Source organism: Oncorhynchus tshawytscha, unplaced genomic scaffold (genome assembly GCF_018296145.1).
Source record: "Oncorhynchus tshawytscha isolate Ot180627B unplaced genomic scaffold, Otsh_v2.0 Un_contig_2225_pilon_pilon, whole genome shotgun sequence".
Taxonomy (NCBI): domain Eukaryota; kingdom Metazoa; phylum Chordata; class Actinopteri; order Salmoniformes; family Salmonidae; genus Oncorhynchus; species Oncorhynchus tshawytscha.
Window position 1 is genome coordinate 37,870 of NW_024609490.1, and position 142,792 is coordinate 180,661.

General features: G+C 43.7%; 8 protein-coding genes and 1 long non-coding RNA gene across 13 annotated transcripts in view; 3 read left to right on the forward strand and 6 right to left on the reverse strand.

Annotated features, from left to right (window-relative positions):
• Positions 1–7,837: 7,837 nt before the first annotated feature.
• On the forward strand, positions 7,838–9,857 carry LOC112234084 (neurotrophin-4). The gene has a single exon (XM_024402071.2). It carries the CDS (start codon positions 7,865–7,867, stop codon positions 8,642–8,644), a length of 780 nt encoding a protein of 259 aa, XP_024257839.1. The 5' UTR covers positions 7,838–7,864; the 3' UTR covers positions 8,645–9,857.
• Positions 9,858–12,026: 2,169 nt separating this feature from the next.
• On the reverse strand, positions 12,027–61,812 carry ppfia3 (PTPRF interacting protein alpha 3). Of its 4 annotated transcripts, XM_042315511.1 has the most exons (32): positions 61,530–61,812; positions 54,418–55,518; positions 36,350–36,451; positions 33,657–33,821; positions 33,280–33,354; positions 33,130–33,189; positions 32,836–32,970; positions 32,602–32,694; positions 31,770–31,822; positions 31,534–31,627; positions 31,193–31,327; positions 29,054–29,137; positions 28,503–28,634; positions 28,053–28,115; positions 27,882–27,964; positions 27,344–27,509; positions 26,969–27,165; positions 26,455–26,695; positions 25,652–25,785; positions 25,403–25,554; positions 25,166–25,262; positions 24,929–25,010; positions 24,613–24,813; positions 23,781–23,843; positions 21,637–21,663; positions 21,288–21,463; positions 20,705–20,802; positions 20,263–20,438; positions 14,519–14,587; positions 14,161–14,323; positions 12,984–13,047; positions 12,027–12,680 (listed from the first exon to the last, which is right to left on the reverse strand). In XM_042315511.1, exons 2-31 carry the CDS (start codon positions 54,745–54,747, stop codon positions 12,995–12,997), a joined length of 3,699 nt encoding a protein of 1,232 aa, XP_042171445.1. In that variant the 5' UTR covers positions 54,748–55,518; positions 61,530–61,812; the 3' UTR covers positions 12,027–12,680; positions 12,984–12,994. The 4 variants fall into 4 exon arrangements, with proteins under 4 accessions (XP_042171445.1, XP_042171446.1, XP_042171447.1 ...); XM_042315512.1 differs by lacking the exon at positions 61,530–61,812 and having other exon boundaries at positions 54,418–55,623; XM_042315513.1 differs by lacking the exon at positions 61,530–61,812 and having other exon boundaries at positions 20,263–20,468; positions 54,418–54,607.
• Positions 61,813–64,437: 2,625 nt separating this feature from the next.
• On the reverse strand, positions 64,438–75,147 carry nucb1 (nucleobindin 1). Its single transcript, XM_042315509.1, is given in 13 exon segments — positions 64,438–65,933; positions 66,054–66,168; positions 66,316–66,486; positions 66,566–66,655; positions 66,894–66,986; positions 67,064–67,122; positions 67,201–67,291; positions 67,410–67,595; positions 72,016–72,119; positions 72,203–72,335; positions 73,503–73,610; positions 74,072–74,204; positions 74,727–75,147. Coding segments are annotated over 12 exon segments (1,368 nt in total). The 5' UTR covers positions 74,201–74,204; positions 74,727–75,147; the 3' UTR covers positions 64,438–65,844.
• Positions 75,148–75,901: 754 nt separating this feature from the next.
• ccndx (cyclin Dx) lies at positions 75,902–77,567 on the reverse strand. Its single transcript, XM_024433987.2, is given in 6 exon segments — positions 75,902–76,130; positions 76,390–76,710; positions 76,994–77,209; positions 77,324–77,351; positions 77,353–77,501; positions 77,532–77,567. Coding segments are annotated over 6 exon segments (900 nt in total). The 3' UTR covers positions 75,902–75,980.
• Positions 77,568–80,742: 3,175 nt separating this feature from the next.
• On the reverse strand, positions 80,743–89,929 carry tbc1d17 (TBC1 domain family, member 17). Its single transcript, XM_024433681.2, has 17 exons — positions 89,693–89,929; positions 88,493–88,588; positions 86,650–86,727; positions 86,450–86,567; positions 86,141–86,324; positions 85,755–85,866; positions 85,502–85,672; positions 84,501–84,626; positions 84,286–84,389; positions 84,072–84,166; positions 83,858–83,974; positions 83,625–83,725; positions 83,418–83,517; positions 83,101–83,198; positions 82,855–82,971; positions 82,674–82,760; positions 80,743–82,556 (listed from the first exon to the last, which is right to left on the reverse strand). The coding sequence occupies exons 1-17, from the start codon at positions 89,720–89,722 to the stop codon at positions 82,497–82,499; spliced, it is 1,794 nt and encodes a 597-aa protein (XP_024289449.2). The 5' UTR covers positions 89,723–89,929; the 3' UTR covers positions 80,743–82,496.
• A 1,402-nt stretch (positions 89,930–91,331) lies between these two features.
• On the forward strand, positions 91,332–94,975 carry akt1s1 (AKT1 substrate 1 (proline-rich)). The gene is given in 7 exon segments (XM_024433683.2): positions 91,332–91,487; positions 92,237–93,070; positions 93,168–93,186; positions 93,189–93,431; positions 93,527–93,610; positions 93,683–93,855; positions 93,951–94,975. Coding segments are annotated over 6 exon segments (1,047 nt in total). The 5' UTR covers positions 91,332–91,487; positions 92,237–92,680; the 3' UTR covers positions 94,089–94,975.
• A 1,252-nt stretch (positions 94,976–96,227) lies between these two features.
• zgc:195001 (uncharacterized protein LOC567531 homolog) lies at positions 96,228–105,879 on the reverse strand. Its single transcript, XM_024434156.2, is given in 6 exon segments — positions 96,228–97,136; positions 97,289–97,416; positions 97,419–97,427; positions 97,720–97,782; positions 97,955–97,981; positions 105,749–105,879. Coding segments are annotated over 6 exon segments (729 nt in total). The 5' UTR covers positions 105,810–105,879; the 3' UTR covers positions 96,228–96,695.
• Positions 105,880–112,534: 6,655 nt separating this feature from the next.
• Positions 112,535–121,670, reverse strand: emc10 (ER membrane protein complex subunit 10). 2 transcript variants are annotated; one of them, XM_024433680.2, is made up of 8 exons: positions 121,519–121,670; positions 118,271–118,337; positions 118,035–118,147; positions 117,827–117,937; positions 117,539–117,723; positions 117,295–117,385; positions 113,456–113,556; positions 112,535–112,807 (listed from the first exon to the last, which is right to left on the reverse strand). In XM_024433680.2, exons 1-7 carry the CDS (start codon positions 121,612–121,614, stop codon positions 113,467–113,469), a joined length of 753 nt encoding a protein of 250 aa, XP_024289448.1. In that variant the 5' UTR covers positions 121,615–121,670; the 3' UTR covers positions 112,535–112,807; positions 113,456–113,466. The 2 variants fall into 2 exon arrangements, with proteins under 2 accessions (XP_024289448.1, XP_024289447.1); XM_024433679.2 differs by lacking the exon at positions 113,456–113,556.
• Positions 121,671–125,859: 4,189 nt separating this feature from the next.
• LOC112259253 overlaps positions 125,860–142,792 on the forward strand; it is an 18,838-nt gene continuing 1,905 nt past the window's right edge. The window contains exons 1-2 of the long non-coding RNA XR_006082249.1: positions 125,860–125,969; positions 142,426–142,446. This is a non-coding gene — a long non-coding RNA (uncharacterized LOC112259253). The remainder of the gene's footprint in view (positions 125,970–142,425; positions 142,447–142,792) is intronic.

Here is a 142,792-nt window from a genome sequence, read left to right on the forward strand (position 1 = left end):
TGGGACCATACGGAATGTTTCCTTCATGGAGCCTCCCTTCTGGTAGACAGCTTAATTCACACTGCACTGCTGCTCTCCTTTCTTCCTATGCTCAGATTGACTGTCATTTATCTTTTGGGTCAGTGCCTGATTAGATTTGACAGGTCCTTGCATATTATTTTTATGCTGTGTGTGTGGGGGGGTGTGTGTGTCCTAACAAAAAATGTATCAACCCCCACAAAAAAATGTCCATTATTTATAATCCACCTAATAATTCACATTTTGTGTTTCTACAGGATTATTTCCCTGCTATAGCAAACTGGCTCTAATTAAGATTCTCTCTGTGTGTGTGTGTGTGTGTGTGTGTGTGTGTGTGTGTGTGTGTGTGTGTGTGTGTGTGTGTGTGTGTGTGTGTGTGTGTGTGGTGTGTGTAAATGTGAACTGAAAAAAGCTGTACACAGAGCCAAGCCAGAGGGAGCCCAGGGTAGATTGTTTTCCTGCTATAGCAAACTGGCTCGAATTAAGATGATGTGTGTGTGTGTGTGTGTGTGAGTGTGTGTGTGTGTGTGTGTGTGTGTGTGTGTGTGTGTGTGGTGTGTGTGTGTGTGGAAATGTGAACTGAAAAAGCTGTACACAGAGCCAAGGCCAGAGAGAGCCCAGGGTAGATACCCAGTTAGACTAAAGCGTGGAATGACACAATCATAGAATCCTAATTAATGGGCTGTTTGCACAGAAGGACAGCTAACCACTGTTACGTGTTCAAAACTCATGAGCACAAGGCTTTTACTCCGTCTCAGGCCATCTAGAGACAGAGAAAAACAAAGACAAACAACCTGCTGTAGTGTTTCCTCTGCTCTAGGCACAGCAGGTGTCACAGGCGTGAAGTTGACCTCTGTCACAGTTAGGCTATGAAGAAGTCTACACATTGCACTGACTAATCTGGTCTATGGACGGATGATTTCAGTACACACACACATGTCCATAAGGTTACGTGTTGACTCCAAAGAGATATGATTATCCCGGCTGGTCTGGGCCTTGACATAATGAATAATCTCAGACGGACAAATGGACATCCGGCCCATTACCCACACATGAAGGGGATTAGTTGTCAACAGGATAATTGCACAGTAGCCACTGCCAGGTGTGGAGCCAGCTTAATGGAATTCTCTTCTCACTGTTTTCTAATGGAGCCTCCCAGACTAATTCTAGCTTCCCAGTCTTATTCCTCTCCATCCTCTCTCTCACTCTTCCTTCTCTGTCATTTCAGACCCACAATATATTTCTCAGGTAACCATCTAAAAGATAATTCAAACCAACAACCATAAGGCACCTATCCCTAATCACCAGGTTTATTTGTGAGATTTAGGCCTAGCTGTAAGTTGTACGTGTGACTTTGTTGTAGCAGTGTTACTTTGTGTCTGTTTATTTGAAGATAATTTAAAAATGAGTATGTTTTTGAACTGTTGGGCAGTTAGGTTTTCTGTAGGAACTTGGGGGAGTGTTTTGGTTTGGTGTTAGAAGGTTTGATTTGACAGGGTTTGGGGTTTGGATTGTTTGTTTGGATAATGTTTGGAGGTTTTGTAAATTAGTTGGGGAAATCTTGTGTTTTCTTATAGTTTTGAATCTGTGGTTTTGGGATGTTTTTTCTATAGACCGAGTGTGTTCGTTTCGGGGATTGGGTTGTCTATTCATTTGTGAGATTGTTTGAGATTTGCTGGTTGGGACAGTGTTTGGGTCTTATCCAGACAGCTGAGGAGTGAGGAGGTCCTTGTCTGGCCATGCAGGGAGTGTAAATGGCGCGTGTCATTGTAGCAAATGGAGCATGATGATGAAAAGCTCCTGTGCCACAGAGTACACTGATATGGTCTCCAGCGTGTGTGTCTGCCTGCCTGTCTGGTGTGTGTTCTCAGAAAACCTTACAACCAGCTCTTCCACTAAACACACACACAGCCTTAAAAGGTTGTTTTTATATACATGATCCCTATGTATAAAAATACATGGGGATCATAATGCCACTGATTGAATAATTGACTGTTGTTCACCTCTCTCTGTCTCTGTCTCTGTCTCTGTCTCTGTCTCTGTCTCTGTCTCTGTCTCTGTCTCTGTCTCTGTCTCTGTCTCTGTCTCTGTCTCTCTGTCTGTGTTGTCTGTTGCCACATGTCTGTTGTCTGTTGCCACATGGCACAGTGCATGGTCATCTATAATTGACAGTGCTCTTCTGCAGCTCACCATCTGTCTGGGCTGGAACTAACCAGAACCCAGAATGGCACTTCAGGACACTTTATCTGCATACAGCACACAGCACACCTGTGTTTACGCAATGTGCCAATAATAGCAAACAGGTAAAGAGTCCTTTGATGTGATTTGTGTATCACCAGGGAACGAGGCCCACAGCATGCAAGCATAAATGCATGACTGATGTGTCATCTAATGTCCCTGGTTCTTTTACTAATCACTACTGCATTGTGTCCCAGGTGTGGTCAGGTGTAGTGAATATCCTGTCATTTCTCTTTCTCTCACTGTATCCTTCTTTCTCCCACTCTGTCTAACTCTCTCACCTCCTATCTACCCCCCCTCCCTATCTATCCCCTCCCCCCTTCTCAGTCTCCCCCTTCCCCTTTCTCAGTCTGCTGTCTGGTCTGGGGACACCTGAAGATAGCAGTAAACCCACATCACAGACATTCTGAGCATTCTACCTTTTTAAACTCTTTCTAAATGTCCTCATCCCATTTTTCACACAACAACAGATAAATAGAAGTGACACATGACTCAGTCTTGGAAGTGGGTTCATCTTTTTCTGGGTGGAGGCCATATGCTCTCCCAGAGGAATCCTCATAATCATGGTTGACTAGTCCTACATGATGTGTGACACCATCATGATATGCCACATATGTAGCAGGCCTCTTCAGACAAAACGCGAACCAGAGGAAGGCATGTGTTGTTGCTGTACTGATCTGTGTTTCCCTTATATTCCTTTAACAGTGGCGCATAGCCGCTGCTAAATTGTTGGCGCCAAGTTCAGAGTGACAAGTTCAGAGCGACAAGTTATAACAAGTTACATATCTTCCTCAGATTCTCATCAGATCTTCCTTGAAACCTCCCAGGTAACTAGCTAGCTAGTTTGTAATCCTGGAAGTGCAGCCAACCATAGAGATAGTGCCCAAATCTAGTGCCCAAAATCCAGTTTGAGCATGGGCAGTGCCATTGAGGACTTTTACCATTTTGAAGTAGTCAACTGGGTGGGACTTCCTATGGGTTAAGTAAGGATCACATAATTCCATCCATGTTATCAGGGGGGATCAGCCATAACTGCAGGTGACAGTAAATCACCAACCTTGGCTTTATACCTGTTCAAACAACACACTCCAGGTGTCAGTATGCACTTTTTCAGTTTGTTTACCAACTCAGAAGTAGTAGAAGAAGAAAATTAACTATTCCAAAATGGAGATGGCCTCAATGGTGCTGTCCATGCTCTTACAGGCGCCATAATGGGACAGATACAATGTTGAGTCCTCTAACTATCTCTATGAGCCATCCCTATTAATACAGATGTAGGATCTTAATTTGATCGCCCTGCAGGACATTTTAAAACATGTTGTGTATTTGAGGTTTAAAAGGGCTGCTGAAGTTTGTAATTTCCACTTTGAAATTTCAGACTGATTTTTCGTAAAGGGAAAATCATCAATCCCTACAAAAATGTCCATTAATTATAATCCACATAATAATTAAAATTTCCTGTTGCTGCAGGATAATTATAATCAACATAATAATTTACATTTCCTGTAGCTGCAGGATTATTTGCCTGCTGTAGCAAACTGGCTCAAATTAAGATCCTACATGTGTAGATGTATGTAATAATTATGATACAGTAACTTTACGCTAGCTAAATTATTTTTAGGGTTCATATAGAATTGGCTGGTGATGTCATTGAGGTCATGAGATAAAAGGAAACTGTCCTCGATTTTCAGAAGAGTTCTAAAGGAAGAGAACATAATTACATTTTGGAGTAGAATGTCCTTTCAAAAAATCCTTAATGTTACACTTTTACATGAAACTACATGAAAGTTGACATACTAATATACTAATAATAATATGAAGCTCAGTCAATAGATTATTATTGTAGTGCCATATTATCTTGAAAGCGTATCAAGTTGAATATGATGGTCTGCTTTGCCCTCTGGTGGCAGGTGTGAGTGAGAGGATAGAGGATAGGGGAATTGGTTACAAACACATTTTATTGGTCACATACACGTGTTTAGCAGATGTTATTGTGGGTGTAGGGAAATGCTTGTGTATCTAGCTCCAACAGTGCAATAATATCTAACAAGTAATATCTAACAATTTCACAACAATACAAACAAAACACACAAATCCAAAGTAAAGGAATGGAATTAAGAATATATAAATATTTGGACAAGAAATGTCAGAGTGGCATAGACTAAGATACAGCAGAGTAGAATAGAATACAGTATATACATATGAGATGAGTAATGTAATATGTAAACATTATTAAAGTGACCAGTGTTCCCTTATTAAAGTGGCCAGGGATTTCAAGTATATGTATATAGGGCAGCAGCCTCTAAGGTGCTACTGATGGCTACAGTATTTAACAGTCTGATGACCTTGAGATAGAAGCTGTTTTTCAGTCTCTCGGTCCCAGCTTTGATGCACCTGTACTGAGCTCGCCTTCTGGATAGCGGGGTGAACAGGCAGTGGCTCGGGTGGTTGTTGTCTTTGATGATCATTTTTGGCCTTCCTGTGACATCTGGTGCTGTAGGGCAGGTAGTTTGCCCCTGGTGATGCGTTGGGCAGACCGTACCACCCTCTGAAGAGCCCTGCAGTTGCGTGCGGTGCAGTTGCCGTACCAGGTGGTGATACAGTCAGACAGGATGCATCTGTAAAGGTTTGTGAGGGTTTTAGGTATCAAGACAAATTTGTTCAGCCTCCTGAGGTTGAAGAGGCGCTGTTGTGCCTTCTTCACCACACTGTCTGTGTGGGTGGACCATTTCAGGTTGTCAGTGACGTGTATGCCGAGGAACTTGAAGCTTTCCACCTTCTCCACTGCGGTCCCGTCAATGTGGATAGGGGGGTGCTCCCGCTGCTGTTTCCTAAAGTCCACAATCAGCTTTGTGTTGTTGACATTACGTGAGAGGTTATTTTCCTGGCACCACCCTCCCAGGGCGCTCACCTCCTCCCTTTAGGCTGTCTCATCATCCCTTTAGGCTGTCTAATCAGTCCTACTACTGTTGTGTCGTCTGCAAACTTGATGATTGAGTTGGAGGTGTGCGTGGCCACGCAGTCATGTGTGAACATGGAGTATAGGAGGGGGCTGAGCACACACTCTTGTGGGGCCCCTGTGTTGAGGATCAGTGAAGTGGAGGTGTTGTTTCCTACCTTCAAACCTGGGGGCCCCAAGCTTAATGATGAGCTTGGAGGGTACTATGATGTTGGATACTGAGCTATAGTCAATGAAAAGCATTCTTACGTAGGTATTCCTCTTGTCCAGATGTTATAGGGCAGTGCGATGGCGATTGCATCATCTGTGGAGGTAAGCAAATTTAAGTGGGTCTAGGGTGTCAGGTAAGGTAGAGGTGATATGATCCTTGACTAGTCTCTCAAAGCACTTCATGATGACAGAAGTGAGTGCTACGGGGCAATAGTCATTTAGTTTAGTTACCTTTGCTTTCTTGGGTACAGGAACAATGGTGGACATCTTGAAGGAAGTGGGGACAGCAGACTGGGATAGGGAGAGTTTGAATATGTCCGTAAACACTCCAGACAGCTGGTCTGCACATGCTCTTTTTTATTTTATTTTTATTTGACCTTTATTTAACTAGGCAAGTCAGTTAAGAACAGATTCTTATTTTCAATGACGGCCTAGGAACAGTGGGTTAACTGCCTGTTCAGGGGCAGAACAACAGATTTGTACCTTGTCAGCTCGGGGATATGAACTTGCAACCTTTCGGTTACTAGTCCAATGCTCTAACCACTAGGCTACCCTGCCGCTCTGAGGACGCGGCTTGGGATGCGGTCTGGGCCGGCAGCCTTGCAAGGGTTAACACGCTTAAAAGTCTGGAGAAGGAGAGCCCACAGTCCTTGGTAGCGGGCCACGTCGGTGGCACAGTGTTATCCTCAAAGCGTGCGAAGAAGGTGTTTAGCTTCTCTGGAAGTATTAGGGAAGTGTTTAAAGGTTTATCTGGTATCACTCATCATTCATCATGGTGTTCAAAGGAGGTTGTGATGTAAACTTTCAGAGAATTGGCCAAGGGCCAGGATTTTCTGGAGCCTTTGAGAAGAAAAACTGTTCTTCAAGTATTTCTGGTTTCACTTTTAAAATTTCTAAGTTCAGCATCTGTCACAACAACAATTAAGTGATTAGTTCAGTTATTACTGTGAAATTCCTTATTTTCTGCCACAAGGCAAAACATTTATTGTATCAAAGCTTGTGTATTTACTCGTATGCACATGTATGTTTTTGCAAACTGATATGCACCAAACCAAATCTGTTTATAGAATTGAAGGGACCACTTCGCACACAACCATAGATTGTGCACAGAGGACCAACTGCAACCTCAAACATTTGATGTTTTACGCCCTTAAAAGTTGAAAAAAGCCTTTCGAAACCCTAAGGCCTCATTATGACTGCTTGAGTTGTAATTCATTTCCTTTGGCGGTGAGATTAATGACCCACAGTCGACACACATAGCAGGATTATAGGGGCTCCATTTGAAGGCCAACAACCGGGCAGCCAACCAGGCAGCCAACCAGGCAGGCAACTGGGCAGGCAGGGGATCTGTTCTGCTGCATATCCATTGTCCCACAGTCTCCTCACATGGATAAACTGATCTTTCTGCAGAATTAACAGCAGAAACAGCTCTACTTCTAGAGTTAACAGTTAAGCTACATGTTAGCACCAGTAAAAAGGCTTGTTTTACCTTTTCATGAGAGTTCCACATTTACTATATTGAACACTGTTTTAACCCCATTTCTCTTCTCTCCTCTTTCTCTCTCTCCCCATACCCGTCTCTCCATCCTCAGTTGATACGTGTTGGGAGTGATGCACTGGCTTCCCCTGGTTGCCATGGTGATCGCCTCGGCCCTGCCCTTCCCTCACAGCCCTGTGACCAGTACTGTTGCTGCGATGACGGAGCCCAGCAGTAGCCTGGACAACCACACAGAGGACATCGATGACTCTTCCAGTCGCTCCCCCGGATCTTACTCCACACGTCCAGCTCCTCAGGCCTCTGTGGACTACAACTCCCACAGTAATGCCTCACTCAAGGACTACAATGTGACTGCTGATTCTGGAAGAGCAGACAGTACAAAACGCCTCAGCGTGACGGGTGTCAAGAAAGACTACAATAACCCCTCCATAATTAAAGAGGAGGTGAAAACTTTGAAAGGGAAGCGAAAACAACAAAGTTATCTGTCAAAAAGCAATTTTCCTACAGAAAACACGAACAGCGTTGGTTTAAATAAATATTCTAACACTGATGGAGGAAAACTCAGGAGCACCAATGGCAGCAGTCATCAGGACTACCCCTCCCAGGAGAACTATGTACTAGGGGACTATAAACCAGACAGCAGCAGAGCTGGTGATGACAGCAGCTTTAGAGACATGGCTCAGAAGGAAAACCATCATCACTCTCTAGACCCCAGGACCGATGAACAGGATCTCAGACCTCCCAACATGTATGTGGTGGAAATTTACAAACCTTCCACTAATGCTGGACACCACAGTAAAACTGGGCCAGATCCCTCCAGTCAGAGGACCCCGCAGAGAGCAGAGGCTAGGACAGAGAGCAGTGATAACAGGGGAGAGGAGGGGAGGGAGGGTGGGCCTGGGGGAAGGGCTGGGAAAGGTCCGGATCTGTCAGAGGAAGGAATGGAAGTAAGACTAGGGTTAGGGCTGGGTCAGGGGCTGGGAGGTGTAAAGGAGAAGCAAGAGCTGCTGTTTTTAGATGCACACCCGCGGGTCCTTTTCTCTTCCTCTCCTCCAGAGCACCCACCCCTCCTCCTCATGCTGGAGTCAGGCATGTTGCCCATAGAAGGAGAGGACAAGGAGGAGGAGGAGGAGGAAGTGTCGGACGCAGACGGACACATGGAGGGTCATGGGGACAGAGAGATGGACAGGAGTGTGCCGCTGAGCTGGGTGGACACTCTCAGGGGGGCCAGGGAGCCCCCTCTCCCCGCCCCCAGGCACAAGCGCTCGCACTTGTCCCACACCAGGCGGGGTGAGATGCCGGTGTGCGAGTCGGAGAGTGTGTGGGTAACGGACAAGACGACGGTCATCGACGATAGGGGTAAAACAGTCAACATCGTGCCAGAGATCAAGACAGTCAAGGGGGCGTTTAAGCAGTACTTCTATGAGACTCGCTGCCTCCAGGAGGGGCAGCAGAGGGGCGGTGGGCCGCAGCGGGAGGCAGGGGGGGCAGGGGCCTCGGCAGCAGGAACAGGGACAGGACCCGTAGGTGTGTCCGGGGCCAGCTGCCGGGGCGTGGACATCAGACAGTGGGTGAGTCAGTGTAAGGCCAAGGACACATATGTCCGAGCCCTCACTGTTGACAACAACGGTCTGCAGGGCTGGAGGTGGGTCCGCATCAACTCGTCCTGCGTGTGTGTCCTACTGTCCAGAGTAACCAGGAAAAACAGAGGAAGGGAGTGAGGGCAGGAGATGGAGGAAAGGTAGAGAGGATCATGTGGAAGAAATGTTAACACAGATAATGCTTGGGACATTGGATGTAATGTCAGTGAGACAGTAGGTGTTACTTTATAGGCCAGGGTGCCTCTTCCCCAGAGCAACTTACATTGGTGCATTCTTCTTATGATAGCTGCACTCTTACAAAAAAGGGTTCCAAAAGGGTTCTTCGGCTGTCCTCATAGGAGAACACTTTTTAGTTCTAGGTAGAACCCTTTTTGAGGTTCTATGTAGAACCCTCTGTGGAAAGGGTTCTACCTGGAACCAAAATGGGTTCTTCAAAGGGTTCTCCAATGGGGACAGCCAAAGAACCCTTAGGTTCTAGATAGCACTTTCTTTAACGAGTATAGGCGAGACAACCCCTCCACCCATCACGGGCTCAGTGAGAGTGACTACACAAAAACAATAAAACCTCAACAATACAACTTAGGGAAAACTATCATATCAAAATAGTGATTTTAGAAAAGTACTGTTTGTTTCATAATTGTCTTCATGTCATACATGTTATTGCTGAGTAATACTGTATGTAACCATGAGTTTTAAATTAATATATTTCTTTATATATGTGTACAATATGTGAACAGTATGCTTTTATGTATGAAAGTATGTATATTTATAGAGAAAGGTATGTGGAATGATAGGTTTGTTGTTGTTACATGATTCCAGCCTCTGGCGTCTGGCCTCTGCTCTGAATGGGAGAGGAAGGGACTGGCAGCACCTAGTGATTTAGCCTGATACTGCTCAACATTCCATACTGAGCACTGACCATCCCCAGTCCTCCTTTGTGAAGTCTCACAGAGAACACTATCACTGAGTGCTTTAATAGTAAGATAGAGAGGAGAATTGAGCCATGTATTATGATTATGATGCCCATATTGTTGTCATGAGAACAACAGTCCATTTACAGTGTAGCCAGTCATATGTGATCAGAACATTTGAGTGACCAATAGAAACCATGCAGCAGTGTGACAACCACAGAAGCATTTTATCTCTATCTCTCCCTGTAGTTAGATCATTAGATGATTGAAGAATTCCATTCGCCTCAGTTTGAACTCTGAACTCTATAGTATATGCAGTACAACATATTTATACATCTGGATTTTTGTAATACATGTATGTATATTGTAAAGGCCTGTTTCTTATTCCATAAGTAAAAGATAAACTATTATAACTTATTTTATCATGATTTTTATGCATAATGGTCTTTCCCGGCAAGTGTCAATGGTGTGATTTATCGGTGTGGGTTGTCTCTTTTTCTGTCATATACACATACAGTATATACATGCTGAACATTCTTCTCACAAATACACAAACCACTGCCTCTCCTCCCCTTACACACTCTCCTGTTGTCTACATTCGTGCCAACCCCAGGTACACAAAGTGAGAACACACACATTGGGATGTGTTGTACCACGAGTCCATTTATTTATTTTGTCTTTTTATCACCATCATCTTCATTACTGTTTATTTTGCAGGTGTTATTTTTGATTTGTATTATCATCTTTGTCATTCATTTTTTTTCTTCCAACATAACACAATTTGTTTTCAAAATGTACACATACAGTAGCATATTTTAATGACCATTTTTAATGTTTCATATTTACTTTTCAAATTAGGTCAAATTAAATTAGTAAGAATTAAGTATTAAATGAACATGTACATACAATTATTCAATACATACATACATAACGAAAATAAATATAGTTATCATAAAAACATAAAAATAAAAATACACACATTTTACAAATTGTTCCCCAGGCTTTCATCCTCATAGGTTAGATTTCTACAGATATATGTGTATCATCTTCACCCCCCAAAGTTGACTTCATTGTCATCTTGGTTGTTTGACATGCATCGTAACACAGAAGCTAAAGGTTTTTCTTGACTTCCAACAGTCTCTTCTCTCTTCCTGGATCTGCTTATCATCCTTCCTCTCTTGGTTTCTGTTATGGCTTGCGTGCAGTAAATGAATCGTCTCCATCCTCTTTTCTTCTGGTCACTTTGACTGTTTTATCTCACCTTCGTCACACCTCCATCTTTCCCCTCGTCTTCCAGGGGCACCCAATGAACCTGAGCTGATGATGAGAGTTGTAAAGTCCACCACATCTAGAAAGCCATTACCCTGGGCTTTGTACTAGACCTGCAGAATGTAACCTGGCTTCAACAACATGTCCCCCCACTCTAATTTAGCTGGCTTTAGTGGGTACCTACAAATGACTTAGTGACATCACAGCTGTATGGCCCCCAAATCCCATCTTATCCCCGCTGCTGTGGCCCCCAAATCCCATCTTATCCCCGCTGCTGTGGCCCCCAAATCCCATCTTATCTCTGCTGCTGTGGCCCCCAAATCCCATCTTATCCCCGCTGCTGTGGCCCCCAAATCCCATTTTATCCTCGCTGCTGTGGCCCCCATCCCATCGTATCCTCGCTGCTGTGGACCCCCATCCCCTCAACCCCGCTGCTGTGGCCCACCCATCCCATCATATCCTCGCTGCTGTGGCCCCCATCCCATCGTATCCTCGCTGCTGTGGCCCCCATCCCATCGTATCCCTGCTGCTGTGGCCCCCATCCCATCGTATCCCCGCTGCTGTGGCCCCCCATCCCATCGTATCCCCGCTGCTGTGGCCCCCCATCCCATCGTATCCACGCTGCTGTGGCCCCCATCCCATCGTATCCTCGCTGCTGTGGCCCCCCATCCCATCGTATCCCTGCTGCTGTGGCCCCTCCATCCCATCGTATCCTCGCTGCTGTGGCCCCCCATCCCATCGTATCCCCGCTGCTGTGGCCCCCCATCCCATCGTATCCCCGCTGCTGTGGCCCCCAAATCCCATCTTATCCTTGCTGCTGTGGCACCCCATCCCATCGTATCCCCGCTGCTGTGGCCCCCCATCCCATCGTATCCTCGCTGCTGTGGACCCCCATCCCATCGTATCCCCGCTGCTGTGGCCCCCATCCCATCGTATCCTCGCTGCTGTGGCACCTCAACCCATCGTATCCCCACTGCTGTGGCCCCCATCCCATCATATCCCCGCTGCTGTGGCCCCCCATCCCATCGTATCCCCGCTGCTGTGGCCCCCAAATCCCATCTTATCCCTGCTGCTGTGGCCCCCATCCCATCGTATCCCCGCTGCTGTGGCCCCCATCCCATCGTATCCTCGCTGCTGTGGACCCCCATCCCATCGTATCCTCGCTGCTGTGGCCCACCCATTCCATCGCATCCTCGCTGCTGTGGCCCCCCATCCCAGCGTATCCCGGCTGCTGTGGCCCCCCATCCCATCATATCCCCGCTGCTGTGCCCCCATCCCATCGTATCCTCACTGCTGTGGCCCCCCATCCCATCGTATCCCCGCTGCTGTGGCCCCCATCCCATCGTATCCTTGCTGCTGTGGCCCCCCACCCTATCGTATCGTAACTGCTGTGGCCCGGCCTTTGATCTTCACAATAGATTCCATTCAAAAGAGATTACACTAGAGCCTCTCAGCTTTCAAGGTGCCAATGGATAAACCATGAGTAGAGGAGCGGCTTGCTGCCGCTCTGATGTGGCTGGAGCCAAGATGGCGGCCTGAATGGGGACATGGTTTTACTGCAGCACTCTAACCAACTTAGGAGAACCCCTGACAGCACCATAGAAGCTAACAGATAGAGAGCCACAATGGGTGACATTGGATATCAGTCACCTCCTCCTCAGCACACAACTCCACATCGCACAATCACATATTGAGACAAAACAAAGAGAGATAAAACAGTCGTCCTGCCTCATCCTACCCCTCTATCCATGTACGTACAGTATATATCCTGTCAATATTTCATACATTCTTCATGTTCTTTTCCCTTTGTTGTTTCTCCATCTCAGTCATTTCTTCTTTATCTCTGTTATTGCAGAATGGTCAGACCAATAGATTTATATTTAATAAATGTATATATGCATTGCTTCTCTGCTGCTTTCCCCTCCTGTGAATGAATGAGAGGAGGGCAGTCCAGTCGTGATCCAGTCACCATGGCCCTGAGGAAAAACACAGGATTACTCTCACGCACACAACTGTCCTCCTGACTTCACTCAAACCAAATCCCCATCAAAAAATGAACCAAGCCCACCGCTAAAGACCTCACCCACAAACAATGATATAACCAAAGCTCACAACACAGCACCACAACAAACAATGTAGCTTGAAAACAAGTCAAACCACTTCAATATGCACACATGCAAGCTATCTGGCATGCCTGAAGGTTTTATTGCAAATAAAACCATGAGAAAACTCTAACTAGCTACTACATGTGTTTAATGTGTTGGTTGAGGGCTTCTCACCTCCGTGTCCTTCAGCAAGAGTATGTCCTGACTGAGGCTACCTCACCGCGAGGCCCAGAGTTCACTAAGCGAGAAGGAGAGAGAAACATCAAAATAACAACTAAATAGCATTGAACTTTTCCATGATGTACTGTTATAAAGTTGTGGGAGGGGGAATTTGTTGTTGCCTTGCCCTCTGAACCTGCTGTGTCCTGTAGGAGCGAGCCACTGGAGGTTTTGCATATGAATATCCAAGCTAATGCCATCAGTGTTGGAACAAGCCCAATAATGGACTGAAGGAGCCTAATGTTACTCCTTATAGTCCTAGGACCTTACATGTTCTGTTTATAGGCAAAATACTTCATCTAAACGTGATTCGACTCTCATTTGTGATAAGATTTTAGAAACACAACGCCCTCTACTTTCATGTCACATCAAAATAATTTCACAAAGGCAAAATATACACTTACTGTAGACTATTTTAACTGGTATTAAAACAGTTGAGCCGACAGTATCTTTCAGTGACAACACGTTTGTGGCGTCCGTCTTCCTTTTACACACAGTTGTTCTGAGACGCCGAATGCTAATTAGCACAGGTAGTCTACTCAGTCTTCTCTGACAAGCGCTGTAACATTGGAAATATGGCCGTGTGGGAACCCTATAAATGTGTGTAGTAATTTAACCGTTTGTTTTTAGAAAATGATTTCTCGCTGATATGAAAGACAAGTTCCTTATGTTTCCAAAACTGTACCGCAAGCGATGCGTGTTAACGTTTAGAACAAGCGTCAGGGCTTTTAACAAAACTTCCCCAGACAGAAAATACTATCATCGATCGCAAAAACTATCATCAATCGTTAGTAAGCTTCTATGAATGGGGTACATCTGAACATACTCGAATGTGACACTGGTCTTACACTTCTTCTCTAACGTAACATGCAACCCGCTTCAAGACAAAGACAAAGCATTCAAGCTTCAAGACAAAGTCAGTTGTTTTTCTCGATTAATAAATCAGTATGACTAGCCCATAGTAAATATGTGTTATCTAGGGTTTTAAGGGGTCATAAATTGTCCAAAGTGTGACCTTCTGAGTGATAATAGAAGAATAGCCCTCGAGGTGTAAGAAGCGGAACAAATAGGAATCTGAGAGCGTGGCCAAAGGGAAGGGTCAGAGGTTAGGGGGAGAGGTCATCCTTCTCACCGTCACTCTGAACCTTTCTCAGGGTCACGGAGGGTGTGGAGATGGCGGAGGCACGGAAGTTAGCAGGCAGGTTCTCCGATGAGTCCGAGGTCACCCCCCTAAGGTCCTTCTCCCTGAACATCTTCCTCCAGGAAGGGGAGCGGGTGAACGTCTTAGTCCCATCCTAATGGAGGGGGTGTAGAGAGAAGGGGGGAAATGGGGAGAGAAAAGAGGGGGGAGGGGAGAGAGAGAAATAAAGAAAAAAAGGTTATGTCTGTCAACATTGTCAAACTGTCAAGTTAGAAAGAATGACTCGTATGAGGTGGAAAATGCAGTCTTCACATAGTCTCTGAACTAAGCCTACTGTGTTCTTTAATACCTCATCTGGTCTTCTCTCTGTTCCCATAGAGATGAGGGAGTTGTATTCCTTCTCTAGGAGTTGTCTGGCCTAGAGGAGAGATGTGAGAGGAGGGAGTACAGATTAGAATCAGGCTAGTCACTTCATTTGATATACACTACTATCAGTTTCACCTGCATGCCTGATATACAACTGTCATCCACCAGCCAGCTGTTAGCCTGGGGACGTTGTTACTGAGATACAACTGTCATCCACCAGCCAGCTGTTAGCCTGGGGACGCTGTTACTGAGATACAGCTGTCATCCACCAGCCAGTAGTTAGCCTGGGGACGCTGTTACTGAGATACAACTGTCATCTACCAGCCACTGAGGACGCTGTTACTGAGATACAACTGTCATCTACCAGCTACTGGGGAAGATGTTAATGGGATACAACTGTTATCTACCAGCTACTGGGGAAGATGTTAATGAGATACAACTGTCATCTACCAGCCAGCAGTTAACCTGGGGGCGCTGTTACTGAGATACAGCTGTCATCTACCAGCCACTGAGGTCAATGTTACTGGGATACAACTGTCATCTACCAGCCACTGGGGACGCTGTTACTGAGATACAACTGTCATCTACCAGCCACTGAGGATGATGTTCCTGGGATACAATTGTCATCAACCAGCCACTGAGGACGATGTTACTGAGATACAACTGTCATCTACCAGCCACTGAGGACGCTGTTACTGAGATACAACTGTCATCTACCAGCCACTGAGGATGATGTTCCTGGGATACAATTGTCATCAACCAGCCACTGAGGACGATGTTACTGAGATACAACTGTCATCTACCAGCCACTGAGGACGCTGTTACTGAGATACAACTGTCATCTACCAGCCACTGAGGACGATGTTCCTTGGATACAATTGTCATCAACCAGCCACTGAGGACGCTGTTACTGAGATACAACTGTCATCTACCAGCCACTGAGGACGCTGTTACTGAGATACAACTGTCATCTACCAGCTACTGGGGAAGATGTTACTGGGATACAACTGTTATCTACCAGCTACTGGGAAGATGTTACTGAGATACAACTGTCATCTACCAGCCAGCAGTTAACCTGGGGACGCTGTTACTGAGATACAACTGTCATCTAACAGCCACTGAGGACGCTGTTACTGAGATACAGCTGTCATCTACCAGCCACTGAGCACGATGTTACTGGGATACAACTGTCATCTACCAGCCACTGAGGACGATGTTACTGGGATACAACTGTCATCTACCAGCCACTGGGGACGCTGTTACTGAGATACAACTGTCATCTACCAGCCACTGAGGACGATGTTCCTGGGATACAATTGTCATCAACCAGCCACTGAGGACGATGTTACTGAGATACAACTGTCATCTACCAGCCACTGGGGACGCTGTTACTGAGATACAACTGTCATCTACCAGCCATTGGGGACGCTGTTACTGAGATACAACTGTCATCTACCAGCCACTGGGGACGATGTTACTGAGATACAACTGTCATCTACCAGCCACTGGGGACGCTGTTACTGAGATACAACTGTCATCTACCAGCCACTGGGGACGATGCTACTGAGATACAACTGTCATCCACCAGCCAGCAGTTAGCCTGGGGACGCTGTTACAGAGATACAACTGTCATCCACAAGCCAGCAGTTAGCCTAGGGACGCTGTTACTGAGATACTGCTGTCATCCACCAGCTAGCAGTTAGCCTGGGGACGATGTTACTGAGATACAACTGTCATCCACCCGCCAGCAGTTAGCCTGGGGACGCTGTTACTGAGATACAACTGTCATCCACCATCCACTGGGGACGCTGTTACTGAGATACAGCTGTCATCCACCATCCACTGGGGAAGCTGTTACTGAGATACAGCTGTCATCCACCAGCCACTGGGGACGCTGTTACTGAGATACAGCTGTCATCCACCAGCCAGCAGTTAGCATGGCGACGATGTTACTGAGATACAGCTGTCATCCACCAGCCAGCAGTTAGCATGGGGACACTGTTACTGAGATACAGCTGTCATCCACCATTCAGCAGTTAGCCTGGGGACACTGTTACTGGGATACAGCTGTCATCTACCAGCCAGCAGTTAGCCTGGGGACGCTGTTACTGAGAAACAACTGTCATCCACCCGCCAGCAGTTAGCCTGGGGACGCTGTTACTGAGAAACAACTGTCATCCACCCGCCAGCAGTTAGCCTGGGGACGCTGTTACTGAGATACAACTGTCATCTACCAGCCACTGGGGACGATGCTACTGAGATACAACTGTCATCCACAAGCCAGCAGTTAGCCTGGGGACGCTGTTACTGAGAAACAACTGTCATCCACCCGCCAGCAGTTAGCCTGGGGACGCTGTTACTGAGATACAACTGTCATCCACCATCCACTGGGGACGCTGTTACTGAGATACAGCTGTCATCCACCATCCACTGGGGAAGCTGTTACTGAGATACAGCTGTCATCCACCAGCCACTGGGGACGCTGTTACTGAGATACAGCTGTCATCCACCAGCCAGCAGTTAGCATGGCGACGATGTTACTGAGATACAGCTGTCATCCACCAGCCAGCAGTTAGCATGGGGACACTGTTACTGAGATACAGCTGTCATCCACCATTCAGCAGTTAGCCTGGGGACACTGTTACTGAGATACAGCTGTCATCCACCAGCCAGCAGTTAGCCTGGGGATGCTGTTACTGATATAGAACTGTCATCCACCAGCAAGCAGTTAGCATGGGGACGATGTAACCGAGATACAGCTGTCATCCACCAGCCACTGGGGACGTTGTTACTGAGATACAGCTGTCATCCACCAGCCAGCAGTTAACATGGGGTTACTGAGATACAGCTGCCATCCACCAGCCACTGGGGACGCTGTTACTGAGATACAACTGTCATCCACCAGCCAGCAGTTAGCATGGGGACACTGTTACTGAGATACAGCTGTCATCTACCATTCAGCAGTTAGCCTGGGGACACTGTTACTGAGATACAGCTGTCATCCACCATTCAGCAGTTAGCCTGGGGACACTGTTACTGAGATACAGCTGTCATCCACCATTCAGCAGTTAGCCTGGGGACACTGTTACTGAGATACAGCTGTCATCCACCAGCCAGCAGTTAGCATGGGGACGCTGTTACTGAGATACAACTGTCATCCACCAGCCAGCAGTTAGCCTGGGGACACTGTTACTAAGATACAACTGTCATCCACCATCCAGCAGTTAGCCTGGGGACGCTGTTACTGAGATACAACTGTCATCAAACCAGCTACTGGGGACGATGTTACTGAGATACAGCTGTCATCCACCAGCCAGCAGTTAGCCTGGGGACGCTGTTACTGAGATACAACTGTCATCCCTCAGCCACTGGGGAAGATGTTACTGAGATACAGCTGTCATCAACAGCCAGCAGTTAGCCTGGGTACGCTGTTACTGAGATACAACTATCATCCACCAGCCAGCAGTTTGCCTAGGGACATTGTTACTGGGATACAGCTGTCATCTACCAGCCAGCAGTTAGCCTGGGGACGCTGTTACTGAGATACAACTGTCATCTACCAGCCAGTAGTTAGCATGGGGACGATGTTACTGAGATACAGCTGTCATCCACCAGCCAGCAGTTAGCCTGGGGACACTGTTACTGAGATACAACTGTCATCCACCAGCAAGCAGTTAGCCTGGGGACACTGTTACTGAGATACAACTGTTATCCACCAGCCAGTAGTTAGCCTGGGGACACTGTTACTAAGATACAACTGTCATCCACCAGCCAGTAGTTTGCCTGGGGACACTGTTACTGAGATACAGCTGTCATCCACGAGACAGCAGTTAGCCTGGGGACACTGTTACTGAGATACAGCTGTCATCTACCAGCCACTGGGGACGATGTTACTGAGATACAGCTGTCATCCACCAGCCAGTAGTTAGCTGGGGACGCTGTTACTGAGATACAGCTGTCTTCCACCAGCCAGCAGTTAGCCTGGGGACGCTGTTACTGAGATACAACTGTCATCTACCAGCCACTGGGGACGATGCTACTGAGATACAACTGTCATCCACAAGCCAGCAGTTAGCCTGGGGACGCTGTTACTGAGAAACAACTGTCATCCACCCGCCAGCAGTTAGCCTTGGGACGCTGTTACTGAGATACAACTGTCATCCACCAGCCACTGGGGACGTTGTTACTGAGATACAGCTGTCATCCACCAGCCAGCAGTTTGCCTGGGGACGCTGTTACTGAGATACAGCTGTCATCCACTAGCCAGCAGTTAACCTGAGGACGCGGTTACTGAGATACAACTGTCATCCACCAGCCAGCAGTTAGCCTGGGGACACTGTTACTGAGATACAGCTGTCATCCACCAGCCACTGGGGACGCTGTTACTGAGATACAGCTGTCATCCACCAGCCAGCAGTTAGCATGGCGACGATGTTACTGAGATACAGCTGTCATCCACCAGCCAGCAGTTAGCATGGGGACACTGTTACTGAGATACAGCTGTCATCCACCATTCAGCAGTTAGCCTGGGGACACTGTTACTGAGATACAGCTGTCATCCACCAGCCAGCAGTTAGCCTGGGGATGCTGTTACTGATATAGAACTGTCATCCACCAGCCAGCAGTTAGCATGGGGATGATGTAACTGAGATACAGCTGTCATCCACCAGCCACTGGGGACGTTGTTACTGAGATACAGCTGTCATCCACCAGCCAGCAGTTAACATGGGGACACTGTTACTGAGATACAGCTGCCATCCACCAGCCAGCAGTTAGCATGGGGACGCTGTTACTGAGATACAGATGTCATCTACCATTCAGCAGTTAGCCTGGGGACACTGTTACTGAGATACAGCTGTCATCCACCAGCCAGCAGTTAGCATGGGGACGCTGTTACTGAGATACAGCTGTCATCCACTAGTCAGCAGTTAGCCTGGGGACGCTGTTACTGAGATACAACTGTCATCCACCAGGCAGTAGTTCGCCTGGGGACACTGTTACTGAGATACAGCTGTCATCCACCAGGCATTAGTTAGCCTGGGGACACTGTTACTGAGATACAACTGTCATCCACCAGCCAGTAGTTAGACTGGGGACACTGTTACTGAGATACAGCTGTCATCCACCTGCCAGTAGTTAGCCTGGGGACACTGTTACTGAGATACAACTGTCATCCACCAGCCAGTAGTTAGCCTGGGGACACTGTTACTGAGATACAACTGTCATCCACCAGCCAGTAGTTTGCCTGGGGACGCTGTTACTGAGATACAGCTGTCATCCACCAGCCAGCAGTTCGCCTGGGGACGCTGTTACTGAGATACAGCTGTCATCCACCAGCCAGCAGTTCGCCTGGGGACACTGTTACTGAGATACAGGTGCAGTAAGATTCCAGTTCATGGGCGGGTTTCTCTGTCCAGGCGTTGCTGGCGCATGACATATATTACAATGCCTGGATAGGTATTTGAAGTGTGAAAAGCATTTCGCTGCACCTGCGATAACATCTGCAAATCTGTGTACGTGACCAATAAACTTTTGTCTTGATGTATCTGCTACCCACATCATATGTTATAGCAATCTGGTCCCGAAGACATAGTCGATGACGTGGCAGACAACCATCGGTTGTTGCATGCAACATCTGAGCAGGGGAAGGCATTTAATCACTTCTGATTAGTGGGTGGGGTGAGGCTTGTGCATGCCTGTGTGTTCTGATTGGTTAGATGGGTGTACCTGTGTGTTCTGATTGGGTATCTGCAGCAGCAGGGCCAAGTCTGTGTAGTCGAAGGTGTCATCCAGAGCCAGGAGGGCCCCATGGACCCCGCTCTCTGTCAGGTTGTCAGCGTACTCCTTCAGCCCGATGTTCTGCACCCAGCACATCACACGCTCGTTGGACCACACCATCACATCTATGCAGAGGGGTAGTGGGACGAAGACATCTGTCAGAAAATATCAGAACACCTGATTCTCACTCAAAGAAACCCACAGGGTGACTGGATCTTACACTGACAGGGCCAATGTGGGTGCAGACTTTTGCTCAAGCCAAGCAGTGAAACACCTTCTACTAACCATCAATCGAGGCTTTGATTGTTACTGAATGGAGGATTGGATGGATGGATGGATGAGATGCACTAAATTGGAACAAAGGATTTAATGTCAGAGAGGAGGAACACACCTTTGTTCTGGTGCTGGCTGTCTTCTCTCCTCCTCTCTAGCTCTTTGCGGTCGTAGTTCAAGCGCTTCAGACACATTATGCCATAATGCAAACTAACCCTGAGAAAGGTCAAGAGAGGTCAAAAGGTCAGGCGGTTAATAGAGGGCATGGCGACTGACTCTCACCTGTACTCAGAGAAAGTATTAGAGCACTCAGGTGTCTTTGACCCCGAGAAGGCCTGAAGACACACCTGCAGAGTGAGAGTGTCACAACAGCAGGAAATCTTTCAACATATCCTTTAACACCTGCATGTTTCCCATGCCACGAACACACACACTCACACACCAGAGAGAGAGCTAGAGTGTCAACAGAGGGAGAGAAAGAATGACGGAGAGAAAAGGAAAGGCAGTGAGTGAAGTGGGAGTGGGAAACAGTTGCAGAAGAAGAATTCATTGTTCATTTGCAGAAACTGGAATTTTGTCTATTTGCTTTTCACTACCCCCTCAAGGCAGAAAAACGCCTCCCCACCCAGGTGCCGAGGTTAACAACAGCAACAGAAAGAGAAAGAGCGAGAGACAGACAGACGAGAGCAGGCCATACGTACCTATGGAAGCTGTCCACCATTTTGAGCTGTCCCCTCAGCTCCTTCTTGGTCAGGTGGTCCAGCATGCGGGCGTCCACCAGGGACTCCATGAAGTAGGAGCGGTACTGGGGCAGACCCAGGCTGGGCAGCCAGTCATTACCCACCCACTCATGGTTCATATCCCCATAGGCCAGGATCTGAGATGCAGAAAAGGACTCCTTCACTAGTGTCTCATTTGTTTCAGTTGTAGTTCGATTATTACTTATAGTACTTTTCTGTATTAATCATTTGTTTTTCAATGAACACATACAATAGTGTAATTAGTGTGTTATATGTTGATGCCATTTAATACAGTGCTTCCATTCCTTACCTGATCCCAGCTAATCTCTTTCAGCTCCTTAGATGCAGAAGATGGACAGGAGAGAGAGAGACATGGGCAGAAAGAGCGAGAGAACAGAGGCAGAGCAGGATAGGGGGAGCAGGCAAGACAGATGGATGGAGGAAAAGCAGAGGGAGGAGGGGAGAAGAGAGTAAACAGGAAGGAGAAGACAAAGGGAGGAACAGTGTGTTAGTGAACGGGTCATTAGTGTGAAGCAGTTTAGTGAACGGTTCATTAGTGTGAAGCAGTTTACACTGAAACAGAAACTAGAGGGAGAGAAGAAGATGCTCAACACCAAGACCTAGTAGTCCCACAAACTCAGAAAGAGAGATAGAGAGAGAGAGAGAGAGAGAGAGAGGGAGGGAGAGAGAGAAAGAGTTTAACTCCTAACTGAGCAGTATAGGTTATAACTGTAGAGCAATATATATTTACAGTGCATTCGGAAAGTAGTCAGACCCCTTGACCTTTTCCACATTTTGTTATTTTACAGAGTTATTCTAAAATGTATTAAAATGTTTTTTTTTCCTCATCAATCTACACACAGTACCCCATAATGACAAATCAAAACAGGTTTTTAAAAATGTTTGCAAATCTATTACAAATAAAAAACTGAAATATCACATTTACATAAGTATTCAGACACTTTTGGCAGCGATTACAGCCTCAAGTCTTCATGGGTATGACGCAACAAGCTTGGCACACCTGTATTTGGGGAGTTTCTCACATTCTTCTCTGGCTGGGCCACTCAAAGACATTCAGAGACTTGTCCCGAAGCCACTCCTGCATTGTCTTGGCTGTGTGCTTAGGGTTGTTATCCTGTTAAAAGGTGAACCTTCACCCCAGTCTGATGTCCTGAGCGCTCTGGTGCAGGTCTTCATCAAGGATCTCTCTGTACTTTGCTTTGTTCATCTTTCCCTCGATCCTGACTAGTCTCCCAGTCCCTGCTGCTGAAAAACATCCCCACAGCATGATGCTGCCACCACCATGCTTCACAGTAGGGATGGTGTCAGGTTTCTTCTAGACGTGATGCTTGGCATTCAGGCCAAAGAGTTCAATCTTGGTTTCATCAGACCAGAGAATCTTGTTTCTCATGGTCTGAAAGTCCTTTAGGTGCCTTTTGGCAAACTCCAAGCAGTCTGTCATGTGCCTTTTACTGAGGAGTGGCTTCCATCTGGCCAATCTACCATAAAGGCCTGATTGGTGGAGTGCTGCAGAGATGGTTGCCCTTCTGGAAGATTCTCCCATCTCCACAGAGGAACTCTGGAGCTCTGTCAGGGTGACCATTGCTCAGTTTGGCCGGGCAGCCAACTCTAGGAAGAGTTTTGGTAGTTACAAACTTCTTCCATTTAATAATGATGGAGGCCATTGTGGTCTTGGGGACCTTCAATGCTGCAGAAATGTTTTGGTACCCTTCCCCAGATCTGTGCCTCGACACAATCCTGTCTCGGAGCTCTACAGACAATTCCTTCGACCTCATGGCTTGGTTTTTGCTCTGACATGCACTGTCAAATGTGGGACCTTATATAGACAGGTGTGCCCTTCCAAATCATGTCCAATCAATTTAAATTTACCACAGGTGGACTCCAATCAAGTTGTAGAAACATCTCAAGGATGATCAATGGAAACAGGATGCACCTGAGCTCAATTTCAAGTGTCATAGCAAAGGGTCTGAATACTTATTTATGTAAATAAGGTATTTCAGTTTTTTATTTTTAATACATTTACAAACATTTCTAATAGCTTGTTTTCGATTGCCATTATGGGGTATTGTGTGTAGATTGATGAGGAAAAATAATAATTTAATCCATTTTAGAATAAGGTTGTAATTTAACAAAATGTGGAAAAAGTGAAGGGGTCTGAATACTTTCCGATTGCACTGTAGATCACAGGAGGCTGCTGAGGGGAGGACGTCTCATAATAATGTCTGGAATGGAGTGAATGGAATGGTATCAAACACCTGGAAACATGATGTGTTTCGATACCATTCCACTCATTCCTTTCCAGCCATTACTATGAGCCCGTCCTCCTCAATTAAGGTGCCACCAACCTCCTTTGATATACGTCAATGTTAGATGAACGTCAGTGTTAAATGTCTCGAAAATGTTGAGACATTTAACATAACAGGACATACTTACCGGTTTGGTGGCTGCGTTTAACGACTCCATCTCAGCATGGGTCATCCACACGTTACTGGTCGACTGTGGTCACAAGACATGAGAGAAAGAAAACATGATCGTCAGAAAAACTCAAAGGTTTGTGTGTTGATGAGTCTGCTGTGAATGCATGTAACATTTTTATGTCAATCTCTACACATAATGTAAATGTGCCTATACAAGTAACTGCCAAAATAATGGAACCACTTCAGTAAATGAGGGACACAAAGTATATTGAAAGAAGCTACTTCCACACAGGTGTGGTTCCTGAGTTAATTAAGCAATCACCATCCCATCATGCTTAGGGTCATGTATAAAAATGTTGGGCAGGCCATTATTTTGGCTACCATTGCTATGCCCCCATAGGATGACAATGCACCCATCCACCGGGCACGAGTGGTCACTGAATAGTTTGATGAGCATGAAAACGATATAAACCATATGCCATGGCCGTCTCAGTCACCAGATCTCAACCCAATTAAACACATATGGGAGATTCTGGAGTGGTGCCTGAAACAGCGTTTTCCACCACCATCAAAAAAACACCAAATAATGGAATTTCTCATAGAAGAATGGTGTCACATCTCTCCAATAGAGTTCCAGACACTTGTAGACTGTGTCAAGGCACATTGAAGCTGTTCTGGTGGCTCGTGGTGACCCAACACCCTATTAAGACACTTTATGTTGGTGCTTCCTTTATTTTGGCAGTTACCTGTACGTATATGTGTGTATATCAATATAGTATCATGTATACCCCTATAATTGTGTCTACATGGTTTTTGTTCTGTGAGTGTGTACTAGTGAGACTACTAACAGAGCGATTGCTGGCCGGGGCAGATGGGCTGGTGAGGGACACCATCTCCTGGATGGCCAATCTCAGTTTGAGGCGGTGCAGGGGGTTACTGATGCCAATCTCCCTCTGGATCTCTGTGTCAGACAGGTTGGCCATGATGGCGCCACTCTTCACGTTGGCACGACAGGCTGCCACGTACCATGCTGGCATTCCCACCCACAGCTGGAGTAGAGAGGGAAAGAGGTGAGCAAGAAACAGATTGGCTAGAATGTAGTGATTGTGAGGGTTTATATGGCTATAAAGGTTTCCCATCTATCTATCAAACATCTATGATTACCTCTAGCCAGGAGACCACAGTGGGTCCATCCCAGGATGCAAAGGGAAGACCCTGACGACACGCCTCCTCCAGCAGCTCATGTCTGGGAGAGAGAGACCGGGGGAAACAGAGGTTGAATAAGCATAAAACAAAAAGGGCTTTCTGAAAGAGTGGAACAAAAGCAGTGGAACAGAGAGTGGAAAGAGAAATGACTTCAGGAGAGAAATGAATCGGAGGGTGATATTCCCTGAGACCCACTTCCTTTTGCTGCGGCGGTTGTCAACAGTTCCTGTCATGCTTCCCTTGGTCAGTCCCATAGAATCCCCAGTACCCAGGTCCTCAGAAGGCGTAGAGGCTGAGAGACACAGGGGATCATGGGTTACAGACTACAAATATCGGTGTCAACACCAGGTGGACTTTGACCTGTTGCAGTTGAAACACATTTAAAGTCATGGACTATGTCGCTTTTCGAGTATAATTTCAATTCTCTCTCACCCAGAGAGGCAGACTCTCGCCCAGCCGGGCCCATCCTTCCCTTTTCCTTCTTCCCAAAAAGGCGGCCGATGGAAGACTTGATGCTTTTCTTTTTACTGGCTTTGTGGAGAGAGTCCTGACTGCTGTTGGAACTGCTGCCGTCTGCTGACAGACTGAGAGACAGAAGAGACAGATGGAATAAGAGAAACAGGGAAGGACCGAATCATATGAGCACTACAGGGTTTCCTCAATGATGATTGGCTGTCATACCTGCGGAATTCCCTGGGGTCGTCCATCATGGCCCCTGGGTGGGTGAGGGTCATCCTGTCAAGTCGCAGCGCTCGGGGGGTGGGTGGAGGGGTGGAGTCAAGAAGGGCAAGGGACCGATCATCCTCTTTGTTGTTCTGGAGGGTAAAGTTGGAACACATTTAGGGGCCTTATACAGTATGTATACTGTACGCACGCAAGTACACACACCACAGGAGGTTGGTGACCCCTTAATTGGGGAGGATGAGCTTGTGGTAATGGCTGGAGCGGAATGAGTGGAATGATATCAAATACTTCCAAGCATGGTTTCCATGTAGAAAAAGGAGGAAGGGTACAGGTACACAATAGTAGATTTTGGTAGAGGGGTAAATGGGTCATCAAAAAGAAAGGAGGACCAAGACACTCTTCATATAATTAATTAAAATGCCTTTATTTGTATGGCATGTTCAATAGAAACAACGTTTTAAATCTCTGGCGCGTTTCGGCTGCATGGCCTTCGTCAGGGAGTACAAAGAAATTATAATACAATGTCCTCTTTTCAACAGCTTTTTCCAATAAACCCTGAATTGAAGAGGAAGTAGTTACAGCATTTATTAGACAACACCTAGTAAGCAATACTAAACACATTAAAAAGTGAAATCCTGTAAATATGTTATCAAAAATGTGTTTGTTTAATGCCATTTCATTCACTCTGTTCCAGACATTATTATGAGCCGTCCTCCCCTCAGCAGCCTCCACTGACACACACACAAAGACTCACACATTCTCAACACACCCACACAGATACACAGACAGAGCAGCTGTACCTGTCTATCTGTCTCACGGTGAGGGGAGTGGGACAGGCGAGGGGTGGAGACCCCAGAACTGGGGGGAGAAGGGGAGGCCAGGGTGGAGGAGGTAAGGGATTGAGGGATGAAGCCGCGTCCCATACTGTCCCTCCCCAGGGAGGAGGGTGGGATGGGGGAACCGTCCAGAGCCACACTGCTAACCCTGCTCTCAATCTCCTCTGCCCGCAACTCTGTACTCTCCTTCTCTTCCTGGATCAGCCTGACAGAGAGAATGGGGGGGAAGAGAGAGGGGGAGAGAGATAGACAGACAAACGGGTCGGAGAGAGAGAGAGGGTAAACAGAGTGAAAAGGGGAGAAGAGGGAAAGACAGGAGATTTAGGAGCATGTCAGACGGAAGACCAATGAATGTTGGTCTTGAATGAGAAAATGAAAAGAAACCTCGGATGAATCTTCTCCACCTGCATTTGACATAAACTGCTTGTACACAATCACAGCACCTCTCTACCTGCATCCCTTCCTCCACCTCTCTTACTTGATCTCCTTGTTGATTGCCTCTAGTTGTTCCTGCAGCATGATGGCCAGTGTCTGGACATCAGTCTGTCCGCTGGGAGACAGCAGCTCCGAGCCAAACAGTGTCTCTCTGTCGTCCTCATCGTCAGAGCAACCGTGGTCCACACCCCCCTCAAACCCGGTCCTCAGCAGCGCTGACCCACTGTCCCAGTCCCCGTACTGCACACATACACATACGCACAAACACACATGCAAGCATGCACACACACATACACACAGAGAAGGCTCAGTTTGTTGTGTTGTGATGCTTATGACCATATCAACTATATCAATGTGACTATATCATTATCAATATTAGACAGGTCAAAGGTGATCATGTGATCATGTGACCTCTGACCTTGCTGGTGTCCTCCCGGGCTGTGCTCCAGCGCCCGCGATGAGTCCGCCTGACCACAGCCACTGTGTTGGAGTTACCGTAGTGATCCAGGTGAGCGGTGGAGCCCGTGGGGAGGGAGCCGTCCCCGTGGGAGTACCTCAGCTCCAGAGCACTGCCTGGTAGAGACCTGAGAGAGGTAGGGAGGGAGAGGGAGAGAGAGAGAGAGAGAGAGAGAGAGAGAGAGAGAGAAACAGAGAGAGAAACAGAGAGAGAAACAGAGAGAGAAACAGAGAGAGAAACAGAGAGAGAGGGAGAAGAAAAAGATAGACTGATATAGACAGTGAGTGGGAGAGATAATTGGAATGTACATTCATCCAGTCTCTCTGCTCCATATGTACAGGCCACACCTGAACCTATACTGAGAGTAGGAGAGAGAGGTTATAGGAAGCACATAACACTGCAAACCACTTATACTACTTGGTTACAATACTGCCAGCCACATTCATAGGCAGCAGCTGTATGAGGTGTGTAGGAGGTGTGTTGAGGAAGGGAGGGAGACCTGGAATAGCAGGACCCGCCGGGTCTCAGTCTGAGCTGGTCCAACTCCAGCTGAATCCTCTCCAGCTCGGCTATCAGCTGGTCCTGAAACAGGGAAAGAAAGAGAGAATAAGTTAATACAATTTAAATATTTAATTATAGTATGTGAAAATGGAATTATCTCTTGATATACCTTGTTTGCTAGAAGGTCGTCCTGGATCTTCTTCATGTTAGAAAGTTCCTCAGAGAGAGCATTCTGAAAGGATCACCATTAAAAGAAAACTTTACTAGGTCTACTGCATAACAACAACATATCTGTAATTACACATTATCAATGCCATGAGGTCCGAACTGTATTCCAGAGTAGCTGTTTAGAGCCAGAGTGGGTTTAATATTGAAGTGACAACAGTCTTGAATAGAAACTGGATGAAGACGATTGTGTTGACTGTTTTGAGTGGGAACTCAGGTGTGTGAAATGAAGGGGTATGGGTTTTAGTTGAAGTGTTGACTGTTTTGAGTGGGAACTCAGGTGTGTGTGAAATGAAGGGGTATGGGTTTTAGTTGAAGTGTTGACTGTTTTGAGTGGGAACTATGCTATGTGTGAAGAGGTGTGAGAGGGTGTGAGTGGGCCGGTAAGTAGTACCTTGTCCTCCAGAGCAGCCATCCTCTCCTTGAGATGGAGCTGAAGCCTTTCGTTAGACTCAGACAGCAGCTTGTCCACCGTGTCAGACAGACGCTTGTTGTGTTCATCATTCATCCTCTCCCTCTGCCTCGCCTAGGGAGAGAGAGAGAGAGAGAGAGAGAGAGAGAGAGAGAGAGAAAGAGAAATAGAAAAGAGAGAGATTAGGGAGCTAAATAGTGAGGTATTTTCATGTCTGTTATTGTTTCTACTGTTGATCCTGTTGCAATCTTGGACAAGGCCTCTCCAGTTGGGAAACTCTGTGTGCCTCCCTTGCCCTGAGGCAGGGAGAGAGTAAAATAGAAAATTGTAAGGACAGAGGGTGGGCGGATAGTTAACAACAACCTTTCTGCTTGACTGAGTGAGAGAGAAGGAGATTGGAATCTGAATACAGACTGACAAATAGAGGGTTTAGAAAATGAGTATGTCATTGTAGAGTAAAGAGTGATAAAGGAATAGTATGAAAGAGGGGGTGGAAGGGAGAAAAGGAAAAAGGGAGAGCGAGCATGACTCACCCTCTGTAACTCCTGATTCTTCTCCTCTAGTTGCGCCTCCATCTGTCGCAGTCGCTCCTCAAAGTTACCATGACGCTCCTCAGCCTGTGATGCAAGAGGAGGAGGGTGGGGAGTCAAAACAGGCAGCATGTCAGAATGTTGATAGAACATAATTATGACTGCGCAACCTTGGGTTGGGTAAAACGTTTGATTTAAGTGATCTCCTGTCTGTGCAGATCATAGTCAAACCCAATAGGATGTTTTCTAGCATACACATTCACTTCTGATCTGTTTGCAGATGTCAGACAGTGGCGGTCAGTGCTGTTTAAGATTGAGTTTTTCATGAGCATGGCCTTATTTCTATTACAGCATATTGGATGACTGTCATTCATATTCCATTCACCCAGTTCAATGTAACAACGATAGGTTTAGGCTACTACAGGATACTCAAATTTGACCTATAACCTCATGAGGCTGCTACAACTTAGCCTATGAATGAAAGTTTACAACGTAGGTGTACACAGGTCAAGAGAAAATGTTGAGGTGGCAGACAGTGACACATGGACAGACAGTGACACATTCAATACCGCCTTCCACACTCTTGCCTGCATCTAGCTGATATAGGGTGTAATCATTAGTCCAACAGTTGCAAACAAGAGTTTCTATTGAACAAATTCAGGTATGTTCCATTTGCTTCCGTTTAAGAAACATTTTCCAACAGAATCGGCTGAATGAATACACTTCTGAGCACGCGTAAACACAGTTCACTTTCATAGCAGCCACTTTGTATTCCTTCTTGCATCCATGCGCTCTCCTCCTCTCACCTTGTCCCCCTATGTGACCAGGCGAAAAAACCTTTCCAAGCCAAACCATATCATAACCACTACTCATAGCCTACATGTTGTCACCATATTAGCTAAAGTAACGTCATAGTCAACATAGCTAATACAACTAACACAATAGTAAACCCGCTACAGTCATGAAGTAACATTACGCTGGCGGGCCCCGATGGCAATAAATTAGTAAAAGTTCCAGTGTTATGTTGGATAGTCATAGCCAGCTAGCTAACATAGCATCCCTCTGTTTGAGCAGGGTGTTTGAGTAGGCTAAACTAGTTAGCTGCATTTGCTAGCTAAGTAAGTGAAACTGAAAGTGGAATAAATGAATTTGTTCAAAACTGTTCAAATATTGTCTTTCTCTCTCTTTGAGTCAGCTATCATGCAGTATTTTTCTGTTACCCAAAATAAATTACTCACCACATGTATGCACTGCAGTGCTAGCTAGATGTAGCTTATGCTTTCAGTACTAGATTAATTCTCTGATCCTTTGATTGGGTGGACAACATGTCAGTTCATGCTGCAAGAGCTCTGATAGGTTGGAGGACGTCCTCCGGAAGTTGTCATAATTACTGTGTAAGTCTATGGAAGGGGGTGAGAACCATTTTGGGGGTATTGTATTGTACCCAGAGGAGAATAGAAGCTAGCTGTCCCCCAGATACACCATGGTTCTACATTACAGAGTGATGTTATTGCAAAATAGTCGGCTTTAATCAATTATTTGGTGACATCATTATATTTAGTATAGTTTTATCTGAAAAGGATAACTTAAATTTCACTATTTTTTATTTTTTATGAAATTCACTGAGGAGGATGGTGCTCCCCTTCCTCCTCTGAGGAGCCTCCACTAATGTCAGTGTACATGAATATGATTTGGAGTGACATTTCAGGCATCTTGCCTCAACAAGTACTACATAATTGGTTCTTTAGGGTTATGCTGATGATTGAGACATTTACATCTCCTTGACAATCATGTTTGTTATAAATTACAGTTTTATGATACAAGCAATGAGTTATCATACAGCTCTTGACATGTTCTGCACCTGAGGCTGAACTACAATGTGAACAGTGTGATGAATAGTGTGATGAAGCAGCATTCATTATCATGCAGGGCTCGAAGCAGCTATTTATTTATTTCAGATTTTGATTTGATATTTATTTGATTTGAGAGTTCTGTCAATTTTACACACAAATGCACGCTTGGATGTACTCACACACGCACGCACGCGCGCACACACACACACACACGCACAAATGCATGCGCACACACACACACACACAAACGCACGCGCGCACACACACACAGGTAGTGGAGGTGGTGTACCTTGTTGAGTGCAGCCACTCTCTGGGCGAGCTGGGCCTCTATCTCAGGCAGCGTCTCGGCCCTCTGCAGGGTCTGCTGCAGCTTCTGCTTGGCATCGTCTAGACGCTCCTGGAGCTGCCTGTTCTTCTCCTCACTCTGCAGGAGTGGAGGAGGACGAGGAGGAGGAAGAGGGAGAGGTAAGATGATGAGGAAGAGAAGGAGGAGAAGGAATTGACCCTCACAGTCAGTAACAAAAATAATTCTTAACCCTGAACGCAAAATGCAGAGCTTTTATCATTGCTAAACTACCAATCCTCTCCACTAACAGAAACAACCAGGAGAAAGAAGGTCCCTTCACCCACCTGCCTGTAGAGGGAGTCTTTACTGGCCAGGTCATTCTCCAGCCTGTCTTTAATGTCGTGGAGAGACGTCGCCTCCCTCTGGGCACTTAGGTACCTGCAGGCACACAGCACAATGACATACAGCAGACACATCTTGAAGGCAATGTCGTACAACTGAACACAACAGACACAATTGCCTATGGCAAAAGACATTCCCTGGTGTATTCAGGGGGGGGTGGATAGACAGTTGTATTTACCTGCGTTCTAAAGTAGTTATTCTCTCCTCCATGTCCTCTCTCTGACAAAGAGCCTGATAGAGAGGAGAAAGGGGGAGGGACAGACAGAGGAAAAGAGAGAAATAGAAAGAGGGAGAAATACATAAAAGTCGGACATGATCAAAGAGACTTGGCGCTGCTGCTAAACCACTAAAACTGTAGCTGAAGTATGATAATGGTTAGTTGAAGGAAGTTGTTGACAGAGGAAACACGTCTCTGCCAAGTGACAGATGTTATTGCACAAGTCCTGGAGGAGGAGGGAGAAGAGGAGGGAGAGGAGGGAGAGGAGGGGGAAAGGATGGGGGGAGGGAGAGGGGGGGGAGAGGAGGAGGGAGAGGAGGAGGGAGAAGAGGAGGGAGAGGAGGAGGGGGAGAGGATGGGGGAGGGAGAGGAGGGGGAGAGGAGGAGGGAAAAGGGAGGAGGGAAAAAGGAGGATGAGGGAAGAAGGAGGAGGAGGAATGGGAGGGAGAGGAGGAGGTAGGGGGTGTGGTGACTGGGTGGCTCTGGGACCACTTGCCCCAAAATTCCTCCCAGTCCCAAGCCACCAATCAGCTGTGTGAGTGACAGCGCCAGCTTCTATCCACGTGCTTGCCTGTTTACTAGTGATACTGTTGCCATGGCTACAGGGCAAGTCTCACACATACAGTACAGTACAGTAGCAGTTATTGCTGCCAAGTAGGAAAATGGCTCTGTTGCCACAGGAAACTGTTACATTTCTCTAATAGAGTAGGGAAAACAGACACACATTTCTCTCTAGCGCAATGAGATGCTGACACACACGCGTATTTTCAACCAATTGGGAAGTAGAGCTCACCTCCTTCACATCCCTCTGCAGTTTCTGATTGGCTTCCTCTGACTTGGTCACCTCCCTCCTAGCTGCAGTCAACTGTTCCTCGATCTCCCCAACCTGGAGGGTGACATAATAGTTACACACAAGAAGCCACCCTCTGGGTCAGCATCACATCTATGAAAGTCATATTCCTTATAACACATGTATGTCTGGTGTATGTATGACTCAAACTGTTAGTTATCTCTATTTGTCACTCACCTGTCTGCACATGAGGGCCAGTCTTTCTTTCAGCTGGGCCAGCTCTGCTCTCTGCCGCTCTATCTCTGTTTCTCTCTGTCTCTCTCTGTCAATCTCTCCATCCTCCAGGATGGAGGAGGGTCCATTGGGCAGCCGCTGTGAGAGGAAGAAGGAGAGGAAAACGACAAGGAAAAGACAACATCATGTAAAGATGGAAATGTGATGCAACTCCTTAAACTCCAAGCAAACTATGCAGCACATGAGACACTAATACTTCAACATTTACTTCAGCCAGTACAGCATAAATCCCCTCACCTCTTTCCCATTTTCTAAGCCTTGTTGGCGTCTTTTGATTTGGTCTCGTAGAGAATGGCACTAGGTAGAGATGGAGAACAGAAAGGTTTAGAAAAGATGCTTTATCTGCGGACAGAGGAAAAGGAGAACGAGCAGAGGAGGATAACTCACCTCATTTGAGGAGGACTCCAGCTCTTCCTCTAAAACAGTCACTCGCTCCAGAGCCACACGTAACCTCTCTCGCACCTAAGGAGGTCCCAGACAGACAGAGGGGGAGAGAAAGACGAGATAGTGGAAAGGGAGAAAGAGAGTGGGAGTGAAGGGGAGAGAGAGAGGTGGATGTTAGTACAGAAGGTTAAGAATAAATCCTGTGGAGCCAGCCCACTCACTCCTCCATTTAGCACCCAGACTGACCTTCTTGTCCAGCCCTTTACACACACACACACACACACACACACACACACACACACACACACACACACACACACACACACACACACACACACACACACACACACACACACACACACACACACACACACACACACCTTCTCGTCCAGGGCTTTGTGGTGTTCGAACAGGGACTTGAGGGCCTTGAGGACCTCCACCTCGCTGGAGACCCCGGCAGGAGACTGGGCCTGCCTCTTCACCACTGTCATCCTCAGACTGCGCTCATGACGAGACACCAGGCACTCCAGATGCTCTAGCAGCAGCTAGACACACAGAGAGCAGGGGCCACTTGGAATAAGGATCGGATCTACATGACAACAGAATTTCAGCATGCTTATAGCGAAGGACACTCAACAAGCACAGCACTTACACAAATGGCTGATGACTGGCTGAGAGAAATTGATGATAAAAATATTGTGGGGGCTGTCTTGTTAGACTTCAGTGCAGCTTTTGACATTATCGATCATAGTCTGCTGCTGGAAAAACGTATGTGTTATGGCTTTACACCCACTGCTATAATGTGGATAAAGAGTTACTTGTCTAACAGAACACAGAGGGTGTTCTTTAATGGAAGCCTCTCAAATATAATCCAGTTAGAATCAGGAATTCCCCCAGGTAGCTGTTTAGGCCCCTTGCTTTTTACATTTTTTACTAATGACATGCAACGGATTTTGAGTAAAGCCAGAGTGTCTATGTATGCGGAAGACTATACACGTCAGCTACTACAGCGACTGAAATGACTGCAACACTCAACAAAGAGCTTCAGTTAGTTTCAGAGTGGGTGGCAAGGAATAAGTTAGCCCTAAATATTTCTTAAACTAAATGCATTGTATTTGGAACAAAACACTCACTAAACCTAAACTAAATCTTGTAATAAATAATATGGAAATTGAGCAAGTTGAGATGACTAAACTGCTTAGTGTAACCCTAGATTGTAAACTGTCATGGTCAAAACAAATTGATACAGTAGTAGCTAAGATGGGGAGAAGTCTGTCTATAATAAAGTGATGCTCTGCCTTCTTAACAACACTAACAACAAGGCAGGTCCTACAGGCCCTAGTTTCTACCTTCTTAACAACACTATCAACAAGGCAGGACCTACAGGCCCTAGTTTCTGCCTTCTTAACAACACTATCAACAAGGCAGGTCCTACAGGCCCTCGTTTCTACCTTCTTAACAACACTATCAACAAGGCAGTTCCTACAGGCCCTAGTTTCTACCTTCTTAACAACACTATCAACAAGGCAGGTCCTACAGGCCCTAGTTTCTACCTTCTTAACAACACTATCAACAAGGCAGGTCCTACAGGCCCTAGTTTCTACCTTCTTAACAACACTATCAACAAGGCAGGACCTACAGGCCCTAGTTTCTACCTTCTTAACAACACTATAAACAAGGCAGGACCTACAGGCCCTAGTTTCTACCTTCTTAACAACACTATCAACAAGGCAGGTCCTACAGGCCCTAGTTTCTACCTTCTTAACAACACTATCAACAAGGCAGGTCCTACAGGCCCTAGTTTCTACCTTCTTAACAACACTATCAACAAGGCAGGTTCTACAGGCCCTAGTTTCTGCCTTCTTAACAACACTATCAACAAGGCAGGTCCTACAGGCTCTAGTTTCTACCTTCTTAACAACACTATCAACAAGGCAGGTCCTACAGGCCCTAGTTTCTACCTTCTTAACAACACTATCAACAAGGCAGGACCTACAGGCCCTAGTTTCTGCCTTCTTAACAACACTATCAACAAGGCAGGTCCTACAGGCTCTAGTTTCTACCTTCTTAACAACACTATCAACAAGGCAGGTCCTACAGGCCCTAGTTTCTGCCTTCTTAACAACACTATCAACAAGGCAGGTCCTACAGGCTCTAGTTTCTACCTTCTTAACAACACTATCAACAAGGCAGGTCCTACAGGCCCTAGTTTTGTCTCACCTTGACTATTGTTCAGTCGTGTGGTCAGGTGCCACAAAAAAGGCCTTAGGAAAATTGCAATCAGCTCAGAACAGGGCAGCACGGCTGGCCCTTGGATGTACACAGAAAGCTAATATGAATAATATGCATGTCAATCTCTCCTGGCTGAAAGTGGAGGAGAGATTGACTTCATCACTACTTTTATTTATGAGAGGTATTGACATATTGGTTGCACCGAGCTGTCTGTCTAAATTACTGGCACACAGCTCGGACACCCATGCATACCCCCCCACAAGACATGCCACAAGAGGTCTCTTCACAGTCCCCAAGTCCAGAACAGACTATGGGAGGCACACAGTACTACATAGAGCCATGACTACATGGAACTCTATTCCACATGAAGTAACTGACGCAAGCAGTATAATTAGATTTAAAAATCAGATTAAAAAAACACCTTATGGAACAGTGGGGACTGTGAAGCAACAAACATTGGCACAGACACTTACACACACTTACACACACATGAACACATATGCATTATACACACACATGGATTTAGTACTGTAGATGTGGTAGTGGAGGAGTAGGGGCCTGAGGGCTCACAGTGTGTTGTGAAATCTGTGAATGTATTGTAATGTTTTTCAAATTTGGCAGCAGCTAATGGAGATCCATAATAAATACAAATACAAACTGAACTGTATAACATATAGGTATACAGACATACTCAAGCGTAAACATAAGCGTGCATGAATAGACATGCACACATCAATAGACACAAAGACGTACACTCAAGCCCACAATTCAACACACACGCGCGTGCGCGCGCATGCACACACACACACACACACACACACACACACACAAACAGACTAACCCGTGTGTTGTTCCTCTCTGCCTTGAGTTCTGCTATCTCCTCCTCTCTCTCCAGCAGCTGCTCCCGGCAGACATTCAGCTCTTTGGTCAGCACTGCAAACTCCTGCAGAGACACAAGGGGGCAGCGTTACTCACAATACACTGTATGTAGCCATAATCATATACAGTACATTAGCACACATACATACAGCACAATTACAAACAGTTCAAAAATTAAGCACAAAAACATTTAAACGAGAAAAAAAAATTAACATTTAAATTACAGACCTGTGACACACTGGTGTCACACATACACACACAGTGCAGGCTGGTGGGAGGAGCTATAGGAGGACGGGCTCATTGTAATGGCTAGAATGGGATGAATAGAAGGGGATAACACACAAAGATATGGAAACCACGTTTGACCCCATTCCAAGCCTTCTAATCCAGCCATTACAATGAGCCCATCTTCCTATAGCTCCTCCCAACAGCCTCCACTGTGTGTGTGTATGTGTGACAGCACTGTGTCTATAGTATGACGTTGAGTTTCCAACTACGTATATCTGGGAGCAGATAATGTCTATGTTCCTGACCTGGGTTGCTCATAACACTCCAGTGAACACCTCATGGCCATTCCATCATGGCCATGGTGGGGCCAGCCACGTTGTGTAGGCTAGGCTGACATATGGCCACATATGACACTGTACCATCCTCTGTCCTGACGGCCATCTTGGCTCAGATGGACTTTACCCGTGCGTGACCAAGCCGTGACACACATTCACTATCAGTGTCACAGTAAGGAAAGGCATGCAACCGCCCGTGTCCTGGAGCATGTGAAGACTGAATCATGGGCGTTTCCACAAGCCACTGGGAGGCATTGGTGCTCAGTCCAGCTCTTCCAGTATATGGTGTAATTCTACATGCCCTGGAGCATTATAACATAACACTGTTGATTATTGTGTTCAGTGGACTGGTAGGAAGATTAGGGACTGGGCTGTCAGTGTGCACATCAGTGGTACCTACTGATAGAGGAGAAAAGAGAAAAAGAAGACAGGGTTTAAAAGGAAAAAGAAGACAGGGTAAAAAAGGAAAAAGAAGACAGGGGAAAAGAAGACAGGGGGAAAAGGAAAAAGAAGACAGGGGAAAAAGGAAAAAGAAGACAGGGGAAAAAGGAAAAAGAAGACAGGGGGAAAAGGAAAAAGAAGACAGGGGAAAAAGGAAAAAGAAGACAGGGGAAAAGGAAAAAGAAGACAGGGGGAAAAGGAAAAAGAAGACAGGGAAAAGGAAAAAGAAGACAGGGGGAAAAGGAAAAAGAAGACAGGGGAAAAGGAAAAAGAAGACAGGGAAAAGGAAAAAAAACAGGGGGAAAAAAGGAAAAAGAAGGGGGAAAAAAAGGAAAAAGAAGACAGGGGAAAAAGGAAAAAGAAGACAGAAAAGGAAAAAGAAGGGAAAAAGGAAAAGAAGACAGGGGAAAAAGGAAAAAGAAGACAGGGGAAAAAGGAAAAAGAAGACAGGGAAAAAGGAAAAAGAAGACAGGGGGAAAAGGAAAAAGAAGACAGGGGGAAAAGGAAAAAGAAGACAGGGAAAAGGGGAAAAGAAGACAGGGAAAAAAGGAAAAAGAAGACAGGGGAAAAGGAAAAAGAAGACAGGGGAAAAGGCAAAAAGAAGACAGGGAAAAAGGAAAAAGAAGACAGGGGAAAAAGGAAAAAGAAGACAGGGGAAAAGGAAAAAAGACAGGGGAAAAAGGAAAAAGAAAAGGGGAAAAGAAGACAGGGGAAAAAGGAAAAAGAAGACAGGGGAAAAAGGAAAAAGAAGACAGGGGAAAAAAAAAGGAAAAAAGAAAAGGAAAAAAAAGAAAAAGGAAAAAGAAGACAGGGGAAAAGGAAAAAGAAGACAGGGGAAAAAGGAAAAGAAGACAGGGAAAAAGGAAAAAAGACAGGGGAAAAAGGAAAAAGAAGACAGGGGGAAAAGGAAAAAGAAGACAGGGAAAAGGAAAAAAAGTGGGAAAAAAGAAGACAGGGGGGGAAAAAGAAAAGGAAAAGAAGACAGGGGAAAAAGGAAAAAGAAGACAAAAAAAAAGAAGACAGGGGAAAAGGAAAAAGAAGACAGGGGAAAAAAAGGAAAAAGAAGACAGGGAAAAAGGAAAAGAAGACAGGGGAAAAGGAAAAAGAAGACAGGGGGAAAAGGAAAAAGAAGACAGGGGAAAAGGAAAAAGAAGACAGGGGAAAAAAGGAAAAGAAGACAGGGGGAAAAGGAAAAAGAAGACAGGGGAAAAGGAAAAAAGAAGACAGGGGAAAAAGGAAAAAAGAAGGGAAAAAGGGAAAAAGGGAAAAAGAAGACAGGGAAAAGAAAAAAGACAGGGGAAAAAGGAAAAAAGAAGGGAGGAAAAGAAGACAGGGAAAAAGGAAAAAGAAGACAGGGGAAAAGAAGACAGGGAAAAAAGGAAAAAGAAGACAGGGGAAAAGGAAAAGAAGACAGGGAAAAAAAAGGAAAAAAGAAGACAGGGGAAAAGGAAAAGAAGACAGGGGAAAAAGGAAAAGAAGACAGGGGAAAAAGGAAAAAAGACAGGGAAAAAGAAGACAGGGGAAAAAAAAAGAAGACAGGGGAAAAAGGAAAAAAAGAAGACAGGGAAAAAGAAGACAGGGGGAAAAGGGAAAAAGAAGACAGGGGAAAAAAAGGAAAAAGAAGACAGGGGAAAAGGAAAAGAAGACAGGGGAAAAGGAAAAAGAAGACAGGGGGAAAAGGAAAAAGAAGACAGAAAAAAAAGGAAAAAGAAGACAGGGAAAAAAGAAAAAAAAAGAAGACAGGGGAAAAAGGAAAAAGAAGACAGGGGAAAAAGGAAAAGAAGACAGGGGAAAAAGGAAAAGAAGACAGGGGAAAAGGAAAGAAGACAGGGAAAAAAGAAGACAGGGGGAAAAAAGGAAAAAGAAGACAGGGGGAAAAGGAAAAAGAAGACAGGGGAAAAAAGGGGAAAAAGAAGACAGGGGAAAAAGAAAAAAAGAAGACAGGGGGAAAAGGAAAAAGAAGACAGGGGAAAAAGGAAAAAGAAGACAGGGGAAAAGGAAAAGAAGACAGGGGAAAAGGAAAAAGAAGACAGGGGAAAAAGGAAAAGAAGACAGGGGAAAAGGAAAAAGAAGACAGGGTAAAAAGGAAAAGAAGACAGGGGGAAAAAGGGAAAAAAGGAAAAGAAGACAGGGGAAAAAGGAAAAAGAAGACAGGGAAAAAAAAAGAAGACAGGGGAAAAGGAAAAAAAGACAGGGAAAAAAGGAAAAAGAAGACAGGGGAAAAAGGAAAAAGAAGACAGGGGGGAAAAAGGAAAAAAGACAGGGGAAAAAGGAAAAAGAAGACAGGGGAAAAGGAAAAGAAGACAGGGAAAAAAAAGAAAAAGACAGGGGGAAAAGGAAAAGAAGACAGGGGAAAAGGAAAAAGAAGACAGGGGGAAAAGGAAAAGAAGACAGGGGAAAAGGAAAGAAGAAGACAGGGGAAAAAGGAAAAGAAGACAGGGGAAAAAGGAAAAAGAAGACAGGGGGAAAAGGAAAAAGAAGACAGGGGAAAAGGAAAAGAAGACAGGGGAAAAAAAGGAAAAAGAAGACAGGGGGAAAAGGAAAAAGAAGACAGAAGGGGAAAAGGAAAAGAAGACAGGGAAAAAGGAAAAGAAGACAGGGGAAAAAGGAAAAGAAGACAGGGGAAAAGGAAAAGAAGACAGGGAAAAGGAAAAAGCAGACAGGGGAAAAAGGAAAAAGAAGACAGGGGAAAAAGGAAAAAGAAGACAGGGGAAAAGGAAAAAGAAGACAGGGGAAAAAGGAAAAGAAGACAGGGGAAAAGGAAAAGAAGACAGGGGAAAAGGAAAAAAGAGACAGGGGAAAAGGAAAAGAAGACAGGGGAAAAAAAGGAAAAACAGGAAAAGGAAAAGAGAGGGGGAAAAAGGAAAAGAAGACAGGGGAAAAGGAAAAAGAAGACAGGGTAAAAAGGAAAAAGAAGACAGGGGAAAAAAAAGGAAAAGAAGACAGGGGAAAAAGAAAAGAAGACAGTAAAAAAAGAAGACAGGGTAAAAAAGGAAAAAGAAGAAAAAAAGAAAGGAAAAAGGAAAAACAGGGGAAAAAGGAAAAGAAGACAGGGGAAAAAAAGACAGGGAAAAGGAAAAGAAGACAGGGGAAAAAAAGAAGGGGAAAAAGGAAAAGAAGGGGAAAAAGGAAAAGAAGACAGGGGGGGAAAAAAGAAGACAGGGGAAAAGGAAAAAGAAGACAGGGGAAAAGGAAAAAGAAGACAGGGAAAAAAGGACAGGGGAAAAGGAAAAAGAAGACAGGGGAAAAGGAAAAAAAAGAAGACAGGGGAAAAGGAAAAGAAGACAGGGGAAAAAGGAAAAGAGACAGGGGAAAAAGGAAAAGAAGACAGGGGAAAAAGGAAAAGAAGACAGGGGAAAAGGAAAAAGAAGACAGGGGGAAAAGGAAAAAGAAGACAGGGGAAAAAAGGAAAAAGAAGACAGGGGAAAAGGAAAAAGAAGACAGGGGGAAAAAGGAAAAGAAGACAGGGGAAAAAAGAAGACAGGGGAAAAAGGAAAAAGAAGACAGGGGAAAAGAAGACAGGGGAAAAAGGAAAAAGAAGACAGGGGAAAAAAAGGAAAAGAAGACAGGGGAAAAGAAAAGAAGACAGGGGAAAAGAAGACAGGGGAAAAGAAAAAGAAGACAGGGAAAAAAGAAAAAGAAGACAGGGGAAAAGGAAAAAGAAGACAGGGGAAAAAGAAAAAAGACAGGGGGAAAAAGGAAAAAGAAGACAGGGGAAAAAGGAAAAGAAGACAGGGGAAAAAAGGAAAAAAGAAGAAAAGGGGAAAAGAAGACAGGGGAAAAAAGGAAAAAGAAAAGGAAAAAAGGAAAAAGAAAAAGAAGACAGGGGAAAAAGGAAAAAGAAGACAGGGGAAAAAGGAAAAAGAAGACAGGGGGAAAAGGAAAAGAAGACAGGGGGAAAAGGAAAAGAAGACAGGGGAAAAAAAAAAGAAGACAGGGGAAAAAGGAAAAAGAAGACAGGGGGAAAAAGGAAAAGAAGACAGGGGGAAAAAGGAAAAAAAAAGAAGACAGGGGAAAAAGGAAAAAGAAGACAGGGGGAAAAGGAAAAGAAGACAGGGGGAAAAGGAAAAAGAAGACAGGGGGAAAAGGAAAAAGAAGACAGGGGGAAAAGGAAAAGAAGAAGGGGAAAAAGGAAAAAGAAGACAGGGGAAAAAGGAAAAGAAGAGACAGGGAAAAGGAAAAGAAGACAGGGGAAAAAGGAAAAAGAAGACAGGGGAAAAGAAGACAGGGGAAAAGGAAAAAGAAGACAGGGGAAAAGGAAAAAGAAGACAGGGGGAAAAGGAAAAAGAAGACAGGGGAAAAGGAAAAAGAAGACAGGGGGAAAAGGAAAAAGAAGACAGGGGGAAAAGGAAAAAGAAGACAGGGGAAAAAGGAAAAGAAGACAGGGGGAAAAAGGAAAAAGAAGACAGGGGAAAAAGGAAAAAGAAGACAGGGGAAAAGGAAAAAGAAGACAGGGAAAAAGAAGACAGGGGAAAAAGGAAAAAGAAGACAGGGGAAAAAGAAGACAGGGGAAAAAAAAGAAGACAGGAAAAGAAGACAGGGGAAAAGGAAAAGAAGACAGGGGGAAAAGGAAAAAGAAGACAGGGGGAAAAGGAAAAAGAAGACAGGGGAAAAGGAAAAAGAAGACAGGGGAAAAGGAAAAGAAGACAGGGGGAAAAGGAAAAGAAGACAGGGGGGAAAAGGAAAAGAAGACAGGGAAAAAGAAAAGACAGGGGAAAAAGGAAAAAGAAGACAGGGGGGAAAAGAAGACAGGGGAAAAAGGAAAAGAAGACAGGGAAAAAAAGAAGACAGGGGGAAAAGGAAAAAGAAGACAGGGGAAAAGGAAAAGAAGACAGGGGAAAAGGAAAAAGAAGACAGGGAAAAGGAAAAGAAGACAGGGGAAAAAAAAAAAGGAAAAAGAAGACAGGGGGAAAAGGAAAAGAAGACAGGGAAAAAAGGAAAAGAAGACAGGGGAAAAGGAAAAAGAAGACAGGGGAAAAAGGGGAAAAAGGAAAAGAAGACAGGGGAAAAAGGAAAAAGAAGACAGGGGAAAAGGAAAAAGAAGACAGGGGAAAAGGAAAAAGAAGACAGGGGAAAAAAAGGAAAAGAAGACAGGGGAAAAGGAAAAGAAGACAGGGGAAAAGGAAAAAGAAGACAGGGGGAAAAGGAAAAGAAGACAGGGGAAAAGGAAAAAGAAGACAGGGGAAAAAAAAGGAAAAAGAAGACAGGGGAAAAAGGAAAAGAAGACAGGGGAAAAAGGAAAAGAAGACAGGGGAAAAGGAAAAGAAGACAGGGGAAAAAGGAAAAGAAGACAGGGGAAAAGGAAAAAGAAGACAGGGAAAAAGAAGACAGGGGAAAAGGAAAAGAAGACAGGGGAAAAGGAAAAAGAAGACAGGGGGAAAAGGAAAAAGAAGACAGGGAAAAAAAGAAGACAGGGGAAAAAGGAAAAAGAAGACAGGGGAAAAGGAAAAAGAAGACAGGGGAAAAGGAAAAAGAAGACAGGGGAAAAAAAAAGAGACAGGGGGAAAAGGAAAAAGAAGACAGGGGAAAAAAAGGAAAAAGGAAAAGACAGGGGAAAAAGGAAAAGAAGACAGGGGAAAAAGGAAAAGAAGACAGGGGAAAAAGGAAAAAGAAGACAGGGGAAAAGGAAAAGGGGAAAAAGGAAAAGAAGACAGGGGAAAAAGGAAAAAGAAGAAGGGAAAAAGGAAAAGAAGACAGGGGAAAAGGAAAAAGAAGACAGGGGAAAAGGAAAAAGAAGACAGGGGAAAAGGAAAAGAAGACAGGGGAAAAGGAAAAAAAAGACAGGGGGAAAAAGGAAAAGAAGACAGGGGAAAAAGGAAAAGAAGACAGGGGAAAAGGAAAAGAAGACAGGGGAAAAGAAAAAGAAGACAGGGTAAAAAAAAAAAAGGAAAAGAAAAAGAAGACAGGGGGAAAAAAAGAAAAAAAAGAAGACAGGGGAAAAAGGAAAAAGAAGACAGGGGAAAAAGGAAAAGAAGACAGGGGAAAAGGAAAAGAAGACAGGGGAAAAGGAAAAAGAAGACAGGGGAAAAGGAAAAGAAGACAGGGGAAAAGGAAAAGAAGACAGGGGGGAAAAAGGAAAAAAAGAAGACAGGGAAAAAAAGAAAAAGAAGAAAGGGAAAAAGAAGACAGGGGAAAAGGAAAAGAAGACAGGGGGAAAAGGAAAAAGAAGACAGGGGAAAAGAAAAAGAAGACAGGGGAAAAGGAAAAGAAGACAGGGGAAAAGGAAAAAGAAGACAGGGGAAAAGGAAAAGAAGACAGGGGAAAAGAAGAAAAGGAAAAGGAAAAGGAAAAAAGAAGACAGGGGAAAAGAAGACAGGGGAAAAGGAAAAAGAAGACAGGGAAAAAGAAGACAGGGGAAAAGGAAAAAGAAGACAGGGGGAAAAGGAAAAAGAAGACAGGGAAAAGGAAAAAGAAGACAGGGGGAAAAGGAAAAAGAAGACAGGGGAAAAAGGAAAAAGAAGACAGGGAAAAGGAAAAAGAAGACAGGGGGAAAAGGAAAAAGAAGACAGGGGAAAAGGAAAAAGAAGACAGGGGAAAAAGGAAAAAGAAGACAGGGGAAAAGGAAAAAAAGAAGGGGAAAGGGAAAAAAAAGGAAAAAAAGAAGACAGGGGGAAAAGGAAAAGAAGACAGGGGAAAAAGGAAAAAGAAGACAGGGGAAAAAGGAAAAGAAGACAGGGGAAAAAGGAAAAGAAGACAGGGGAAAAGGAAAAGAAGACAGGGAAAAAGGAAAAAAGAAGGGGAAAAGGAAAAAGAAGACAGGGGAAAAAGGAAAAAGAAGACAGGGGAAAAAGGAAAAAGAAGACAGGGAAAAAGGAAAAAGAAGACAGGGTAAAAAGGAAAAAGAAGACAGGGTAAAAAGGAAAAAGAAGACAGGGGAAAAAGGAAAAAGAAGACAGGGGAAAAAGGAAAAAGAAGACAGGGGAAAAGGAAAAAGAAGACAGGGGAAAAAGGAAAAAGAAGACAGGGTAAAAAAAGAAGACAGGGGAAAAGGAAAAAGAAGACAGGGGAAAAGGAAAAGAAGACAGGGGAAAAAGAGAAAAAGAAGACAGGGGAAAAGGAAAAGAAGACAGGGGAAAAGGAAAAAGAAGACAGGGGAAAAGGAAAAAGAAGACAGGGGAAAAAGGAAAAGAAGACAGGGGAAAAAGGAAAAGAAGACAGGGGAAAAGAAGGAAAAAGAAGACAGGGGGAAAAGGAAAAAGAAGACAGGGGAAAAGGAAAAAGAAGACAGGGGAAAAGGGAAAAAGAAGACAGGGGAAAAAGGAAAAAGAAGACAGGGGGAAAAGGAAAAAGAAGACAGGGGAAAAAAAGACAGGGGAAAAAGAAGACAGGGGAAAAAGGAAAAAGAAGACAGGGGAAAAAGGAAAAGAAGACAGGGGAAAAGGAAAAAGAAGACAGGGGAAAAAGAAGACAGGGGAAAAAAGGAAAAAGAAGACAGGGGAAAAAGGAAAAAGAAGACAGGGGAAAAAGGAAAAGAAGACAGGGAAAAAAAAGAAGACAGGGGAAAACAAGAAAAAGAAGACAGGGAAAAAGACAGGGGAAAAAGGAAAAGAAGACAGGGGAAAAGGAAAAAAGAAGGGAAAGGGGAAAAAGAAGACAGGGGAAAAAGGAAAACGAAGACAGGGTAAAAAGGAAAAAGAGGACAGGGGAAAGGGAAAAAGAAGACAGGGGAAAAAGGAAAAAGAAGACAGGGGAAAAGGAAAAAGAAGACAGGGGGGAAAAGGAAAAAGAAGACAGGGGAAAAAGGAAAAAGAAGACGGGAAAAAGAAGACAGGGGAAAAAGGAAAAAGAAGACAGGGAAAAAAAGGAAAAAGACAGGGAAAAGGAAAAGAAGACAGGGGAAAAGGAAAAGAAGACAGGGAAAAAGGAAAAAGAAGACAGGGGAAAAGGAAAAGAAGACAGGGGAAAAGGAAAAAGAAGACAGGGGAAAAAGGAAAAGAAGACAGGGGAAAAAGACAAAGAAGACAGGGGAAAAAAAAGAAGACAGGGGAAAAGGGAAAAAGAAGACAGGGGAAAAGGAAAAAGAAGACAGGGGAAAAAGGAAAAGAAGACAGGGGGAAAAAGGAAAAGAAGACAGGGGGAAAAGGAAAAAGAAGACAGGGAAAAAGGGAAAAGAAGACAGGGGAAAAAAAAGAAGACAGGGGGAAAGGGAAAAGAAGACAGGGGGGAAAAGGGGAAAAGAAACAGGGAAAAAGAAGACAGGGGAAAAAGGAAAAGAAGACAGGGAAAAAAGGAAAAAGAAGAAGGGGGAAAAGGAAAAGAAGACAGGGGGAAAAAAAAGAAGACAGGGGGAAAAGGAAAAGAAGAAGGGGAAAAGAAGACAGGGGAAAAGGAAAAAGAAGACAGGGGGAAAAAGGAAAAAGAAGACAGGGAAAAAAAGACAGGGGAAAAGAAGACAGGGGAAAAGGAAAAAGAAGACAGGGGAAAAGGAAAAGAAGACAGGGGAAAAAGGAAAAAGAAGACAGGGGGAAAAGGAAAAGAAGACAGGGGGAAAAAGGAAAAAGAAGACAGGGGGAAAAGGAAAAAGAAGACAGGGGAAAAAGGAAAAGAAGACAGGGGGAAAAGGAAAAGAAGACAGGGGAAAAAGGAAAAAGAAGACAGGGGAAAAGGAAAAGAAGACAGGGGAAAAGGAAAAGAAGACAGGGGAAAAAGAAAAAAAGAAGACAGGGGAAAAGAAGACAGGGGGAAAAGGAAAAAGAAGACAGGAAAAAGAAGACAGGGGGAGAAAAGGAAAAAGAAGACAGGGGGAAAAGGAAAAAGAAGACAGGGGAAAAAGGAAAAAGAAGACAGGGGAAAAGGAAAAGAAGACAGGGGAAAAGGAAAAGAAGACAGGGGGAAAAGGAAAAGAAGACAGGGGAAAAAGGAAAAAGAAGACAGGGGGAAAAGGAAAAAGAAGACAGGGGAAAAAAAGAAGACAGGGGGGGAAAAGAAGACAGGGGAAAAAGGAAAAGAAGACAGGGGAAAAGGAAAAAGAAGACAGGGGAAAAGAAGACAGGGGAAAAAGGAAAAGAAGACAGGGGAAAAGGAAAAAAAGAAGGGGAAAAGAAAAAAGGGGAAAAGAAGACAGGGGAAAAAGGAAAAAGAAGACAGGGGAAAAAGGAAAAAGAAGACAGGGGAAAAAGGAAAAGAAGACAGGGGAAAAGGAAAAAGAAGACAGGGGAAAAGGAAAAAGAAGACAGGGGAAAAAGGAAAAAGAAGACAGGGGAAAAAGGAAAAAGAAGACAGGGGAAAAAGGAAAAAGAAGACAGGGGAAAAGAAGACAGGGGAAAAAGGAAAAAGAAGACAGGGGAAAAAGGAAAAAGAAGACAGGGGGAAAAGGAAAAAGAAGACAGGGGAAAAGAAGACAGGGGAAAGAAGGGGAAAAAGGAAAAGAAGACAGGGGAAAAAGGAAAAGAAGACAGGGGAAAAGGAAAAGAAGACAGGGGAAAAAGGAAAAAGAAGACAGGGGAAAAGGAAAAAGAAGACAGGGGAAAAGGAAAAAGAAGACAGGGGAAAAAGGAAAAGAAGACAGGGGAAAAAGGAAAAGAAGACAGGGAAAAAAGGGGAAAAAGGAAAAAGAAGAAGGGGGGGAAAAAGGAAAAAAAGAAGACAGGGGAAAAGGAAAAAGAAGACAGGGGGGGAAAAAGGAAAGGGGAAAAGAAGACAGGGGGAAAAAGGAAAAAGAAGACAGGGGAAAAGGAAAAGAAGACAGGGGGAAAAAGGAAAAGAAGACGGGGGAAAAAGGAAAAAGAAGAAGGGGAAAAAGGAAAAAGAAGACAGGGAAAAAGGAAAAGAAGACAGGGGAAAAGGAAAAAGAAGACAGGGGAAAAAGGAAAAGAAGACAGGGAAAAAGGAAAAGAAGACAGGGGAAAAAGGAAAAAGACAGGGGAGGAAAAAGAAGGGGAAAAAGGAAAAAGAAGACAGGGGAAAAGGAAAAGAAGACAGGGGAAAAAGGAAAAAGAAGACAGGGGGAAAAGAAAAGGGAGGAAAAGAAGACAGGGGAAAAAGGAAAAAGAAGACAGGGGAAAAAAAAGGGAAAAAGAAGACAGGGGAAAAAGAAAAAAGAAGACAGGGGAAAAAGGAAAAGAAGACAGGGGAAAAGGAAAAAGAAGACAGGGGAAAAAGGAAAAGAAGACAGGGGGAAAAAGGAAAAGAAGACAGGGGAAAAAAAAGGGGAAAAAGAAGACAGGGGAAAAGGAAAAAGAAGACAGGGGAAAAAGGAAAAAGAAGACAGGGGAAAAAGGAAAAGAAGACAGGGGAAAAAAAAGGGGAAAAGAAGACAGGGGAAAAAGGAAAAAGAAGACAGGGGAAAAAGGAAAAAGAAGACAGGGGAAAAAGGAAAAAAAAGGAAAAAGGAAAAAGAAGAAGGGGAAAAAAGGGAAAAAGAAGACAGGGGGAAAAAAAAGGAAAAAGAAGACAGGGGAAAAAGGAAAAAAGAAGACAGGGGAAAAGGAAAAAGAAGACAGGGAAAAAGGAAAAAGAAGACAGGGGAAAAGGAAAAAGAAGACAGGGAAAAAGAAAAAAGACAGGGGAAAAAGAAGACAGGGGAAAAAGGGGAAAAGAAGACAGGGGAAAAAAGGAAAAAGAAGACAGGGGAAAAAAAAGGAAAAAGAAGACAGGGGGAAAAGGAAAAAGAAGACAGGGGGAAAAGGAAAAAGAAGACAGGGGAAAAAAAAGGAAAAAGAAGACAGGGGAAAAAAAAAAAAAAGAAGACAGGGGAAAAAGGAAAAGAAGAAAGGGGAAAAAGGAAAAAGAAGACAGGGGAAAAAAAGGGAAAAAGAAGACAGGGGGAAAAGGAAAAAGAAGACAGGGGAAAAGAAGACAGGGGAAAAAGGGAAAAAAGAAGACAGGGGAAAAGGGAAAAAGAAGACAGGGGAAAAGGAAAAAGAAGACAGGGTAAAAGAAGACAGGGGGAAAAGGAAAAAGAAGACAGGGAAAAAGAAGACAGGGGAAAAAGGAAAAAGAAGACAGGGGGAAAAGGAAAAGAAGACAGGGGAAAAGGAAAAAGAAGACAGGGGAAAAAGGAAAAAGAAGACAGGGGGAAAAGGAAAAAGAAGACAGGGGAAAAGGGAAAAAGAAGACAGGGGAAAAAGGAAAAAGAAGACAGGGGAAAAGGAAAAAGAAGACAGGGAAAAAAAGACAGGGGAAAACGAGAAAAAGAAGACAGGGGAAAAAGGAAAAAGAAGACAGGGGAAAAAGGAAAAAGAAGACAGGGGAAAAAGGAAAAAGAAGACAGGGGGAAAAGGAAAAAGAAGACAGGGGGAAAAGGGAAAAAGAAGACAGGGAAAAAAAAGAAGACAGGGGAAAAGGAAAAAGAAGACAGGGAAAAAAAGACAGGGAAAAAGAAGACAGGGAAAAAGAAGACAGGGGAAAAAGGAAAAAGAAGACAGGGAAAAAGGAAAAGAAGACAGGGGGAAAAAAAGAAGACAGAAGGGGAAAAAGGAAAAAGAAGACGGGGGAAAAAGGGAAAAAGACAGGGAAAAAGAAGACGGGGAAAAAGAAGACAGGGGGGAAAAGGAAAAAGAAGACAGGGGAAAAAGAAGACAGGGGGAAAAGGGAAAAAGACGACAGGGAAAAAAAAGAAGACAGGGGAAAAAGGAAAAAGACGACAGGGAAAAAAAAGAAGACAGGGGGAAAAGGGAAAAAGACGACAGGAAAAAAAAGAAGACAGGGGGAAAAGGAAAAAGACAGGGGACAGGGAAAAAAAGAAGACAGGGGGAAAAGGAAAAAAAGACGACAGGGGGAAAAAGAAGACGGGGAAAAGGAAAAAGAAGACAGGGGGAAAGAAGACAGGGGGAAAAAGAAGACAGGGAAAAAGAAGACAGGGGGAAAAGGAAAAAGAAGACAGGGAAAAAAGAAGACAGGGGGAAAAGGAAAAAGAAGACAGGGAAAAGAAGACAGGGGAAAAGAAGACGGGAAAAAGAGAAAAAGAAGACAGGGAAAAAGAAGACAGGGGATAAAGAAGACAGGGGGAAAAGGAAAAAGAAGACAGGGGGAAAGTTAGGGGTGATGTACAGATGGTACACAGCAGACCCATAGGAATTTGGATTTCTGGGATTGACTCTAGCTGAAAAGACAGCTTTTGGCACCGATATCCCACAATTATTTGCTTTCTCTCTCTAGTTCTCTCTTTCTACTATCCTTGTCTCACTCTCCCTACACAGTCCAAGACACAATGTGATCATAAACTACCTCAAGGTGTCTCCCGACTGTACTAGGCCTCCATCTCTCCCTCTCATCCTCTCACTCGGCCTACTCCGCTCTCATCCTCACAATCCTTCATCCATCTCTATCTCTCCATGTGATAACCCAGAACACCTAAGAATAGATGCCAGAAGCTCCATCATTAGTATGCAGCAATATGCAAATTGGCCTGATTCGTTAGTCTGTGTGTGTGTTTCACACCACCAGTTCTCTCTCTGTACCATGCTCTTATTCTCACTCTGCAGCCCTCTCTCTCTATCAATCTGTCTCTCTCCACTCTCCCGCTCTCCCTTTCTCAGCAGTGGCGGCACACTGAGCAGACGCACTCAATGAACCCTGCTGGTGTTGAATCTATCACAACGCTCTGTGCTGCTAGCTCTAGTGTTGAATCTATCACAGCGCTCTGTGCTGCTAGCCCTAGTGTTGAATCTATCACAGCGCTCTGTGCTGCTAGCCCTAGTGTTGAATCTATCACAGCGCTCTGTGCTGCTAGCCCTAGTGTTGAATCTATCACAGCGCTCTGTGCTGCTAGCCCTAGTGTTGAATCTATCACAGCGCTCTGTGCTGCTAGCCCTAATGTTGAATCTATTACAGCGCTCTGTGCTGCTAGCCCTAGTGTTGAATCTATCACAGCGCTCTGTGCTGCTAGCCCTAATGTTGAATCTATTGCAGCGCTCTGTGCTGCTAGCGCTAGTGTTGAATCTATCACAGCGCTCTGTGCTGCTAGCTCTAGTGTTGAATCTATTGCAGCGCTCTGTGCTGCTAGCGCTAGTGTTGAATCTATCACAGCGCTCTGTGCTGCTAGCCCTAGTGTTGAATCTATCACAGCGCTCTGTGCTGCTAGCTCTAGTGTTGAATCTATTGCAGCGCTCTGTGCTGCTAGCGCTAGTGTTGAATCTATCACAGCGCTCTGTGCTGCTAGCCCTAGTGTTGAATCTATCACAGCGCTCTGTGCTGCTAGCTCTAGTGTTGAATCTATCACAGCGCTCTGTGCTGCTAGCCCTAGTGTTGAATCTATCACAGCGCTCTGTGCTGCTAGCTCTAGTGTTGAATCTATCATAGCACTCTGTGCTGCTAGCTCTAGTGTTGAATCTATCACAGCGCTCTGTGCTGCTAGCTCTAGTGTTGAATCTATCATAGCACTCTGTGCTGCTAGCTCTAGTGTTGAAACTATCACAGCGCTCTGTGCTGCTAGCTCTAGTGTTGAATCTATCATAGTGCTCTGTGCTGCTAGCTCTAGTGTTGAATCTATCACAGCGCTCTGTGCTGCTAGCTCTAGTGTTGAATCTATCACAGCGCTCTGTGCTGCTAGCTCTAGTGTTGAATCTATCACAGCGCTCTGTGCTGCTAGCTCTAGTGTTGAATCTATCACAGCGCTCTGTGCTGCTAGCCCTAGTGTTGAATCTATCATAGCACTCTGTGCTGCTAGCTCTAGTGTTGAATCTATCACAGCGCTCTGTGCTGCTAGCTCTAGTGTTGAATCTATCATAGCACTCTGTGCTGCTAGCTCTAGTGTTGAATCTATCATAGCACTCTGTGCTGCTAGCTCTAGTGTTGAATCTATTACAGCGCTCTGTGCTGCTAGCGCTAGTGTTGAATCTATCACAGCGCTCTGTGCTGCTAGCTCTAGTGTTGAATCTATCACAGCGCTCTGTGCTGCTAGCGCTAGTGTTGAATCTATCACAGCGCTCTGTGCTGCTAGCCCTAGTGTTGAATCTATCACAGTGCTCTGTGCTGCTAGCCCTAGTGTTGAATCTATTGCAGCGCTCTGTGCTGCTAGCCCTAGTGTTGAATCTATCACAGTGCTCTGTGCTGCTAGCCCTAGTGTTGAATCTATCACAGCGCTCTGTGCTGCTAGCCCTAGTGTTGAATCTATCACAGTGCTCTGTGCTGCTAGCGCTGGTGTTGAATCTATTGCAGCGCTCTGTGCTGCTAGCCCTAGTGTTGAATCTATCACAGTGCTCTGTGCTGCTAGCGCTGGTGTTGAATCTATCACAGCGCTCTGTGCTGCTAGCCCTAGTGTTGAATCTATCACAGTGCTCTGTGCTGCTAGCCCTAGTGTTGAATCTATCACAGTGCTCTGTGCTGCTAGCCCTAGTGTTGAATCTATCACAGTGCTCTGTGCTGCTAGCGCTGGTGTTGAATCTATCACAGCGCTCTGTGCTGCTAGCCCTAGTGTTGAATCTATCACAGCGCTCTGTGCTGCTAGCCCTAGTGTTGAATCTATCACAGTGCTCTGTGCTGCTAGCGCTGGTGTTGAATCTATCACAGCGCTCTGTGCTGCTAGCCCTAGTGTTGAATCTATCACAGTGCTCTGTGCTGCTAGCCCTAGTGTTGAATCTATCACAGTGCTCTGTGCTGCTAGCCCTAGTGTTGAATCTATCACAGCGCTCTGTGCTGCTAGCCCTAGTGTTGAATCTATCACAGCGCTCTGTGCTGCTAGCCCTAGTGTTGAATCTATCACAGCGAGTCTGTGCTGCTAGCCCTAGTGTTGAATCTATCACAGCGCTCTGTGCTGCTAGCCCTAGTGTTGAATCTATCATAGCGCTCTGTGCTGCTAGCCCTAGTGTTGAATCTATCACAGTGCTCTGTGCTGCTAGCGCTGGTGTTGAATCTATCACAGCGCTCTGTGCTGCTAGCGCTGGTGTTGAATCTATCACAGCGCTCTGTGCTGCTAGCCCTAGTGTTGAATCTATCACAGCGCTCTGTGCTGCTAGCGCTGGTGTTGAATATATCACAGCGCTCTGTGCTGCTCTCTTCATGTGTGTTTGTGTGTATGTGTGTGTCCGTAGATGTGTGCACCATATTGATCTCCCTCTCAGTGAGGTAATATGGCCCTTTAACGTCCAGTCATTCTCAGTAAAAACACATTGTCCTATCACATCTGTTATTGCTTTCAATAGTTCAGAGAACATATGGGTTCTAACAAAATAAACCGCATCACTCATCTTTGGCATCCAGGGAGACTGCCTGTCTGAAATCCAAGATGGAGTCCTTTTCGCATGTTCAGTGGCGTCAGTCACACTAGAATGATTACTCTACGGGCATAAGGATGTGGGCTAATATTGGCCTGGGTATTATAGGTATTACTCAATCGAATGGAACCGCCAATAATATGTAACAGTCTGTCATGAAGTCTAAGTCATGATTCAGCCACAGCCCTGCTCAGTATGCACCAGAAATGGTCCGTAGGAGCAGGAACAACCACATACCAACAAGAACAGATGGAACAGCTAAGTACAGATGGAACAAACTGAACAGCTCATTGGTGAGTCCAGTAGATAGCAGGATAGCTCAGTATGGATAAGAGAAGCAACATAAAACCAGAACCATGTTAAAGTCTAAGCATAAAAAAACTGAAATATAACATTTACATAAGTATTCAGACCCTTTACTCAGTACTTTGTTGAAGCACCTTTGGCAGTGATTACAGCCTTGAGTCTTCTTGGGTATGACACTACAAGCTTGGCACACCTGTATTTGGTGGAGTTTCTCCCATTCTTCTCTGCAGATCCTCTCAAGTTTTGTCAGGTTGGATGGGAAGCGTCGCTGCACAGCTATTTTCAGGTCTCTACAGAGATGTTCGATCAGGTTCAGGTCCGGGCTCTGGCTGGGCCACTCAAGGACATTCAGAGAGTTGTCCCGAAGCCACTCCTGTGTAGTCTTGGCTGTGTGCTTAGGGTCATTGTCCTGTTGGAAGGTGAACTTTTCCCCAGTCTGAGGTCCTGAGCGCTCTGGAGCAGGTTTTCTGTACTTTGCTCTGTTCATCTTTCCCTCAATCCTGACTAGTCTCCCAGTCCATGTCACTGAAAAACATCACCACAGCATGATGCTGCAACCACCATGCTTTACCGTAGGGATGGTGCCAGTTTTCCTCCAGACGTGACACTTGGCATTCAAGCCAAAGAGTTCAATCTTGGTTTCACCAGACCAGAGAATCTTGTTTCTCGTGGTCTGAGAGTCCTTTAGGTGCCTTTTGGCAAACTCCAAGCGGGCTGTCATGTGCCTTTTACTGAGGAGTTGCTTCCGTCTGGCCACTCTACCATAAAGGTCTGATTGGCGGTGCTGCAGAGATGGTTGTCCTTCTGGAAGGTCCTCCCTTCTCCACAGAGGAACTCTTGAGCTCTGTCAGAGTGACCATCGGATTCTTGAGGCCCTTCTCCCACGATTGCTCAGTTTGGCCGGGTGGCCAGCTCTAGGAAGAGTCTTGATGGTTCCAAACCTCTTCCATTTAATAATGATGGAGGCCACTGTCAACTGTGGGACTGATATAGACAGGTGTGTGCCATTCCAAATCATGTCCAATCAATTAAATTTACCACAGGTGGACTCCAATCAAGTTGTAGAAACACCTCAAGGATGATCAATGGAAACAGGATGCACCTGAGCCCAAACAAACAGGATGGAGTCTCATAGCAAAGGGTCTGAATACTTTTGTAAATAAGGTATTTCAGTTTATTTTTTTATCCTAAAAACCTGTTTTCACTTTGTCATTATGAGATATTGTGTGTAGATTGATGAGGGAAATATTTAATTTAATCAATTTTAGAATAAGGCTGTAAAGTAACATAATGTGAAAAAAGTCAAGGGTTCTGAATACTTTCCAAATGCACAGTATACACTCACTCTCTCTTTTTCACACTCACAATGTGTTTGCAGCGAGGCAACAGGAAGGTCTCTATAGATTCTTTGTCCAGATCTCACACTTAGTAAGTAAACACACATACAACACACACTCATGCACACAGAAACACACACACAGGCAGCCACATATGCAGCAAGTGCACGCGCAAACACGGACACACGAATGTACACACACAGACACACACCCCCTCCCCGTGTGTACCTGTGGTAGGGCGATAGACAGCTGTCTTGAGAGGGAGTCCTTCTCATGGCCCAGGTCTCGGAGACGAAGCTGGGCTGTCCCCAGACTGTCCTGGGTCTCCCTTAGGCTGTCCAACAGCCTCTCCCTCTCCGTCAGCATGTTCACCATCAGAGATTCCAGATTCCCGGTGCTGCCCCCCTCGTCACCTCCGCCCCGGGGCTCCCCTCTGCCCCCGTATCCACCCCCCATACCGCCTCCCATTCCCCCGCCACTCCCTCCCGGAGAGGAAGGCCCTCCCCCACTCCCGCCACGCCCATCCTCAGAGATGGTGGGCATCACCTCGCACATCATCTTGAGGCCGGAGAGTGTGTTGAGAGTTGAGAGCTGAGAGTTGGTGGGTGTCGGTGGAGAGTGTGGGATTGTTCTGGGAAAATTTGCTTCAAGGAGCCCACAGAATATTTTTTCAAGTGCTTGTATGAGATAAGGTGTGAAGGGCACTCTATTCTCTTTTGTCTCTCTCTCTCTATTTCTCTCTGCCTCGCTTTGGCCCTTGGTCTCTCTCTTATGTTTGTGTCCTTGTCCTTTTCTCCTGTTACTATGTGAGAGAGGTTGGTTGACAGGCAAGCAGAATGGTGGCACTCTTTTACCCTTCTCTCTCCTCTGTACCTCACCTCTCTATGAATAAGACGTCACAGTCATCACTAACAAGCCTGTGTTTGGTTGGTTAACGTCTTATCACTCTGTACCTTGTCACTTCCTCATCTCTACTTCCTGGCTTCACCGAATTAGCTCCTTTGGATGTATTGCTACAATAGGAATAGCTCTGCTGTGTCTAGCAAACACCTGATTGGCTCTCTGCTTGTGGTGATAACAACTGATTGATTGTCTCAGTGAGTCTGGCTGAGTGACAGGGCCCATGTAATTGTGAGATACCTTTGGGGTACGGTGTGTGTCTTTGGGTGGGGTGCAGTTAGGTTTCCAAAGGCAAGGTCTAAAGTGGTAGGACGAGATAGGAGGAGTCCATGGGGATGAAAGAGTTTAGGGAAGGGGCAAGAGGGAGGGCAGGTGTAGTGGAGGGCCTTGGACACCCCAGGGTGGTCTTCAGACAGATGAGAGAAGCAGCTGGAAAATAGAGAACAAGATGATCGTAAACAGGGAAAAATAATAGAGAAACAGGGTAAAGGAAGAGAGAAACAGGGGAAAGGAAGAGAGAAACAGGGGAAAGGAAGAGAGAAACAGGGGAAAGGAAGAGAGAAACAGGGGAAAGGAAAGAGAGAAACAGGGGAAAGGAAGAGAGAAACAGGGAAAGGAAGAGAGAAACAGGGGAAAGGAAGAGAGAGAAACAGGGGAAAGGAAGAGAGAAACAGGGGAAAGGAAGAGAGAGAAACAGGGGAAAGGAAGAGAGAAACAGGGGAAAGGAAGAGAGAGAAACAGGGGGAAAGGAAGAGAGAGAAACAGGGGAAAGGAAGAGAGAAACAGGGAAAAGGAAAAGAGAGAAACAGGGGAAAGGAAGAGAGAAACAGGGGAAAGGAAGAGAGAGAAACAGGGGGGGAAAGGAAGAGAGAGAAACAGGGGAAAGGAAGAGAGAGAAACAGGGGAAAGGAAGAGAGAAACAGGGGAAAGGAAGAGAGAGAAACAGGGGAAAGGAAGAAGAGAGAAACAGGGGAAAGGAAGAGAGAGAAACAGGGGAAAGGAAAGAAGAGAGAAACAGGGGAAAGGAAGAGAGAGAAACAGGGGAAAGGAAGAGAGAGAAACAGGGGAAAGGAAAGAGAGAAACAGGGGAAAGGAAGAGAGAGAAACAGGGGGGAAGAGAGAAAAGGAAAGGAAGAGAGAAACAGGGGAAAGGAAGAGAGAAACAGGGGAAAGGAAAGAGAGAAACAGGGGAAAAGGAAGAGAGAAACAGGGGAAAGGAAGAGAGAGAAACAGGGGAAAGGAAAGAGAGAAACAGGGGAAAAGGAAGAGAGAGAAACAGGGAAAGGAAGAGAGAGAAACAGGGGAAAGGAAGAGAGAGAAACAGGGGAAAGGAAGAGAGAGAAACAGGGGAAAGGAAGAGAGAGAAACAGGGGAAAGGAAGAGAGAAACAGGGGAAAGGAAAGAGAGAAACAGGGGAAAGGAAGAGAGAAACAGGGGAAAGGAAGAGAGAAACAGGGGAAAGGAAAGAGAGAAACAGGGGAAAAAGGAAACAGGGGAAAGAGGAAACAGGGGAAAGGAAAGAGAGAAACAGGGGAAAGGAAGAGAGAGAAACAGGGGAAAGGAAGAGAGAGAAACAGGGGAAAGGAAAGAGAGAGAAACAGGGGAAAGGAAGAGAGAAACAGGGGAAAGGAAGAGAGAAACAGGGGAAAGGAAGAGAGAAACAGGGGAAAGGAAGAGAGAAACAGGGGAAAGGAAGAGAGAAACAGGGGAAAGGAAGAGAGAGAAACAGGGGAAAGGAAAGAGAGAAACAGGGGAAAGGGGAAAGGGGAAGAGAGAGAAACAGGGGAAAGGAAGAGAGAAACAGGGGGAAAGGAAGAGAGAAACAGGGGAAAGGAAAGAGAGAAACAGGGGAAAGGAAGAGAGAGAAACAGGGGAAAGGAAGAGAGGAAAGGGGAAGGAAAGAGAGAGAAACAGGGGAAAGGAAGAGAGAGAAACAGGGGAAAGGAAAAGAGAGAAACAGGGGAAAGGAGAGAGAGAAACAGGGGAAAGGGGAAAAGGGGAAAAGAGAGAGAAACAGGGGGGAAAGGAAGAGAGAAACAGGGGAAAGGAAGAGAGAAACAGGGGAAAGGAAGAGAGAGAAACAGGGGAAAAAGAGAGAGAAACAGGGGAAAGGAAAGAGAGAAACAGGGGAAAGGAAACAGGGGAAAAGAGAGAAACAGGGAAAGGAAGAGAGAAACAGGGGAAAGGAAGAGAGAGAAACAGGGGAAAGGAAGAGAGAGAAACAGGGGAAAGGAAGAGAGAAACAGGGGAAAGGAAGAGAGAGAAACAGGGGAAAGGAAGAGAGAAACAGGGGGAAAGGAAACAGGGGAAAAGAGAGAAACAGGGGAAAGGAAGAGAGAGAAACAGGGGAAAGGAAAGAGAGAAACAGGGGAAAGGAAGAGAGAAACAGGGGAAAGGAAAGAGAGAAACAGGGGAAAGGAAGAGAGAAACAGGGGAAAGGAAGAGAGAGAAACAGGGGAAAGGAAGAGAGAGAAACAGGGGAAAGGAAGAGAAACAGGGAAAAGGAAAAGAGAGAAACAGGGGAAAGGAAGAGAGAGAAACAGGGGAAAGGAAGAGAGAAACAGGGGGGAAAGGAAGAAGAGAGAAACAGGGGAAAGGGAAGAGAGAAACAGGGGGAAAAGGAAAGAGAGAAACAGGGGAAAGGAAGAGAGAGAAACAGGGGAAAAGGAAAGGAAAGAGAGAAACAGGGGAAAGGAAAGAGAGAAACAGGGGAAAGGAAGAGAGAAACAGGGGAAAGGAAGAGAGAAACAGGGGAAAGGAAGAGAGAAACAGGGGAAAGGAAGAGAGAGAAACAGGGGAAAGGAAAAAGAGAAACAGGGGAAAGGAAGAGAGAAACAGGGGAAAGGAAGAGAGAAACAGGGGAAAGGAAGAGAGAGGGGAAACAGGGGAAAGGAAGGGGAGAGAAACAGGGGAAAGGAAGAGAGAAACAGGGGAAAGGAAGAGAGAAACAGGGGAAAGAAAAGAAAAGAAGGAAAAGGGGAAAGGAAGAGAGAAACAGGGGAAAGGAAGAGGAAAAAAGGGGAAAGGAAAGAGAGAAACAGGGGAAAGGAAGGAGAGAGAAACAGGGGAAAGGAAGAGAGAAACAGGGGAAAGGAAGAGAGAAACAGGGGGGAAAGGAGGGGAGAGAGAAACAGGGGGAAAGGAAGAGAGAGAAACAGGGGAAAGGAAGAGAGAAACAGGGGAAAAGAGAGAGAAACAGGGGAAAGGAAGAGAGAGAAACAGGGGAAAGGAAGGAGAAAAGGAAGAGAGAAACAGGGGGGGAAAGGAAGAGAGAAACAGGGGAAAGGAAGAGAGAAACAGGGGAAAGGAAAGAGAGAAACAGGGGAAAGGAAGAGAGAAACAGGGGAAAGGAAGAGAGAGAAACAGGGGAAAGGAAGAGAGAGATTAGTGTTTTTCCATTAAACTCTCAAGGCTCTCAATCAACTTATATAATTGTAATTGACAAGTTGAAAGAGCCTCATCCTTGGATCTCATAATTAGAGGTTGACCGATTAATCGGAATGGCCGAGAAATTAGGGCCGATTTCAAGTTTTCATAACAATCGAAAATCTGTATTTTTTTTTACACCTTTATTTAATCTTTATTTAACTAGGCAAGTCAGTTAAGAACACATTTTATTTTCAATGACGGCCTAGGAACAGTGGGTTAACTGCCTCGTTCAGGGGCAGAACAACAGATTTTCATCTTGTCAGCTCGGGGATTCAATCTTGCAAACTTACAGTTAACTAGTCCAACGCTCTAACCACCTGCCTCTCATTGCACTCCAAGAGAGAGCCTGCCTGTTATGCGAATGCAGTAAGCCAAGGTAAGTTGCTAGCTAGCATGAAACTTATCTTATAAAACAATCAATCAATCATAATCACTAGTTAACTACACATGGTTGATGATATTACTAGTTTATCTAGCGTGTCCTGCGTTGCAAATAATCGATGCGGTGCGTATCGTTGCTCCAATGTGTACCTAACCATGAACATCAATGCCTTTCTTAAAATCAATACACAGAAGTATATTTTTAAACCTGCATATTTAGCTAAAAGAAATCCAGGTTAGCAGGCAATATTAACCAGGGGAAATTGTGTCACTTCTCTTGCGTTCATTGCACGCAGAGTCAGTGTATATGCAACAGTTTGGGCAAACTAATTTGCCAGAATTTTACATAATTATGACATAACATTGAAGGTTGTGCAATGTAACAGGAATATTTAGACTAATGGATGCCACCCCTTATATAAAATACGGAACGGTTCCGTACTTCACTGAAAGAATAAACGTTTTGTTTTTGAGACGATAGTTTCCGGATTCGACCATATTAATGACCTAAGGCTTGTATTTCTGTGTGTTATTATGTTATAATTAAGTATATGATTGCATTGAGCAGTCTGACTGAGCGGTGGTAGGCAGCAGCAGGCTCGTAGACATTCATTCAAACAGCACTTTCGTGCGTTTTGCAAGCAGCTCTTCGTTGTGCCTCAAGCATTGCGCTGTTTATGACTTCAAGCCTATCAACTCCCGCGGTTAGGCTGGTGTAACCGATGTGAAATGGCTAGCTAGTTAGCTGGGTGCGAACTAATAGCGTTTCAAACATCACACGCTCTGAGACTTGGAATGGTTGTTCCCCTTGCTCTGCATGGGTAACACTGCTTCGAGGGTGGCTGTTGTCGTTGTGTTCCTGGTTCAAGCCCAGGGAGGAGCGAGGAGAGGGACGGAAGCTATACTGTTACACTGGCAATACTAAAGTGCCTATAAGAACATCCAATAGTCAAAGGTTAATGAAATGCAAATGGTATAGAGAGAAATAGTCCTATAATTCCTATAATAACTACAACCTAAGACTTCTTACCTGGGAAAATTGAAGACTCATGTTAAAAGGAACCACCAGCTTTCATATGTTCTCATGTTCTGAGCAAGGAACTTAAATGTTAGCTTTCTTACATGGCACATATTTCACTTTTACTTTCTTCTCCAACACTTTGTTTTTGCATTATTTAAACCAAATTGAACATGTTTCATTATTTATTTGAGGCTTAATTGATATTATTGATGTATTATATTAAGTTAAAATAAGTGTTCATTCAGTATTGTTGTAATTGTCATTATTACAAATACATGTAAAAAATTGGCAGATTAATCGGTATAGGCTTTTTTTGGCCCTCCAATAATCGGTATCGGCATTGAAAAATCATAATCGGTCAACCTCTACTAATAATGCAACAGATTTTAGAGAACAGTTTGTTAGTAACCAACATCATAAAGACAATCCAGGCCGGAAGAGGAGGTAGTGGAGAACCCCTTTTCTGAGATGTGGGTGGACCAGGTGAGATGATTGGGTGGCCAGCACAGACACAAAACCAGATGATAATGACTAAATCAAATCTGTCATAGCCAGTTGGAAGCAGCTGTTTACAGAGCAGACCAGACAATTAAGACACCTACAGTAGCCTATGTATTGCACAGTGAAAGCATTTGACTTGATGAAAAAAAAAATCCTCCACACGCATGTCTAATCAACCTCTCTCTCATCTCTCTCTCTCACACACACTTCACACATTCATTGGACATCAAACACACACACACACCTATCTCTGTTCCACCACAACGACTTATCAGGAGAATACATAGTTGGAGCCTATTGCATTACGTCTGTCCAGCATCCACGGCAACCTACTCCGTTGCACACGTCTGTCTGAAGCTATGTATCCATCGGTCTCTGCTCTTATCCATACAGCCGATTAGTCATAATGCTAATCATGGATGCGCGTTATACACGGAAATGAGAGTCATGGAGGGTTACGCTGTAGCCTTAGCCTGGCCATCTCGTTCAGTAGGGGGATCATGGGTAAAATAAACGAGCCGGATGTATCCCTTAATAGTCTACAGAGATAGACAGACAGACATGTATTTATGCGGGGCAGAATCATAACGTATTTGAATTTAAATTGTCATCATTGTAATTATGGACTATGTGTAGTCTGTAGAAGGGAATATATCTCTGTCTCATAATAACCTCTGTCTCACATTGTCATGTATGTTACAATCTGAAAATATATTTAGCGAGAAGGGTCTATGTTAGGCCTAATAAATTAAAACCACAGTCACAACAGAAAAGCGACGTGAATAAAATAAAACAGAAGATGTAATGTAGCCTATAGCCTCTTCCCATCCGATTTCCTTCCAATGGCCTCTATGCAAATAATTCTGCAAATGAAATAAAGGCTATACGCACAAATGAACGATTATGCATTATTCTATACTTAAATGCCCCAATTATATTGTAGGCAATGAAGCATCCCGTTACACCCAATGTTAGGCGTTACACCCCACCGCCTCACCGCCTCGCCCCCTCTCCATCCTCAAAAACAGCTGGCAGATCATGCACAGCTCCATCTCACAACATTAATTAAATGTCAGATACCAATGTTGTATTCATAATCTTATCTCACCCTTGTCATCGTCGAAAGCAAAAAAATACATGATTCCCATTTACCCCATCCGGGCATCTCGCGGTTAAAAGTCGTTTCGCCGTGAAAACCCAGTTTCCAGCAAGCAACCCCCTCCCCTCTCCCTTCTCACACATGTAAACGATGGCACTGGGCGCGAGCGACGTGACACCTCACCATAGACAACCCCCTCCCCACTCCCTTCTCACACATGTAAACGATGGCACTGGGCGCGAGCGACGTTACACCTCACCATAGACAACCCCCGTCGTTCTCTCTCTCGTCTTTATCTCTCTCCTCATTCTCTCCATCCACCCCTCCCTCCCTCTCTCGGATAAAAAGGTGCTGGGTCTTAAAGAAACAAACTCGCAGCTCTCACGCGCCCGCTCACGCACGTGGGGCTATACAATTCATTGATCATGCATGGGAGCGCGCGCACACACACTCATGAGGGCACAGTCGTGGCACAGTCGTGATTTCATTTTACATTGACAAACATTAAAAGTACACTCACATTCAATGTTAGACCCAATATGTATGGAAATCAGAGAAGGACTAATAACTTCTACAGCCTCATATTGTAGGCTACAGTGAAACATTCTCCCCCTCTGGTGTCTAAGTATGAGAACTGCGTCATTCACAGCTCAAAACTCACCTATTGCTCATACTGGCTTTTTGACCGTGACCCCCCATAATAAACTATGTATATCACAAATATTCATTTTTGTCTTCAACATATTTCACCATTTAATGTTTTGTTGTGCAGAGTTTGGTCGATAAATGTTTAGGCCTAAATATGGTTTATGATAAAAGAATGTGTTATTTTCAGATCTTTCTCAATTCAACTGTGTATATCATGGATTTTGAACGTATTTCTACAGAAATGCAAATCGTCTATAAATGTCAAAACCAAATTACCCGCTAGTCATCTCCACCTCTGTATTCTTCTCATGGTCTGACGCACAGACAGATGTGCAGGTGACACCAATCACCACAGGGCATCGGTTACACTTCAACCAACCGAAGGCAAGAGAAGGCGTTTCCTGGAACTGGCAGAGCCAATAGAAAAAAATGAAATTGGTTTCAGCTCAATTGGTTGGGGCGGTAAAAAGGATCCCGGAAGGGATGACGTAATTTTCTCTTAGAGGATGATGTCATTGTAATGCACAGAGAGAGCATTCAAATAGGCAATAATATTTCCTTTAGTAGAATGAATGTGTCAATAGTCTGAGTAACTCTGTGGGTCCCCACTTCAGATAAGTACAGATGTGATGTCAAGAACAATAATTGTCAGACAGAAAAGTGTGTCCATTGCATAGTTTATCATATAAAACATGCACACCCCTCTCTCTCCCTCCCAGGTCAGACTAAGGTCAGGGTCAGACCAGAGGTGGCAGCAGTCTGACCTCATAGAGAGCCAAACAGATCCTCAGTCCCTGTCTCCCATGATGCCCTTTCTCTTCTGTCCTTAAGATACATTCGTAATCCAACACTCTTTGGCCAAAGGCCTTATTGAAAAGATACTTGATCTGCCCATTATCAACATTTAAATCCCTCGTCCAACTCATGCCAAATCACAAATACTGTTATTATTCCAGAGACTTGCTCTCTGAGATTCCACAGTGTGCAGATAGTGACAATGGATAGGACACATATGACATAACAGGTTTCGGCAACTCTCTGTCCTATACCTTGCTGTTGCAGGGAGAGGACTGGCTGACACTGATGCCTCCTCTCAGAAGACACCAGACCAGATGAGAAGTTTACCCACACACTGTGAATTGGAAAATGTATGTGCTTTTTAAACTACCTTTATCTGAAAAAAGGTCTATTAGTGAAAGCTCAGCACAATGTCTAACAGCCCATCTGCAGGATTAAAGTGAAGAACTGGACAGAATTACATTGTATTGATCTGTAGGCATATTGGTTTGGTAAACAGTCACTTCCCCCCCCCCCCAGACTCCAAGATGGAGGTGAGGAGCTGTAAATATCAAAGCTGAAAGATGATTCCTTAATAGATAAAAAGACATAAATCTGTGTGAGGGACACTCAGTTTGAACAGTGTCCACCATCATCGGCAGTGTTGCTCTGGTACTGCATGTTTTCCAACCATATAGATGTTCAAAATGGTCACATATAGAACTTATGTTGCTCATAACTTGAGATTACATCCATCTGTCTCTCCTTCATGTTGTCACATACTTGTCTCACCTACTACCAGACTGAGAATCAAAAATATAACATTCTGAAGAAAAATGACAGTGCAGATGTTGCTAAACACCCAGATATGTCCATCCCTGAGCAGTGACATCACCAGCAGCGGAGTGATTGACAGTTAACAGCTGTATCGCCACCCAGAAAGAAGGGGCAGTGAGGTCATCATTGAGGTCACCGGGGGTCAGGGGGTGAGTGGAATGCAGGGTAGGAATGCACTGTGTGCCAGGGGACCCATTCCATGGGAGAGAACAACGATCAGCACATACTCCCCAGGGAACCATACCACTGGACAACAGCAGAGGAAAGAGAGAGTACAGTACAGAGACACTGAAGGGATTCATTACCACAACAGAATGTTTAAAATACATTTAAAATAAGAAGGGTGATGACAGAAGGGACCAGGCTGGAATAACAACAATGTACAGAAGCATGCAAGATCCCAGTGACCAATAGACAAATTAGTTATTGGCAGGAGAGGTCAAAGGTCAACTAGAGGAGTGTGAAGGCAGAAGGGATTGGGAATTAAATATTCAAACAATGTACCTCATCTGGGAAAGGGTTAGCGGTCACAAATCAGAAATTTGACATTTGGGGAAAACAGTGGAAATAGTAAGCTAGGAATACAACATACAGACAACATAAGGGCAGAATATCTATAGACAGAGAATTTAAAAATGAAGAAGGCTAGGTCCAGTGAGTTTAATAATTTATTGAGATCAAATGTAAACCACAGAGATAGGTGAACACCGGGACTGTGCCAGGGGACGATACGATGTGCTTGACTGACTGGGGTTGTGCGCTTGTGCTGTATGATGTCATCTGCTGTACCCATCTGGATATGTGTGTCAGTGAAAGAGATGTGTTCCTGCGAGAGCGTGTGTGTATTTAGGGTTGCACAGCTACCACTATTTTACCAAAGTTACTGGAATCCTCTGTAATTTTGGTAAATAACAGGTAATCTATGGTAACTTTGGTGATTTATACTTGAACTAAAAAAACGTTATTCATATATATATTAAATTATTTTTTTACATCTGTGACCATAATGTCCATGAGTTTCTAGTGGATAGACTATATGGGTCAAGAGAAAAATAACCTAAATAATTTTGGAAAAGCATCTAATCAACAATTGCATTGTTTTCAATTCACTCCACAAACTTTTCAAACTATGGTATTTTTCACAACTGCCACCAGTTTGACCCCAAATATTTACAACAAAGACATATTGACATAGTAAAATAAAAAAGTGTGTGTAAAATAAACAAAGGGTATTTTATTCTGAAACCCTTATATTAAACATCAATGACATTCACTACGTTGATGGTTTATATTTAGGATCTTTTACAGCTTTGTCATCTCATTTAATTATTGTATAGATTTTACATCTGATAAGGCCACACAGAGGGCCAGAGATAATTCATGAGTATGTTTACATGCACACTAATAATTTGATATTAAACTGATTATGGCAGTAGGCCAAGCATGGAAATAGTCACGTGAACACCTTACTCTGCTTATCTTGAATCGGCGTACGGTCAAAATCTAAGAAAACATTCACCGATTAAAACACCTGGTTTTCTAGGCAATCTTTCAAATGACTGCATTCTCGAGCTGTGTATTTGATTTGCGCCAGCACAGGTAGCGCAAGACTCCCTCTTATGCGTGAATTTGGAAAAACAAAGTATGCATATTAGAAATTGTTTTCACATACAAACTTTATATGTCCCAACTCAGAATCAAAAAGGTTTTGCAAAAAAGTTTGGCCATTGTGGTCGAATATTTTTTTAGATGGCTGATTTTGGAATTTATCTGAAGTCTCATCAGTAGCCTGATTTCAGACGTAAACAGGATTATTAGGGAAATTGTTCTTCTTGCAAAGCATGTAAATGTTTTAAACAAAATCTAATTATGGTACGCATGTAACCATGCTCACAAACACCTGTGATAATCTGAAGTACCAAAAAAAGACACTAGATGTCATCTGATAAAATTCCATATATTCCTTGAAAGTTACAAAAATTCTGGTAGTTTACTGGTAAACTTAGAAAGTTTCCAGTAATATACCCTCCCATTGCAACCCTATGTGTATCAGGGTGCTGCATTAGGTGTGTATGGGCAGGTTCTGTGGTGGTTCTGCAGGCAGGTTATTCTGGGCCTCTTGGACTTCTTGTTCAACAGGAGCTTTAGCACCTGAATGAGAGCGCCAGAGAGAACATTCCATTACTGAAAGAACCCCTCAGAGGAGACAAAAGCAAAAATGTCCCCAACTCACTCCATCCCTGCCCTTTTTATCTTGTCTATCCCGTTTACCTTGATCTTCCAGTTTCTGCATCTCTTGGTGGAACTGTAGTTCTCCGTTAGGACCCGTAGGAGGCTGCCCCTCCACTGCCTGTTTCTCCTTCCTCTGAGACATCTCTAGCACTGCCTGACAGAATCAGACAAACATTTCATCATATAAACTCATAGTTTCATATTTCATTGAAGATATAATCGCTATAGTGACAGTATGGCTTATTCTGCAGTATTTGGCTATCCTCCATACCACTGTGCAGAGTAAGTGGTGGTTGTCTACCTGTTGGTACTCTCGTCTCTGGGCCTCCAGGGCCTTGCCCCTCTCCTTCAGCAGATCCTGCTCCTGACGAAGAGACTCCGCCCTCTACCCAGCTCCTCCTCCTTGGTGCAGTTCCGCCTCAAACCGCTGGAGCTCAGCCTCTGTAAACACTGGCTTGGTGTCATCTAAAGTCTGGAGGGATGGGGAAGATGAGTCTGACATGACTCAACACACAAACTATAAAATGACCCAACGTCTCTCACTCACTTACATCCCATTCTTTAGGGTTATTGAACTCTTTCTTGTCTGTTGATTTAAGGAACTCTTCCAGGCTGACGAGTCGATCTTGATTGATGTCCACCTGTCAAAACAGAAAAAAGTAATAGATAACAGACAGAGAGTGAACGGATGAGAGGTGAACAGACAGACAGTGAACGGATGAGAGGTGAACAGAGAGTGAACGGATGAGAGCTAAACAGACAGAGTGAAAGGATGAGAGGTGAACAGAGAGAGAGAGGAGAGAGGGATAAAGACACAGAAACAAGGAAAAACAGGAATGGAGGGTTAAAACAGAGGACAGAAATCCAAACAATACTAACGTTCTTCATGACATGCTCCCTCATCCTCAGCCTCTCTTCCTCCATCTCCATCATATCATCCTCCTCATTCTTTGGGTCGTAGACCTTCTCCAGCTGGTGGTAGAGGGCAGGAGAGAGCTGTTACTATACCACACGGACACACACACACACACGAGGGGAATGTGCGTTACCTCTTTGGCAAAGAGGGCCTCTAGTTCCTGCTCATCTAAAACACCATCTCCATTCGCATCTACAGGAGGAAAATAAACATTATTTGAACACATACAAACTTCATCATCATGTAATAGTAGAGTGCAGCTTAACTGACCATGCAGTTTGAAGAAGGTCTTTGGGTTAAACTCTGTTGGGTCCAGTCCATCAGTCTCCTCCCATACCTCACGCAGTTGAGCTACACTGCCCTGTGCGAGAGATAGAAAGGAGAGGGAGAGAGAAAAGAGATGAGATTCCATTCTACTGGTCTCGCATACAAAAAGCATTCCCTCCATCTTACTCGCTCTCTCCGTCTTTCTCTCTCACCGGAGCGTTGACCTTGGGGTGCTTGCGGTGTTTATCCTTCAGCTCCTCCATCCTCTTCTCCTCCTTCTCTCTCTTCTCCTGGTCCAGACCCTTGAGGTACTCCCGTCTCTCGTGCTCCTTCAGCATCTCATAGCGTTTGAACTCATCATGTCTCTCTGCATCGTAGTTCTCTAGGTCTTTAGTGGCCTAGCAGGGAGACAGCGGACAAGGATGAGGGAGATACTGATGTACAGTACCAATCAAAATTTTGGATACACCTACTCCTTAATTTATTTCTACAATGTACAATAATAGTGAAGACAAACTATGAAATAACACATATGGAATCATGTAGTGACCACAAAGTGATAAACAAATCAAAATGTATTTGAGATTTTTCAAAGTAGCCACCCTTTGCCTTGATGACAGCTTTGCACACTCTTGGCATTCTCTCAACCAGCTTCATGAGGTAGTCACCTGGAATGCATTTCAATTAACTGGTGTGCCTTGTTAAAAGTTAATTTGTGGAATTTCTTTCTTTCTTTCTTAATGCATTTGAGCAAAGAGAAAACAACAGTCCATCATTACCTTAAGACATTAAGGTCAGTCAATCTGGAACATTTCAAGAACTATGAACGTTTCTTCAAGTGCAGTCGGAAAAACCATCAAGGTCTATGATGAAACTGGCTCTCATGAGGACCGCCACAGGAAAGGAAGACATAGGCATAAATGGTCGAATTGCTGCAAAGGAACCACTACCAAAGGACACCAAAAAGAAGAGACTTGCTTGGGCCAAGAAACATGAGCAATGGACTTTAGACCGGTAGAAATCTGTCCTTTGGTCTGATGAGTACAAATTCTAGATTTTTGGTTCCAACCGCCATGTCTTCGTGAGACCCAGAGTAGGTGAACAGTAGATCTCTGCATGTGTGGTTCCCACTGTGAAGCATGGAGGAGGTGGTGTGATGGTGCATTGCTGGTGACACAGTCTGTGATTTATTTAGAATTCAAGGCACACTTATAACCAGCATGGCTAGCACAGCATTCTGCAGCGATATGCCCTCCCATTTGGTCTGCGCTTAGTGGGACTATCATTTGTTTTTCAACAGGACAATGACCCGAAACACACCTCCAGGCTGTGTAAGGGCTATTTGACCAAGAAGGAGTGATGGAATGCTGCATCAGATGACCTGGCCTCCACAATCACCTGACCTCAACCCAATTGAGATGGTTTGGGATGAGTTGGACCATAGAGTGAAGGGAAAGCAGCCAACAAATGCTCAGCATATGTGGGAACTCCTTCAAGACTGTTGGAAAACCATTCCTCATGAAGCTGGTTGAGAGAATGCCAAGAGTGTGCAAAGCTGTCATCAAGGAAAATGGTGGCTACTTTGAAGAATCTAAAATATTTTGATTTGTTTAATAGTTTTTTGGTGACTACATGATTCCATATGTGCTATTTTATAGTCTTGATGTCTTCACTGTTATTCTACAATGTAGAAAATAGTAGAAAATAGTAGAAAATAAAGAAAAACCATTGAATGAGTAAGTGTGTCCAAACTTTTGACTGGTACTGTACATTGGCCTAGCAGGGAGACAGAGGACAAGGGGGAAACTGATGTACATCGGCCTACCAGGGAGGCAGAGGACAAGGATGAGGGGGATACTGAAGTACATTGGCCTAGCAGGGAGGCAGAGGACAAGGACGAGGGGATAATGAAGTACATCAACACCAGTGTTATGATACAAGTAGATAAGAATCAGGGCCCGTATTCATAACGCATTCTGGAGTAGGAATACTGATCTAGGATTAGCACCCAATATAATAGCATTAATTATGATAAAAGATGGCGCCGACAGACAAACTTGGCAGATCTGCTTCTAGCGCTTAAGCAACTTTGCCGTATTTAGTTTTTTTGTGTTATTTCTTACATTATTAGCCCAGAACATTTTTTGTATTATTACATACAGCCGGAAATAACTTTTGGAAATCGAGAGAGGCGGTAAATCACCAACATTACGACCAGGAATACGACTTTCCCGAATACTCAGGAGGCTTGCACACCCTCCACCGCTTCCAAGATATTACTCACTAATATTCAGTCTCTGGACAATAAAGTAGATGAGCTCAGGGCAAGGATCCCCCTCCAGAGAGTCATCAGGGACTGTAACATACTCTGTTTCACAGAATCATGGCTCTCTTGGGATATACTGTCCCCGTCCATACAGCCAGCTGGGTTCTCAGTACATTGCGCAGACAGGAATAAAGAACTCCCAGGGAAGAAGGGTGGTGGTGTATGTTTCATGATTAACTACTCATGGTGTGATTGTGATAACATACAGGAACTCAAGTCCTTTTGTTCACCCGACCTAGAATACCTCAAATTCAAATGCCGACCGTTTACCTCCCAAGAGAATTCTCTCCGGTTCAGTGACAGCCATGTATATTCCCCCTCAAGCCAATACCACGACAGCCCTCAAGGAACTACACTGGACTTTATGCAAACTGGAAACCACATATCCTGAGACTACATTTATTGTAGCTGGGGATTTTAACAACGCAAATTTGAGGAAAACGCTACTGAAGTTCTATCAAGACATTGACTGTAGTACTCGCTCTGATAAAACACTCAACCACTGCAACTCTTTCGAAATGCCTACAAGGCCCTCCCCCACCCTCCCTTCGGCAAATAAGATCACGACTGCATTTTGCTCCTCCCTTCCTATAGGCAGACTCAAACAGGAAGTACCCGTGCTAAGGTCTAGTCAACGCTGGTCTGACCAATCGGAATCCATGCTTCAAGATTGTTTTGTTCAAGCGGACTGGGATATGTTCTGGCTAACCTCAGAATAACATTGACGTATACAAAGACATGGTGACTGAATTCAACAGGAAGTGTATAGAGGATGTTATTCCCACTGACTATTAAAACCTACCCAAACCAGAAACCGTGGATAGATGGCATTAGTCGCACAAAACTGAAAGCGCGAACCACTGCATTTAACCATGGCAAGGTGACTGGGAATATAGTCGAATACAAACAGTGTAGTTATTTTCTCCGTAAGGCAATCAAACAGGCAAAACGTCAGTACAGAGACAAAGTGGAGTCACAATTCAATGGCTCAGGAGACATATGTGGCAGGGTCTACAGACAATCACAGATTACAAAGGGAAAACCAGCCACGTCACAGACACTGACGTCTTGCCCCGGACAAACTAAACACCTTCTTTGTCCGCTTTGAGGATAACAATGCCACCAACATGGCCCGGCTTTCAAGGACTGTAGGCTCTCATTCTCTGTGGCTGATGTGAGTAAGACATTTAAGCGTGGTAACCCTTGCAAGAATGCCAGCCCAGGAGGCATCCCTAGAAGCGTCCTCAGAGCATGTGCAGACCAGCTGTCTGGAGTGTTTACAGACATATTCCATCTCTCCCTATCCCAGTCTGCTGACCCCACTTCCTTCAAGATGTCCACCATTGTTCCTGTACCCAAGAAAGCAAAGGTAACTGAACTAAATTACTATTTCCCCGTAGCACTCACTTCTGTCATCATGAAGTGCTTTGAGAGGCTAGTTAAGGATAATATCACCGCTACCTGACACCCTAGACCCACTTCAATTGACATATCACCCCAATAGATCCCAGATGATGCAATCGCCATCGCACTGCCCTATCCCATCTGGACAAGAGGAATACCTACAGAAGAATGCTTTCAACACCATAGTACCATCAAGTTCCTCGGCGAACACATCACTGACAATCTGAAATGAGCCATCCACACAGTGTGGTGAAGGAGGAGCAACAACTGCTCTTCAACCTCAGGAGGCTAAAGAAATTCAGCTTGGCCCCTAAGACACTCAAACTTTTACAGATGGACAATTGAGAGCATCCTGTCGGGCTGTTTCACCCCCCTGGTATGGCAACTTCTCCGCCCGCAACCGCAGGGCTCTTCAGAGGGTGGTGCGGTCTGCACAACGCATCACCGGGGGCACACTGCCTGCCCTCCAGGACACCTACAGCACCCGATGTCACAGGAAGGCCAAAAAGGACATCAACCACCTGAGCCACTGCCTGTTCACCCTGCTATCATCCAGAAGGCGGGGTCAGTACAGGTGCATCAAAGCTGGGCCTGAGACTGACTTCTATCTCAAGGCCATCAGACTGTTAAATAGCCATCACTAGCCAGCTACCACCCGGTTACTCAACCCTGCACCTTAGCGGCTGCTGCCCTATATACATAGAATCACTGGCCACTTTAATAATGGAACACTAGTCACTTTAATAATGTTTACATACTGCTTTACTCATCTCATATGCAGATATTCTATTCTATGGTATTTTAGTCAATGCCACTCCGACATTACTCGTCCTAACATTTATATATTTCTTCATTCCCTTCTTTTACTTTTAGATTTGTGTGTATTGTTGTGTATTGTTAGATACTACTGCACTGTTGGAGCTAGGATCACAAGTATTTCACTACACCCGCAATAACATCTGATAAATATGTGTATGTGTACCCATAAAAATTTATTTGAAAAGGCTAAACTGATCCTAGATCTGCACCTACTCTTAGATGTTCTATGAATACAAATACAAGCCTGGACTCTATGCTCACTGCATTACCGTTGAGATGAGCAGCTCAAGGTCTTTGGCCTCAAAGGTGTTCTGATTGTGTGGATCCAGGTGTTCAAACTGCTTCAACAGAGAGGCATGGTCCATCTGTAAACCTTGGGGATAAACAGGGGTTTTAACAAGTGACTGAGAAAACATATATAATCTCTTGGTCTTCCAGGCCTTTAAAAACCCTCACTCTGTGTGTTGGTGCTGTCCAGTTTGGCTTTGAGCAGCATCCTGAGGCGAGACACCTCCTGTCTCTTCAGCTCATCCAGACGAGTTCTAACATGGTGCCCCACAAGGTCCAGCTCCTTACTGAGACGACCATTCTGAAGAAGATGGACAGTCAGTCAGACACATAGATTCACCTTTATTCGGCAGGACATTTACTTTACATGTACCAGGAACTTGATCCAGTGACTTGATGCTGCCACAATAAACAGAACATAGACAGAATAAGACAGAATGTATAGACAAAGAATTTACACATACTCAACATACAGTATATACACTATAGATTAGGGATGGGCATTTGAAATTATTTCACTATTCAAATATGATTTTTTCAGATATCTGTATTGTAGAAATACATTTTTAAAGAAAACGGTACCCTACGCGTTTCAGCAGAAGGGTAAGTGAAGTGTGAGAGAGGAGCAGGGGCCAGTGTGTGTGTGGCACAGAGGGTGAGAGAAAAAGTAGATAAACCGACTCGTGCTAGTTAGAAAACCTATGGCAGCAACAAGTTATCTATCATACCATCTGGTAGTACCGGTCTTGACTGAACCAAATCATTGTAAAGAAGCTAGCTGGCTACAGTAGCCAGATAAGTTAGTCAGCTAGCTAGCTAAAGTAGAAAGGCTAATTAAGGCTATTTTGAGGCACACCTCGTAATTGTCTACGACAACTCCATTCATATGAAACAACAGCCTACCTGTTGGTTGATCATTGTAGCCTACTCCTTCTCATTTAGCCAACTTATTTCTGTCATTTTTATTCTAATTTGCATCGATTAGAAATCTCCCACTTCCTTTGCTACACATTGAGCCTCCGACTGTAACATCGCTTTGATTGACCAACAATAACAACAAGCTACACGTGTGAAGGCTACCGGAGCGTCTTTTTTATGGGCATAAAAACGGTCATAAAACTGTTGTGTTAAAATGTTAATGTTAAATGTTAAATGTTTAATGTAATGGTCTATTCTTGTAGGCTATGTAGCAATGTCACAGATACTTTTATGACATTTTAGACCGAGCATTTTCATTGTTAAAATAGACCATTAAGTATTCGAATACTAACGCCCATTCAGATATTCAAATAACCCGTGCCAATCCCTACTATAGATGACTTGTGTAACATCATAGGTACTACACAAGGAGGTGAGGGGTTAATTAGTGAGTTAATACTTTGAAAAACGAATAAAAAACTACTAAGGTCAGAAAATATAAGACAAGGGAAGAAAAACAACAGAGAGAGAGAGAGAGAGAGCAACAGACCTTGATGTCCTCTGTATTGGCAGTCTGGAGTTTCTCTCTGAAGTGGGGATCTGTCTCCAGCACCTCAATCACCTCTCTCAGATACCGGTCATAGTATAGGCCTGTGTCCTGCAATGGACAGGCAACCACACACACACAAACATCACACATGGATACAGATACCGGTCATAGTATAGGCCTGTGTCCTGCAACGGACAGGCAACCACACACACAAACATCACACATGGATGGATACAGACAGACATGCAACCACACACACATGGATGGATACAGACAGACAGGCAACCACACACACATGGATGGATACAGACAGACAGGCAACCACACACACAAACATCACAAATGGATGGATACAGACAGACGGGCAACCACTCACACAAACATCACACATGGATGGATACAGACAGACGGGCAACCACACACACAAACATCACACATGGATGGATACAGACAGACGGGCAACCACTCACACAAACATCACAAATGGATGGATACAGACAGACAAACAACCAACCAACCAACCACACAAACGGATGGATGGACGGACGACAGACAGAACAAAGGCGTACCACATTATCCTCCTGTTTGTCCTCCTGGGGAGAATGTGCTTCCTGGGGGGTAGCATTGCGGTCAAGGGGCACTGACCAAACCTCCAGAGACATGGATAGGAGCAGCAGCCAGCCAGGACCCAGGTTCATCCTCCTGCAAGTATGAACATATAAGATCTGTCTATGTCAATTATATATTCAGACATTATTCAGCTATCAGTCATTTGGTACTGAACACCAACTGAATGATGTTTGACGGCTGACATCTGACAGACAGAGGCACATCACAGGAGGCGTATCCTGTTGCATGGACATTATATGGGAACTGGCAGACTGACCATCAGATACTGTGGGCTAGTGACGCACTGTGGGCTAGCGCGAAACCTCGCTGAATGAATGGTCTACGCTCTGATTTCGTGTGACAATATACATATTTTCAGTAGAAAGCGCAACAACACGCAACAGCAAAGACACTACCGCCCTCTGAACAACAGCAAGCTAGCTAGCCAACGTTAGCAAGCTACGGATGAGAGAGAGAGAGAGAGAGAGGCTTCCATCCATCTTGCATCCCCCATTCATATTAAATGCACGAAACCCACTAGAAAACATCTGGCAACGCCAACAGGCCAAATGTAGTATTATGTACACTCGTTGTGACATGGGGATTCTCGCTTACCGTTACTTGTTAATTGGTGGCTAATTCTTGCCCGTTGTATTAGCCAGCTAACGTTACTTCCTTCACCAAAAGCTTTCCGAAATGAAAAAAAATAAAGATTTTGCGTCGCAGCCGAAAATGACGTCAAAAAGAAGCGACTGTGTGTGACCGATCGTATGGGTACCGTCCGTTCTTATAACGCGTTCACCTACTATTCGGAACTAGTAAATTAGTAAATTCCGAGTTTGCTAGTTTCGAGTTTCATAGTTCCGACTTTCACATGAACGCGGCATTATTATACCTCAGCGTCCCCATCCCGTCCGTTCTTAATAAACTGTAGTTCAGTGGTCTCGTCAGTGGGGAAAGAGGCGATGCGAGAGGATTTACTGCGCCCAAAATATGTCCGCGTGAGATAAGCCTTTTTTTGCATGGAGGGTATCGAAATCGAATAGAAGTTTTGTAATGTTTAGGCTGTTACAAATGTACTTATAGAAGTGGATTCATGTGGCATTCCGGCAACTTTGAGAAAAACAACTTAGTTGTGCCTATTGGTCACACGCCTTATCTGCCCTCTCATTGGCTAAAATGGTTTCACCTGATTTCTCCTGCCTTCCATCGTTGATGACATATGTTTCCGTTGTTAGAATGGTCAGTCTTGTCAATATAATAGATCATCTTTGGTCTCGTTCCAATACAAAAAAAACGTACATTTCCTTTACGTCTTCCTGATTTTATGAAAAACAACCACATATGCGAAGTACAGTTATTGTTTTGAAGTTAAATAAGGTAATTGTATTTAATTTAAATTGTACGGGTGTTTTATTTCCATAACGGTGTTTGTCCATCACACACATAACATATAAAGAGAAAATAAATAAAATATCAAATTCCAACAGGTAAAAAGTATGTATTTATTTAAATAAAATAGATAGCTATGTATATTATTTCATCAATTACCTTGTCATACAAACACAAACAATGGTGAATTGAAATAAATTAACATTATGTAATTGCACATAATAAATAAATGGATAAATAATAGATTAAGGACATACTATCAACAACATAATGACAAAGAATCACAGTCATGAAATAAATAATAAATATGGCACAAGAAACACAATGAATAAATAAACAATATTAAATTAAAGTAATTTCAAAATATGATAATAAATTGTAGAGCATTTGAGGTCATAAAGAGTTTATATCAGTTTCACTGATGAGCTACATGCAGGACTTTGATTGATTTGCACTTTGTCTCACACAATTTAGTGTTTAGAAATCAATCTCTCTCATATCAGTAGGAGTGCCTGCTCTTTCATCCTCTATTTCTCCATCCTTCTCCATGGCACTGTCTTGGAGTCCACCTCTGAGCCGTTGTTTGAGGGCAGCTTCTATCAATTCACTGTAACACTGCAACACCATCTGTGATCAAAGAAGAAAGATAAACACAGATTAGGAATAAAACCAGCAACCTTCCAGTCACACTAACCATATCACAACCAATCTGTAACTCAAACACTTAGTTCTGTGGTCCTTTCTTTCCAGTCCATTTTCACCTCTAAATCAGTCTTTCATTCAGCATTGCCATTGAATAGAGTTGAACTGCAGCTCCTGGCTGTAATACAACCAATATGTTGAGATATTTTATGTAGAGATATTAGAGATACTGCTAGGCACTCACCAGGTCAGTCTGACACAGTTCTGCCAGTGTAGCACTCATATGACCCAGATGACCTGGACCCTTCTTGCCCAAACCCCGGAGGGCAGAGTTCAGCACTGCCGCAGCAACCAGGGATGGAGGGGCTCCCAGGAAACGGTAGTCACAGACACACATGGCAACCAGGGTGTCACTATGCCGACGCAGTGTGGAGAAGAACTCCTCTGTGTCTGTCTTTCCATCCTTCCTTTCCCCTACAGGGGGAAGGAAATGTGGAATGAAGTCCTGAGCGGTTACCACAGCAACGTCCCATCGAAGAGTCGCAAGGATGACACGTTCCATCTCCTTATGATGAAAGGGCAAGAACATAAATATACATGTGTTTATGTGTAAAAACATTTTCATTTATACATGTGTTTAGTGTTGGACTAGTAACCGGAAGGTTAGTTCAAAAACAATTTTCATTTTAGTTAACCCACTGTTCCTATCATAAATAAGAATTTGTTCCCATAGCCCACTGAATACAATGCATATAATAATACAGAGATGGTTTGCATTCACAAGGTCCACCATATTGTCACATACAGAGTTTTGAAAGTCTCTCCTCAATATCAAAATGGTGACCTACCCGTATGTTGGAGGGCAGGAAGCTGTACTCAGCTGCAGCACAAAGAGAGTCAGCAGAGATTGTGTCACACTCTGTTAGTTTGGAGGCGATGAGGATGCAGGCTGCAGCCAGGCAGTAGGGTGAGACAGGGAGAGACAGGGAGGCAGACAGGAAGCAGTCCAACATAGAGACAGACAGGGGAAACACTGTTTCATCACAGCCACGCTCACAGCATACCTAGTAGAGAGACCAACAGGAGAGAATCAATTAGTGCCTCATCACAGTACACCAAAGACATTAATGTGGGGAAAAAAGAGATGAAAATGGAATCCAGAGAATGAAAGTTCATACTTCCATAGCCCACTTGGCGAGCTCCTCTCCGCTCCGGCTCTCTCTGAATGAGGGCGACGTAGAGGGCGGAGGGCAGATATCTCTCCTCCACCTGTAGCAGCCTCTGGATGATCCGCTGCCCAGACACACTGGGGTCCCAGGGGGCCCGGAGCTGTGAATGGCCCCTGGCCTGGCCCTGCTGGGCTCCCTGGCCTTGCTGGCCTCGGACTTCCTCCTCACACCACAGAGACACAGACACAGACATCCCTCAGCTCAGCCCACACACAACTACCTAGGTGGGTTTGTGTTCCTCTCGGTCCAGAAAGTGGGATACAACAAGTCAATGTTACTCTGTCAGTGTAAGGAGAGAGAATGTAGGACCAATATGTGTGCTGAAAATCTGCAACTAATCCAACTCAATTAAACCCTCTTCTTGTCACTGCTATGTTGGATGTCCTTTTATTTCCTCGCCCCTCTGTATGTGTGTGTTCCTGTGTGGCGCTGGTGTGAATCTTAGCCCGAACCTCCTCTGGCTGGGTTTTATACCCCTCAGAGAAAGAGGGTGACAGAGAGGGTGTGGTGAAGAGGGAATGAAAGAGAAAGAGGGTGGTAACAAAGTGACTGACATAAAATAATAAAAAGACAACAATGCTGTCTGTACAACAATGGTATCAACAGGTGGAGAAAGGAGAAAATAGAGAAGGAGAGAGAGGGAGGGGAGGAGAGAGGGTGCAGACAAGAGAGGGAGGGGCCCGCAGGGACAGGGCAACAGCTTGCCCCCAACAGTGAAAAAGAGAAGGGAAGAAAGGGAGAGAAGGTAGGAGAGAAAAGGTCATCTCCAAACTCTGACAATGGGAATGGATAACATGAGGAGTAGGTTGTTTGTTGACAATATTAAAGGGGAAAAAGAAAAGATGGAAATATATCTTCTCAAACTGAAAGTTCCAAATTCTTTCCCTTTGAAATAATATAAACTGTATAGAGAAATTAGAGATTATAATTGCGGTTAATTGGAAAAGCAACGTGAGGGTTTATGCTGTGTTGAATGGTTGCATTTTTACAAAATCCTTTTGTAAATCTTTTTCCCTGTCCTGTTTGTACTTATACAGTACTTATTGTGCTACGAACTAATATCTATGTACAAAGATTTCCGGCCTCTAAATGTCTAACTTCTGGCATGAAACTCTCTCTCTAGTGCCCAGAACTCTCTGAGGAATCTCATTGTCAAAGCAACCTGTGTCCCGTCACTCTACCCCCCCTCCCCCCCAGCCTGTGGCAATCTGCTCCCCCTGTTTAAAGAGCAGTGAATCCACTGGGGAGGACAGGGTGAGGTATGAGCAACAGACAGTAGAGCAGGCAGGTCAATGAGCCGTATTGTCTCCTTTACAAATCAGTGTCAGACACCAGCCCCTGGCCTTCTGCTGGGTCCTCTCTCTCTCTGACACACACACACACACACCCTTCACACATTCACTGGACAGCAGACACACTCTCGCATGCTCCTCGGGGCCTCCCCTGACGGTCACAATGGGGTCACACTTACGACTAGTGAATTCAGATTCTATTTGACACAGTAAGTCAGTCACTACAGGTGGTTTAAGGGACACACGAGGGCTTATGTTTCACAGAGACATTTGGGAAGCACTGAAAATGAAACAATTACACACCTCTTGAATCAGCCTTAAAATATCATAAGACAAAAGCATAAATTAAGGTTAGCTTGTATTTTTCTTGATTAAAGGGGAAATCTGCACATCAGAACCCAAAATACTAGCTTGTTTTATCCCAATGGTTGTAAACAAAGTAAATGCAAACAAACATGGTTAAAACTATCATATTGATATCATGGATGGTCAGTCATTGCATACATAGCTCTGTCTTTACATTTCTACAGCCCCATCCCTTAGCTTTTTACCAAAACAGGGGCGGGGAGTCACTTATTGTTTCAACTGCTGATTGCCGCTTTAAATCAATCACTATAATCAGACCTTCAAATAGATATGTTGTAATAGTTGTTTTCCTTTAAAATAGTATCTGTTTTATGCAAATGTTTAGCTGGAATGTATTTTGTGTTTCTTACTAACATTTACTGTGGAAAGTCAAAGCATAATTTCTGAGTCCTTTTGTTGAATCTCTTCGAAGTCAAGAGATTTCATTGATGAAATATTCCTCCATCACCCTTAATCATTAGTTATCTGTGTGTGTTATTCATGGCTGCACATTTGCTGGAAAACCAATGCAAAAGGCATTCTTCTTTAGTAAGAGCACACTTATCTGGGACTTAAACCACAGACTTTATCTCCTCTGAGGTCTCAAACACTCCAGATAAAAACCCCTCCCAAGCGGTAACACAATCACAACAAGAGAGATTATCACCCCAACACACTGGGACCATTGTAGAATTAGAGGGGATGATGGCTGTTGAGAGAGACATCCATAAACAGTGATTGGATTAGCACTGAAAACAGATTGAGTTTGAATGAGAGCCAGAGTGAGTTTGGCTGTGGGAGTCAGAAGAGGTCAGGTCAGAAGAGAGAGAGGGGAGAGAGGGGCGTGGGGAAGAGAAACAGAGTGACAGATCGCCCGCCTGTTTAAGTACCCTGCTAAATTCATACATTGCAGCTGTATTCAAACTGAGACAGAGAGGGAAGGAGGGAGAGAGGGGGACGGAGAGACATGGACGACCCAGTCGGTCTTGAGAGGGGGGTGTTTTCTCCGCCCCTCATTTTCCACCTCATTGCCCGGGACAGTGGAGGACAGAGATCCCTTTTCACCTCACAGACACCTGCTGATGGGGAGGGGGTCTGCTCACTCAGTTAACACACTGCATAAACCATCCCACAGAACTGATAAACACTTTATCACTCAGAACTAAGTCAACCAACTAAGTGCTTTTGACATTTTGCAAATGAGTGGTGTTTTACACGTAATTTTATTAGTTTACAACAATAACTACAGCGTAAACAGCAAGAGCATCAAAACTCACATACCATCTGACAAGACAATATTTGAATGAACCTTTATTTCAACAGGAAGTCATTAAGATCCAGGCCTTTTTCCAAATGAGCGCTGCAGAACACATAAAATACCATTATTAAAATACAAAATGCAATCAATAAATAGTAATACAATCAAACAGTTACCTCAACAGTTTCCCCACTTCAAATACATACTTGTATTTTAGGTTTCCGGTAAATCTTTCATTGTTTGCATGTCGATCTCCCTCTTATACGTACTAGCATTTCCATGTCTAAAACTTCATATGGAACTGAGATGAGGGAGAGGGCATGGACCAGTCACGCATTAAGATTCATGGTAGTGTTAGGATGAATAATTTGGGAGGGTAGTGGAGGGTTAACAGAATTAGGGGGGTTCACACGGTCTGGTGGGAACATATGACTAGTAAACAACATCAGGAAAAGAGTCCATTTCACCAGTAATTGATTGTTTTTGTACCCTTTATTTGGTAAGATTCAGCAATTTCAGATAAATGAAAATATTGTTATGACATAATACCGGTAGTTAAAAATCTTAAACATTATAGTACTGCATGTATAACACTCTACAAGGCAGGCATTTTATAGTACTTGTAATGCTCTGTCAGTGAGATTATTCTTCATATTATATTTAGAATTACTTAGAGTGAGAAGGACAGCAATAGAGGGGAGAGCATGGATAGAAGGAACAACAGGGTGGAACTAATGCAGACCACAATGATACACCATTAAAAAAGGGACAGATGTTCTGAGATAGAAAGACAGGGATAAAACAATTTAACAGGCAATTTTAAAATGGAAGGATTTCACACAAAGAAGAATTTGGAAGAAAAAAAAGAAAAAAAGAAATTCTCACGAGACAGGTACATAAATATAAATGACTGGACATAACTTGGATTCACACAAAATGGGAAACAAAAAATGTATTGCGGTATTTATATAAAGACAATGCACTGCATATATAGACCATTTCAATATTTTGGGATAGTTACATTCATGAAAAAAAACAACGTATCACTGTTCACTCTAATGCCCCGTCTATCAGAGATGGTAACAGTCTGCAACCCTCATCAGTACATTATCAAACCTCTCTCTCCTATGCCCCATATCATCCAACATACAATACATGGCCCATTTATTAGGTACACCACCCCATTCACAAAAATGGTTAGCTCCTACAGGCAGTGAGTGTCATGGCCTATATAAAGCAGGCAGACAGGCATTCAGTTACCGTTCCATTGAATATTAGAATGGGCAAAACAAGTGCCCTAAGCGACTTTGAGTGCGTTATGATCGTTGGTGCCAGGCGCGCCGGTTCCAGTATCTCAGAAATGACCACCCTCCTGGGCTTTTCGCGCAGGACAGTGTCTAGGGTTTACCGAGAATGGTGTGACAAACAAAAAACATCCAGTCAGCAGCAGTCCTGTGGGTGAAAACAGCTCGTTGATAAGAGGTCGAAGGAGAATGGCAAGAATCATGCAAGCTAACAGGTAAATAACTGCGAAATACAACAACGGTGTGCAGAACGGCATCTTGAACCACTGAACTCGTCGGTCCTTTTCACGGATGGGCTGTTGCAGCAGACGAGCACACCGGGTTCCATTCCTATCAGTTAAAAACAAGAAAAAGCAGCTCCAGTGGGCACGCAATCACCAACACTGGACAATTGAGAAGTGGAAAAACATTGCCTGGTCCGACAAATCACGATTCCTGTTGCATCATGCTGACGACAGAGTCAGGATTTGGTGTAAGCAGCGTGAGTCCATGGACCCATCCTGCCTGGTGTCAACGGTACAGACCGGTGGCAGGTAAAGTAATGGCATGGGGAATGTTTTCCTTCGCACATGTTAGGTCCCTTGATATCAATTGAGCAACGTGTCCATGTCCCGAAGAATTCAAGCTGTTCTGGAGGCAAAAGGGTGTCCGACCCAGTACCTAGATGGGTGTACCTAAAAAAAAATAAAAAAAATAACTGGCCATTGAGCGTATATCTTCCTATATGGAACACCTCATATCGGTTAATGGCTTTCTCTCCTCATGTCAATCACCCTGTCCTTCAGAGTTACGGGTAGGTAGGGCGAGGGCGTGCTGCTGCAGCAGCAGTGCTGTTACTTGACTGGCTCGTTTCAGTAGCTGCTGCCTGTGATTGGCTGAGAATCTACTGCATCTCATGTGACTCTGATTCTGGGCTTGTCTCGTCATCGGGGCTGGGGGGAACGTACAAGACCAATGACCTCCTGCACCTTCACCGGCAGCTCCTGAGAGACAGAAGGAATGGAGAGAGGAGAAGAGGTTAGATCAGTTAGATGACAATACACAATATGTTAAATATATCATGTCCAAATGAATGTATCCTCCTCTAAGATATTTCCTACTTTGCAGCAGGCCAACTGTAGGTAGTTAGCTTCTGCTCCTCGTAGGACTGTCTGCAGATCCAGCTTCATGGTCAGTTCATTGATGTGCTGCACATAGACACAAACAGTCCTTAGTACTGTACACACAAACAAAAAGACAACATCGTTAAGAAAAATAACTTCAAACACATTTCCAACAAACCTTCAAAATAGTGTTGAAGTCGTGGTCAGAGCCGATGAACTCCCCCCTCTGTGATTCCAGAATGGAAGCGGCCATCAGCAGATGGAAGTTTTCACAGGGCAGACGAGTCCAAAGAACCTAGCACAGAACAGTGCGCTCACTGTGTGTTTACTTACATATATTGTAAAACTAAGGTTTTTTTCCATATAGTGTGTAGAGCCTAGGCTACATGGGAGTGTTTCTAATGAGTAGTATCCACCCACTCACCTCCCAAAGGGACAGGATGTCCTCGAAGGAGAACTCTCTCTTAAACCATATCAGTAACCAACGGAAACAGAAGCACAGAGAGCCACTGTCCTGGGAGTCTGAAAGAGAGACAACATAACAATGTGAAGAATTTACTATGTCAATCGGATTACGCATCCAGGTAGTTACATAACACCTTGAGTTAAGGTCAAATATAATCAATTGGCTGATTGGAGAATTGACTGCATGATGAATGTCTACCTCACTGAGTAATAACACATTTGAGTTATGGTGAAGTGTGAGAGAAACACAGTAACTGAGTGATAGTCATCGTTTACCCAGGTAGTCAAGGAGCTCAGGGTCCAGAGCCTTCATCAGCAGGCTGAGCTGAAGGAGCTGTTGCTTCATGGCCTCCTGAGACTCCTCAAAGTTCTGGTGCTGAGGGCCCGAGAGAGAGAGAGAACATTAAAATAGTGTATAATGCTATGTTTTAACACTCTTATGTGGTAATATATGAGTATTTAACAAGAGAGTAAGGTGCTTACCACCATCTCCATAAAACCTGTCAGACACCAGAAGGACTCCACTTCGTTCTGAGTGACAAAAAGGAGAGGAGCCAAGAGGTCACTCATCCCCTGGACATAGCCTGCAGGGAGAGAAACAACAGGAACCACAAGGAGAGAGGAGAGTCAGGTGTGAGATATTGATAATAAATAAAGTTGAAATGTGATAGAATAGCTTTGAACTTTCAAGTGTAAGGACAAGGGGAGTGGCTTACCCAGATCAAAGTTGAACATGCAGTATGTCATCAGCACGTCATTGAGAAGAGCCAGGCCTGGGTTGTCGTTGCCAGAGAAGAAGGTGTTGTGTCTGTCCGTCCGACTCACGTCCCTTTCTGTCCAATCAAAACAACATGAACAGATAAGTAACAAATCATAAAATGTGTCAACCAATGAGGCGTGAGATCATGTTTAACAGACAGCAACACCAACCTATCAGGCTGCGGTATCCTCTGAGGAGGGAGTTCCTCATCTCCTGCTCTTCACTGACTGACTTCCACTGAACCTTCATTCTGAAATACTCATCTCTGAAGACAGAAAAACACAGAGGTGTTGAGGAGATGAATTTACTCACTCCCGTTTAGACAACAGTCCCAGTCTGTGATAAGAGAGCCATAACAAGCGAGGAAGATAATAAGAGACTAACGTTTTCATCCTCAGAATGTCCTCCCTCTCTTTCACAGTACTATTCCATGGATAGAAACCCAGCAGAAACTTCCACACATCCTTCCTCAGGGATGGTGTGATACCCTAGGAGAGGGAAAGGAAGGATGGTTTGAATGACATGGTACAGACACTGTACAGCAAAACACATTTGGATGGAAGATGGTGTCAGAGAGGAATTATACTGTACGTTCTTACCCCCCTGAAGACCAGCTCTTTGATTTGCTGTGGGTCCTTCACACGCCCCTCTGGGTCCAGGAACTCCTCCCATTTGTCGAGAGGCTGTCCCCTGGTTACGTCTGGTTTAGGGCCAAGCTCCACCCCCTGGTGCCACCAAAAAGAAAACTCTCACCACTGATATCGCCATCCGTATGTTGCCGCCAACATCTGGACGATATCGCCATCCATATGTTGCCGCCAACATCTGGACGATATCGCCATCCGTATGTTGCCGCCAACATCTGGACGATATCGCCATCCGTATGTTGCCGCCAACATCTGGACGATATCGCCATCCGTATGTTGCCGCCAACATCTGGACGATATCGCCATCCGTATGTTGCCGCCAACATCTGGACGATATCGCCATCCGTATGTTGCCGCCAACATCTGGACGATATCGCCATCCGTATGATGCCGCCAACATCTGGACGGTATCGCCATCCGTATGTTGCCGCCAACGCGCCTGGGACGGTATCGCCATCCGTATGTTGCCGCCAACATCTGGGACGGTATCGCCATCCGTATGTTGCAGCCAACATCTGGACGGTATCGCCATCCGTATGTTACAGCCAACGCACGCCTGGACGGTATCGCCATCCGTATGTTACAGCCAACACGCCTGGACGGTATCGCCATCCGTATGTTGCCGCCAACATCTGGACGGTATCGCCATCCGTATGTTACAGCCAGCGCACGCCTGGACGACGTCGCCATCCGTATGTTACAGCCAACGCCTGGACGACGTCGCAATCCGTATGTTACAACCAACGCCTGGACGACGTCGCAATCCGTATGTTACAGCCAACGCCTGGACGACGTCGCAATCCGTATGTTACAGCCAACGCCTGGACGACGTCGCCATCCATATGTTACAGCCAACATCTGGATGATACAAAGTGAGGTCCACTTCTCCATCTACTCCACAGATGTAAACTCATCACTAGCCCTGACATCTCCAATCCCATCCCCCCACTTACACAGGTGATGAGCTCAAAGCCTGGTTCGTCATCAGCTGAGGGGGGCCCATGGTGGTCCTGAGGGCCACGAGAGTGGAAGGGGGAATCTGGTGGTCGTAGAGCCCCTCTGAAGAAATTGGTGACCTTGGAGAATCCCCCAAAGGTGGTGGCATAAGGGTCCTGGATAAACCTCTGGAAACAAAGAGATTAATATAATTATAAACACACACATTAAACCTTCTCAAGAATAGCACACACAAAACACAAGACTTACAGAGACGAGGTCGGAGCTTCCATCGTCAAAGAGGTGCAGCTCATCAAAGGACTGAGAGAGAGCCCCAGAGTCATGGGGATACGCTAGGAAGAGACGACCATCTACAGGTGATCTAAAACAACAGAAAAACACAGTCAGGCAGATGGTAAGAGACACAGACAGCGACAGAGAAGATATAGAAGCTCAGAATAAAAGAAAATGTTAGCAAGAAAGAGAGAGAAAGTATGAAAAAGACACTTCAAAATGTATGTAGAAAGGGGTTGGGTACAACAGCTGCTAAACTCTACTGTTCAGAGTCCAGTTATATGCCAGTGAAATGCCTTGAATTCCTCTGAGGCATTGATCTGAGAGAGAGGGAGAGCTGGCTGTCTGCTGCTACTACTCACGGGGCCAGGATGATGTAACGCTGCAGGGCCCTCAACAGCTCCCTGGTGCCCCCCCTGTGGAAGTGCAGAGGAGGGAGGGGGTGGCCACCCCTGCTGGTAAAAACCAGGAAGTTACGGCCCAGGGAGAAACGGGACCGTCGCAGAGAGTACAGCTCCGACAGAGGCAGGGAGAACGACCACTGGCCTGGGAACAGAGGGGGAGACATCAACATCAAGAATAGCACTATACACTTGCTGCAAACACACTTTTGAGTATAGCCTAGTATGAGAACTACAAACGCAGAAGGCAAGTTATAAAAGTCTACGTACTTGTCTCTTTGACGGGGGGGTGCTCTCTGACTTGGTCTCTCTTCACTGTGCTGATGACTGCCCAGTCTGGCTCATAGCCAGGGTCAAAGTTGGTGTCCTCCACCCCTCCTTCTCCATCCTAACAGGAAGACAGGCCGTATATAAAGAACATGAAGAAAACAGAGTGATGTGTGTCACTAGTGTACTAAACAAGCGCTCACCTTTTTAGTGTAGAATACAGCAGCCGCATTGCGGCCCTCGTCCTCTAGTGCGCTCCACTCCAAAGCTGGCTCCCCACCCTGTAAACATAGACAAACACCTTAGTCTAGTCCAGAATAACATGTGATGTCCTTTCTTCTTAGTGTTAGGCTATACTGTATAGGATCTATATGCGTTTGACTAAAGGAAGCAAAACAAAGTTACTGATGACAAAGACTTCCACCACAGGGATGAGTACACTTTGAATATGACCAGAATTGGTTTTGATCAACCAATAGTCATATTTCTATTTTTATTTTTACCCCTTTTCGTGATATACACTTGGTAGTTACAGTCTTGTCCTGTCGCTGTAACTCCCTTACGGACTCGGGAGAGGCGAAGGTCGAGAGCCATGCGTCCTCTGAAACATGACCCCGCCAAGCCGCACTGCTTCTTGACACACTGCTCGCTTAACCCAGAAGCCAGCCTCACCAACGTGTCGGAGGAAACACCATCCAGCTGGAGACAGATGTCAGCGCGTATGTGCCCGGCCCGGTCACAAGGAGTCACTAGAGCGCGATAGGACAAGGACATCCCAGCCAGCCAAACCCTCCCCTAACCCAGACGATGCTGGGCCAATTGTGCACCGCCTCATGGGTCTCCCGGTCACGGCTGGCTGCGACACAGCCTGGGATCGAACCCGGGTCTGCAGTGACGCCACTAGCACTGCAGTGCCTTAGCTCCCTGTGCCACTCGGGGAGGCAATATTTTCATATACAGTGAGCTCCAAAAGTATTGGGACAGTGACAATTTGCTGTTGTTTTGGCTTTCTACTCCAGCACTTTGGACTTGAAATTATACAATGATGAGTTAGAAAGTTACCATACCCCCAAGACATGCTAACCTCTCACCATTACAGTAACAGGAGATGTTAGCATTTTTGAGGGGATATGACATTTATGCCTCTAACTTTCTCACAACTCATTAAGGATTATCCTTGATCATAGTAGCATCTACAATAATGTGAGGTGTTTAGAAACATATTGTATTCTTATTTACAATAAAAGTGACTCAAATGACAAAATACATTTACCATTAATTTCTATTGGGCACAAAATCTGAATCTAATCTGAAACACAACCAAAACAAACAGCAAATGCATCCAATAAATTTGTAGGTTCACACGCTTAATTTAATGATTGCATGCTAAGAATATGGGACCAAATACTAAAATGTTGACTACTTTAATACACATAAGTGAATTTGTCCCAATACTTTTGATCCCCTAAAGAAAAGTGCTGTAACTCCAAAGCAGGTGAAAATACCCTAAAATTAAAGCTGACAGTCTGCACCTTAACCTCATATTCAATGTATCATTTCAAATCCAAAGAGCTGGAGTACAGAGCCAAAACAACAATAAATGTGTCACTGTCCCAATACTTTTGGATGGGTGGGTATAATTTGTGGAACGTTCCAACAGGAATCTGTCCCAAAAACATTGTAAATAACAAAGTTGCCAACAAACAATGCATACAAAGCTGTATAGTGGCAGAATAAGATACCAGGTAGGGAGTGGGCTATTTCAATAAGTTTTTCACTTACCATTTTTTACAAAAAATGTCTGTCCTCACTCTGGTAGTCTAGGGACAAGCATTAAGAATAAGCTACGTGGTGAGCTGATGCCTATTTGGCAGATAGTTAGCTAGGTGAATTGATCATGCTACTTTGTATGCATTGTTTGTTGGCAACCTCCTTGTACTTTAATTACGTTTTTGGACAGATTCCTTTTGCAACGTTCCACAAATTATACCCACCCCTTTTGGAGCTCACTGTAAATATGGTGTCTATGGGAGAAGCCCAGCTTACCCGTTCCACTATACGGATGAATCCTGGGATTGTGGTGTCCTGGTTGCTCCTCTTGGCATTGGTGTGAAGGTAAACCCCCTCCTTCTCAAACACCAGCTGTGTGACAAAACAACATATGCTATTAATAGAATATAATTTGCAGTGAAAACTAATGGCAAAATGTCATGTCATGGATTCCAGTGCAATGAATCAGAAAGTGTGATCGAGTGGGAATAGGGTGGTGAATGACAATCATATGACATCCCAAAGAGGATGAGTTAGCTGACTTTACTGTAGCCTACAAAATAGAGTCACATGAATTCAGTCACTCGCACAGTGATTCCACCTGTGTGCCTGCCAGGGGTTTCTCCCAGGCAGTGCCTGGTACTGGTACTCCCTTTCTATAGCTCGATTCCGGTGCATTTTATTCCTCGTGTTACCATTTATTTATTTTTAACTCGGCATTGTTGGAAGGGCTCGTAAGCAAGCGTTTCACGGTAAAGTCTACACCAATTGTATTCGGGACATGTGACAAATAACACTTGATTTGTGTCTTAAACTGACTGAACCCAATAGGATAGATCAAGCTAGCTTCCATACAAATACAATATACCATCATATCTATCCTGTATATTACCCGAAATGTATAATCAATAATAATTTGCCAGCTGCGACATCAATTCAGGTGAAATATTACATAAGCCATCCTTCACCAACGAACTGCTCAAACGTTTAGTTAGTTAGATACCGTAATCACATTCACAGGGAATTTTACAATGCTAATTCTATGGAATGGGATCCTCGGCCTCGGGACCCTTTCTTCACTGTAAACAGGTCTAACTACTATTAGTAGCTGTTAGAGAACCAGCAGTGCTTATTGCTTTACATATTGAAGTCTGTCGTGGAAAATAGCACAGCTATGATGATATTTCTCGTGACCAATTTATTGAACAAGTAATATATCACAGCAGCAAATATCAATTTGAATCTGGAAATAATTATGAAGCTAGCTTGTTTGTTGTTATAACGTTATAACGTTAGCTAGCTAACTGTTACTGTAGTTACGTCAGCTTCCTCAAATATCACACGACTTTGTTGTGAAGGTGATAGTCTAGCTACAATGGTGATAACCGAGTTTGTTTAGTTGGCGGCCTTTAATACAGACCGAATCAATCAGACGAAGACGAAATCTAAACTTCAATGTCAATACATTGCGCTTACCTTGTGACTAGTCTCAGGCTTTGGCTCCATTTTCTTCCACTAGCCTTTTTTTCTTCTTCAAAACAAATGTCGTCAGAAGACTTCCGCTTTCATAGACTGCACCGTCTACGTTATACGTCAGTCAGGAACATCAACCAATCATAGGTGGTGGCACGTCTAAATTGGAATAGATGCCGCGTTCAAAACAACGGGGAACTCAGAACTGGGAAATCGAAAATCTCCGACTTCCGACTTCAGTGCGTTCAAATCAACAGGGAACTCGGAAAAAACGATAGAACAGTTATCCAACTCCGGAAGTCTGGCTTCTTTCTAGAGCTCCGACTTTCCGACATGAAGATCACCGATGTCAGGATTTGACGTATTTTCCCAGTTGTTTTTAACGTGGCAAGAGTACCACCGTATGAATCATAATACCCATAAACCCTAGTGTTCAAAGCGGGAAATTGTTCCAATCTGTTTTTCCACCATTGATAAATCACCTTAAAACAAGGCCTGTATTTAATTTAGATTACTCTGGTGTGACGTTTTGATAACTGTATTAATCTCTCTGGGACAAGGTGACTTATCAACATTTTCGCCTGTATTTACCCCCAAAAAGAAACGCTAATGAGGCTATTATAAAGAACTACAAATGCCATGATGATCTGGATGAGACTGCTGAATTGAGGCAAAGATAAGAATCTCTGGATTAACTATCTAAATGTAGTAATGAATAAATTGGCTAAATTTCTTTAAATGGACAATTCTGTGAACTGTCTTGTGCAAGTTTTAAATTGACACAATACCTGTTAACAAGGGTGTCAGCTAGCGATGATGTTCAGGAGCTTTCAGGGATTTGTAGTTTTGCATGATGTCCACCTTGATGGTAATTCGAATTTTCGAATCCGAGAGTAAATAGAGCCGAATATACTGATAAATCCTTGTCCGAGATTTACATGATTATCAAAACGTCACGCCAGGGTAAGGCTACACGAACAGTCCTTATATGTGTTTCTGAAATCCCAAATGGGAAAAATGGATGGTGGAAAAACGATTGGAACCATTTCTCTGTTTGACAACTAGGTTTTATGGGTATTCAAATCAAATTGTATTGGTCACATACGTATATTTAGCAGATGTTATTGCGGGTGTAGCGAAATGCTTGCTCCAACAGTGCAGAAGTATCGAACAATACGCACATCTCAAAGTAAAATAATGGAATGAAGAAAAATATAAATATAATGACGAGAAATGTCGGAGTGGCATTGACTAGAATTTATTTCTTTGTTTTTATAGACTCTGGTTCGATTCCAGGCTGTATCACAACCGGTCGTGATTGGGAGTCACGGTGCACAATTGGCCCAGCGTCGTTAGGGTTTGGCCGGGGTAGGCTGTCATTGTAAATAAGAATTTGTTCTTAACTGACTTGCCTAGTTAAATAAAAATGTAACGTTTTACTCTCCTCTCTTGTCCTTCATCTGCACTGCAAAATTAAAGACAGTTTAGGTGGGAATAATATAGAGATTGAAAAGCCTACCAGAAGCATTTGCTTCCATCATGTCAGATCAGTGAGAATGAAGTAAATTATACCAGTAGAAGAAACCATGACAAGCTATTGAGATGCAGCCTCGTCCAAGTGCGCGTCCAAAACAAGACGAGTACGAGCCCGCCCACAGTCACGTGTAAGACGTGCGTCTCATCTAGCGTCTCTAAACAGCAACGTCGGAGTCTAGGGGAGACCATTCTTGAATCAGAGATAAAGAAACAGTTAGAACTAGAAAAACGCTTGCAACAGACGAAATAAGGAGCTGAATGTGTAAGCTGACTTCTGTTCTTGCTGTTTATTTGTGTCTGTGTGTGCTAGTGTCTCTGCAAAGGCAAGAAAAATGAAATGTGTTCATGTTGGGAGGAGAGTGCACAGGAGACCAGTTGGCTAGCATGTTAGCAAACAAACAAGCACAAACAATCCGCAGTCATGACATTTTGCATTTTGAAGTGCTTTCCTGGTAGTAATAATCACAGGGATGACATTTAGAAACGAGCTGGGTAAGTCTAGAGCAGGCAGTCACCCCACAAGGTTTTGGCAGAGCCAGTTCGTATGCTAACGAATGCATGAGATTGTGTGATGGAGGAAGGGACGACGACGCTGAACTGCGACAGTTCGCGAGACGTAACGACAGGTGGACAACGTCTTCCCACGGTTAGCATAGGTCTATTTTGGAACATCCTCAAACTGCCACTGAGTTATTGACCACTGAGATATTGACCATGAACTCAGACTGCTACAAGGCAGTCTGACGTCAGAAAAGTTATATGGAATTGAAATGTTTGTACAGTATTTGGATCATGTGAATTTTGACAAACTCCATGCATATAATTTGTCATCTAATTTCATGAAGTTTCATCATGCATAATTTTATGAGATTATTATCTGAATTCTGGTTTAGTGATGATCTAAATAGTGCCTAGCTAGTGACATCAGCTAATATTGCTATAATGACTAACAATGCAAACTTTTTTCTTTTTGACAACTCAAGCTTTATTTCTCCATTTTGTTTTTTCCAGGTAACACCAGCAACATTTTTTTTTCTCTCCCCTAGTTCTCTCAGGCACACTGACATTAATAATATTAAACAATCACCTTGTGCCTCTGAAACCTGCTTTATAACAACTCAGGATAGTTTTATTCTTAGCTTAAACCAAACCAGCAATTGAAAAAGGATCCTAACGTTTCCTTAGATTAGCCAAAAGCAGATTCCAAAAACACAACACTACAGCCTACAATCCAGTGAGAAAAAAGGTAAATTTATAACAAGACTTGTTAACAAAAATATATAGTATTTAATATCAAACTGCTGGCTGAGTCCTACAGGTGCCTGATTACACTAACCTAAACCATTTTAACTATTGATCAATAAAAACAGTTACAAAGCATCTATACATTCCATAAAAGCTAGCCCTAATAAATTAAACACATCCAACAGTCATTGGAAGTCCTGTTTACCCATCATGGCCTCCATCACCCAATCATCTGACCCTGAGATCCCAGACAACCACAAAGAGAGCTGGCTGGCACTACTTGCCGCAGCAGAGGGATATTGTCAGAAGTCAGGCTGCGACCTGGCTATTCTTACAGCCTGTAAGAAGTTCTGGCCATCTGCAGTGGAGGGAGATGAGAGGAAAAGGGAGAGTGGCAGTGGCTTGCCTGCCGGAGGCCGGAAGTGGGATTTCTCCTATCACGTGTGGGGTCAGGGGGCTTTGGCTGAGTCTTCGCGGCGCTACATGGATGACATTGCGGTGCTGCACTCCACATCTATGCTAACGGCGCATAGATATACACGTCTGAGTGCAGGAGACGGAGGAGCTAAACTGATAGTGGACATGCCCTCTGACAGGGCGGTGAGTAGACTGACTGTCAGTCATTTTGTGCCATTCAATGTGGCTGTCATTCATAGTGCTGTGTGTGATCGTAAAGTTCTTAACTTCTCTTCCACAGGGCCTAACAGGTGAGTGTGGGTGGGAACCATCAGCCCCAGTACCACACTCTATTCGCAAAGCTACCCATCAATCTACCACTCAGGGGCTGTCATTGGTCAAGCTGCTGGGCAGCATGGGAATGGAGAGAGGGAGCAAGAGATGGCTGTGATGATAGAGGAGGCTGGACGAGGGAGAGACATTCCCGGAATTGGGGACTTAGAGGAAGAGTGTGAGGAAGAGGAGGACATGGACGAAAGGAGCCGTAATCTGAATGAGACTGCAGGTGAACACAGCTCTGTGGGACTATTTATTTATTTATTTATTTTTAAATCTCCTGGTCTGAATGACTTCGTAAATATTAATCTCTCTCTACTTCAGGAGTTTTTTCCATGGATGAGGACTCGCTGTCTCGTGACTGTGAACCATTCTTTGAGTCCGATGGAGAGGAGGAGAGCACTGATGGTGAGTGTGTGTGTAGTAATATTAGTTAATGATGACCTAATGCTCTTAATATGTGCCTCCTCTCTGCTCCAGGCTCGTTAAGTGAGGACTGTCCTCCTCCCCCCCGCAGCATGGCCATGGGGCAGTCATTCTCATCCCGACACCCCAACCCCATGAACATGGCCCGCTCCCTCCCCGTGTCTGTTCCTGTGTGGGGCTTCAAGGGCAACAGACCCCACCAGGGAGAAGGCCACAGTGGGGAACGGGTCAGTCAACCTTCATTTAAAAACATACAGCTCACTTTCTCTCTGTCAATCAGTCATTCTGACACATATACCCACTAACTGTCTCTGTGTTGCAGGCTGGTGTAGCTGACCTGGATCATATTGCTGCCAGCATGAAGGCCCTGTTGGCCCCAGGAGCCAACGACGGAACAGAAATGTTTGGAGGACTACCTCGCCCTCGCCTCAACACGGGAGACTTCTCCCTCAAACACTGAGCCAAAGAAAGTGAGGGGATGAAGGAGTGAGTGAGTGAGAGAGATGTGTGTGGATGAAAGAGAGCTAATTGATTGGCTGGCAGGTGGAAAAGTACCCCAGTGTATTAGCTAATCACTAACCCCAAATTTGGTAGTAACAACAGTGAACCCAGAGAGGATTAACTGACATAACATTTGCTCGTATACACTAAGATCATTTTCAACACATTACATTACACCCATACACACATAAACACTACAAGACAACTCACTACACACAACTTCAAATGTGCTCATAGTGACCCACTGTACTGACCAACATGGACACTAACATATTGAAATGTTTTAACTGACACAGGTGTTGAATCTGTTGTGGGACTTTGCCAAGTAGATTTGTGGAGGATGGGTCACCCTTCTAGAAATGGTTGGCTCTAGGGGGCTTTTTAATATGAAGCCTGTAGCTTTTCAAATTGTGAGTGAAGGGTCACCATGTCTCCATGAAACATGGCTTTTTATACTTCTACCTTGCCAATGAATGACTGACTGGTAGAATGATAGGTGTACAATCTCTGATATTGACACTATTATAATAATAATGTCCTTCAAATGTGTTGACTGTGAGAGCGAGAGAAAGCGGAGGAGGCAAACAAAGATGTATCTATCATCTCCCAACTTTTCAAAAGCAGATAAATGTTTTAATTTGAGTACCTGTATGGTTTAAATTAAGGAACAACATCTGTGAATCAGGCTGTTGGTTCTGACACTGAATATTATTTGGATGCAGTATAATGGCTGTCCTAGAGAGGGCAGTATCAGATTAAGTAATACCCAGAACAGAAATAAGCACATGTAAAGTGTTGGTCCCATGTTTAATGAGCTGAAATAAAAGGTCCCTAAAAATGTTCCATGTGTTCCAAAAAGCTTCTTTCATTTTGTGTACACATTTCTTTACATCCCTGTTAGTGATCATTTCTCCTTTACCAAGATAATCCATCCACAGGTGTTACATAAATAATTGCTGTTTAGGTATCTTAACAGGTGCACATTGTGCTGGGGACAGTGAAAGGCAACTTTAAAATCTTTTGTTTTGTCACACAACACAATAGCCACAGATGTCTCAAGTTGAGGGAGCATGCAATTGGCATGCTGACTGCAGGAATGTCCACCAGAGCTGTTGCCAGAATTGAATGTCATTTTCCTACCATAGCCGCCTCCAACATAATTTTAGATAATTTGATACTACTTCCAACCGGCATCACAACTGCAGACCACATGTAACCACGCCAGCCCATGATTTTTACATCTGGCTCCTTCACCTGCAGGATCTTCTGTGACCGGCTACCCAGACAACTGATGAAACTGTGGCTTTGCACAGCCAAATAATTTGTCAGAAACCGTCTCAGGGAAGCTCATCTGCATGCTTGTCATTCTCACCAGGGTCTTTCCTGACTGACTAAAGTAGGTAAATGCTAACCTTCAACGGCCACTGGCATGCAGGAGAAGTATGCTCTTCACTGATTAATTCCAGTATCAACTATACCGGGCAGATGGCAGACATTGTGTATGGTGTCGTGTGGATGAGCTGATGTCTTTGTTGTGAACAGAGTGCCACATGGTGGGGTTATTGTATGGGCAGGCATACGCTACGGACAACAAACACAATTGCATTTTATCTAGGGCAATTTGAATGGATAGAGATACTGTGATGAGACCCTGAGGTCCATTGTCATGCCATTCATCCACAGCCATGTTTCACAAGGATATGTAAACAATTCCTGGAAGCTGAAAATGTCCCAGTTTTTCCATGGTCTGTATTCTCACCAGACATGTCACCCATTGAGTATGTTTGGGATGCTCTGGATCGTGTACGACAGCGTGTTCCAGTTCCTGCCAATATCCAGCAACTTTGCACAGCCATTGAAGAGGATTGGGACAAATTTCCACAGGCCATAATCAACAGCCTGATCAACTCTATGCGAAGGAGATGTGTCTCGCTGCATGAGGCAAATGGTGGTCACACCAGATACTTTCTGATACACTCCCCTACATTTTTTTTTTAAAAAATGTATCTGTGACCAACAGATGCATATCTGTTTTCCCAGTCATGTGAAATCCATAGATTAGGGCCTAATGAGTTTATTTCAATTGAATGATTTCCTTATATGAACTTAACTCAGTAAAATTGTTGCATGTTGCATTTATATATATTTTTCAGTGTAAATAGTTTAACTCTATTGTTTACACAGTTGTATTTATTCATCACATTCATACATGACCATGGTTCAATCAGATAAAAAATGATATATGCTATGAATTAAACTACACACCCTACTTTTAACAAACTAGTGCTGTAACAAAAACGACTGACAGTACAAATAAATAGTAATATTCAATATAATAAAAATTGTCATTCTAAAATATAATATAACCTAGTAATTAATATGTATGTTGTCCTCATGCAACAGAGGGATAACAGCAACACTTAAAACCATAGACATGATGTGAACAGATTTGATTATTCTCTGCTTCAATTCTGCATTCTGACACTAGTGCTTGTTCTCCAAATATTAGAAACATATATCTTCTCGTTCACTTTATATCTCCCTCTCTTACAAATTCCCTGACCTGTTATTCCCTCTCTCCTTTCCTACACCCTTCTTGTTCCTGTCCCTCTTTCTTCCGGATCCAACAGAAGGATTTACTGCCAACCCAGAAACAAGGCAGAATCTTCTCTTTGAGGTCAGTTTTGAACTTGTGTATCAGTCGCACTGCCTTCTCCGCCTCCTTTTCTCCTTCCACGATGAAGAACTTGATGATGCCAGCGGGCTGGTCCAGGTATATGCTCATGGTGTTGCACAAAGGGAGCCCGACCTCCACGTTCTCCCCGTTGTGCCAGACTTGGTAGCAGGAGCCGGCCCAGCCCGCACCCCATGAGCTTTCGTTCTCCCCCAGCCCACATTGCCCTTCCTTCCGGCCCATGCTCTCGTACACTGCCCCAATCACCACCCAGCCGCCATAGTCCACCTCCCAGTACCCTCTCTGCCCCAACAGACCCTCCTTACACAGCACCTGCACAGAGTAGAGAGTGGATAGTAGAAAGGGTATATTAGAGATGTCTTAGAGCCAGGCATGCACTGATGGCATCTCCAAAACGGTGGGCACACTTTAGTTACACAATGGCACTATGATATGTGCCCTGTAACTGAGGATGGCAGACCAACCTGTGGTGAATGCTCATATCTCTCCGGTCTCATGGGGTATGGACACACCTCCTCTGACATACGCAACACCTTGAGGTTGCTCTCGGATATCCACAGCAGCTTCTGGGCCGTTTTGTCATCCAGGGAAGGGGGATCCAGTCTGAGGGGAGAAAGAGAAATGATGAGGTAAAGAGAGAGGAATTGAGTTGAGTGGTTGGATGAATATGGATGAGAAGAAAGGGTCGGAGAACAGATAAGGTCAGATGAGTACTGTGATATTATTGAGATATGTACAATCTCTTGTGTGTAGGCAGTAAAGTGGATATACTGTAAAGCCAGGTCATAATTGTGCATTTCAACATTGTATAGGCTGTGGGAAAGCAGGATTTAGCATCAAATGCATTACAGAGAGTGAGGCCCAAAGTGATAAAGAGCCAAATACATGGCCTTACATTTCATGAGGTCAGCCCTGGTGGTGGGATCATGAATATTGGGCTCGTACACTGGCGGCACCTCTGTTATGAGGGAGAGTGAGAGATAAAGTGTGAAATCCATTAATGGTATACTGATGAGATAATCCAGTTTGAATTACACCACCGGTCTAATGTAATTCCTGGGATGCCATTGTTAGTCAGGATTTACAAAGGCTTTTCAGTACTTATACATGCAGTATTACAGAAATCATACCTGCAGGAGCTGCCTGGGATTTTCTTCCTACAGAAAAAAGGCAAAAATTAATTTTCTTTCCCAAGTAGAACATTATCTTGTGTCAGATTATGTATTTATTCACTGTGCATTTGCAGAGGTTGTGCTTGTTGCAGTTTGTAGAGGTTGTGCTTGTTGCAGTTTGTAGAGGTTGTGCTATGTGCAGTTTGTAGAGGTTGTGCTAGCTGCAGTTTGTAGAGGTTGTGCTAGCTGCAGATTGTAGAGGTTGTGCTAGGTGCAGTTTACTGTCCATGATTCCTTCTCTCCCTTCCTTCTCTTCATCTCTCCTTCCTTGCTTCTATCTCCCTGCTCCTGCCACTCTCTGCCTTCATCCCCCCTCCCACTATTTGCCTTTATGCATATATCACTTTGGAAAGTGTGTGCTATTCTGAGTCTTTTTTCTTAGCACTGATTAATGTAGTTTACCCTTACCCAGGTTTGGGTTACGGCTTTACATCCGCTGAGGACACACATCACAGCCACTGACACCAGGGGTCAGGCCGTTATAAGATTACAAGATGTGTGTGATGGACATTAATTTCACGCCACTGACAGCATGTTTGTCTCTGCTGCTGAAGTACTCTTGATGTTGTTTAATCTCCAGTTCTCTCTCCTGTCCATTCATTTGTCATCCCACTTTCTCAGAAAACTGGGTGCTATTGCTGTTTCCACTCAGACTGTCACCGTCCGTCAGTCTCCTTTCATCTATGGGCGACATTAGCTCAAATTTCTTGATTTTCACAGGGTCATCCATCTCGTTTCAGATCACCCCTATTACTAGCCTGTTCAACCTCTCTTTCGTATCATCTGAGATTCCCAAAGATTGGAAAGCTGCCGCGGTCATCCCCCTCTTCAAAGGGGGTTGACACTCTAGACCCAAACTGCGACAGACCTATATCTATCCTACCCTGTCTCTCTAAGGTCTTCGAAAGCCAAGTTAACAAACAGATTACTGACCATTTTGAATCCCACCATCCCTTCTCCGCTATGCAATCTGGTTTCAGAGCTGGTCATGGGTGCACCATGGGTGCACATTTATTTTTCTAATTTTGTCTGTCATAGTTGAAGTGTACCTATGATGAAAATTACAGGCCTCTCTCATCTTTTTAAGTGGGAGAACTTGCACAATTGGTGGCTGACTAAATACTTTTTTGCCCCACTGTATATAGGTCCTGGATGTCAGGAAGCTTAGCCCCAGTGATGTACTGGGCCGTACGCAGTACCTTCTGTAGCACCTTACGGTAAGATGCCGAGCAGTTGCCATACCAGGCAGTGATGCAACCCGTCAGGATGCTCTCGTTGGTGCAGCTGTAGAACTTTTTGAGGATCTGGGGACCCATGACAAATCTTTTCATTCTCCTGAGGGGGAAAATGTGTTGTCATGCCCTCTTCACAACTGCCTTGATGTTTTTAGATCATGACCAGGACCTTGAAACTCTCGACCTGCTCCACTTCAGCTCGTCGATGTTAATGGGGGCCTGTTCGGCCCTCCTTTTCCTAGAGTCCATTATCAGCTCCTTTGTCTTGCTCACATTGAGGGAGAGGGTGTTGTCCTGACACCACACTGCCAGGTCTCTGACCTCTTCCCTATAGACCCTCTCATCGTTGGGGGTGGCCCGTCAGGAAGTCCAGGATCCAGTTGCAGAGGGAGGTGTTTAGTCCCAGGGTCCTTAGCTTAGTGATGAGCTTTGTGGACACTAAGGTGTTGAATGCTGAGCTGTTGTCAATGAACAGCATTCTCACATAGGTGTTCCTTTTGTCCAGGTGAGAAAGGGCAGTGTGGAGTGCGATTGAGATTGCGTCATCTGTGGATCTGTTGGGGCGGTATGTGGATTGGAGTGGGTCTAGGGTTTCCGACATTATGGTGTTGATGTGACCCATGACCAGCTTTTCAAAGCACTAGCTACCTACATGAGTGCTACGGGGCAGTAATCATTTAGGCAGATTACCTTTGCTTTCTTGGGCACAGGGACTATAGTGGTCTGTTTGAAACATGTAGGTATTACAGACTCAGTCAGGGAGAGGTTGAAGATGTCAGTGAAGACACTTGCCAGTTGGTCCGCGCATGCCTTGAGGTCATGTCCTGGTAAACATTCTGGCCACCTGTTTAAAGGTCTTGCTCACATCGGCTACAGAGAGTGTGATCACAGTCGTCTGGAACAGCTGGTGCTCTCATGCATGCTTCAGTGTTGCTTGCCTCAAAGCGAGCATAAAAGTCCTGTATTGACGCTTTGCCTGTTTGATGGTTCGTCTGAGGGCATAGCGGGATTTGTTATGTGGCTTGATTGAACCATTGTTTGTGGTAAAAGTGTTGGGATTGGTAAGAATTTCGAGCCTTCTTTTTGTAGTGTGGTCATTGAACAGTTTTATGCAGTAATATTGCTGTGATTTGACTGTTTTATACAGTATTATACAGTATTATAATAGTGTGGTGATTGGTCAAATTTGCAACCCCTCGTATAATATGCAGAATCGCAGAATTCCAAAATCCTGGAGGGACTGATTTGGGTATTTTCTCCTTTACATAACACACACATGCACACATAGGATACCGGTACGCACGTGTACCTCTACACACCCACCCACGTGAGAACTAGGTACAGAGTGAGCGTTTCCATTTCTTTTCTACATCCATTGCGATGCCAACATGCTCTCAAATGCCCTAAACGTGTTTTTGAGGATGTCGCTGGATAGCAAGCTTTCCGTGTTGGAGGGGATAGCAGAGAGCGTGCGCGATATGTCTTAATGGTTCTTCCTGACAGTCTGCACCATTGCAGGAAGCCAACGCCTTTGCTAACACCAATGGATTACTTTTTAGAGGACAGGTGATCATCTGCCAACACATTGCTGGAAGGATTGGCCAGTCTGTCCTTTTAGCCCAGCTCTTTTGCGCAGGACAGTCCTTGCTGGCACCTGTCTGAGGGAAACCTAACTCTCCAGCTTTCGCGATGTGTCTGCCCAGTGGCGGAGAGGGAGCCGACAGGATGATGACCATGAGGAAAAATGTGAGCTTGTTACAACATCAGCAGAGGCCAAGCAAAACTGGGAGGACGAGCAAAGGAAGAATACGGCTGAGAACCTCACTGTCTTCCTTGCTTGAAGCATGTGTACCAAAGAAGCTGCCACATTACTGTATGCCCAGTTTAGAGGTTGTGATGTATTTCAACAACTTCCCATTGTGGTTGGCTGAACTCTGATCCACTGGTCTTTCCAATAAAGCTTCCATGTTTGTGACTTACACTCCACTGTATGTGCCCTGAAGACTGAACAGCTGCACACTGCCCCAAAGAGATTAAAATGACTTTGACAGAAAGGCATGCATATAATGTATACTGTGCTGAACAACAAGTAGAAGTAATGATCAGGCAAGAGTGAAAGGGAGAAGGACATCTGATCTCTGGAGTCGGGACGTGGGCAGTAGGAAGGAAAGGGGTTGATGACAGGTCACTTAATCCGTCATCCCTCCCCATACTCTCCCGGAATCCTCCCTTATAGGGACAGAGCGATGGGAGAGTGAGGGACACAGAGAAAGATAGCAAGAGTCGGCTAATGGGATAATCAAGGATGGATAGTTAGTAGATGGCAAAAGTAAGACATTGATGGAGGGTGTCACCAAGGGATTCAGGAGAATCATTGCGAGGGTAGAGAGATTTAAATATACATTTTAAAGCGGGGATGGGCAATTGGCGGCTCCCCCCAAAAATGTAATAAGCCTTACTGTTGCAAGTTAGAATAGTAGAATAGACAAGGTGTATTTGGTTGTGCATCAGCAGTTTTTCTCTTGTTATGTCAGACCCTGATAGTCACTCAAATAGCCCATGTCAGCAAAACATTTGTATATTGGCAAATTAGTCTAGCGGTCAGCTAGCTACTTAGTAATCATGGTCGAATTATCGGCTGGGGGGCCCCCATTGATTTTGTTAGTAAGTGATTTTGTTAGTCAGTCTCACTCAGATATCATAAAACCTGCAAACATTTCTCTCCACCCTATGGAAAAATGTATAGAATTGCAGGAAATTAGCTGTCAAACAGCCAATTGTTTCTCTCCGCCATCTTGGCAAAATGAGTACAATTACATGAAATGAGTTATAAAATTGCTAAAATGTGCAGCAAACTTGCTTTAAATCATCACCATTTTCTCTGTGCCCCGTTTCACAATGTGTGGAATTGCGCAAACTTAACTCTTAAACGCTGTCAAGAGGGGGGCTGCTAAAATGTTTTGCTAGCACAGTAATGTGATGGAGCATTTGACAGGCAATCTTGCTATTTGAAAGTGTCTGATCCTCATTTGAAGAGAACGTTTCACAGGCAGTATACAGTGCATTCTGAAAGTATTCACACCCTTTGACTTTTTCCACATTTTGTTACATTACAGCCTTATTCTAAAATGTATTAAATCGTTTTTCCCCCTCATCAATCTACACAGAATACCCCATAATGACAAAGCAAAAACAGGTTTTTTGATTTTTTTTTTCAAAAAGGGAAAGGTTCTGAATACTTAATGACATCCAGAAAACATCCAGAGTCACCATGGAGTGAGATATCACCCTGGCTGGTTATTATGAGCGGGGGGTGGGGGGGATATGAGTGGGCTCTGGCTCCCCTGTGGAGGATAAGCCAAGCCAGATACCCTGCTGCTCTCAGTGGGGTCACCAGCAAAGCCCTGGACAGATTGACAGATGGATAAACAGATACTCAGAGAGATTGATGAGTTGACACAGAGAGAGAGACATTTAAAGAAAGAGAAAACAGGTGGATGAATGTTCAGGCACATAGAGACAGTGGCAGAAAATGACAAACAAGGGAGGTCAAACATACGGGTCAAATGCATTGGAATCCATTGAACCATACATCTAAGTGTGAAATCATAGGATTGAATTGGCAGGGGAAGGGTTGGAATGGAAGTCCAACAGTATTGGGGACAGCATTTGATTTCTTCTGATCTTAGAAAAGTTTGTCCATTGAACCAACATTTGTCAATTTCTAGAGATGTTTTTGAAGATGAGTATGATTTTTATTCACAGTAACAACGATATTCAGGACATATGATAGGTGTGCTGCGGATGGACAGAAGCTAATCGCAGAATGAAATGAAGACTCCTCCCTGGTAATTGGAGGAAAGCCAGTCGGCCATGTTGAGGACATCTGTAGATGCCTTTCAGAGGCCAGGACGATGACCCTCTGACATGGTTGAAAAGAAGCTGCTTATGTTGGACGTGCTCGCCGGTGGTCTGCGCAACCCCCCTGGATGAGATGGAGCTCTCTGCCCGGATCGGGTTCGGGAACAGCGGGATCTCCACTGATAGGGAGATCACGAGATGTGACGGAGAGAGGTGAAGGGAGCTGGCCAAAGCTCAGAACCATCCCTTTGCCCTCTGTTATGAAGTGTCTAAAAAAACCTTGCTGTGTTCCATGCCGATGATGAAATGGAGATGGATGGAAAAAGCATGGACTGAAAGATGTACAAACCAACAGGACAGCATTCTTGAAAAAGGAGAAAGTCATTGGAAGGTTCTCAACATGAGATGAAATGTGAGGTCTTCACTGGTCCATAAAGTTGGACCAGGACCAGAATGGACCCAAGGAAAACTCGACCTAGACCCAACCCGTATCCTAACTGGTCCGAGTGACAAAAAAAATCTGTCTGCCAAGTTGTTCTTCTGGTTAACAAATAGGTCTTTACAGTATATGTTGGCTAGGCCTTCTATAAGTCAATAAATTCTCCTTATTAGCGTAAAATAAATATGCAAGATGCTATGCAGAGCCGTGGCTGGGTCCGATCAAACAGGACCCAACCCGGACCTGAGGGACAAGTTAGAATTTCAGACCCGAACCCGATCAGGCCCTGGTCCGAAATCGGGTATATCGGGTCCACCTGGACCCGTGAAGACCTAGCTCCAATTGACTTTGTAATAATCAATGTTTAGCAGTACATTGTCATGAAAAGCAATGCAACTGTCTACATTTAAATCTGGCAATCTGAAGAAATATAATTCTTCATGAGTCAGAACTGAAGCAATCAGATACGTACCTCAGCGGTCAGATTTTCACAGAATCAAACAGCCATGAATAAAACTTTGTGTTTCACAGCCAGGTACTTGAGTTACTGTCCATGACTTCACACTTCATTACCATGGGAGCCAGAGGATGGCAGTGATAGGGAGTGATGGGACATTGAGGCCACACTGGGCTGGATACATGTGAAGGATCCATAGCAGGGTTGGATATATGGAGAAGCACAGAGTGGAAACTGGAGAGGGAGAAAGAGGATGAGAAATATAGAAAAAAAGTGGACGGAATCCTTGGCAGCATTCAGAGAGGTTAGTTTCATGGAGCAAAGTGACAGAGAGAGATGAGGCGTGAGACCTGACATGGCCAACGGGCCAGTGAGGCTGTGTGAGAGCTGACTGCTGAAGAATGGATTTGATCCGGTGGGAACATTGTGGTCTGGAGAGGTGATGTCAGAAGAGGGGGAAACAGTTTGATGAGCTGATTGATGAGATGGGGGAGAGATTTGGAAGCAAGACAGGCGGAGATGGGTACTTGGCAAAGTGGGCCTGTCAAAGGAACATGATAGAGCTTGTAACTGGTGGTCAATAAACAACATGTTATCAACATCATACATTCATAATAAACACCCAGCGATGAGCTCTGTCTGCCTGTCTGTCTGTCTCTCTCTCTCTCTCTCTCTCTGTCTGTAGTTTTTGTGTCTGTCTGTCTCTCTCCTTAGCTAGCCTTATAATAAAGTCCATATGCCAAAACAGTAGTTAACACTTAAGATTCCAAGTAGTTTAACCGTAACTGAACAACACTCTTATAAAAGTGAACCTGCACAGAAATGCTACTGTAAGAAGTAGGGTGTGAATATCAGAGTACACACAGTAGCCTACATATAGACTCCACCATGCCCCATAGCCTACATATAGACTCCACCATGCCCCATAGCCTACATATTGACTCCACCATGCCCCATAGCCTACATATAGACTCCACCATGCCCCGTAGCCTACATATAGACTCCACCATGCCCCATACACCAGTGCTAAAACGTGTGTTTGAGTATGACACAGTGAAATGGCTGTCGGTTCCTTTGTTAACTTAAAACAACGACTCGTTTCTTAATCCTGCGGACCAGAAAAGCCTGGAGGCACTGGCCTTTTGCAACTGAGGTTGTCAGGAAAAACAACACTGGCATCATTGCACGCTGAACTTACTCCATATTTGGATATAGTTTTCAGTGAGAGGAAGGCATAGGAACTTGAATAACTTGATTTTCAGAAATACATCAGCCACAATAATCCTAATTTCCCTGTTCACTAGGTACAATTTCATCTCAAAAGTATTATAAAAAATGACCCAATGGTAATGACATTTCTTCCTATTTATTATTTAGTTGAGTTACTGACAAACTACAATGAATCATTTGAGACATAACAATACAATGTCAATTATGTAAAACAATCCAAAATTATTCAATATTTGCCTGGTGTTTGATCAAGTAAAACCATTTATAACACAACAAAACACAAAGTATTCATGAGAATGTGAATATTAATTATGAATGCTAATTTCTGAAAATGTGAAATATACATAAACAATTGTATTTTCTATAATTTATTGGGAAATCCAATAAAATTTAATATTAATGTAATACTGATTGAATAATTATTACATTTGCTTTAAAAATCTGTTCAACTGAGGAGGAGATGGTTTTGGTCCGCTTTCAATTACATAATGTACACATGCAAGCTCACAAAGTAGATCATGAACCCTTACCTGCTTTCTTTGGCACAGACATGATTTTGTTACTGCTTGGAGCGTAGTTTGGCAATGGCATGGTACCCTATGGTCTTCAGCAGAGAGAGTGGCTGATCCTCTCTCCATGAACACTTTTATTTCCTCAAGGAGAATGGGGAGGGGGTGGCGGGTCAGGGCAGGAGGTGCCCAGGTTGGGAGATGAGGGGTGTCTGGTGAAGTTTAGTTGGATGTGAGGGGTTACCGAAGGGTTGGTCCTGTCATCTGAAACTTCTGCAAACATAGTGAACCTTTCTAGAGCGCAAAAAAACACAAGCAAACACACACTGTTACAGTATGTCACAAACACTATACGCCTTTTACATACAGTACCAGTCAAAAGTTTGGACACACCTACTCATTGAAGGGTTATTCGTAATTTGTACTATTTTCTACATTGTAGAATAATAGTGAAGACATCAAAACTATAAAATAACACATGGAATCATGTAGTAACCAAAAAAATCTAAATATATTTTAGATTTTACTCTTCAAAGTAGCCACCCTTTGCCTTGATGACAGCTTTGCACACTCTTGGCATTCTCTCAACCAGCTTCACTTGGAATGCTTTCCAACAGTCTTTAAGGAGTTCCCACATATGCTGAGCACTTGTTGGCTGCTGTTCCTTCACTCTATGGTCCAACTCATCCCAAACCATCCCAATTGGGTGGAGTTCGGGTGATTGTGGAGGCCAGGTCATCTGATGCAGCCCTCCATCACTCTCCTTCTTGGTCAAATAGCCCTTACACAGCCTGAAGGTGTGTTTTGGGTAATTTTCCTATTGAAAAACAAATGATAGTCCCACTAAGCCCAAACCAGATGGGATGGCGTATCGCTGCAGAATGCTGTGGTAGCCATGCTGGTTAAGTGTGCCTTGAATTCTAAATAAATCACAGACAGTGTCAACATTAAAGCACCCCCACACCGTCACACCTCCTCCTCCATGCTTTCGGTGGGAACCACATGTGGATATCATCTGTTCACCTACTCTGCGTCTCACAAAAATCTCAAATTTGGACTCATCAGGCCAAAGGACAGATTTCCACCGGTCTAATGTCCATTTCTCATGTTTCTTGGCCCAAGCAAGTCTCTTATTATTATTGGTGTCCTTTAGTCGTGGTTTCTTTGCAGCAATTCAACCATGAAGGCCTGATTCACACAGTCTCCTCTGAACAGTTGATGTTGAGATGTGTCTGTTACTTGAACTCTGTGAAGCATTTATTTGGGCTGCAATCTGTGGCTGGTAACTCTAATGAACTTATCCTCTGCAGCAGAGGTAACTTCCTTTCCTGTGGCGGTTCTCATGAGAGCCAGTTTCATCATAGCGCTTGATGGTTTTTGTGATTGCACTTGAAGAAACTTTCAAAGTTCTTGAGATTTTCCGCATTGACTGACCTTCATGTCCTGAAGTAATGATGGACTGTCATTTCTCTTTGCTTATTTGAGCTGTTCTTGCCATAATATGGACTCTGTCTTTTACCAAATAGGGCTATCTTCTGTTTACCACCCCTACTTTCTCACAACACAACTGATTGGGTCAAATGCATTAAGAAAGAAAGAAATTCCACAAATTAACTTTTAACAAGGCACACCTGTGAATTGAAATGCATTCCAGGTGACTACCTCATGAAGCTGGTTGAGGGAATGCCAAGAGTGTGCAAAGCTGTCATCAAGGCAAATGGTGGCTACATTGAATAATTTCAAATCTCAAATATATTTAGATTTTTTTAAACACATTTTTGGTTACTACATGATTATGTGTTATTTCATATATGTTATTTCATAGTTTTGATGTCTTCGCTATTATTCTACAATGTAGAAAATCTTTTTTTTTAAACTAAAAACAACCTTGAATGAGTAGGTGTTCTAAACGTTTTGACCGGTAGTGTATATGTGTGAAATTTGTTTTCATTTAGAATGGACCAATATCATGGACCTCTCTCTCGAAACTGTGGTTCATTTTCATGCCAGCCAGGTAGGCTAATCTCCTGCTGTAAAGATAAGCAATGTGCTTAATATTAGGAAAGTTGAGAAATAAATATAGTAGGCCTAGCCTATAGAAAGGTGATGGAATATTGTGAATGTGAGGTGTGGAGCAAAATGCGGAGCTATTGAATGACGATTGCATTGCCCTTGCAGATACTATATGATTCTTGGTCTTGTGCGGGCTTGTGTTGAAGTGTTCTTGCTTGTAATGTCAAAAGCCATGCTGCCGGCATCCTCAGATACTGCCTGGGAAGATGCACCTTACCTGCCTCCTATCTACAAATCATTTCAAACAGGAGGATTTCTGTATTTCTGTAACAAAATAACTTCCTGACAGGACACAGTGTTTCATTGGGTCACTGTGTTCGGGGACATCTAGCTATTAGAAGAGGCATTTTAATGAAGTGAAAGAGCCTGCTTTGTGCTGGCCACCAGAATACCAAATATGTGGAGTGTGTGGTATGTTAATAAACATCAGCATTCAACACCCACAGCGTAGTGCTGTCAGTGTGTGGACTTAAAGAGTATTACACTAAGATCTTTCAGCACCTCCAGGGTTGCTATGCATCATTATTAAATAGACTAATACCACCACGGTATATTCCATACAGGAATATGTCCACTCACTGAGTTATCTGATAGCTAGTATTTTATTCCATTTGTTACGAGTTATGATAATGTTATAGTGGTATGGTGAAATGACTCAAATGATGGCACACTACGCATACTGTACCATATAGATTTAGAAGCATAATTGTATGCGGGACTGTAATGCTTTATATGCCCTTGCGATTTTTTCCTTTTTTCTGACGCCCTGTTAGGAGCCTGTTACCAGCTGATTGAAAAGCCAGGTGCTTTCCTCCTCTTGCGTTTCTCATGGTGGCTGTTTTCTATGTGTGCTTTTGGGTCAGTACGAACTTCGCAACCTTTCCAGCAACTCTGCTTAAACTGGCAACACAGGACCCGCAAATGCAATGAAGCTCGTACATGAACTTTATCAAGCTTGTTAATGCTGAATTTAAGCAATGGCTAATACACTTCCTGTAAAAATGATTACATAGTTTGCTACATGTACTAATGTAATGTAGAAGAATTGTTGTTCATGACTTTTTCATTTTTAATTTGACCTTTATTTAACTAGGCAAGTCAGTTAAGAACACATTCTTATTTTCAATGACGGCCTGGGAACAGTGGGTTAACTGCCTGTTCAGGGGCAGAACGACAGATTTGTACCTTGTCAGCTCGGGGGTTTGAACTCGCAACCTTCCGGTTACTAGTCCAACGCTCTAACCACTAGGCTACCCTGCCGTGTTCTCATAAATACACGGAGGTGGTTTTTGCGGCATAGGTTAAGCCTAGTCCTGGACTAAAAAGCACTTTCAATGGAGATTCACTGTCTGGGAAACCGCCCCATGGTGTACCATGTAATACATGAGTTACAAACAGTTTACTAAGTAGGCCCTCGAAGGAATAGAACTTGGTATCTTACATTGTGCTTACAGAGCAGGGTTACAGACAAGGTAAACATTAACCAGCATTAAAGATGTTTGCACTAAATATGTTTTCCCTATAGCTGTGCCAGAGCAACATAAACCCCATAATACTCCTTAATCACAGGATATCCAAAGCCGGGGGTCCCTGCCCACGCACGGTGTCATGGTGACATTGTTGGTTTCTTAGCGACAGGGAACCCAGAGATTTATGTGGCACCACCGGCATGCAGGCAGCAGCCCAATTGGTCTGTAAGATTTATCTTACTCTCTTCACCCTTCACTCACTCTATCCTCTACCTTCTTTCTCATCCTTTAATTTCGTATCCTTCGATTTGTCTATTATCCCCCCTTTCATCTATCCCATGTGGCCATCCTCACTTTTCCAAATTGATTTTGGTTTCTCTTGCTTAGCGATCTGTGGCCTGTGATATATTCTCTGTCCTTGACACCATACATCACTCCATAGTGCTATGCAGAGACTTATATATTGGTACATTGATATATATGGGTAGGCCGTCATTGTAAATAAGAATTTGTTCTTAACTGAATTGCCTGGTTAAATAAAGGTTAAATAAATACATAGAAAATATTGAGAGGCTTTGGTGCTATGAACATGGCTGTATGCTTATAATATACACACCTCCATGGGACCCTGTATTACCCACTACCCAACGTGTGTGTGAGTGGGGAAGTTAAAGCATATGAGCTGGACAGGAAACATTTGAACTCCAACACATAAAACATCAATATACCGCTCACTTTTGCTGGTAGACATGTTCTGTAACAGAATTATCCAATTTGATCACACATCAAAACAGTGTTTCATCAAGAGTATGGACTAAGCTAAGCAACAAACTCATAGGATTCCATTCTTGAAGATTCCAACTCTCATGTGCACCAGTGTCATCTTCCCCCAGCTTCCTGGTAGACAGGCATTCATCAGGGCTGGTGCTGATAGGCTCCTCTGGATGCAACCTGGACTCATGGGTAGATGTAACATAGTAAATGTAAATCCTGACACTCCAATTAGTATATGTTACGTTTCCTATGGTATGTATTAATTTGTGGATGTCCATCATCCATTTCATATGATTTGCTATGAATTACAATTTGTATGTTACAAATTGCAATTCGTAAAATGTTACAAATTCATACTATATGTAAAGCATTTGTTAAACTTATGACATGTTATGAATTCGAATTTGTTATGGCTAATGTTAGCTAGGTGGCTAATGCTAACATTAGCTAGTCTAGAAGTTAGGGTTAGGAGTTAGGGTAAATTGTTAAGGTTAGGGGAAGGGTTAGCTAACATGCTAAGCAGTTGCAAAGTTTCTAATTAGCTAAAATGCTAAAGTTGCCCTTGATGAGAATCGAACATGAAACCTTTGGGTTGCTAGACGTTCACGGTATACGCCCGACCAACCACCCAACTTTCGTTTTTAAGAAATCTTCTGTCTTATGTAACCATACCGAACATATCATACTAATTTGAGTGTCCTGGATTTACATTTACTATGTTACATCTGGTCTATGAGACCAGGCTGCTGGATGAGAGCTATTTGTGGAGAAAGTAAAAGGTGACCAACAACCTAATGCTGATGGACAGGCTGGTGTTTACGAATAATTTATGAATAAGGATGATTTTTCATTCAACAAAACATCCGTGGTTAGTTTGAGAGAGATTGGAGTGCTGCAATGACGTAGATATAGGTCAGGTGTAACATTCAAAATCATATTGAGATATATTCATACATATAAAATACAAATATAACAATGTACCTGTGGGCTGCCACTAGAAAGACACTAGAAAGAGATTCAGACATATTTTTCTGATATAACTTTCCCCACATTGCTTGAGTGTTTTCTACTGTCATATGCCTTCCCACCTGACACAGTGGCATATCTTTTAACTAACAAATTACTTTGTCGCTCTCTCCCTTCTTCCATTCAAGCTCTCCTTTTTCCTTCAGCTGTCCTCGTCACTTCATCCCTTCCTTTCTCAAGTTAACAGAGCGAGGTGGGAGGAACATGGGGATAAGGTTGAGGTTAAAGGTTTCAGGGCAGAGCCTAACATAATGCTGTGTTTGTAGGACCAAAGTGGTAGCTGGTAATGTGGGGTGGGGGGGCAGAGGACACTAAAGCGAGGGAGCTCAACACTGAGCCTCTGAAAATAAGGGGCTACACCTCACAGCTGTGTACATAGACTAAAAACAGACAAGTGAACGTTGAGGCTGACTGACGAGGGGTGGCCATGTTGACACAGGGGTTCCAGAACATTCTGTCTCTAAAGCTATACTGCTGGCATTCTACAATCCCCCTAACCTGACTCATTCTTATAAATATGAGGGAGAGGAGAAGTGTGATTGGAAGACAGAGAGAGTGAGAAGGGTAAAGACCAATTGGGTGATGGGAAGAGACCGAGAGGGGGAAGATTGGTAGAGACAGAAGGAGAAGGGTAGAATCAGAGGGAGAAGGGCAGTAGAGGCACGGGGATAAGGGTGGTAGAGACAGACAGAAGGGTGGTAAAGACACAGAAACTATGGCTTAGAATTCAGCAAAGATGAGATGGGAGTAAAGGCAGTACCAAAGAGCCAGGCAGAGAATTGAATAGAAGATGGACAGCAGAAGGATTTTCACAAGGAGGGACAGAGTAAGAGATCAGAGAAGAAATTTGAGGAGAGGGGTTGGACTTAACCAGTGACTCAATAGTGTCCTGGCAACACTGTATTATTGGACTGTGAAGCATGACTGCTTTGATGTGGTTTTATGTGCCCGCTTGAATATGCGTGCCAGTCAAGCCGTGCAATAAAATAGAGATGAATGGCAGGACAGGGTATGTGATCTGAATGACAGTTCTCTGACACTGCAATAGCTAAACACATAATAAATACACCTTATTACACTACTGTCTACAGCAATTACACAATGTACTTTTAAGAATTACCACAAACAAAATGCTGCAAATATTGTCCATGGTGACATGTTCACGAAAGCGACAATTTCCCTTTGGCATCCTCCATTGAATTGCGTTAATGTTGAACGAATCTTCAATAAGGCATCGTTCTGGATGGGCAGAGAAAGAGGACATCTAGTGGAGTAGAGAAGACTGAAAACAACTCCCATTTCCCTCTTTACTCAGCGTCCCCCACCCACCCCTCTTGAATATGTATCCAGCGGCATCATACTGGCTATCAACAAGCATTTCGCTACACTCGCACTAACATCTGCTAACCATGTGTATGTGACAAATAAAATTTGATTTGATACCATAGTCAGACAGACACAGTTATCAGGTAGTAATAAATATTTTATTTTTCCCATCAGTTCAATATTAAAAATGAAGTTCATGACATATGTTCAAGGTTAGCTCATCTGTCCATATTAGTTTATGTGTAACAGTGTGTTGAATGGTGTGCATTTCTCTACAAGTAGAAGAAACTGCTCCACATAAATCATGTTGGCATGGCGATCATCGGCCTCCTCCATTAGCTGCTCCACCCCCGGACTGATCCTGAGCTCCTGACATCATCAGGAAGAGAACGAGGGGAACAATGTACATCCACTGGAGAGAGGAAGGCAGATGTTCATGTTATTATCAAATGATACCCTGAGTTAGATTAACATCTTGTAAGACTACAAGCTGTGATTAGTGATGCTTCTCCTGCACAACAGTCCCACAGTTTCATCCCGTTCAATGTCCACCTCACTCAGCAAACGAGAGAAGGACAAAGAGTGGCTGAGAGAGTGAGGTGAACAGTGAAGTGAGACACATCTCAGGGTCAATGCCAATGACAAGTGTGTAAAAGAAGGAGGCACAAAATAACTGTGGTGACTTTGGCTACTTAAACTGTGATAATCTAATCCACTTTAGCAATGAAGGTGTGTATGTTGTCCAATCCTATTCTACCAGAGTGCTTCAGCTTATTACTAATCAATGGGACAAACCTGGATTAATTAAAGGTCTGCAGTGACAAAAAAAACCTGATCATTAGCACTGGATCATTAGCATTGACCTTGAATGACAAGGACAGGAGGGGAGGGACAAACAGGAAAAATGATTAGTGAAAAATGTTAGCGTTAATCAAATCAGTGAACAGTATAAGACATATATACATAAGCTTGCAAGAAGCAGAAGAGACACGGAGCGCGGCACAGACATAGGCTGACAGCCCAGAGTGAGTTGCTGAATGAGCCAAAGTGAGAACAGTACTTGAGTGGGAATCAGCTCTGCTGCTCTTCGGCTCCCCCTGCTGAGGGTTGTGCCGAACTGCTGGCCATGAGGAAGATTGCACCTCCCAGAATCAAATACCACTGGAACACAGCACAGCATAGCACTAAGTCAACAAATGGCACAGCACAGCACTGAGTCAACAAATGACACAGTCACAATCAGCAACACAGACTCAGACAACAGCACTGATTAAATCAAACACAGCAATGGAAGCACAGCACATAAAACAGCACAGCACAGAGCCCTATACTATGAACGCAGTTTGAGCAGTTAGTGAGGTAACGTTGGTCAACCGAGTTAAACTCTGTATAACTGATACCACGGAAGTGGCTCACCTTTTAGCCAGGTACATTTCTATGGCAACAAATCCTTCAGAACTATCCAGCTCTCATTCAAGGTTAACTCAGGGCTAACTCAATTTATCCTAAATGAAGTGTCTGAGCTGCGAGTCGAGGACCAACGCAATCAGATTCCCTCCCTCTTGCAAAGATTGCGTCACCATCCCCTTCATTTGAGGAAGACGACTTTGTGTGTTAAAATACGTAGAGTTAGCGGCAGGCGGACAACCAATATAAACCGTTGTAGTACGGATAAAGCCTGAGCTGGAATGTGAAGCTAACTGAAGCTGGCTAGCTAGAAAACCCAGAGTAGCTTCAAATCGTAGCATACCCCTCAGGACAGGACATATCCGTATTGGCTAGGGTTAGACAAAACAAAGACACCTAACAACATGCAGATATACACTGAGTATACCAAACTTAAGAACACCTTCCTAATATTCAGTTGCACCCCCCTCTTTGCCCTCAGAACAGCCTCAATTAATCGGGACATGGACTCTACAAGTAGGGCTGTTACAGTGACCGCATTACTGCCACACCGGCGATCACGAGTCATGATTACAGTCAAATTCCACGTGACCGTTTAGTCACAGTAATCAGGCTTCTCCAAGCTCTGATGCTGCTGCTGATCATTAGTAGCCTACAAAACTTGCTATCTGCCTGGTACTCCGCTCTCTATTGTCCCTCTGATCACTTTGACATCAATGCAAATGTAATTGAAATTCAAAACACTAAATGAGAGCCCATGCGTGTGATGGCCTCTATTAAAAAGAGCAGGATCCCGTCAAGCTTTCTATGGGCTAGGCCTACTATATTTATTTCTCAACTTTCATAATATTAAGCACATTGCTTCTCTTTACAAAGGGAGTATAGCCGACCTGGCTGGCAAGAAAATGAACCACGTGAAAGTCGTCCTCTATTCGCTATTTAAGTGCATAGATGACATGTATTTTCTCCCCCTACCCGTTCTGACAGGTGAATGATAATGATACATTCTAAATCAAATACTAAATAATGTGTGAAATTTAGTTATGTAAAGACAAGAATAAATCAAGAATAGTCTGATGGGTGATAATATTAGTCTATCACTTATGAATGATGTGTTATCACTTGTGAATGATGTGTTATCACTTGTGAATGATTCCCGGCTTGTGTGCAGTAAGGTAAGAAACAGCGCATGCCTTTTTTGGCGACTTTTTCAAATCATAGTCGCACACATCATGTAGCCTGGCCTATATGTTTAGTTGTGATACAAACCATGTCAAAAGTGGCCAAATAACTTCTTAAAATGAGGCATATTAAATCAGCTTTACAACGGGTTCAGAGCCTAACTGGCATACATACGCAGCATGTGAGTCAAGTTTGGGGGAAGACCATTTTCACCATAAAAATACACCTTTATTTGGTTTATTTATTTATTTTATATATATATATATATATAAAAGCATTACATGTATAATTGCATTTGCGGTCACCTTTGAGAACTATGTTTTCCCACTAATGGACATCCGCACTTTTAGCCTACTGCCAGGTGCGCATTGCTGCGGTTATAATGTGAAGACATGCCTAATAGTTTAGCAACATTTTAAACTAAATGTTCTGATCTGTTGTGTCAGCTTCATTGCTTAAAATGTTTTTTGATGCTAGTGGTGGTATTCATTTGGGATCTATCCCATCCCACAACTGTCCCAGACTATTTTTGGAATATTTATTTTTCGCACAGAATAGGTCCATTTTTGTACTATGGAGGATGGTAGATTGACATAGTCGAGTGCTTTTGCTATTTGTTAGGCCTTCTCATCTTGTTGGCTGACGAAAAGTAAATGTGGACAGTTCTTTCAATATCTTCAATATGCGCCTCGGAATTGAATAAGGACGCGCGCAGTGGCGTCCCCGAAGTGTCTGTCTTCACTTGTAGCCTGTGAGAAAGACATGATCACGTGACAGAGAGCCTTTGGGTGAGAGGTGCTTTATATTCAGCCCAGGGGCATAACGGCCACTGGTGGCAATGGCATGGATTTTTTTTAGGAGCAATACGGCCACACAAAGGGGATGCCGCCAGGAAATTCAAGGCATTATCAAGTGCTTGTCAAATTGTGAATGAGAGACTGATGTGTACAACCTGCGCAAGAAACAAAGCAGAGCTCATGCCTTTCATGCAACTTTTTTCAAATCATCATTACAGTCGCATCATGCAGCCATAGAATGTATTACAAAACATATAGCCCAACATTTGTATCACAACTAAAGTTACATAAATCTCTAAATTAAGCATATAGGAATACCTGTTTCTTTGTTAACTGCTCAACACAGAATAGCCACATGTGCGCCCTCCCTCAAATCAAAATAGCATTTCTATTTTATTCAACCATGTTCAATTCTATTCTTTATATTATAAAATAATATAAAATAATGCCACGGAATTCTAAGCAAATCTTGTCTGCTAAATGAACTAGTGCAGCCCACAGCCGTATGGCATAGCCAGATCAGGGCCTAACACTCAGAGTATGCTACCCTGTTCTGAAATAGACCACACTTTCCTCATATCATGTTTCTTTAGACCTGTCTAAAATAAATAATGGATTTATTGTGATGGTGTAGGCTATATTACATGGATTTATTAGACTTTTTAAAATGTAGATGTTCCAAAGATCTCCATCAGTGGAGTTTTGCAGTTTCACTGTACCAGCCGTGTGTACTTAGACTTGCATGGCTTAATCTTTGAGACAAGCATATGCTACTGGCAGGATCAACCAGGTAGCCACTCACAACATAGAGGTTGTACCTAGGCACACTAAGCAAAGAACAACCAGGGACTGATCCTATCCCGTAGGCTATGCGTGGAAGACAGGAGATGCTAAATGTGTTTATGTTAATTAGCGGTAAATTACTGTGAGGCCGGCAGTTATTTGCTTGACAATCACCAGCGTATGAAATGTCATTACCGCCACAGCCCCATCTACAAGGTGTCGAAGGCGTTGATGTCCTTTGGGTGATGGACCATTCTTGATACACACGGGAAAGTGTTGAGAGCGGACAAATCCAGCAGCGTTGCATTTCTTGACACAAACCGGTGCGCCTGGCACCTACATACCATGTTCAAAGGCACTTAAATATTTTGTCTTGCCCATATACCCTCTGAACGGCACACATACACAATCCATGTCTCAATTGTCTCGAGGCTTAAAAATCCTTCTTTAACCTGTCTCCTCCCCTTCATCTACACTGATTGAAGTGGATTTAACAAGTGACAATAAGGGATCAAAGCTTTCACCTGGATTTCGCCTGGTCAGTCTGTCATGGAAAGAGCAGGTGTTCCTAATGTTTCGTACACTTAGTGTATATATATAATGGAACAGAGCAGCTCAAGACTGAACAGCAGAGTGGAGTTTAAAAGACTTGAAGAGCCCAGGGATAGACCCAATAGATGGTCATAATGACACAGTGCAGGACACAAACCACAGATGTCTATGCACTTACATATTTGGCAAAGAAGGATTTCTGCTCCTGTGGCTTGCCTCTCTTTTCATGTTCTATGTCCATGCGCTCAATAAACAGAGCCGTCTCCGGCCTGGGGGAGAGGATGATGAAGAATATTGTTAGACAGAGAAAGAGAAAGGTTGAAGTCGACCCAAAAGAGTTAGAAAATCAAATCAAATGAAGATTTGATAGAGCCAGAACCATATTTCTGTGACCAGAACATCAATAAGGACTGATGACTCACTGGGGTGCATTGGTAGGCGGTATGATGGTCAGCGTAGTATTAAAGGCCTCCAGATCAACTTCGTCCTCCACCTCTGTCCCCCGACACGCGCCTGGAATGGTCACTATGGAAACGCCGATGAGGTAGCCAGAGACATCAGTGTGGAGGGTGATGACATCGCTGAGGTGGGACTCAACTAAAGAGCACTGAGGGAGACAGAGAAGAAACAGATATGTTTACAAAAGAAAATGCCAATGAGGTGTGTTGTCTTTTTAATTTCAGCTTGCTATGAGGGTGAGACACACATACCGCTCTGACGAACGCCGTCAGGTAGCCATCCATCTGGCGCTCTGTCTGCCTGTCTGTCAAAGACACTCTGGGCACTCGGATTTTGTACAGACCATCCACAGCAGCCACTTCCTGTGTCAGAGGGACAGGAGGGATACAGATTCAGAACAAAATCCTGACTGCTGACAGTAAACTCCAAACCACATCTGCCTCTACCTTCCTCTCCCACCTTCAGAGTGTTCCTGTCCTCCTCTGATAGCTGGCTCTGGGAGAGGGACACACTGGTCTCCCTCCCACCCCTTAACTGCAGAGCTCCACGCATACGGAACCGAGACACATCATCTGAAAGAAAGAAATGGTATAACAACATATGATGAGCACCAAAATCCTGACCTCGATATCTCCTTCATTCGGTAAATGGAACCTTGAAGAATAACGTATCACAGTTAGACAATACATACTCACCAACTTCAAAGGAATGCTCAAGAGGGACAGAGAATCCACTGAAGTCTGTGTCCAGCCCATCACCAGTCTGTGGAGAAGGAAATAGATGCAGTTTTACTAGAAAGAATAGATTCCGACTCTTGCTTACAGGTACACTGTGGTTGGACAAGCTTCCTGTTTAGATTAAGACACCGCGGAGCTGGAGCGAGATATGGCTTGGAAAACGTACCTCAATCCACAGAATTGTGTTGTACTACAAATTGTCCAATTATCCTAAATGTTAGACCGATAATGTATTTTTTAATGGCAGTGTCTGTCAGCCAATCATCTCCTTTGTTATGTCACCAACTAAAAACAATATTGTCGACCAAAAGTTGTCTGTTCTTTCGACCAATCGATTGACATATCCTATGTGTTTCAACTATATGCACAGAGCCTGTCTGATGCTTTAAGCGAACTGTTTGATGAATTAGTTAAGACACAAATGACTAGAGGGAATCCGACCGCAATTGATTTGATTGTGCTGCCTGGCTCAGATTTGCTGCTCTGTGTTACAAAAAAAAAAAGAGACAGCGAATGACTGTGTGACTAGCACCCGTTGTCTCTCTCTCCTCCCTGCTGCAGAGACCACCACAGAACATCAGTGTGTATAGTGTTGTCTCTCTCTCCTCCCTGCTGCAGAGACCACCACAGAACATCAGTGTGTATAGCACCGTCTGTTTTGCTGAAGCTGCAACATAATTACAGCCATTTCTGACTGAAAAGTTATTTTACCGAAATTCCTCATTTGTTTAGGAAAAACTATCCCTATTCCCTCAACCTGTGCTCTCTTTATGTGACACATGTATGCTTCACATGCACATGACCAATAGGGCCTGACCTATAGCATATCATAATCACATCAATAAATTGGTTTGAACAAACTCTGTACACCTTAACACGTGACAGCAAAATGAATGCAGAGGACGTGACAAATAAACTTGAAGCAGGGGAACGTTTACTGGTTGCGCAGGAGGTAAAGGGGAAGCCAGATGTGTGGAATAAATTTAGCTAGTTGTGGAAAATACTGGAGATCAAGAAAAAGATGGTATGGAGCAAGCGCTGCGTGCATATTAGTCCTGTGTGTGCCAAACAGGTGCTATTAGACTACAATATACTTTTCCTGACCGTTTCGAACAATGTAAACAATAAATAAATTAGACTCTGTTGTAATGTTTTTTTGTAAAGCCTTTATTACAGCAAAGACTAAAATCATTTGTGAATGCAATTTCCGAATTGAAACGGTTTAGGCCTATTTATTGTTTACGCTAATTATTAATTAAATCATTGCTTGTTATTTTATTTTAAAACTAAAATGCTCGATTCCATTGCTGTGTGATGACATGAACGGATAAATGATTGAGTGATGCAGTAGCCTATATAAGTATTGAAATATAGGCCTAAGTAAGTTATGGTATTAAGACTAGACTTTGGCCTACAACTTGATGGTGGTTATACAAGGTTGCTTTACTATGCCTACTAATGACATGATTTATTATTATAAGGATGATCACAATAATAGTAATAATAACAATAAGAAGGAGATCAAGGAAAAAGGTTTATTATTATCATAAATATATTTTTTCGGTCAATCTGGAACAGTGCAAACACTAAATAAATTATAAATAATACCAGAGAGGCTGGTCTAATTTTTAAAAAGTGTAAAGCCTTTATTACAGCATAGCAAAGATTAAAAACAGCAGAATTTATGAAATTGATGGTGCTCACAGAATCAGTAGGCTGTCAACTAAACACTCAAATAGGCAACAGAAGCAGGATCTGTCTTACATTTAACAGTTAGGCTATTGATTATAGACCTAATTAATTTGGTGTTTCCTCCCTCCTCATTTTTCTTAGACAATTAAGGGCTGTTTTCTCCTCTAACTAGCTGCTGCCTTAGCCGCATTGTTCTCAACACCAATATGATGGTTTACTTTGCTATTATGCACATTGCAACATGGTCTAGGAAAAGACGCCAATTCAACAGGCACTGATGTGTTTCAGAACCGCAGACTGCGACCACTATCCAACGTGGGAGAAATCGCATTTGTTATAAAATAAGCATTATTTGTGTTGCACCATTGTTCTTACATAATATAACGTTACATTTTTAGTAGCACATGTCTTTCTTAGACTGATTAACTGTGCCATTTCAACGGCCTCCACAATGGATCAGTTCACTCAGACAGGTGCGAATCAGACAGGTGTCTTGTACACCATGATTTTTTTTTTCACTAAAGAAATCTCAGTCGACCAACAACCTATCAACCAAACAATCGACCAATTGACTAAATGGGGTCAGCCCTATATTCAACACGACCTGTCATTCCATACTGGCTGCTGTGGCTACTGCTAGCTAGCATTAGGACTAAAAACGGCAGTTTTCCCCAAAAAACTAGCAGTCCTTCATTCTTCTCGGTGTAACAGTTGGGATAATGGGATTTTTTTTTAAAGTGTAACGCATTTTCTCATCCCCCGTGGTGTATTAACCTAAACAAGAATCGAAACTATCCGACCCCAACGCAGATGTAAACAAGCGTAGGATCGGAATCTATAATGGCTAGCAGTTTTACTTACTGCATTGGCAGTTCCCAGGGCAGAACTAATTTGATTGGCTTTTGAAAGTTAGGGTAGAACATTTTTCAACAGAAGTGCTGCAGCAAAAGGAGCAAAAAGTGCAGTTAGCTAGCTAGGGCCCCAATGGATGCTGTAATATAGATGCCTACCCTGGGAACACTTTACGATGAGCAGTTCAGATGTAAGATGACATTTCCACAAATTGGTCCAGCCATTCAAACATAGTGGTATTGATCCGAATTCTTCTTGGCTTGATTCACAGTGCGTATGTGTTGAACACATCCGCGCAACATTACAAATGACTACCATGGTGTGACAAATTGAGCACCACCACCAAGGCTGTCAAAGCCACCTATTTAGATAACGTTAGCTAGCTAACTAACTAACTACGGCTAGCTAAACAACATATCAATCTAGCTAGCGTTACTATAACGCTAATTTTGCTGCCAACGTTACGTGTTTGATACACGTTGGTGAAAACATTATCTGCACAGTAAGTAACGCTGTATTGCGTTCATGCGTTGTCTTCATTAACTCATTTGGCTAATTAGCTAAGGTCGGACGGTTAGCAAGAGCTAACAGCAAGTACCCTAGTTATCTAAGTTAATGGAATTAGATATTGGCAAATAAAATAAAAAGTGGTTTTGACATACCTTTCTGCCAGTGTTGCAACACGCAAAATCAGCACACAATATAAGTATTGTGGGAATAATTGACAGTAACAAACACAACCGTGGAACTGAAGCCATTTTGTCGGACCGTGCGTCAAAGTAAACATGGAACTACAATGTTACGCGATGACGTAACACACCGGAGAACGAGCACCAACCTATAGTAAACTGCAGGTAGCGATAGAGTAGCGTTGATAGCAAACTTCATGCAGGACGGTTGAAATATCTAAAACAAGAGATTGAAAAACAATAGTTGGCGGAGTGGCGTGGAGGGGGGTTGGGCAGGGGGATGGAGCATTGGAAGTTAAGACCAGGTTTAGCCATTGTTCTCTCTCTTATGTCGTGCTTTCACAATAGAAGGTCACAGTTGTTTTATAGGTTGTCCTTCATTTATTTGGCGTGGGCTACGGACAAACAGTAGCCTGTGTGAAGTTAGGTTAATGAACCGTAAACTTGTAAACTCAAACCTCTGTCTGGACAATTGTTCCTATATGATCTAGTCAGGTCATTCAAAAAAAACCATTACAGTTCCTCAATGTAGGAAGCAAGCATTTTTGTAAACGTGTGGTTAGCATGTAATTGAATACTTTTTTTATTTTGTTTAAAAAAGTCGAATAAGATAGTACTTTATTAATCTCCCTAAGGGGACATTTGATAAAACAATAAAACACAACAAAGGACGCACAGACACTAAAAGCAGAACATCAAACGAATATAAAAACGAAGTGTTCGTGTGACTTATTGAAGAACACGTGATTAGTCTTGTTCAAAACACTATGTGTTGAGCTCCCGTTCTTTGCGTTTTAATTTCTTCTTAATTTCGTCTTAATATATTACCCTTCTTTAACTACATAATGTATAGGCCTAGAGTTATCCGTGAGACTAATTATGTATATTATGGACTTCAAATATATTATTTGCTGTGACATAGAGAGTGAGGGCAAGCATATTTATAGTAAATGGGCTACACAGATGCACTCACATTGTCACACATGCAATACAAGCAAAAGGCCCAGGAGTGTAGTCATGTACCATCCTGTTTCACTTGAAACCTGTATATTTTACCTTCCTTCCCAGGATTCCTGTTTCTGTCTGAATGTGTGAGCGTTGCTTATGGGACATGGCAACTCCCCTGCCATGTGATTCTCTCAAATTCTTGCTTTGAATCCATTCCCTCTCGCTGGGGCTGCACATCACTCTCTGTCACCACTCTCAGACAATGGTACTGCCTCCCTGTACACCCCTCCATACTATTCTTAGGACAATCAGCACCATGTACACAGCATGTCCCTTCATGTGAAACTGTAGAATGACCTTCAAAAACAATAATCTGGATAGATCACGAAACTAGAGCGAAATAAGATTTTCATGTAATTTAATCCACAGTGAGGATTGTTGACATATATTTGAAATGTTTATCTTAAAGCGTAATTGAGAAATAATTCATTGAATATGGAACATTTTTTACATTTTGGCCTTACCCAGGCCTCCTTTAAGACTCCATAATGTTTAATCTGTAGCTGCTACAAAGCAACAATTGGTGTCAATAATCATTCCAAAAACCCTTTGATGGATTACATTTTGTGGAAATCTCTGAAATCACCTTCTTTTGTTATAGTTTGTGAGGAATCACCCATTAATATCTTATGCGCCCCTACTGAGAAGTTTAGAACCTTGGAAGATCAGAGTGGGCGTACCAGTTGGTGTTCTTAACATGTATCTCATATTAGAATTTTAGTGTTAAAAGAATCAAGTGTCAACCTCTACTATGGATCATTCAGTCCTCTCGGTACAGATCTATAGTAGCAGTTCAGGTCCATTACATGAAATCCAAATTGTTGTAATTTGTAATTCAACAAAATAGGAAAAATGCCACGGGGGTGAATACTTTTGCAAGGCACTGTACTTTGTTATTCTGGCACCACCCGGCCAGGTCTCTGACCTCCCTTTAGGCTGTCTCGTCGTTGTCGGTGATCAGGCCTACCACTGTTGTGTAGTCTGCAAACTTAATGATGGTGTTTGAGTCGTGCCTGGCCACACAGTCGTGGGTGAACAGGGAGTACAGGAGGGGACTGAGCACGCAGCCCTGAGGGACTCCAGTGTTCAGGATCAGCGTGGCGTACCCAGCGTGGGGGCGGCCCGTCAGGAAGTCCAGGATCCAGTTGCAGAGGGAGGTGTTTAGTCCTAGGATCCTTAGCTTAGTGATGAGCTTTGAGGGCACTATGGTGTTCCTTATATTTTGGGCACCAGCCGCACCCTCTCGTCTTACTGTGTGTGCTGTTCTATCTAGCCGGTGCAGTGTATATCCCGCTAGCTGAATATCCATGCCGTCATTCACCCACAATTCGGTGAAACATAAGATGTCACAGTTTTTTATGTTCCGATGATAGGATATTCGTGATCGTACCTCATCTAATTTATTGTCCAATGATTGCAAGTAATACTGACGGTAAAGGCAGATTTCCCACTCTCCGTTGACGGATCCTTACGAGGCACCCTGCTCTGTGTCCTCTGTACCTACGTCTCTTTCTCTTGCCAATGACAGAGATTTTGGCTTTGTCGGGTGTCTGAAGTATATCCTATGTGTTCTTCTTTTTGAAGAAAAAATCTTAGTCTAATCCGAGGTGAGTGATCGCTGTCCTGAAATACAGAAGCTCTTTTTTGCCGTAAGATACGGTGGCAGAAACATTATTTTCAAAATAAGTTACAAAATATTCCAAGGGCATTCTTTATTTGTACTATTTTACTATTTTGTAGAATAATAGTGAAGACATCAAAACTATGAAATAATACATATGGAATCATGTAGTAACCCAAAAAGTGCTAAACATATCAAAATATATTTTACCTTTGAGATTCTTCAAAGTAGCCACTCATTTGCCTTGATGACAGCTTTGCACACTCTTGGCATTCTCTCAACCAGCTTCATGAGGTAGTCACCTGGAACGCATTTCAATTAACAAGTGTACGACAGACCATCATTACTTTAAGACATGAAGGTCAGTCAATCCAGAGCATTTCAAGAACTTTGAAAGTTTCTTCAAGTGCATTTGCAAAAACCATCCAGCGCTATGATGAAACTGGCTCTTATGAGGACCGCCACAGGAAAGGAAGAGCCAGAGTTACCTCTGCTGCAGAAGATAAGTTTATTAGAGTTAACTGCACCTCAGATTGCAACCCAAATAAATGCTTCACAGAGTTCAAGTAACAGACATACCTCAACATCAACTGTTCAAAGGAGACTGTGTGAATCGGACCAAGAAACACGAGCAAAGGACATTAGACCGGTGGAAATCTGTCCTTTGGTCTGATGAGTCCAAATTTTAGATTTTTGGTTCCAACCGCCATGTCTTTGTGAGATGCAGAGTAGGTGAACAAATGAGCTCCTCATGTGTGGTTCCCACCGTGAAGCATGGAGGAGAAGGTGTGATGGTGTGGGGGAGCTTTGCTGGTGACACAGACAGTGATTTATTTAGAATTCAAGGCACACTTAACCAGCATGGCTACCACAGCATTCTGCAGCAATACACCATCCCATCTGGTTTGCGCTTAGTGGGCCTACCATTTCTTTTTCAACAGGACAATGACCCAAAACACCCCTCCAGGCTGTGTAAGGGCTATTTGAACAATAAGGAGAGTGATGGAGTGCTGCATCAGATGACCTGGCCTCCACAATCACCCCACCTCAACCCAATTGAGATGGTTTGGGATGAGTTGGACTGCAGAGTGAAGGAAAAGCAGCCAACAAGTGCTCAGCATATGTGGGAACTCCTTCAAGACTGTTGGAAAAGCATCCCTCTTGAAGCTGGTTGAGAATGCCAAGATTGTGCAAAGCTGTCATCAACGCAAAGAGTGGCTACTTTGAAGAATCTAAAATATATTTTGATTTGATGAAAACAAAATTGGTTACGACATGATTCCATATGTGTTATTTCATAGTTTTGATGTCTTCACTAAACAGTCGGGGCTCCACTGATTTTGTTGGATAAACCTGGGTCAATGGAAACTTGCCTAAGGTGTCTTGTGTTAGACAGTCAAAAGTGATATAGAGAACAGTCAGACAATCAACCTGTCAATCAATGCTAGTCGGTGTGTCAATCAATTAGCTAATGGGCTGGCTCCCGCCCTACCGTGTTAACCAATTAACAGTTTCCAGCCGGGTCGTCCTCTTCATTACTGCATCCAACCCCCATTCACCTCTATGCTGTCTTCCTTTCCTTCTCACCCGCTACCCCTTCCTTCTTTCCTCAGAGCTCCTGGATCCCCTCTAGGTGTCATCTGACAGCCTTTTCCTGGGGAGGGGGACTGAAGTGGAGAGGGAGGAGGGAATAAAAAGGAAAAGCAGACAGACTAACAGACAAGGAGGGAGGGAGACACAGTCAGAGGAAGAGATAGACACACTATTGCAGCTATGCCCGAAGCCAAGAAGCCAGGTAAGCAGGTCATACACATCATAAGCTTCAGTACTGCTGTACAGCTAGTGTCCTCTTTGGACTGGATACGTTGTTGTTTTTCACTTTATACCCCCATAGTGTTCACAGTAGTAATATATGAAGTTTATTATCATATCTGTTGGGAAATGTTACGATAAGCATGACAAAGTGATGAAATCCTCTGAATTAACATAGGTTGCATTCATTATGAAGGTAGAGTGAGGTAAAGAGAAAGTGAGAATCTGCATGTTTTTGTGATGGTGGAGAGTCCAGACAGTAGCAAGGTAGAGGCCTATCTCGTCTCAATAGTTAGTTTGGAGCTTGTATTATTATATGCATTATGATAAGGGTTAAGGTTAGGTCTATGGTTAGAGTGGATAGTTAGTTAAAATGTTGTTGATAGATAATTGATCTACTGAACATCTACAAACCATCTATTTGACACTATCGAAAAGAGCACATATCTGTTAAAATGAGGTTATAGATTATAAAAGGCTCATGTTATTACTTGCACAGATCTGTGCTCTTTTACACCACAAAGTCCTCCCATGTTTGTAATAGACCCACACTGTTGATATGGGGGAAAAGGGGTTCAAGTGTGAGGACTTATACATTGTTGGCCTATATTCAGACAGCATTAACACCAGCAATACGTAGGTCTTTTATGCATGGAATTAGTTGTTGTGAAGACCTAGACATTGCAGCTCCGGCATCTGTTGACAAAACATTGCCATAAGTGTCAGTGAAATTTCTTGCCCGTATGTAGTAATGTTTGTCTATCTGAGGGGATCTAAAATATGTCATGGTCTTTTTTCAACAGTGACCTTAAGGCACTGTAAAATCACATGGCAACATGACATTTGAGAGACTCAAACAGGGAGGGAGGGAGGATAATCATTCTTAGAAAGAAAGGTGCTGTCTAGAACCTAAAAGGGTTCTTCGGCTTTCCCCATAGGAGAACCCTTTTGGGTTCCATGTATAACCCTTTCTACAGGGGGTTCTACATGGAACCCGAAAGGGTTCTCCTATGGGGACAGCTGAAAAACCCTTTTGAAACTCTTTTTTCTAAGAGTGTAGTGTGGAAGAACAGAGTAGAGCAGTAGCATAGTAAAGCATACCGATAAGATGAGGGGAGAAAGATGAACGAGATGATGTGTCGGAGGAGGTTATGCCATGTCAGGTGTGACCTCTTTTCACATCACTTCTCTGCACCTCAGAGGCTCAATCTATCTGATCCTGATTGCCTGTCTACTTCACTTACACCTCTACTGAACTCTTTCATTGGGCTAACCGATTAATGTGGCCTGTTTGGATCCTTACCATAGACTATTAACTATATACAGTAAATGTATTCAAAGGGCATACAGTATCTTGTACTGTATTTACTATATGTTTCATAACTTTTTTACTGTACTCTGTCATCTTACCTTACACACCCTTCGTTTCACCACTGTTATTCCTGTTTATACTGCCTGCCTGGCTGGCTCAGAGTAATTACACACCAATTCCTTTATGTCTCAGCCATGTGTTGCCAATCTAGCATCATGACATCATGCAGATCGTGTTCCTGTTACCACATTAATTCCATCCTTTAGACTGCTCTCCCTTACTTTTCCACTAACCCCAAATCCTTGCCCCCCCCCCCTTTGAACTTCAACTCAGCCCCGGAGCCTTCCCCTCCCTCATGGTGACTGTTTGGTACTCAAGAAGCCACTGGGACATGGAGAAAGCACGCTTCCCAAGAAACAGCATTAAGAATAGTTCTGCAGCCTGTGTGCTTAGCCTGAGGAAGGGGATTGAGCATACCAGAGAGGGAATACCTAAGCTTGGTCAACCTAGTGTTGTGGAAAATATGAATATTTTATCAGAGATATTAATGATTAGCCATGAATGTCTTGTGTTTTGGACATACAGTATATGATTGTGAGACACATCATGGTATCAATTACACTCAGGCAATATGAGGGGTGATAACAGGTGAAGAGTTGTTTGTTGGTGCTGCTTCCCTTCATCAGGGGAGCGAAAATAACACAATTAATTATTCTCTGTAATGCAGTGAAAGATCAGCATCTTTACACCCCCCTCCCTGGGGGTCTGGAGCAGTGGACCGGTGCAGGGAAATGTCCCTAATAGAGTGTTATGATATCCCACCAACGTGTTTTGCGGTGGGGCCATTTGATTAGTGAAAGTTTAGGGTTTCATGACCCCTTCAAGTGGAGGCTCTTCAGGGGAGGAAGGGGAGGACCATCCTACTCAGTGAATTTAAATAAATAAAAAATAGTGAAACATTTCAAAGTGATCTTTTTTTAGATAAAGCTGTACTAAATATATTCACGTCACCAAATAACTGATTTAATCACTCTGTGAAGGTCTACAGTAGCCTTAGCAGCACTCTGCACCATGGTGTAGCCAGAGGACAGCTATTTTGGATACATACATACCTCTGGATACATTGACTTCAATACAAAACTTAGGAGGCTCATGGATCTCACCCCCTTCCATAGACTTATACAGTAATTATGACAACTTCCAGAGGACGTTCTCCCACCTATCAGAGCTCTTGCAACATGAACTGATATGTTGTCCATCCAATTAATGGATCAGAGAATTAATCTAGAACTGAAAGTATAAGCTACTGCTAGCTAGCACTGCAGTGCATAACATGTGGTGAGTAATTGACTCAAAGGCAAAGACAATAGTTGAACAGTTTTGAACAAATTAATTTCTTAAAACATTAAGGAACAGTGGAAACACATTGTCTGGAATAATGAATCACACTTCACCATCTGGGAGTCGAATGGACGAATCTGGGTTTGGTGGATGCCAGGAGAACGCTACCTGCCCGTATGCATAGTGCCAACTATAAAGTTTGTTGGAGGAGAAATAATAGTCTGGAGCTGTTTTCCATTGTTCGGGCTAGGTCCCTTAGGGAAGGGAAATCTTAATGCTACAGCATACAATGACATTCTAGATGATTATGTGCTTCCAACTGTGTGGCAAGAGTTTGGGGAGGGCCTTTTCCTGTTTCAGCATGACCTAATCGCCCAACATCAGTGCCCAACCTCACTAATGTTCTTGTGGCTGAATGGAAGCAAGTCCCCGCAACAATGTTCCAAAATCTAGGGGAAAGCCTTTCCAGAAGAGTGGAGGCTGTTATAGCAGCAAAGGGGGGACCAACTCCATATTAATGCCGATGATTTTGGAATGAGATGTTCGATGAGGAGGTGTCCACATACTTTTGGTAATGTCGTGTATGTTGACGTTACCTAATATGGTGACAACGATGCAGGCTGTGTGTAGCACTTATGGTATGAAGGTTTGGCTTGGAGAGGTTTTTTCGCCTGATCCAGACAGCTGTTGTGTTGTGCACTGAAGTCCTCAAGTGAAGGGAAAATGTGAGCGGAGGAGAGCGCGTTGATGTGATGATGCTGTTTGTATGGCTGCTATGAAAGTGAACTGTGTGATCAGGGGTGTATTAATTCCACCAATTCTGTTGCAAAATGTTTCTTAAACAGAAGCAAACGTTTTATTTTTAATTTTTTAGTGTTTTTATTTTTTTTAAATTTGAGTAAGTGTGCGTATGTATGTATGTATATATATATATATGTATATATGTGTGTGTGTGGGTATGTATGTATGTATATATATATATGCACCAAGGAAAATAAATAAATAAAATAAAAACACTTATTATTTTTCTTAATCTTTCATTTTAATTGTATTTTTTTCCAAATGTATTATTATTATATTTTTTTGACTTTTTTCTTTTCTTTTTTTAAGCCTGTCACATCTGTGAATGTGGAATGTGTTTTGTTGGTTGATTGGAAAACAAGAAAACTTAATAAAAACAGAAGCAAACGGAACTAAACGGGATGGACAAACCTGTATTTGTCCAATAAAAACTTGTTTTAGTTGCAAAACATACTGTTTTTAAACTGTTTGGACTAATGATTACACTCTAGATCAGCTAGGTGCTGGCAAGAGTGTGCAATGGGGTATTGAATGTGTCCCTGTCTGTCACGTTGATTACACCAATTTGTCTCTTGACCTGTTAAACTTTGTAGGCTAGGATGTAGCAACCTCATGATAGGTATAGGACAAATTTAAGTATCATGCTGTAGTCTAAACCTATCGCTGTTACACGGAGCTTGGTGAAAGGAATATGAATAACAGTCATTCAATATACTGTAATAGAATTAAGGCCCTTAAAAAAATGAACCGTCCTCCCTAATCTTAAATGGCACTGACTGCCACTGACCCCCTCTACCCACACCCCTTTCCACCCCTTCTTCTGGACTGGGCCCTGCTGCCTGGACAGAGTGGCAGGGAAAGACTGAAAATCTCCTGAGCCTCCTCTTCCACACCCTGCCCTCATGAAACCGAGGCAGTGAGTATAGCATTACCTCATACCAGGGCCGTCACTATACCCCCCCCAGGTATGCAGCTCTGGCTTGATGGATTACAGACAGATGCAGAGTCAACAGAGAGCCAGAGGAGTTCACAATCAGAGTGTGAACCGTTAAGCCCCAATATGTCATTAACTAAGACTTTATAAACATTGTGGCCGATAGGAACACTGGCAGTAGTATTTGGTAATGTCCTCTAATGTAAAATGTTGTTTCTGCGCTTTGAGCCAGACCTATTTTAAGCACCCTCTGGTAAGGCACGGAGAGAGATGCGGAGGGAATGGTAATGAATGGAGATGAATGGAAAAGATAGAGGACAGTTTGGGATGATATTTATGGGGTCTCGTTTATTCCATTCTGCAGATTCTACTTCCCTAAAGAGGTGTCATTTTCCTCTGTGCCAAAGTGTTTTTTGTTGAAAGCTTTCTATTTACAAGATGTTCTAAAATACTTGGTCATATTTACGACAATACCAAATAGTATTTGGTATTGTCCCCTCTCTCCGTTTACTTCTCTACCACTCCTATTACCATGTCTCATCCTCTCTCCTCCACTGTTCCACTATAGACCTTCACCCCAGACTCGTGCCAGCGGGTGGGGGAGGGGAAGCGGAGAGAGACATCACTTGAGGAATGCATACAGGCTATAATTCTTATCATCATTACTGTCTGATAAAATACAGTGTGATATACTACCCTCCCAGGTTCTCTCCCCTCCCTTCCTATGTTCCCTTACAGGCTTACCTCAGTACTGTAGTACCCTAGTAAATGTCCTCCCACCTCTTCCTGCTGCCATGTTGGAAAACATGAAAGTGGTTCGTTAAACAGGTGAAGTTATAGTTGCCAGCCCAGTGACTTCTATAGCCCACACATGCTGTGTTAAAAGACAGCTGCAGCGATTACACAGCACAACTACTGCAGAGTGGAAACAAATACACCTGGCTGGGACCCACCACAACCTCCACCAAGTTACAACCACAAATAATTACTACATTAGAGTGATATTAATGCTATTCATAGCAAGACCTGATGCCAGCAATATAGGCCTGCGTATATGTTATGGTATTCATTCAACTTACATTACTCTCCTTCCACCATGCCACCTTCCCTACCCCCCTACTACTACTCCTTAGAATATGCTCCCCCTCTTCTGCCTTTGTCCAGAAAACACTATGACATATACATCTATAACTCATATCATCGGAACTGTCAAATAAAACCGCCAAATGATGGAGCGATATAGAGAGCAGAGGCTTAAGTGTACTCCCATGCTGCCAAAAGCATCACTCTCTTCATCCTCATCATAAAACGATGAAACTCCATCAGTCACACTCTGCCCCCAGCATAGATGCCCGCCAAATGCCAATAATACCATTGATACTCCACCACACGCTCAGCGGTATAAATAGACCCTTTGAATATAAATCTCCCCTTGGAGTCCTAATGTGAATATGCCCGCTTGGTGCTACAGTTATATACATATTTATGAAATGTGAAAATGCCTGCATTATACGCAGGTTGACGTTGATTTTCATTCATCTTGCCCCGTATGCAGAACTGAGCTTTTTCCAGTAGATGGGCCAGCTGCAAAGTCAAAATCGTCTGTACCGTAAAAAATTTATGAAAATAAAAAATGAGCTTTTTGGTCTTAATTTAAGGTTAGGGTTAGGCATTAGGGTTAGCAGTGTGGTTAGGGTCAGGTTTTGATGACTTGTGGCTGTGCCAGCTAGTGACCACACTTCAGAACTGCATCCAGATTCATGACAATAAATTCCAGCCTGCGTATTATACCATGGTGACTTTTATAGATAAACAAGCACATGCTGATGTCTAGATAAAGATGTTTATTTGTATCACATACTGTATGTACTGTAGTTTATGCACTTAGAAATATAATTACTCATTGAATTACAATACTAGATACAACTACGAACACTGAACATTTGGACTTTATTAGCCCACACAGGAGGTTAGGTTTAGGTTTAGGTCCTCATATTGAAGTTTATAGAGACCACAACTGATGTATAGAACAATCTTAAAATGATCTACTTTGGTTTAGAAACAAGCATCATGAAACCTCTTAACACAATAAATTAATTTGATTTGGTGAAAATCGCCTGTTTGGACCTAACTTGCTTACTTCTTTTTCCATGTGGTTTCTTCCATGAAATGATGGAAGAAACCCCTTTGGCTCATCTTAACCCACTCTCCCATACTGATATGCAGGATTTTTTGGGGTGTGCAGCATCACATGTGAGTAATGAGACATGTACGGTGCATTCGGGAAGTATTCAGACCCTTTGACTTTTTCCACATTTTGTTACGTTACAGCTTTATTCTAAAATTGATTAAATTAATTGTTTTCCTAATCAATCTACACACAATACCCCATAATGACAAAGCAAAAACTGTTTTTTAGAAATGTTGGCAAATGTATTACAAATAAAAAACAGACCTTATTTACATAAGTGTTCAGACCCTTTTCTATGAGATTCGAAACTGAGCTCAGGCGCATCCTGTTTCTATTGATCATCCTTGAGATGTTTCTTCAACTTGATTGGAGTCCGCCTGTGGTCAATTCAATTGATTGGACATGATTTTGAAAAGCCTGTCTATATAAGGTCCCACAGTTGACAGTGCATGTCAGAGCAAAAACCAAGCTATGAGGTCGAATGAATTGTCCGTATAGATCCAAGACAGGATTGTGTCGAAGCAAAGATCTGGGAAAGGGTACCAAAACATTTCTGCAGCATTGAAGGTCCCCAAGAACACAGTGGCCTCCATCATTCTTAAATGGAAGTAGTTTGGAACCACCAAGACTCTTCCTAGAGCTGGCCGCCCAGCCAAACTGAGCAATCAAGGGGGAAGGACCTTTGTCAGGGAGGTGACCAAGAATCCGATGGTCACTCTGACAGAGCTCCAGAGTTTCTCTGTGGAGATAGGAGAACCTTCCAGAAGGACACTAATCAGGCCTTTATGGTAGAGTGGCCAGGTGGAAGCCACTCCTCAGTAAAAGGCACGACAGCCTGCTTGGAGTTTGCCAAAAGGCACCTAAAGAACTGTCAAACCATGAGAAACAAGATTGTCTGGTCTGGTCTGATGAAACCAAGACTGAACTCTTTGGCCTGAATGCCAAGCTTCAGGTCTGGAGGAAACCCGGCACCTTCACTACAGTGAAGCATGGTGGTGGCAGCATCATGCTGTGGAGATGTTTTTCAGCGGCAGGGATTAGGAGACTAGTCTGGATCGAGGGAAAGATGAATGGAACAAAGTACAGAGAGATCCTTGATTAAAACCTGCTCCAGAGCACACAGGACCTCAGACTGGGGCGAAGGTTTACCTTCCAACAGGACAACGACCCTAACCACACAGCCAAGACAACGCAGGAGTGGCTTTGGGACAAGTTTCTGAATGTCCTTGAGTGGCCCAGCCAGAGCCCGGACTTGAACCTGATCGAACATCTCTGGAGAGACCTGACAATAGCTGTGCAGCAACGCTCCCCATCCAACCTGACAGAGCTTGAGAGGATCTGCAGAGAAGAATGGGAGAAACTCCCCAAATACACTTGTGCCAAGCTTGTAGCATCATACCCAAGAAGACTTGAGGCTGTAATCGCTGCCAAAGGTGCTTCAACAAAATACTGAGTAAAGGGTCTGAATACTTGTGTAAATGTAATATTACTTCTTTTTTTATACATTTGCAAACATTTCTAAAAACCTGTTTTTGCTTTGTCATTATGGGTTATTGTGTGTACATTGATTGAAGAAAATAACAATTGAAAACGTTTTAGAATAAGGCTGTAACCTAAACATCTTTGGAAAAAGGGAAAGGGTCTGAATACTTCCTGAATGCACTGTATGTCAGACGTATGTCACACGTCTATAGGTTGTAGATATCTCTGTGGTGTTGTGAGGGTCACCAAGCGCCATTAACACAACATGTTGCCTTTAACTCACGGTTGTAGACGTGTTAAAGTGTCATGCCTGCTCCCTCTACCCCTCCCTGGCACTCGAAGGCACCAAGCTCCCCATCATTACGCACTCCTGCCACCATCATTACGCACACCTGCCTTCCCCTGTCATGCGCATCAGCAATTATTGGACTCACCTGGACTCAATCACCTGTGTCTACCTCCCTTATAAATGTCTGTCCCAAGCTCTGTTCCCTGGTTCAGGATTAATGTTTGTATGTCATTGTGTCGTCCCCCCCGTGTGCTGACGCTGTTCTTGTATTGTTCCATGTCTGTTCCTCATTAAATGTTCAACTCCCCGTACCTGCTTCTCTACTCCAGCGTCAGCCCCATTGTTCCTGTTCCCAAGAAAGCTAAGGTAACTGAGCTAAACGACTACCGCCCCGTAGCACTCACTTCCGTCATCATGAAGTGCTTTGAGAGACTAGTCAAGGACCATATCACCTCCACCCTACCTGACACCCTAGACCCACTCCAATTTGCTTACTGCCCAAATAGGTCCACAGACGATGCAATCTCAACCACACTGCACACTGCCCTAACCCATCTGGACAAGAGGAATACCTATGTGAGAATGCTGTTCATCGACTACAGCTCGGCATTCAACACCATAGTACCCTCCAAAGCTCGTCATCAAGCTCGAGACCCTGGGTCTCGACCCCGCCCTGTGCAACTGGGTACTGGACTTCCTGACGGGCCGCCCCCAGGTGGTGAGGGTAGGCAACAACATCTCCACCCCGCTGATCCTCAACACTGGGGCCCCACAAGGGTGCGTTCTGAGCCCTCTCCTGTACTGCCTGTTCACCCACGACTGCGTGGCCACGCACGCCTCCAACTCAATCATCAAGTTTGCGGATGACACAACAGTGGTAGGCTTGATTACCAACAACGACGAGACGGCCTACAGGGAGGAGGTGAGGGCCCTCGGAGTGTGGTGTCAGGAAAATAACCTCACTCTCAACGTCAACAAAACTAAGGAGATGATTGTGGACTTCAGGAAACAGCAGAGGGAACACCCCCTATCCACATCGATGGAACAGTAGTGGAGAGGGTAGTAAGTTTTAAGTTCCTCGGCATACACATCACAGACAAACTGAATTGGTCCACTCACACAGACAGCATCGTGAGGAAGGCGCAGCAGCGCCTCTTCAACCTCAGGAGGCTGAAGAAATTCTGCTTGTCACCAAAAGCACTCACAAACTTCTACAGATGCACAATCGAGAGCATCCTGGCGGGCTGTATCACCGCCTGGTATGGCAACTGCTCCGCCCACAACTGTAAGGCTCTCCAGAGGGTAGTGAGGTCTGCACAACGCATCACCGGGGGCAAACTACCTGCCCTCCAGGACACCTACACCACCCGATGTTACAGGAAGGCCATAAAGATCATCAAGGACAACAACCACCCGAGCCACTGCCTGTTCACCCCGCTATCATCCAGAAGGCGAGGTCAGTACAGGTGCATCAAAGCTGGGACCGAGAGACTGAAAAACAGCTTCTATCTCAAGGCCATCAGACTGTTAAACAGCCACCACTAACATTGAGTGGCTGCTGCCAACACACTGACTCAACTCCAGCCACTTTAATAATGGGAATTGATGGGAAATTATGTAAAATATATCACTAGCCACTTTAAACAATGCTACCTAATATAATGTTTACATACCCTACATTATTCATCTCATATGTATACGTATATACTGTACTCTATATCATCTACTGCATCCTTATGTAATACATGTATCACTAGCCACTTTAACTATGCCACTTTGTTTACATACTCATCTCATATGTATATACTGTACTCGATACCATCTACTGTATCTTGCCTAAGCTGCTCTGTACCATCACTCATTCATATATCTTTATGTACATATTCTTTATCCCCTTACACTGTGTATAAGACAGTAGTTTTTTGGGGGGGGGAATTGTTAGTTAGATTACTCGTTGATTACTGCATTGTCGGAACTAGAAGCACAAGCATTTCGCTACACTCGCATTAACATCTGCTAACCATGTGTATGTGACAAATAAAATTAGATTTGATTTGATTTGAGCCCCTACATTAAAGAGCCTATAGGCAGGTATTTCAGAAACTCTCTAACATTGGCTTAGGAAAAGGAATGCTCACCAAGCATACTGTAGATGCATTACCGCAAGGCTAAAATATATAACTCTAATGCTAGTATAAAACAAACATATGTTCTTTTCAAGATATCACAGATTCAACTCTTTAAGACAACTCTTGCTAATGTATATACATTGTGACCTGGGTCAGTGATGAAATTAGCGAACACTTCAAAGATTAAGCCTTTGAGAGTGATGTATAAAATGAGGCCACACATGGCAGTAGACTGTCTATGGCATACTACTACTGTATCTGAGGGAGGAGAAGCACACAGAGAGAAGGAAGAGGGGGAAATGTCAAGAGAGATTAAGAACATTCCACAGAGGTTACCCTTCAAAAAGAGAGAGAGAGCGAGAGAGAGGGGGAAGTAGAGGGGGAGAGAGCTGAGAGTATATATATATATATATATATATATATATATATATATATATATATATATATATATATATATATATATATATAATAAATACTCAGGCTACCTGGTACGAATGTTGAAAGATTCTGTATATTTTGAGAAAGAATATGATATCCTTAATCCATATCACCCTGTGAGTGAAGACGTGCACTTTCATTTACTGTATAGCATAGTTCAAAAGCCAAATGCCCCCCCCTTATTGAATGGTAAAGAACTTGTATTGTGATTTGTCCCTGATTTTAACATGTAAACCTCAAATGATGATGATAATATGATGGATTTTTCCCAAAAAGATGAAGCACCACTTTTCAGAGCAGTGAGGCTGAGGCATGAATACATACCGAAGAAAAATATTAACACAACAGGCAACAATTTCAAAGATGTGACTGAGTTAAAGTTCATATAAGGTAATCAGTCAGTTGAAATAAATTAATTTGGCCCTAACCTATGGATTTCACATGACTGGGAAAACAGATATGCATCAGTTGGTCACAGATACCTTAAAAAAAGGTAGGGGCGTGGATCAGAAAACCAGTATCTGGTGTGACCACTATTTGCCTCATGCAGCGTGACACATCTCACCACATCACTCCTCTTCAATGGCTGTGTGTAGTTGCTGGATATTGGCAGGAACTGGAACACGCTGTCGTACACGTCGATCCAGAGCATCCCAAACGTGCTCAATGGGTGACATGTCTGGTGAGTATGCAGGCCATGGAAGGACTGGGACATTTTCAGCTTTCAGGAAGTGTGTACAGATCCTTGCGACATGTGGTTGTGTATTATCATGCTGAAACATGAGGTGATGAATGACACAGTGGTGTAAAAATACTTTCAAGTACTACTTAAGTCGTTTTTTGGGGTATCTGTACCCTATTTTACTATTTATATTTTTGACTACATGTACTTTTACTTCACTACATTCCTAAAGAAAATAATTTACTTTTTACTTTATACTCCCTGACACCCAAAAGTACTTGTTACATTTTGAATGCTTAGCAGGACAGGAAAAGGTTCCAATTCACACAATTGTCAAGGGAACATCCTTGGTCATCCCTACTGCCTCTGATCTGGCGGACTCACTAAACACACATGATTCGTTTGTAAATTATGTCTGAGTGTTGGAGTGTACCCCTGGCTATCCGTAGATAAAATAAAAACAAGAAAATGGCGCCATCTGGTTTGCTTAATATACGGAATTTGAAATGATGTGTACTTTTACTTATATTTTAGCATTTACATTTACTTTTGACACTTAAGTATATTTAAAACCAAATGCTTTCAGACTTTTACTCAAGTAGTATTTTACTCGGTGACTTTCACTTTTTTACATTTTCTATTAAGGTATCTTTACTTTTACTCAAGTATGACAATTGAGTACTTTTCCCACCACTTTAATGACACGACAATGGGCCTCAGGATCTCGTCATGGTATCTATGTTCATTCAAATTGCCGTCGATAAAACGCAATTGTGTTCATTGTCCATAGCTTATGCCTGCCCATACCATAACCCATACCATGACATCAGCAAACTGCTCGCCCACACGACGCCATACACGTCTGCAGTTGTGAGGCTGGTTGGACGTACTGCCACATTCTCTACAATGACGTTGGATGAGGATTATGGTAGAGAAATTAAAATTCAATTCTCTAGCAACGGCTCTGGTGGACATTCCTGCAGTCAGCATGCCAATTGCATGCTCCCTCAAAGCGAGATCTGTGGCATTGTGTTGTGTGACAAAACTGCACATTTTAGAGGGGCTTTTTATTGTCCCCAGCACAAGGTGCCCCTGTGTAATGATCATGCCATTTAATCAGCTTCTTGATATGCCACACCTGTCAGGTAGATGGACCATCTTGGCTGATTTGTGCACAAAATTGGAGATACAGTGCCTTGCGAAAGTATTCGGCCCCCTTGAACTTTGCGACTTTTTGCCACATTTCAGGCTTCAAACATAAAGATATAAAACTGTATTTTTTTGTGAAGAATCAACAACAAGTGGGACACAATCATGAAGTGGAACGACATTTATTGGATATTTCAAACTTTTTTAACAAATCAAAAACTGAAAAATTGGGCGTGCAAAATTATTCAGCCCCCTTAAGTTAATACTTTGTAGCGCCACCTTTTGCTGCGATTACAGCTGTAAGTCGCTTGGGGTATGTCTCTATCAGTTTTGCACATCGAGAGACTGAAATTTTTTCCCATTCCTCCTTGCAAAACAGCTCGAGCTCAGTGAGGTTGGATGGAGAGCATTTGTGAACAGAAGTTTTCAGTTCTTTCCACAGATTCTCGATTCTATATCTTTATGTTTGAAGCCTGAAATGTGGCAAAAGGTCGCAAAGTTCAAGGGGGCCGAATACTTTCGCAAGGCACTGTATATAATCTTTTTGTGCATATGGAACACATTTCTGGGATCTTTTATTCCAACTCGTGAAACATGGGACCAACACTTTATATGTTGCATTTATATTTTTGTTCAGTATATATTTAGAAGAAGGCTTGACAGTGATGGGGCAGCTTGGGTAGAGAAATTTAGGAAATCAAACACTGGTTCATCAACTATCTCACAGGATATTTGTTAAATATACACCATGGTATCCATCTCTCCCATGACCAAATCTGATGGAGCTGACCCTCAAGCCCTCAAACTGAACACTTCTCACCATATCTGACCCCTGACGGCCTTTCTCATTTACCTCTCCCTCTAGCTCCTTCTCACTTTCTCTCATTTCTCACTCTCTTATTTTCTCTCGCTCATCTTTTCTCTCTCTGTCTGTCATTCTGTCTGTCTCTCTCTCTCTCTCTCTCTCTCTCTCTGACTTAACGCTGTACTTAGAACTTTTGGTATGAGTACGGCAGATAGACAGATAGACAGACACTGAGCTGGCCTGTGATAGAGAGAGTGCTGACAGGTCGTAACCAGAGAGAAGCCTTGGCCAAACTGGGCTGAAGGAGAGAAGGGCTTGCGTGTTGGTCTAACCAAAGACAATCACTTGTCAAATTCCGGCCTGTTTTTATAGTATCCTAAGGCATCTTATTTAGCAACGGAATCTAGGGATGGTCTCAACTATCAATTGCTGCTATCATACATTTTCATGGGAATCTGAACAGGGGATTTCACTGGTAACCACCGTCCTGGAACATACTGTAGTATAGGGACAGGATTTGTCATTTTGATTGCTGACTTCTACACTGTTTTCACAGAGGAGACCATGCAGTGATAGTCACTACATGTTTCATATTTCTCCTGTGCTTCAGCCACTCATCCTGTGTCCTTTAACAATGTCATGATGGGTGGTTAAACAAATGCTTTCTGCCAGCTTAGTACACAAGGCCTTGTCATCGGGGCTTACCGTCTCATGCCATGTGCTCAATGGTGCATAACACCCATCCCAGTCAACAATAGTGGACTGAGCAGCAAATGGAGCATCAGAACTTCACTGACCCACTTACCCTCCATCTATGGACTGGGCCTGGTGAAATAAAAATAAAAATGATTTTCTCTTTAAAAGAAGATTGCTTTATCTTAGCCAGGTCGCAGTTGTAAATGAGAACTTGTTCTCAACTAGCCTATCTGGTGAAATAAAAATAAAAATGATTTTCTCTTTAAAAGAAGATGCCTGCTAAAAAAGGCTCAGAACCTGGGCTAAAGAACGCTTTTAATGCCCTGTGTGTCAAAGACCCCCCGAGACCTAAGACAGTGGGTGTTGCCAGGGATAAAACTAGATGTGCTGAGAACGCTAACTTATTGCTGCCTGAAAAACAAACCTTTTCAAAAATAGACGTGTCAGCTGCTCAGTATGCCAACACTGAGAACACAGCCAGGGTCATTCAGCACAACCAGAGTGTCAAGGTCAAGGCTGAAATCTCAGAATCGCAGTTCGGTATACTCATGGGACAATAGTTCTGAAAAGTCAGTTGTGATTGATCAGATGGAGATGGTTCGGGAGACTTGGTTCATGTTCTACATTCTGTGGTTGGGTAGTTTAATGGATTTAGCTCACTACAAATCCCAAGGCACTGAGACTATTTATGTTATCACTTTAACAGGTGCTCTGAACAAGGACACTGTCTGTACAAATTATAGCTTTGGATGGCAGATCCATGTGTCCGGCCAGAGTTTGAGCCAGAGATCATTACCCTTACTGTGTGGTTCAGTTCGTTTTTCAGTAACTAAGTCTTAATCTCTACATTCATTAGGCACCCTTGTGGAGGTATTGTTTATCTCAGATATCAGTACTTTGATGGTCTTAAACCCTATCAAGAGCATCTTAGTCTTGAGGCTGCATTCTTTGATATTTTTCAAAAACTGACTATCCTACCGATACTTGACTTTGGCGATGTCATTTACAAAATAGCCTCCAACACTCTAATCAGCAAATTGGATGCAGTCTATCACAGTGCCATCCGTTTTGTCACCAAAGCCCCATATACTACCCACCACTGCAACCTGTATGCTCTCGTTGGCTGGCCTTCGCTTCATATTTATCGCCAAACCCATTGGCTCCAGGTCATCTATAAGTCTTTACTAGGTAAAGCCCCGCCTTATCTCAGCTCACTGGTCACCATAGCAGCACCCACCCATAGCACGCGCTCCATCAAGTATATTTCACTGGTCACCCCCCAAAGCCAATTCCTCCTTTGGCCGCCTTTCCTTCCATTTCTCTGCTGCCAATGACTGGAACGAACTGCAAAAATCACTGAAGCTGGAGACTCATATCTCCCTCACTAACTTTAAGCACCAGCTGTCAGAGCAGCTCACAGATCACTGCACCTGTACATAGCCCATCTGTAAATAGCCCATCCAACTACCGCATCCCCATACTGTTATTTTTTATTTTTATTTTGCTCCTTTGCACCCCAGTGTCTCTACTTGCACACTCATCTTCTGCTCATCTATCACTCCGGTGTTTTTTAATTGCAATATTGTAATTATTTCGCCACTATGGCCTATTTATTGTCTTGCCTCCCTTATCCTACCTCATTTGCACACACTGTATATAGACTTTTTCTAATGTATTATTGACTGTATGTTTGTTTATTCCATGTGTAACTCTGTGTTGTTGTTTGTGTCACACTGTTTTGCTTTATCTTAGCCAGGTCGCAGTTGTAAATGAGAACTTGTTCTCAACTAGCCTATCTGGTGAAATAAAAATAAAAATGATTTTCTCTTTAAAACTTCCCATCTCTATCAAGAACACAGAACACAGTAGCAACTGTTTCTATAACATGTTGATGTTTATTGGGATGAATCTTGTCCTGGAGGCATAATTGAGTGATATCCACTAGATGGGCCAGCTGCAAAGTCAAAATTAGCTATATATTGTAAAAATACATTTAAGGTTAGGGTTAGGCGTAAGGTTAGCAGTGTGGTTAATGTTAGGGTTAATTATTTTATGATTTTGTGGCTGTGCCAGCTAGTGACTACACGGCAGAGCTGGCTCCAGGACATGAGTTATCCCAATGAATGCCAACCTTTTTCTATATACAGTATACTTACATTGACTCTAATTCCAATACTCTTTCTTTGCCAGAGGCAGAGCCGGAAGGAATTGGTAAGAACTGCACAAAGCAAGGTTGAGTGAATGTGCAACTCCTCTGTGGTTACATTAGAATATGTATTTGTTTATCGTATGAACTTATGTGTTATGTGTCTACGTACCGGTATAATATTGTATGTACAATGTACATGGGAATGCATTAATGTATCAACATTCTGACTTTACACTACAGTGCTGTGTGCATGCGTGGATTATTATGCATATCTAGACTTCTACATAATACATGTGCATTCAAATAAGTTGTGAATGTTTGCATGTATGCATGTTTGCACAGTGTGAAGTCAAATATTGGTAATTCACAGTGGTGATTATTTTATATTATCTTAACTATATTGTAAAT

Excerpts from the sequence above, each read along its gene's own strand:
- tbc1d17 (XM_024433681.2), bottom strand. The coding sequence starts at position 89,722 with ATGGAGCCAAAGCCTGAGACTAGTCACAAG. Across the intron at positions 83,726-83,857 it reads CATGTTCAACTTTGATCTGG|GCTATGTCCAGGGGATGAGT; the intron begins GTAAGCCACTCC and ends CTCTCCCTGCAG. Across the intron at positions 82,557-82,673 it reads TACAGTTGGCCTGCTGCAAA|GAGCTGCCGGTGAAGGTGCA; the intron begins GTAGGAAATATC and ends TCTGTCTCTCAG.
- ppfia3 (XM_042315511.1), bottom strand. The coding sequence starts at position 54,747 with ATGATGTGCGAGGTGATGCCCACCATCTCTGAGGATGGGCGTGGCGGG. Across the intron at positions 31,628-31,769 it reads ATAACTACTTTAGAACGCAG|GTACCTAAGTGCCCAGAGGG; the intron begins GTAAATACAACT and ends GTGTGCCTGCAG. Across the intron at positions 25,555-25,651 it reads GACCCCAGGGAATTCCGCAG|TCTGTCAGCAGACGGCAGCA; the intron begins GTATGACAGCCA and ends TCTGTCTCTCAG.
- LOC112234084 (XM_024402071.2), top strand. The coding sequence starts at position 7,865 with ATGGAAGTAAGACTAGGGTTAGGGCTGGGTCAGGGGCTGGGAGGTGTA.
- emc10 (XM_024433679.2), bottom strand. The coding sequence starts at position 121,614 with ATGGCTTCAGTTCCACGGTTGTGTTTGTTACTGTCAATTATTCCCACA. Across the intron at positions 117,724-117,826 it reads TGACGGCGTTCGTCAGAGCG|TGCTCTTTAGTTGAGTCCCA; the intron begins GTATGTGTGTCT and ends TGTCTCCCTCAG. Across the intron at positions 112,808-117,294 it reads AATCCTTCTTTGCCAAATAT|TGGATGTACATTGTTCCCCT; the intron begins GTAAGTGCATAG and ends TCCTCTCTCCAG.